Below are 142366 nucleotides of genomic sequence, written 5' to 3'. Positions count from 1 at the left end.
CATATTATTGGAAAAAAAAGTTTTTTTGATTTGCTTCATTCGTTTAGAAATTATCGACTCACAAAGTTGAAAGTGTCAACTATGGAAACACTTTTGCTCCCTACTGTATATAAATACACATATATATATATGTACATATATATATACATATATATATACATATATATATACATATATGCATACATATATATATATATATATATATATATATATATTAACTTATATTTATATATACATATTTATTTATGTACATAGTTACAATAATTATAAAATAAATACAAATTATTTAAAATTAAACAATTTAACAAAAAAAAAAAACTTAAATATATTCACCACTTCCACTGAACAGCACAGCGACTGACCTAGTCCACGGCCCGAACTTGACTGATCGGACACAGCCGCCGCTGCGCCCTTTTATACCCAAAAGTCACTCAAAGGGCGACTCAAGCAGAGCTCTAGAGCCCTCTTTGAGTGAGAATTTGCACTCATTGAGAATTTGAGGTTGGCAGCAGAAGGAAAGCCGAGCAGAGGGAGCTAGCGATATACACAGAACTTGAGATTCTGATCGGGCATATATATATGCTATGCATATAGACTTCATATATATGTGAATCAAATGTGTTTTTTCCTTCTGCTGTTGAGCAAATTTTTTTTTATATAAACATATGTTGATCGAGACTTTCACACATAAGGACAGACGGACTCGGCTTGTCGTCCTGATCTAGAATTTATATACTTTATGAAGTCTGCCACGCCTCCTTCTGCCTGTTACATACGCTTGAACAAAGCCAATATACCCTGATTTGCCATTTTCAATGGGAAACGAAAGCAGAAAAAATAAAAAAGAAATATGCGCAACTTAATTGAAAAGCGAACTAAATACCTGTGTGTGTGTGTATGAGGGTGTGTGGCAATGTTTGTAAAATTAAATATGCAGCAATGTTAATTAAAGCAAATTAGGTTAACCGCACAAGGGAAGTGGTCGAGGCAGCTGGGCTAAATGCAGAGTGTGGCTCTCAAGATCCAACCAAACAACAATGCAAATTATGCGTATGAGTGTTTGGCTACACTCACACGCACACACACGGCCAGTCGCACATACACACACACACATTGAAAGGGAGAGACACATAATCACAGCACCGCAAATGTTTGCAACTTTTAATTATCCTTTGGCCATTTGGATAGCCATGCGATAATTATATAACAAACAATTATGCAAAACGTTATAAGTTTTATATAATTCAGCAATGCCAAACATTGTTTACAGGCTTATATATATGCATGTATATATACGCGGCAAGCAACTATCGAATCTAAGCTTGATCCACATGCAAAAAATGCAAAGCTCCAATTTCATTTTCGAATCGCTATATATATATATATATATATAAATATAAAATACGCGTGCAAATCGTTAATCAGAACGCATAAATTTCAGCTTTGAAATAGCCTCGCTACTCATTTCATTCACTACATTATTAAGTATACAACACCTGGGCGAGATTCAGGTTCAGGAATCGAAAATCAGCCTATGCACGTCATCAGGCAGCGCTTATAAAACTGCTGTTACCTGGTGCCTGCAGCGCAGTACGTGTGCCGCCCTAATCCAAATCCTCTTCAAGGGCAGCAAAACAAGCGAAATAAAAATAAAAATATCGTAGCAAATTTTTTTGGGCAGCTGTCGACGACCACAGCTAACAGCTGGCGTGTGTCTGTGGGAGTGAGTGTGTGTGAGTGTGTCATTTGTTGCAGCTTATGGCTTAATGCAAGTGCTAGTCAGCCGCAGCGCCACTCCGCACACCGCCCACGCCCTCGCCCTCGCCCTCACCATCGCCGCGACTGCAGCTTCTGCCATTACGCAATTGTAAACGTATTTGCGAGAATTAATTTTTCGCATTGTGTGCTTGCCTGCACCAGACCATGCCACGCCCCATATAATATCTATCTTTATCTTTATCTCTGCCTCTCTCTCAGTCTCTGTCTCTCTCCTGCTCTGTATGTCTTATTCGCTTTGTCACTCTTGGGTGCTAGCAGCTGTTCATTCATGGGAAACAATGAATGTAAAAAGCGAAAAGCAAAAGAAACAAAAGTAGGAAGTCATTTAAAAAACAGTGCGGTATGCATTGTCTCTGTGTGTGTGTGTGAGCGTGTGTGTGTGTGAGTGCCGGACACTGCACTTTGTTTGCGCTGTTCTACAGAGCAGCAGGCAGCGCAGCAGGGCGATGGCTTGAGCTCAACTGACAGCGGTCGCAGCTGCTTTCATGATACGCACAAAAAGAAATCGCTCGAAATATTTCAGGGAACAAAAAAAATGATCCAAAAGAGTGACGTCTGCTAGAAAAACAGAATAGTTTTGGCTTAGTGCTTCGAGAATATTCTTTAAGAACTTCCAAGCAGCTCCAACTGGATCAGATAAATAATTGCTTCGAGAGAGCTTTGGCTGCTGTGTAGCTATAATTTTCAAATATGCTGCGATTACTTTGAACCACCGACTGCTCTCCAAGTTTGCTGGCAGCTTCTTCTCTCTCTCTCTCTCTCTCATATCAAATTTCCATCATTTAATTTCCTTAACTTTCCTCTTATTTCCTTTTATTTTCCAATCTAAGTCTTCGATTTGCGTCATCTTCAAGCAGCTGCCTGGCTAGCAGACAGCTACGAATAGCGAATCGCTAAAAGCTAATGCGTGGTAGCTACACGTCGTTCCCTTGGCTTGCTTTTCATTGCCATGCGGCTTTAATGACAGGCTGCCCAACAAAGTATTTGATATTCGTGGCCAGACCAGCTGCAGACCGCAAGCCTTTTCCAGGCGACACACGCGCGGCAGCTCGCGCCGCCTGCTGCAACGTTTTGCATTTCAATAAAAAGCATTTTCATTGCATTCAGCGCGAAGCTATAAAATAGTAGCGAGAGCGGGGAGTGGCGCCAAAAATACCTGTACAGGTGGCAGCGCCTGTCAGGATATTACCAGGATGCGCGCCCAATGGACAACTTGCTGCTTTGACAAGCCCCAAGCGGCGGCCACTTTTTTGGGCGAATGTGAGCGACACATTCCAAGTCAAATATTTAAAGAGACAGAGAGTGAGAGAGAGACAGAGAGAGAGAGAGAGAGAGAGAGAGTGGGACGGAGAGAGGGCTTACGTTTTATATTGCTGCATGCACACGCGTCACGGATACGGAAACGGAAGCGTCACTTTGTGGTCAACAGCAGCAGCAGCTGCACACACACACACACACACACACACACACACACACACACACACACACATACATACATACACAGAGAGTCACTTAGATGACCAACAGATAAACCCCTTACCCCAGCCCGCCTGGCAGTCCGCCTGTCCCTCTCCTGCCAGCTGTGGCTGTGGCACGTTTCATTCAATTTATTTGCGATTTCCCGTTTCAATTCGTTTTGGCCGCCAATTACAGAACAACATGGCCATGTCCCGGCTACGCTGGCTAGCCTGACAGGCCAGGCAGCTTGTCAAATTTTCGGGCGACAGGCAAATATGGCAGCGTCCTGCAATCGGAAATGTCTATTTAAAGCCTTTAACGTCAAAGCGGTCCAAGCGCCCCAAAAACAATCAGCAATATAATCAAGCGGAACATGTCTGGGCCAACAAAGTGGGGCCATGGCAGAGACACAGTCAGAGACAGAGTCAGAGTCAGAGTGACAGTCCGAGTCAGAGTCACAGTCACAATCACAGTCTGTGGCTGCCAGATCATTAGCATATTGACATGTGGCCACATTTGGTCACGTTCCATTTCATTTTCGATTCATTTTCGATTCATTTTGCTAGGAGTTTCGAATCAATTTTCTTTCATTGTTTAGCGCCAAGTGCTGCGAGGGGGCGGGCTGGGGATGGTGTGTGTGTGTGCCAGCTCAAGACAATACAAGTTGATAAGTCAACACATACGCTCACACACACACGCACACACACGCACACCCGCGGGGCAAACAAAAGGCGAAGCAGCAGCGCAGCTGACAAAACTTAAAGTTCAAAAGAATAGGAAAACTGCTTACGAAACTAATTGTCTGCAAAACAGTAAGTGGCACACACACACACACACACACACACACACACACATACAGCGTCACACTAGTAGCTGTAGTAGTGGCTGACAGACAGCCTGAAAATGCCAGCAGGATGCGGATGTGAATACGGATGCGAATGCGGACGCTGCGTTCCGATTCCACACACACACACACACACACACATGCAGCAGTGGCACACATGACGAATGCTAATACACTGCGCAAAAAGTGTGCTGCGAGAGGCACACAAATGACGCTCATAAGAGCTAATGCCCCAGTTCGATTCATCAATTTGTTTACAATTTAATTTACCTATGAAAATAATTTGTATATATTAACTGTAATTCCGCTGTTGTTCAGTGTAATTTGAGCGCAAGACTGGGAGAGGGGGGAAGAGAGAGAGAGAGAGAGAGAGAGGGAGAGTTGGAGCAGAGTCAGTTAGAGCTGTGGCAGTTGGGCGCCCGTTGGCAGGACGCCGACTAGGCATTTGATATACTCTGGGCGAGTCTTACGGCAAGTCAGAGGGCAAGACAGAGGGCAAAGCGTTGACAAGACAGCGGCTGTGCGCAGGCAAATGCTCGACTGAAAGCTGCCCTCGAATCGTTCAAAGCACCAGGCGAGACTGGAAACGGCAGACCAATCTCTGGCCCTTGGTAGCAAACAGAGCAAAATACCAAATATGAAAAAACATAGACAAGAGACTTCAATTTGGAAAGGTTCTAGCTGCAGAGGTCAATGGAGATACCCTCTAGCTGGCAACATTTCCGGGAATTTCAGGGTATGAAAAATTGTTTTCGCTTGTTTGTTTTTTCCATTGCCATTGAGCTTTCAGCTCTTGAGTTCTTCAGCAGCAGCAGCAGCCACCGTTGCAGGCAACTCAAACAAGCCGAGCACTCAACGGATTTAACAGCCGCAGTTGGGCGCGCGTGTGTGTGTGTGTGTGTGTGTGTGTGTCTATCTCTATCTCTCTCCCTCCCTCTCTCTTTGCCGACTGAGCCTGGCAAGCGCTAACTAAAGTATACACAATGTTCTGGCATTGCCTTTGACAGGCCTTGCAGTTGCCAGCTTCATAGCTCTCAAACCGTTTCCGAGCCTCCCTTGGCTTCGTCATATGCCATAGACTCTTAGTAGCATTTGCTATCTGCTGCTCGTGCATCTTCTTTGTCAGCCGATAAAAGTTGAAGTTGTGTTTTTCCACGTCTTAATAACTTTTGCGGCGCCCTCCGTCCACGCGCCGTTCTGCTGCCCTTTTGGCCAGAGGACAGTTGCTCCTTTTCTATTATTATTATTATATTATATATATATATATTTATGGACTTTTTATTGTCTTCAGCAGGAACTTTGAAAAGGCCCCCAGCTTGGCGCTGGCACAAAATAATATTTGCATAATGCCAAACGGACAAACTGCAGTTCAAAACAACTTCGACTACACGAATGGCTAGTGCTCAGCGGGCAGATACCCTGTAGTTAGAGCTCGTTCTTCAGCTTGTCTGATTGACAATAGGCAAAAGAAGGTTTTGGCTGCTTGCCTTGACACAGGTAGTGCATGCCCTTTCTATTCATTTAACAGGGCATGGAGTCGACGTCTGCCCAGCGAGCGGCCAAAGATGACAAATGACATTAAAGAGGCTTAGCCAGCGCGAGCCGCATTGGAACTTGACTTACAGCCGAACGCCAACATTGAGAGAGAGAGCGAGAGAGACTGAGAGTTAGAGCGAGATAGAGCGAGCGCGTGATTGAGAGAGATGGAGCGTGGTCTACAAATTATGCAGGCTTGGCGCGTCCTTTGGCTAAAGCACCGCAGACAGCAATTATTTTGTGCAGCTGCAGCGAAATGCTCTTTGATCCTCTTTGGTCATATATTTGCCAACGACAATGACGATGTCTGCCATAGATTCAGGTGTGTTTCTGTGTCTGTGTGTCCGAGTGTCTGTGTGTGTGTGTGTGTGTGTATGTGGTTGTGTCGTTGTTTGTTTTATGAGCGCGCGCCTCGCCACTTGGCCCAAGTGCAACTGTGCAGCCAACTTTTGCCGTCGCGCAGTCAACGCTTGAAACTTCTCAATGGCACTCGGCACAGGTCTAGCTCGCATTTGGGCGCCGCCTGCCGCACACTTCTGCAGCGCAGCGCAGTCTGGCTGAAGTCCGCTGCAGTCATTCCCAATTCCACCAACTTCATTCATATATATATATATATATATATATATATAGACATTTTTTAGCTGCTCAGCACGTCGATGGCTGCCAAATTAGTGCAAATGGAGGCAAAGGACTTCATCGATTTGGGCTTAAGCGTTACCAGCTCCAAAGACAAACGGCGCTGCCAACTCGCTTTAAGCAAACAGAAAACTCTGGCTGCACCCAACACACACACACACACACACACACAAACACAGACAGGCCTTGCCAAAAACTTCATCATAAATTCGTTCGTTTGGCAGTTGGTTTTGTGGTTAAAGTTTTTACAGTTCTGTGAGCTCTGATGAGCAACTCGCTAAGGCGACTTCCCGTATTTGAAGTTGAATTTCAATATTGCAATCTTTAATCTTCTTTTTCTATTCTGCCTTAAGCTTTAGATACCTTAAATATTACCTTATGTCTTCCAAAATACTTTAGTATCTTCTAGATACTTTCTTAGATACTTTCTTCTAGATACTTTCTTATCTTTCCACTACTTTCTGATCTTCTACATACTTTCTTATATTCTAGATACTTTCGTATCTTCTCGATACGTTCGTATCTTCTAGATACTTTCTTATCTTCTAGATACTTTCTTATCTTCTAGATACTTTCGTATCTTCTAGATTTCTTCTGTATCTTCTTTTGAACTTCCAGATACTTGTATAGCTATCTAGGATACTCCTGTATCTTCTGTACTCTTTTATATATTCCTCAATACTTTTGTAACGTCTAGATACCTGTGTCTCAGCTTAATTGCTTTAGTTTTCAAGATACTTTTGTATCTCAAATATAAATTTTTGTCCTCAATATACTTTTGTATCTTTGTATCTACTTTTATATCTCCTAGATAATTTTATATCTACTTAATATTTTTATATGTTCTAGCTACTTTCATATCTTGCACATATTCATCTGTATCTACTGCTTTATAGACTACCCTTTAGATACTTTTGTGTCTTATAGCAACTACTTTATATCAGGCTAAGATATCTCACAGATAATATGTAATAGAAATTCCATGCATCCATAACTTTGCTTAAATTTCTAAGACACTTTTCAGGCTTAGAGTCTCTCTGCTGTTGTTGAGCTGTTTCTGTCAATTGTTGTTGAGCCGAATTTTACCGAAAATGTCTTATAATTTCAGAGCACACTTCCAGCTTAAAGATACTTTTTTATTTATGTTTCTCAAAGGCAAACACAGCAAAGCCATTCAGGCATAATATTTCGGTGTCAAAGTGCAGTTGAAGCTCATAGAAATATGCATCGAAACTTGTATAGAGACAGGCATTTTCTTAAATTTAAATAAACTAAAACATATTCAAGCACTTATAAAAATATTTTCTATTTATATATATATATACATAAATAAATTTGAAAGCCACAAATAGAAATGATTTTGCAGCTGAAGCGCAGAGAGCGTGCTAAAGGAAATTGCATAATAAATTCAAGAAACTTTCAATATAGCTCAACCGAGCGGGAAAAGGGGGCAAGAACTCAGCTGAGTGTGATGGAGAGAGAGAGACAGAGTGGGAGAGTGAGAGAGAGAGGGAATGTAAACCATACTTTCAAGTCAACGGGATAACTGTTTCTAATCAAACTTGACGTCAGTTGCAACAGCCAAATGGATAGACGGTAAAAATTGTTGCTCTGTGGCTGTAAAACAGTTTCAGTTACAATTGCAACTGTTGCTGTTGTTGCTGCTGTTGTTGCTGCTGTTGTTGCTGCTGTTGTTGTTGCTGTTGTTATTGTTATTGTTAGGTAACAACTGTCACTAGCCTTTTTGGACATTCGTTATCAATTGTCAGCAACCGTTGTTGCTGTTGCCGTTGCTGTTGTTGTTGTTGTTGCTGTTGCTGTTGCTGTTGCTGTTGTTGTTGCCATTATTGTCAACGCCAGACGTGTGAATGCCAGAAGAGATGCCGCTTTGCAGTTTTGTGGAGTTGGCAGCTTTGGCACGTTTGGCTCTCCTACTTGTCACCCCTTATTGCTGTTGTTGTTGTTGTTGCTGCTGCTGCTGCTGTTGCTGCTGTTGCCGTTGAGTGCAATTTTCCAATTTCTAGTTAACCTTAAAAAGCAAAACGCAGGCATATAACGAGCCAGAGCAGCAGCAAGGACCTCCAGCCAGCCGTAGACACGGCGAGCAAGAAATATTGCAACAGAATTTCAAACAGAAATAGAAAAACGGAAAATGGAAAATGGAAAATGGCAAAAAAGGGAAAAGAAAAAGTGAAAAAGCGAACAAATGGAAAAGATACAAAAACACACGCCAAATTGAAGCACTGACATATTTTCCAATTTGGTGGCTCCATCTTTGCGAAGGAGGCGTGGCACGCGGCATTGCCCGACTGCACCTTGCCAACGGTAAAGCTGCGTGTGTGTGGGTGTGTGTGTGTGCGTGTGTTGTGTGAGCAATGCCAAAACGAACACCGCAACTGAAAACAACAAATGCCTAAGATGCCTTCTCGCATTCGCCCCGTTCAATACCCTGCAGATGTCGCTTGAGCTGCCTTCAAGTGAATGACTTTTCTATTCACTTTTGCATTCAGTGCACTCATTATAAGACTCTTAAGCTCGCTTTCATCATTATCCAGTCTGAGATCAATTTCCAGTCAAGTTCATATTTGATTTCGCCATGCCAAATGAAGCTCATGCTAATGCCGATGCTGTTGTTGCTGCTGGGATTATCAGGCCAAGGCAGAATGTGGCAACAGTTAGCAGACGAGGTCGCCGATGCCAATCGCCATACGAATACGCAGCCCAGCAGCCGGGCCGGAGCCCGTTCTAGTTTCAGTTTCAGTTTCAGTTGCGCACTCGGACCCATTCCGTGTCCCATTCATCATCATTTAGGCTTCAACAAAGCGCGTGAGCCGGTTTAAAAAAAAGCAGGAAAAACATAGAGAGAAAAGCGCAATGACAGCTGCTACGAATGGAAATGGAAATGGGCTACATCCTGGCCAGACGCCAGGCGAATGGTCGCCGCAGGCATCGGAGCTGACAGGGCGTGCGGAGCATTCATTTTATTAACGTGCCCCGTGTCCCTGCCCTTTGCAACCTCCGACCCGCCCTCCTCTCGCTGCGCCCAGCCCCAGTCCCGACTTTTATTTTACGCAGTTTCTGCAACTAGTTTTTTTTTTGTTGAGAATCTCATTTCGTTTCCGCTGCTGCACTTTATATTCATTTGAAGGCCTAAATCTTGTTCCTCTCTCTCTGTGTGTGTGTGTGTGTGCCTTAATGCCTTTCACTCTCGACAACAGCAGCTGTTGCTGGCATTGCAATTCATTTGGGTAGCAGCGAATGAAGTGCAATTACAACATTTGACACATGTCCCATTCCCTGCTCTTGCCTCCTCTCCCTCTCCCTCTCCCCATCTCCCTCTCTCTCTCTATCTGCTAGAGAGGAACTCGGCACGCAAACGCTTCACTTGTTTATTTTGCCATTTACATAACAGCTGAACAGAATTTTCTACAAATTTTTCTTACATGAAACTTAAACTTTCGTGCTTTTTGCGTGTCACGACTATAAATTTAACTGCATTTTACGTGCAGCTCGTACTCGTGTCACGACAATACTTATTATACTTACCACTCACGAGAGACAGGCGAGTGAGTGCTTCGTGCCACGATTATATCTAAATAGCACGCTTGAGTTTTGCTTCCCCTCACGATTCTACTCGTGAGTTTACTCGTGATTCCATCCACTCGTGACGCTGCTCGCGTGCTCCATTCGTATGTTTGTTGTGACTCTGTGCGATTTTATACCTCCATTCATATCTCCACTCGTGCTTCTAATCGTGCTGCCATTCGTGTTACCCTTCGTGCCACAACTCGTGCCTTCACGCGTGCCTCTATTCTTTATTCAACTCTTGCCTCCAGTCGTGACTCCATTCGCACCTTCGGAGTCGCTACTCTTTGCTTGTCACGCGCTTGTCTCCTCGTGCCCTGCCTCGTGACTGTCCAGCCATCGCTAACTGTCGAGCTGTGCCGAAAAGTTGCACTTGTCCAGTTTCTAATGCCGCCTGGTTGGCAGCGAGTGTTCCGTTCGCATAAATACAAAAGTTAAGGCGACACAAGTCAAAGTGACAGCCCGAGCCAGAGCCAGTGGCAGTGGCAGTGGCAGTGGCAGTGGCAGCAGCAGTGCCGAACACGTTCCCCCGTCACGACCACAGCCATAGCCGCAACCGCAGCCGCATAGTCATAGTCATGCCTGGACCTTGGGCTCTGCACGCTGATGGAGTAAATTCATGAGTCGGATGAACGCCATGTGGAGCCCCAAATTAAGTGTGTCACCATTCACAGCCAGCGGAGGTCATGACAATGCCCAGAAAAGCGAGAGAGCGAGGCAAGCAGAGAGGAAGAGATGAACTAAAGTTAACTACACAGCAATTTATTAACATGCTCGAAATGGAAACCAGGACAGCGAGCGCTTGCCGCTTGCCGCATGCCGCATGCTGCCTGCCGCCTGCCGCCTGTCTCTGCTCTGCATGTGGCAAATAGCAAGTGGCAAGTGGCATGTGGCAGGCAACAACAGTTGCAGTTGTCAAACTGAACCTGAAGCTAAAGCTGAAGCTGAAGCTGAAGCTGAGGCTGAGTCAGAGGCAGCGGCTGACCATGGAACAGCAGCATCATCAAAATTCATATGCAACAATCATTTCACACGCCACGCCCCCCATGCCATAGACATTTTTTTATTGTATGTTGTATGCTGGTTTCCCAAGGCCGCTGGCATTACGGTAATTGCAAGGATTTGTCCTGGCACAACAACAGCAACAAGAGAAATCAGAGTGAGGGAGATGAAAAAATTGACAGAAGAAATACGCCCGCTGGGCTTTTGTGGCTCAATGGCAAATATTTGTTTAATCAATTCTATATGTATGCCTCTATATGTGTGTGGACACACACACACACAGACAGACACAGACAGACAGACAGAACGTCTGGTTGAATGCCTGCGGCCAATTTGCATTTGAATTCGGAATGCGCTACGGTTTTTAGGGCTTTTTTCCTGCTGTTGTTGCTGTTGTTGTTGTTGTTGCTGCTGCTCTGCTATTGAAGCGAAGGTTCGGCATCTATGCGGCTGCTGGTTGAGGTGGGCGTGGCATGTGGGCTGCTGCACCGCTCCATTTGTGCACGAATAGCATTCTGCGGTGCACTACGAAATGGCAGCAAATTGGATTTGCTATTGCCCAAAAAAAGCAGAAGCAGCAGCAGCAGCAGCAGCAGCAGCAGCAGCAGCAGAAGAAGAAGAAGAAGACGAACGAAATGAATGAAATGAACGAAATATGTATATGTTTCCATATGCGCATATGAAATAAAATAAAATATCGAGCACTGAAATGTGTAGCCAAGCCCCAGCTCTGCCTCCCACACACACACACACACACACACACACATACACGGAAATTGTATATCAAACGAAAAGCGTCAAAAGAAAACATTTCTTGTAATTTCCGCAATTATTTAAGCGCTTTTATAGCTGATTTGCAATTTGCGAATGTCAGTTGCAACGTGGCATCAGCTCTGCCTCTTGCTCTTGCCCCACTTCTGCTTCTTCTTCTGGAACTTATGCTGGCTTAAGCATTGAGCGCCAGCAGCTCTTGTCCTTAAAGCTATCCTCACTTAAATTCCCACCAAAGCAATGCTCTTTGATATGGAAGAGTCATTTGAATGGCCAAGGCACAGGCTGTTTTTGTTGAAGCCTCACAGCTTTGAGTCGAAAACACTGCTCCATTTGATAATCCATTCAATAATTGATAGTTGTTTAGTGTTGACTTTGGCTTGACATTTTATTACAAAGAAACTTGCCTAGAGTAATGCCTGCCAATTGCTGACATTTTTATCAAAATAAAGAGTTTACTCGTCAAACTGCACTTTGATCAACTGATGCAGCTCCTTTTTGGCTGCGTGGGTACAAAACTAAGCAGAAATATTGCAATTGTAGTAGATTGTAGTTACTAAACATAAATGTCATAAAATATGCTAGTAAATAAAACTCATTTCTTTGATATTGAAAATACATTTATTTGTCTTACTATAACTTAAACTTGTGTAACTCTAAAAAACAGGCAGATAGCAGCTGTGAAGAGCTTTCAAGCAGCTAATGGAGTCAGCTAAGGCAACATTTGTTGAGTGTGAATGAAAAACATTTGCCTCAGCTTAGTTTATTTATATTGAAAACTTTGTCAAAAGAAAAAGCAAAGATTTCATTTGTAGTTCTCAAAACAAAGGCAATTAATTCAGAGAGAGGGAGGGAGGAAGATGGCAGAGAGTGCTGTGGTTAGTCGCACAGCCGTAAGCATTGGCCAAGTCTCTAACGATGCATTACCATAATATGCAGTTCATCCTCATTGAAATCTGAGCACTCGACGCTCAGCTCTCAGCTCTCAGCTCTCAGCTCTCATCTCTTATTTGTTCCGTCACGCACAAACAATTCCCGGCATATGTGCTTGCTTTATGGCAATCAGCAGAGCCACATGTCCACACACACACACACACACACACACACACGCAGTTCATATGCCACAGATGCACGTTAGCTGCTCTGCATAAGTTAAATTATGCGACAACAACAACTTGGCAACAAATCGCAATTTCAGCGCTCGATCAGCAGCAGCGCTACAAGTCGTAGGTGTCAATGCCGCAACCTCTCTGCACCAGCCATGCCCCAGCCCAGTGCCCCACACCAATCACTAAAGCAAGCTCTCCACTCCCCACCCACTCCAGCTCCCCCGTCAACTGCCTGCAGCACAGCACGCAAAATGTATGCAGATGCAGATGCAGATGAGCTGCTGCTGGAGGGGAGTAGAGGCTGCAGTTCGAGGGGAACTCGTGCTGTGGATATAGATGTGGCTATGTAGGCCATGCCCAAACAATACAGTGCCTCCGCCAGCCCGCCCAGCCCCCTTCCAGCCGCCTTGGCTGTTGAATAAATGTCAGCTTCCGCGAATTTCGCAATTTGAAAGCCACACAAATCACAACAACAGCAGCAGCAACAACAAGGGGCATTGGAAGTACCAAACTAGAGATACAAACCATAATAAAGATTGTCTGTTCTAGCAACGTGAAGGACGACTAGCAGATACCCTGTCTTGCAGCAGAGCTAGCTATCGCTTAAGTCTCCTATGATCGATGATAGCTGCTGGGATCTATCCACAGGATCGAAGCTTGAGTTTGCTGTGGCAACGAACCTACATTTCTCTATATTTCGCCTAGATTCAAAAGCAAACTTGAGGCTGAACAGTTTGACAAAATAGTTCACACTTTCATTGAATCAGCTCAAGCTTAAGCTGTTTGGTGACATGAAAGTAGCCGAGGGCATCTTATCAACAGCAAATTGCAAGCATTTTCAGCTTCAAAGGCAAGTCAAATGTGCCCCACGTATATACCCCATGGCTGCAGGGTATACCGATAAAAGTCAATACAAACAAGAGGTGCTCTGTGTGCCCATCTACATGCAAATGTTTCTATTCTTACAGATCCCCACCACATGCTCCACTTAAACTGTAGCCAACGTTAAAATTGTGGAGCTGGACACGTGTTCGATAGACGATAGCCGATAGCCGATAGTCAGCTACGCCTCATGGCTTGAATGCCTGTTTACCTGGCTGTCTGTCTGTTTACCTGCCTGTCGCTCTGTCAGTCTGTCTGCTTAAGAGCTGTGAAATCTGGCGCTGTCTTTAGCTGACATGCCGCTTACTTATGTTGCTGTCAGCTGTCTCCAAGTGCTGTTCACTGCCTGCTGCCCAGCTGAGCAGCCCAATTATGAGGCACACCGTGCAATTAGTCGATGGAATTTTTCGTTGTTCTCGCTGCCCGCATCATGGGGCGTATGAGTGATGCAAAGCAAGCCAAGCTGATTCTACTCAACTTCAACTTCATGTTAAGACAGCTGCTTGTTTGACATGAGGTTAAATAATTTATAATTGAAATATTTCTTAAGATCTGTTTCAACATTTCTTTAAATTCCATTACATTTCACCCCTCTACCTGCTAGCCTTAACATGTGGCAGTTTATCTGACTGTCAAATATTCATGAAGAACTTGGCTGTTTATTGCAATTTGTTAAATATATTTAACTTGTAGTTAAGCCATTTTCATACTGAGTTCATGTTAACTCTAGATATTGCCCTGATCAAATATGCTTATTATCGATAAATATCGATACTTGAATCTGGCTAAATAAGTTTGACTACTCTCACAGCAAGAGAAGTGTCGCAGGAGACACTTGAAGCACTTCTCTCGGCTGCCCACAGTGCTTGATGTCCAAGGCATATAAATTTCCATTAGTTTTCCGGCTCGCAGCCAGAGCTAACGGGCAGTGTGTGTTTGTGTACTTCATTTAATTCGTTCGAGCGTCATCAGCTATTAGCAGTTGGCCCTCAGTTGGCCCTCAGTTGGCCCTCAGTTGGCTCTCAGTTGGCCCTATCTGGCAGACAACCAATTAATCATAATAAGCAACTCATTTAATGGCATCATTGCAATCTGCCGCTTCTCTTGCTGCTTCTCTCTGCTGCTCTTGGCTACTCCCTGCTGTTGCCTGCTGCCAGCGACAGGCCTTGACAATGGGTTAAACTGGAGTTTACAATTTATTCGCTGTCGCTGTCGCTGCCGCTGCCGCTGCCGCTGTCGCTGTCGCTGTCGCCTCTCCCATTGTTTGCCAGCTTGTTTTAATACTTGTAAAAATCCGAGCTCTTCTCTGAGCAATTTTTCTCTTGCTCTTCTTCCCCCTCTTCGTCTTATATTCATTTCTTATATTTTTTTTATTTTTTTATATTATTTTGTTGTTGCCTTGTTGTGTGCTTTTCTTGGCTCATTAGTGTGCATTGCTTGCTTCTCCCTGGCTCGCCCTGCCCCTGCCCCTCTCCCTCTGAGCCTCTTCCTGCTCTGAACATTTGTTGCTGTGGCTGGTTATTGTATTATTTTTCTGCTACGTCCTTAAAGGCTATTATAATTTGATTTCAAGATGTTGGACCCATGGAGGCTGCCTCTATGCATATATATTTCTGATCTGTATTCGCTGACGAGCCTCTCTTTGTATCTCTCCTGCTTCAGTCAGTCCCAAGGCTTGTCTTTAGAGTACTTCACATATGCCAGTTTCTAGATGTATATATATATAGCTATCATCTGAGGGTTTATATCTATATATAGCTGTTGACTTCGTTCAGGGTACTCAATGTTCGGCTTGCCATTGATATCTTCAATACTTCTTTTACTTTTGCTCATTTCTTTTAATTTTCTTGTTGTTCTCTGCTGCGGCTGTGGCTGCTTGCCACATTTTGCAATTTGATTAATTTATGTCGCACGTTGCTGGGGTTAAGAACGACGCCTGCAGTGCCAATTAGAAGCGAGAGCTGTGAGCCGAGCCCGAGCCCGAGCCGGAGCCAAACCCAATTCCGAGCTCCCCCACTTTGTGTGGCTCACGCCCTTGGGAATGTAATCGATAAGTGGGACGCTAGACGCTCGCATTAGAGCCTGCGCTACTTGAGCTGTCATCAAAAGCTGCTCAATTTTTGATTTTGATTTTGATTTTGATTTCGGTTATTGTGAGTCCGCCCACGCACAGCCCCTCTCATGGTGCCCTCCTCGCTGATTGCGCGTACAGCAACGAAATATCCCCTTTTGCGCGTTTATCAATTTCCGTCATCAACAGCAACGATGACGATGACGATGACGATGACGACGATGGCATCCACATTGTTATTGAGCTTTTGCTGCTGCCGCTGCTGCGGCTGCTGGATGCGAAATTCACAATTGGTTTTGGTTCACTTCTAGGCTGCAACACGGGTCGCCAGCTCGGCCGGCCGGGATCTGTTTCTGTGCCTTAATGTTATCCCTTTTTGCCATTGCCTCCGGCGAACGTCAAGTGTCGTTGTACAGCGCATATCCTGTCTACATCCTGTCCGGCCCTGGCGCCCCTCCCCATCATCATCCTTGTTGCGTTCAAGAAATACCATTTCTTCTCCTTACTGCTTTTTCCTTCGTCTACCCTCTACACCCTCGCCCAGCACTATGCCCCGCAACACAAAGTGCTGACAACGTTTTGTAGCGAGGGCGAGCAGAGCACAGAGAGATGATTAGACTAAAAAACTAAGTGTGAATGTTAAGGGAATAATGTAATTGCAATCAATCACTCACTCAATCGATTACAGCTCGAAGAGGAGCCGAGGGACTTCCTTCAGGCCGTCATTATGAAAGCTTAAGGTAACTTTAAGTCAATCGGAACTTGGATTAGAGAAGATTCTCGCCTCAGTTTCATTCGCCGCACTTACAGGGTATCTCATAGTCAGTTAGTGTTCAGTGTTCGCTCTTTTTTCCAAGGCATTTACCCTTCTTATTGTCTTGTTGTTCGCGTCACAACTGCTGCGCCCTTTGCCAGGACACGTCGCCAGCTGGCCGCTATTAGCCTTAGCTTTGGCTCAGATCGATCCTGGGGGAGCTCTTAAAGTGGTTTCTACTCCAGTCCGCCTCCTCCACTGGCACATCACTGCCTGCTGCCGCAGATTCACCTCAGCGTGGCCTTTTGTGCATAACGCTTTATGCTTTATCCACTTGAACTCTTTCATTTTTCTTTTTCTATCTATTAAATCATGATTGGCTACAATTTACACACAAGTGGGCGGTCGGAGGTGGGCGGTGGCTGGGTGAGGCTGGGAATTTAGCTGGAATCCGTTGGGCGACAAACGACTTTAAGGGTTGCCATGTGCTTCAAATTGTCCGGGGTATCAACAGCGAGCTCAACAATATCCACTTCAGCTCCAACGCTAGCACTGCCTGAGGGTCGGGGCAGCTGCGCCGTTGCCCTGGCCAGCCACATCGTAACCATTTCTCCCCTTGCATACCCTGCCTTATCCAAGGCGGCAACTCCGCGTCCATAATCGCATTACACGTATATGATATGGACAGATATTGGAGTCCTTTCTTCAGAGCTCTCTGTGGATCAACTGCACCAATCAATCAAACCGACAAAATCAAATGAACTAGTTCCGAGTACCAGTTCAACTTTTGATTGATTTGATTACTTTTCAGAACTTTTTACTCTGAACAGAATTTTGGCTTAAATTTGTTGGAATTGCTGAACTTGAAGTGATATTTGATCGACTTTAGCTTGTGAGTTGCGTAATTCATACAGACATCAAACAAGAAATGAACAAAATGAACTAGTTCCAAGCTGCCAGTGCAATCAACTATCTGGCAACGCTGGCAAGGCAAGCAGCTAACCATATACAAGGCAAAGCTTTGGCAGTCTTCGAAAACTTATCGAGCTAAAGTCCATGTTTCATTAAGACTTGCTGCATCTTGGAATGCCCAACTAGGAAATACCCTGTAAGTAGCAAATAGATCCACCAAAGTACGCTTCCGAGGATTGTTATCTTGCTGCACTTCATCAAAGAAAACAAATGAAGTTTAATATCGATATTAATCGATTGCATGGTAATGGAAACAAATATCGATAATTTGAAACAAACTTGAATTCCGAAAACACAGAGACGGACGAGCAGGCAGACAGCTGGAGAGACGGACGAAGGGAAATACAGGCAGTTAAGCTGGAGAGATGGACGAACGGACAGACGTCTTAGCCCGATTCATTCCAACTGTTTATAAGGTCGACACGCCTCCTGCACACTGGTCCCATTTGGGCCACAAACATATACCCTGCTGGTGGGCGCCTTTAGCAATGGGGCATATAGAAATGTAACCGAGTTGTCGCTAAGGCAGAACGAAGCGCAGAGACTGCTTCGGCTCTTTGCCTCTAATTGAATAGGAAAAGCAAAAGCAGTCGGAATCCAGTGCCATGAGGAACAGGAATAAAAGCACATAAATAATAATCAATGCTGGCAGCAGCACATGCACATGAAAGGAGGAAAACGAGAGGGGAAAACTTCATCAGAAAATGCAACATTTAAAATAATTTTCACAGCATTTTGCTTGATTTTCAAATCGACTTGAACAATAAATAATAAATGTGTGCACAAAATGTATGCAAGCTGTGCTTATAGACTGACAGAGGGAGTGGCGGGGGCGTGGCAGTTAGCTTGCAGTTGCCTGAAATCACATTGCAAATCGCTGCTTGTGCTGTAAAAGTTATTAAAGCGGAAATTATTCATTGCACGATCGAACGAGCGCTCTGATTGCAACACCAAATCAACTGTGACAGCTGTGTGTGTGTGTGTAGGTGTATCTGCCACACACACACACACACATAGCTGTAGAGTTGACTGTTGATGTGCCATAATTAGCCTGCAATGTGCAGCAATTGGAGACGATTTATTTATTACTCATACGACGCGTGCGACAGACCAAAATCCGTTATTTAGCACAGCTTTGGCACACCTGTGTGTGTGTGTGTGTGTGTGTGAGTGTGCATTTCTGCATATGAAATATATAATTAGCAGCCCACGCCCGCGCCCACTTGCCAGCCTAACCCATATACCCTGTAAAAGAGGCCGAGACTAGCTCAAGCCTGACTCGAGTCCCGACTATTCATGCTGCTGGCAGCAACTCTCAGCCAGGTGAGCTGGTGAGCTGGTGGGCAGGTGGGCAGCGCGAATCGTGAACAAAAAATATTGAATCGCTTTATTAACAGAATTCAATTGCAGTTGCAATTTCACTTCGGGGCTTTTTAATTTTGAAATGTATTGACATTGCGCTGGCATTAATATGAATGCTGCGAGCGAAAGCCAGACGAATGGACAGAACTGACCAACTGACTAACTGACTGACTGACTGTCTGTCTGTCTGTCTGTCTGTCTGTCGTATTCATATTTAATATTTAGTGAAGTTTTTATTGCTCGCAGCTATCGCATATATTAAGTGCTTAAATATTGTAATATTGTAATACCAACAACGCCATGCTCATTGGCTGTGTGTGAGTGGGCGTGTCCGTACAAGAAATGAACAATAAAATGAAATGGCATGGAATGAAACGTGAAACATAAAATTGTGGCTGACATTAATAGATGCACACACTAAACGTCTGTGTGTATGTGTGTGTGTGTGCATTGTGTGGTCATTCGTTTCAATTAAACTGCGCACACATTATCACATATGCACACACAAATCAAATAGGCTGCAGCCCCAGACCAATCTCCACTCAATCATCGCTTAACAATTGCAGCGAGGGGAAACCCCAAAAGCCAAAAGTTTAACTGCCCAGCTAGCAAATGCCAAATGCTACTCTTCGAATCACATAATCCATATATATATATATAAATATATATATATAAATATATATATATATATAAATATATATATATATATGTGTAATTATAGATTGCTTGATGCTTTGCTTGCACTGCATTTGATTCAATTTGAGCGAAAAGGCTCGAGCTGCTGCAGACTGTCTGTATTTATGCAACTTACGACCTGTGATACTTGATTCTATATGCATATATATATGCACATAAATATAAATTACTTTATGAACCTAAGCATAAGTATAATAGCAGCACAAATTAGAGGCTTTCTGCAATTTTCGAATTGCTTCAATGGCAGCTTACATTGTGTTTGCGACTGGATGGACTTGCTACCAACATAATTAAGCATTTAAATGCACACTTTGTCCAGGTTGAGTTTTGTGAACATTTAAACAAGTCAAACCAACATTTTGCGATTCATTTGAGCTCAATATGCCGGGCTTTGCTGACTTTGTTTTCAGTGCATTTAGCAAATGAACTGTAGATGCTGCTTAATCAAGTATATTCTTATGTATGTATTCATGTATCTAAATATATAACTGAAATTGACCTCGTGATACATATATCAGTTTATTTTGCTGTAAACTTCATTGATTGATATCTTATTCATTTTGCATCTTTGTGTAAATTTTGATTTTGGTTTTATGAACAGTATCAGCATCAGCATCTAAGCAAATATCTCTCTGAACATGGTCATTTTCGTAACTACAATAAATACAAAAGATGGGGAAAACAGCCAAGTCTAGCTGGAATTAGTGAGGAGATGCAATGGGCGACGCAGTGGATGACTGCTGGATGAATGTTGGCAAAGGAAAGGACGTGGCAGAAACTGTCAGTGAAGTAAAAGTAGAGACTGTGGTAGAGGTAGAGATAGATAGATGGAGAGAGAGAGAGAGAGAAAGTGAGAGAGAGAGACAGATAGAGAGAAGACTTGGCTGCAGGCGCATGGAGAACACAGCTCAGCTAGAGCAGTTAGAAAGGCTACACTTGAAAGCTAACGAGGGGTAGCTCCTAATAGCAAGTTGGCAGGCAGGTGGAAGGCTATTAACAAGCTAATCGGTACCTCATTGATCAGAGTGGCGAGCTGACTGACGATTAATAAAAAAAAAAAAACAACTCAGCATCAGCTGACAAAGAAATCCTCGTTCAACAAATAGAAGATTTTCATTTGAGTTTAGTTTTTGTGAATTTTGGAGCATTTTGCGAGCAGGTTCATTGACTTTTCAACGCTGCCTCTTGCACCTGGCGGGTAAATAATAACCTGAGCATTTTTATTGCAGCTGCCCCAACCGAAAGAAGTGTCACAGTGAAATAGTTGCACGCCATTTGGGCGCCATAATTTTTAGTCGCCCTCGACGAAAAATGGGAAAAAGGAATAAACACAGAGAGAGAAAGAGAGAGAGAGAGAGAGAGAGAGGTAGAGGGAGAGGGAGACACTCACATCACATACATAAGTTATGAACTCTAAAGGAGAGTGGACCAAAGAAAGAAGGGAAGAGCAGAGGGAGAGAGATAGGGTAAGGCTAAGGATTCGGGTAAAGAGCTTGAAGCACGCGCCAGATGCAAAGCGAGGACCAACTCGAAACTCGTGGCCGAAACATTCGCAAGGCCATTATATATGCGACACCTTGAAGGGGGGAGGACAGCGGCGGGCGGCGGGCGGCGGGTGGCTGGATTGAGAGGATGCAGCATATAAAATATTATTCCACTGGCATTCGCAGCGCCAAGATAAACACACTTCACACACAGCAGTAAAAAAAGCCAAATTTGTTGCCCAGTTGCAGTTTATTGTCCTGCCTGCTCCACACACTCCTCGCCCCTCGCCCCTCGCCCCTCGCCCCTCGCCCACTCTGCCACGGCCTGTCGCCATTTGTAAGTTTTGCGTACATTTTGGCAGGCATTACTTTTGGCATTTGCACTTTAATTAAATTGTAAATATTTTGCCCGAGTCGTTGATGATCAGCGCCGGCATGGAAATGGAAATGAAAATGGAAATTGAAATCAAATAAATTGCCCAACATGAATTTACATTTCATTTCTCACGGCTGCCTGCACAACTTACCCACAACAATGGCAGCAATTCCTATTTGCCATGGCAAAAGAAAACTCCACATGAATATATGCCATTCATGGAAAGGCCTCGAGCACCGATGCGGGGAAAAAAGTGAACATTTTAGACCAAAGTCAATTGTTTGCGCATATATCATGAATATTTGAATTTTAAATAACTGCAAAGTGCAAATTTGGCCAGGTGAATAAATGACAGAATCTTAATTGCAAATATAAAACTGCAAACAGACAGAGCGAGAGAGGGAGAGAGGAGAGGGCAGCTCTTTGAGCACATATATCAAGTTTATTTTATCCATTTGCCTGTGCAAATCAAAAGAGTTTTATTAAAGGGCCCCAAGCTAAATGCAATTCATTACAGAGAACAGTCATTGTGCAATGATTTGCCTTTTACAATGGCACAAAAGTTACAAAATAAATTAACTCTTTTTACAATACTCAGAGCACACAAATTCTGTGTTCAGCAAGTGTCGAAGTTTTTCCCTATAGGCAGGATGTGAATGACTCCTCATATGCAACAGACCGAGCCAAACACAGAGTCACAGAGTCTTGAGTCCAACGGCTCTGTCGTTAATAAAACGATTCATGATCAAGGGGCAAAGCCTTTCAAGCATTTGGACAATTACATTTGATCGATAACTTACACAGCTGCTGACACACAGTTATCGATAATAGTTTCACTCTTGCTAGGCTACTCCAAGGTTGCAATCAGGCTCAAATCCTTTTACTTCTTCCAACAGCAAAGCCTACTGGCATTCATCCATTGCCCATTCTAGGCAACAGTCGTCACTCTTTACTCTTTAAGCTTGTCTCTTTATCAAATTAATTTAGACAATTTGAAACACTTTATGCCCTACGTTTGCTGCTGGACTCAGCATTGTTTCATTGAGGAGTTAATTGTTTACGAGTTTGTTAAGCTCTTCACTCTGTGCAGTGCCATCACGAGACACTCAGATTTATGTCACCTGTGGGTCGCTCTGCAGTCCACGCCGCACACGCCCTCGAGGGCGTTGCACCTGCAGCTGCGCTGCGCTGCTCTGTGGCTTGCTTGCATATTATATAATTACAAATCAAGAGTTTCGAAGCTGGATTGATGTGCTTAGCTAAGCTGGCTAATGCGGGGATTTCGGCTAATCCAAGGAGCTCTTTAAAGTTCGTAAAAGTTTATTTTTTGGCTAATTAACCCTGAGCAGGTCTGGTGCTTGGGCTCGGTCGTATCTGAAGATCTGTTCAGCTCAGCGGGCTTAGTTTGAACTACCCCAAAGCTTGTTCGGCTTTGAGAACAGTTTTCAATTTGGGCGAACTTTAATTAATTTTGCTTTTTGTTTAACTTTCGCTCTGCTTTTTTAATCTAAGCAAATAAATATTTTTTGTTGTTTTTATTATTTTGTTTTGGTGAAATTCCTTTCATTTGGGTTAATTTCGCAAAAAATCTGCCTAATTTATAAGATTTATCTGCCGAGACCCGCCTGTCATCATTTCTGTCTTCCTTTTCTGTTTTTTATTTTTTATTTTGTTTTGTTTTGTTTTCTTTTTTTCGAGTCTCTAACCCCAACATCCGTTCTTAACATCCTGCACATTTATTGTGCTGCTTCTAATATGTTGTCCCTGAATTTCAAATGTCTGTGCCTCCCTCTCTCCATCTCTCCATCTCTCTCTCGCACTCTCTGCTGGCTCTTTGTGTCACCCACTCTTCTGTCTCTCTCTGGGTCTCAGCTCGAGTTTATTTTCTGTTATTATGCGCGTTATTTTTGGGTGCCCTTGGATGAGACGCAAGTTTTGCGTTGCCAACACCCGTCGGTCCCGCCCCTCCCTCCCCCTCTCGCGGCCGCTCCCGCAGCGCATAAATTAATAAAGTGTGTAATTACAAAGTTCATAAACTTCAGATACGCTCATCTGCAATACATGGCCAAGAACAACGACAACGACAACGACAACGACAACAACACGAACAACAGCCGAAACTTGATTTGCCGCCCTCTGCCTCGCCGCTACTTTCTGCGCCCTTTTCTTTGATACCCTAGCTTGGCCCAGCCATGAGGTATACCTTGAACTACTATGCTCTGCACTACTCTATACTCTTCTATCACTGAGACACTTAAGCATACCATATCTGAACAGATCTCAGCCTACTATGTGACCTACTAGTAGATACCCTCTTCATCCAAACATAGGAAGTTATGCAAAAACTTTGGCCTCAATTTGCTGAAGTTTGTTATCGAAGCGCGATGCTAAAAGTTATCGATTATTGAAAGCTTGCAAATAGTTGAGATCGTCTCAGCTGTTGTTTCTGACCACGCCCCTTTGTGTCATTCGGAACAGACAACTCATGCAGCTGCATTATAGGGTATACCCGAGTCGACTCTGTGAATTTAGCAATTATTATTTGTACTTTTTATTGTATTTTCCTTTTTTCTATTATACTTTGCTGTTGTTGCTGCTGTTGCTGTTGCTTTGGCACTCAATTATTTAATTTGGCTAGAAGGCGGATACATTGGCTGGTGTTCACCTTTTCTGGCCCAAGGTGCGAATCGTTAGCCATTGTGCATATTTTATGAGCTAATTAACTGGCGCATTGGCCGCAGGCAATTGGCCCAAGCGAGAAGGAGCTACACACAGAGACAGAGAGAGAGAGCGTGAGCGAGGCAGCGTTAGAGTTGAAAGCAATTTGTGGATTATGTTATCAAATGTCTAACGCATTATTGTTGTTGCCATAAAGTTGGCAACGCGCCGCGCACGTTTGTTGTGGTTGGCAACATTTCGCTTTACAGTTGTTTGTCTTGGCCCAAAACAACGCAGACGAACAAACTGCGATTTATATGCTAAAAAAGCGCACACACGTGTCGTCTGCGTGTGTGGGCGTCTGTGCACAATTACTAATTAAGCTCAGCTGAAACAAACACACACACACAGCCGCAGAAATGAAGGCAGCTGTGAGGCGCGTCGAAGACGTTTCGTGTTGCATACTGTGCGGCGTCGCTTGTTAAGAAAAATTACTCAACTGACACGACTTTGCTTTACCATCTCCATCACTGGGTGTGTATCTGTGTGTGTGTGTGTGTGTGTGTGTGGGTGTGTGTGTGTGTGTGTGTGTGCGTGTGCGTGTGTGTGTGTGTTTGTGTCACTGCCTACACCACAGCAACAGCAACGGCAGCGGCAACGACAGACACCTCAATCGCCGCCAAAGCCAAGCCCTTCCCCCCACCACACCCCTTCGACAGCTACGCCCCTCCCCTCCACCCGCGTTAGCCGCCATCGCTGCATGCATGTAAAACATTTCCGTTTTCCGCTACAAAAGTTTCGGCGTTGGCTTTTGTTTAATGCACCCTACACGCAGCCAAGTGACAGCTGCCTGGCTAGTTGGTCCAACTTGTCCGCGTTTACTAATCTCGCCTTAAGCTCGCCTCTATGAACTCTAACTGTCTTCATCTTTCTTTCTCTCTGACTCTCACTTTCTCTCTCTCTGCATCTAACTGCTTTCTTCTTCTCTTTCTTTCTTAGTCTTTCCTCAACTGTCTACACTCTTATAATTATTTATATATTATTATCTCTCTCTCTCTCCCTCCCTCTCTTTCCCTCTCCTTCCCTCTCTCTGCCCTTTCTCTCTCTCTTTCTCTTCCTCTCATTCATTATTATTTCACTGCCCTTCTCTAAATCTCTCTCAGTCTTCATCTATCTGTCTCCAAGCCTCTCATGCCCAGAATCTCTCTCTCATTCTCTTTCTCTCTTCTTTTTCTTCCATTATTCAATCTTCGTTAGTCACTTTCCTTTGCATGTTTCTTGAACGTTTTACTGGCAGCTCCACTCACATATTTTTGCATAGATATTGTATTTTTAGGCAAACCAATTACCTGTGCTTTTTCCTCTTAGGCGTCATTGGGCGTTCTCTCTGTCTCTCTTCTACCACTCGCCCTCTCCCTCTCTGTTTCTCTCTCTCTCTCTCTCTCTGTATATCTTTTCTCTTTATGGCAGAGCATTGAAATTTCGACTAGAGCTCATGAAAAATTCATTTCTATTTGTATTTTTTGCCTCCGCTGCTGCTATGCGTGGCGCAATTTTTGTTGTTGTTGCTGCTGCTTCCGTTGTTGCTGTTGTTGCTGGCTTTTGGCAGAGCGCGCTCAGCGAAACATCGTAAATTTGTTTAATTTGAGGTTTTTTATTTTGGCAAACAGCAACAGCAGCAACGGCGGCGGCAGCAGCAGTTAACAACGATAACGACCATGTAGCTGGGGCATGGGAAGCGAGCTGCTCTCCCAGCCTTCGCGCTTCCCCGCCTCGCCGCCCACATTCCGTCTGCCACGCCCACTGCAGTTCAGTGTGTTTTGTGCAAATATGTAATTTAAATTAATTTTTGTGTTTCAAGCGTTTCATAGACGACGCCTGCTTATAAAATGTTGCTGCCTTGTCTGCACAGCTGCACGGCCCACGCATCCGCTTTGCATTCAGCCAGCCGGCGACCCAGCCAGCGCAACCCGTTGCCTGCCACCGCACATTGTCGACGGCTGCGCCAAACTTTCTTCATATAAAGTTTGGCTAAGAAAGCAAAGGCAGCTGAAAGGCATTTGCCTAACAGCAGCAGCACCAGCTGCTGGTGAGGTGGGCTGGGGTGGGGACGAGTGGCTGGTGGAGGGTGGGCGGGGTCGGTCTGTCTATAATTTGTTTGGCTGCAGTCAGTGAGGGGCGTGTCCGCCGCCCTAGGCAGCGCGCGGCAATTGTAGAATTTTCATAAATTACGCATCATTAATATCTCACGCCCAACCAGCGCCCCTTCTGCCACGCCCAGTGTCTCGCTAATGCCAACACTCAAGCATGAGTCTGTGCGGCTGTGTGTGTGTGTGTGTGTGTGTTTGCACTGCAGTCCGGCAAAGGCGACCGCATATTATTAATAAGCGCAGACATTTATCTGCTCGGATTAAGTGCAGCGACTGCGACGGCGACGGCGACGTCGACAGCGACGCTGGCAGCGCAATCAAAATTATAAATTACATATTAAGCGCAGAGCAGCAGGGACAACAAGGACAACAGCAAGGATACACAGCAGCAGCAACAACAACTACTAACCATCTGTGCAGCTTTCAACTGCTGTTCCACTTCCACCCGTTCCGCCTGCGCAACGTTCTGGCCATTATCAACGTCATTTGCAACACTTAAACTTTGCATTAATGCAGCGCTCGGGTTGCTCGGGTTGCTCGACCAACCACTGTGTCAACTGGCCACGCCCACACCCACACCCACACCCACACCCAACCCTTGTCCTGGCTCGCTTAATTTCGCTCATTCATTTCAAGCGTTTTATGCTGGCCAAGGACATGATGAACGCGAATTATCTACAGCAACAGCTCCTCAAAGGACGACAACAATTTTAAACAGCAGCTGTTATTCCACTTCCACTCCCCTTCCCCTTCCTCTTCCTCTTCCTCCTACTGTTATTTGTTTTTTAATATAAAAGTAAAGCCAACTGAAGCATCAAATAGTTCCTATGATTAATCAACTGCTGCAGAGAACTAATAAGCAGAGCAAATTCTACAAGGCTTAGCTGTGCTATGGGTTCCATCATTCATCGTCGATTCAGCTATTAGAACCCTGCATCTATTGCTCAAAGCAGGCTTAAGATGTCAATTAATTAATAGAAAGTGAAACCAAAGCGGAACTGGAACCGGAACCGAAGTCAAAGTATGAGCTTTTTCAAAAATGGATTCGTTTTCAAATACAGAATCTACTTGTATAACATTAACAGGAACTGGAACTGGAACTGGAACTGGAACCGGAACCGGAACTGAACTGACAACAAAACTGGAACTGATCAATGTGATTATACTTTAATATAAACGTTTTCAGTATAGAACTTACTTTTATTAACATTAATAGATTGAGAACGAGAACCGGAACTGGAACCGGAACTGGAACCGAAACCGGAACCCAAATTGACAGCGAAACTGGAACTGAAAAATGATTTTCATATATGGAATTTACTTTTATTATCATTATTAGCACCGGAACCTGAACTAAAGCCGGAACTAGAACGGAACCATGTGATTTTTTTCAAATTACTCATATGTCATTACTAAAAAATGAATCCAATCCTGAACCGGAACCGGCATGGTGAACCAAGATTGCACTGCTTAAAGTTGCTGTAATTAAAGTGAACTGGTTCTTTTGAACCACTTCTAAGAACTGCACTGAAAACTCTTTGTAAGCCACGCAGCGCACTTCGGCAGCCTCTCTTGAGCCCACAAAGTCATTAATTGGTTTAGGTTTCTAAGGAAAATCTGAATTTGTGCCTGGATTTAAGCTGAGCAGCTCAACTGAGGCTCATTGTGAGCAGTTCCCTAGCTGCTGAGTTAATGTGGAATACGAGACAAATCCTTTGCAGAAATGCCTCGACGTCAATCCGATTGGATGCAGCTCGAATGGCAGCTGCGCTCCAGATCCAGTTGAAGTTATGTCCAAATTGGCAGCTAAAGAGTGTGCTATGTGTGTGTGTGTGTGTGTGTGTGTGTATGTTTGTGTTTGTGTGTGTCGGGGTCGACTCAATTACGTTGGCAACTCAGCCGCAGGAACAGCAATTGGCATCGATGCCAGCGCAAATAGAAATTTAAATGCGTCAGCAAATGGAATACAAAGGACAAACAACAGTTGGGTTCTGAGCAGAATGTAAAGGAGGCGGGGCAGGCTTCCCATTATAGAAGTGTGTAATAAGTCAATGGCACACACACACACACACACACACAGATGGTGATGACAACAACAACAAATTGCCAAACAACAAAAGTGACAAAATAAATTAAATTGACTTCGCTTTGTTCAACTGTATGAATCAATGTGTGTGTGTGTGTGAGAGAGTGTGCTCTGTGTGTGTGCGTGTAGCCACGTTGCCTTGCCATAGTTTTCTTTACACACGCACCAAAACTTGGCAACGCCAGCGACAATTGAGGCACGCACCATGGCAAAGAAAATACCAAAAAAAAAAAGCCAAAATGAAATGAAATGCGGAACGTCAAATGTCAGAGAGCGAAGCTTGTGAACTAAAAGTTGGAACCAAAGAGGAGCTCGGAACTGGAACCCAGTATACAGTGGGTCACGTACGGGCAACTGTCGACAGTCAGCGAACTGGATGAGGCCGAGGCCAACTCTCAACGCAACGCAACGCAGCTCATTTCGACTCGACTCGACTTGACTTGACTTGACTTGAGTCGACTTCAGTTTCAGCTCATTTCAAGCTGAACTAAAAGCCAAGAAGGCAGCAAACCAAATTAAAAAGCCAGCAACAACAGCAACAGCAAATGAATAGAAATGAATTGTGAGTCGACTAGTGAATAGTGAATACTGAAGAGTGAATAGTGAATAGCAGTAGCCAGACATCAAGCCAGCTGCCCAGCCAGCAAACGAACCACAACCAAAACTCCCACACTATAACAGCTCTTGATAGGCGACAAAAAAAAAGAAATATATATATATACTCTATATAGTTAAGCTGAAAGTTTGAGACTGAAGCAGCTGCACTCTGATTAAGTGCCGATTAGAAAGAATCCATTACATTAGATCCAGCAAAAATCAAGTTAGATACAATTCATGCCGCATATATATTCCCGATCATACTCAATTGCCCAGCTCAGTCTGCATTAGTTACGCTTTCGACTTCGTTTTCGACACATGTGTCGCCTGTGCGCTGCCTGCTCTCTATTGTGTACACGTACACGTGTGTTTGCACGTGTATTTAGCATATGTGTACGTGCATGTGTGTGTGTATGTGTGGAGGGGGGAGTGGTTGTTTTTGTGTCTGCATGCTTGAGTATCTGCGGCTGCTTTTCCGTTACTTTACATTGACTTCCGCAGCAGTTGGCGCCGTATGCCAAAACCGCCAAAACGCCAAGCGCTGCTCCAGACAGACAGACAGACAGACAGACAGAGAGGCAGATCTTTTCCATTGCCCATTGGCTTACCTGAACAGCGCTCTCTACACCTGCCTGCCTACACACCTACAACAATGTAGCCTGCAATCGTTGCTGGCTGCCTGCCTGGCTGGCTGCTGTTGCTGCTGCTGCTGATGTCAGTTAACAAAGACGCTGCCATTGTTGCTGTTGTTGTTGTCGTGCTTGTAGCTATTGCTGTTGTTGTCACAGCATGTTAGACACAAACAGAGAGTAGCAGATACTCTCTCTCCCTCTCTTTCTCTCTGTGTGAGAGTGAGCTAGGTAGCGCCACTTCATCGGCTTCATTCAAGTTGTTACTTTGCGCGCCTTTGCTCCTGACAACTGACATCGAGTAGCTTTGCGTGTTGTTGTTGTTGCTGCTGCTGTTGCTGTTGTTATTGTGTTTGCTGCTATTGCTGTGCTTATTGTCACATGACAAAAGCTGACGTGTCATCATTATCTATTGTTTCACTGCGACGCTTTGTTGCTGCTGCTGCTGCTGCTGCTGCCAATAGCCCACACACGCCAGCAACAAAGTTGCTGGCAACATTTGCCAGCAATTGTTGTTGTTGTTGCTGCTGCTGGCGCTGCTGTTGTTGACATTGCTTTTGCCTTTGGCTGCCTGCCCGCTGGCCCGTTTTGGCTGCCCTTGCCGGATGCAGCGCGGCGTATACGTAATCTGCTGCAGTCATTTTTTAACTTGATCAACTGAAGTTTGAAAACTCAATTGAAATCAAAGCAAAAACATTTTGATTTTTCCATCGTCTTCCTCTTCATTTTGTATATTGATATATTGTTGGCAAATTCAAGCAGCAACGCCCGTGCCCTTCACATTTGCTGTTTGGACTTCATCGATATATATAATCGATCGCCTTGCTTAGCTATATATTTTATTTACCTTTTTCTGACAGTTCCTCAGTAGCTTGACTAGTCGCTTGTGTAAATCTCATCATATACTTGTTTGAGAAATTAAATTTCCTGGACGCAGCACGAAAACCAAGTCGAGTGCAAAAAACGTTGCCTACATTTGGGCGCAACTTTCGAAGATGAAAGCAAAAATCTAATTTACTACTTGAAATATGCAAATGCTGCAGCTACTTCATGTTGCTGCTTCTGCTATTGTTGTTGCTGTGGTCCGTGTTGTTGGGGGAATTAAATTTGTTGTCAATTGTTGGCCGACGGCCAACAGAATTTCAAAAGTTTGCACTCGCCTTTTTAAGCATTTTGCTTTCTTAATTTTAATTTCATAATGCAAAAATTTATGATTGCGCACACACAAAGCGTGCGAGGGCGCCAAAAGCAGAAAGTGGGCGAGTGGGCGAGGCAGTGCCAGAACGAGACTGCCGGCCAAAACACACACACACACACACACACACACACAGCACACACACAAAGCGTGCGTCTAACAAATTTCATTTGTGTGTTTTGGTCAGCAAGCAAGTGCAAAGTACCACAGCATCAAAATTATTACAGTTACTCTATATATGTGTGTGTGTGTGTGTGTGTGGCTGTTAGCTATGTATATACATGCATATATATATTGTATAAAGCTGAGACTTTATAATGTTTTCATTCGATTTGACGCACGTCAGTTGCATAGAGCAGAGGGCAAGCAACTGAGTCTAGAGAGCTAAGCAGCCATACCTGCTGCTTGCAACAGCAACAACCACAGCAGCGACTCTAACAATTGCAAGCAATTCATTTATAGCAGCTCTGCTAACAACAACGACCACAGCAGCAACGACAACAACAACATTTGCTGGCAACTTTTCAGTTGACGCATCATTTTCCAACTCTCAGCTAATGCGGCAGCAGCTGCTGCTGCAATTGTTGCTGCTGCTGCTGCTGCTGCTGCCGCAGCTGATGGCTGTGCTTTATTATAATTTAAAGACTAGCGCCTGCCACGCCCACTTTCAGTCTGCCGCTTTGTTTGTTTGTTTGATGCAGCAAAACTTCAAGCTGAACGCCTCGTTGTCATTGTCATTGCCAGCAGACGTCGCTCTGTCGCCCTGGCTCTATGTGTGCGTGTGTGGCAGTGTGTGTGTGTGTGTGCATAGCTGACAGCAACAACAACGACAGCAGCGGCAACAACTACGACAATCAACTTGTGTGTGCGCATTTATTTGTTTTGTGTCAGTTTCGGTTACGTAAGTAAATTAATTAATTTTCAATTGCTTTAAATAAACAAACAGTTTGCCAATAGCAACAGTAACAGCAACAGCAACAGCAACAGCATCAGCAACAACAACTTGAACAGCAACTCGAACAACAAACAACATAGGCAATAGGAAGTCTGCGTGAAGCGAAAGATAACAGCTTGTCCCAGCACTATCTGGCAATATTTGTCTGCGGTTGCTTTGATGGAGTTGCCACTTGATGGCGATTGTTTTACAATCGATTGCTCACTTATCGAGTCGAGTGAACAAATGTAAATGCTGTGGATAATGGATACTGTCTAAGCTTTAGCCTTGCGACTGCTACAAAATGTTGTCGATAACAACAGAAACAGGCTCTATGCTTCGATAAGTTCAATATATATGGCTAGTTTCATATCGATAACAGCCATCTATAAAATATTATCGATAACATAGTTAACATAATAGAGCAAAACAATTAAGCTACTTCAATTGCTGATGATATAATACATAGACTGATCACTTTATCGATAACTTCATTAACTATGTTATTATATAAGTCGATAACAGCAATATTTATCGAATATTCAATGCAACTACGTCTTTATCTATCGTTAGTTTGTTAACACTCTCAACTGTTGCTGTTAACTGGTAAAAAATAATAAAATAAATCCAATAAATGTTATCGATAACAGTCGAATTTATTTGATCTTTATAAAGTAGAACAAAATAATGGAATTTCTGCAAGAGCTGATGTTATGAAATGATGACTTATATGACATTAGGCGGAAGTGTTATCGATAGCTTTAATGTATATGTTAATATTTATATCGATAACATTAATTTGTATTGAAAGGGAGTTATATCTACCGATTTATTTATCGTTAGCTTATAATGATTATAATCAACAGTCGTTATTTATGGTTAATACGCTCCGTCGTGCAGAAAACTAATTATTTTATTTCGACATTTAATAAACCTGGTGGCGCAGCAAACTTTTGTCAGCAAACTTTAACTTGCAACTTGTTTCAACTTTAAAGAGGAACTTGTCATAATGATATGGAACCAAAAAGCGTCACGCTATCTCACTCATCCATCCAAGTTCATGCTCCTTCTCTGCCTCTGTCCCTCTCCCTCCCTCCCTACCTCTCCCCCAACCTCTCCGCCACTCGCTGGCTGTTTAAGCACTCAACGCACTATATACCCGTTATGGCTCAATTCGTCAGGCAATTAAGCTTCAGGCAGTTAAAGCAAAAAATAAAACGGAAAGAATGAAAATGTGTAGCTCAAGAATTTCAACAGATTCCAGCAAATGCCCTTCGCCCCGTAGTGTCTCATTGTGCCCATTGAGCTTGCAGTTTCTTCAAGTTGTCGAATTTGTTCGCAAAGTGTTTGTTTAATTAGCAAATAAAGCGGAAATCTGCCTACGCGAGGGCTATAACAGTGCCTGCCTGCCTGCCTGCCTGGCCGTCTGTCTGACTGCTTGTCTGTTGGCCATTTCTCTTAGTTCGTGTTGGCCAAGAGCGTTGTCTCTCTTTGATGCTGAAGCTTTTGAAACTCACCACGAAATTGAGCGAGCGTGAAGCCAGTGCGCAGGCTTGAAAGCAATTACGACTCGTTAACTCTCTCCCTCTGCCGCTGCCTCTTGCTCTTGCTCTTGGTCTTGCTCTTTCGCTGTCGCCCGCTTGGCCCCCTCCGCTGGCGGTCCTTTGACTTTGGCGCCCAGCCCCAAAACGTTGCGTGGCAAAGCTGTTTTACATTTAAATGGCAACTGTGGCGACAGCGGCTTCTCTTGTCTTTGTTGCAATTGTCTTGCGGCGACGGCACCAACAGCTGCCGCAGGGAAAGCGCGGAGGCCGGGCCGCAGCAAGACACCAGCAAGTGGGTCACTGGGGCAGCAATCAACAAACAGTCGGCTCGACAATCACACAGCAACTCTTCCGCCGCGCTGACGTCACAAAGGGCTTATTCTTCTACGTTGTTTAGTCTGCCTTAAAGCAGCAATCGCCCACTTAGCCAGGCAGCCACGCCGGCACAGGCCCAACAGCAGCCACAAGCCGCAGAAAGCAAAGCTAAATGCGCACGCGTAGCATTCGAGAGGGCAGATGTCTACAAGCAATGCGCAAGAAGCCTAGCAAGAAGTTCGCATTTAAAGCTTGGAGCAGCGAGAAGCATTACGTGAAGTTGCTTTCAGTTGCATGAACTAGAGAAAACTGACGGAAGCGACAGCTACTTATGAAGTCTTGCTCCTGCTTTAGGCATGGCTGGCTGGCTTAGCTTCTTTCTTTTTTGTCACTTTTAGATTTACTTGAAAATAAATAAGACTTGAGCCTAATAGATTTCAAGCTGAGAAAACTTAATTTCGACACGTTTCGCAAACTTTAACTTTGGTTACCTTTGATCAATCGTCGTTTTCTAAAGTTTCTCCCTTGAGCTAATGTTTAGACATAATAAATTTAATCAAGGCTACCACAAACCAATTCTTCTCTTCTGCTTCTCTCTAGGGTATCTTTCTGCAGCTCATTTCTGCAGCTTCTCTATACAACTTCTCTCTTCAGATTGTCTCTAGAGCTTTTCTTTTCAGCTTATTTCTAGAGCTTCTCACTGTAGCATCTTCTTTCAACTTTTCTCTAGAGCTTCTCTTTTCACTTATTTCAAAAGCCTCTATCTATAACTTCTCTCGTCTACATCTTACCGTAGCTTCTCTCGGTAGCTTCTTTCTGCAGCATCTCTCAGCAACTCCTCTCTGAATCTTTTATTTACGTATTGCCTAGAGCTTCTCCCTTTAATCTCCTTCTTTTGTTACTCTTTTCAGCTTCTCTCTGCACCTTCTCTCTCTGTAGCTTTTTTCTTCAGCTTCACTCTACAGATTTCATCTTGAGCTTCTCCCTATAGGCCCTCTCTAGAGGTTCTCTCCTTTCTCTTTAGCCTCAGTCTTGAGTTTCCTTCAGCCTTCGATTTATTTTAAAGTTGATTTAAATAGTTTTCGCTGCTTTATTGGCTTCATGCAGCTCGGATAATGTAAGCCAAGTAACTAGGCCTTCAGTCTTGCCACATTTCATGGACATCAGAGCCTACTTACAGGCGCAACTCATCCGTTATTAACTGTATCTCCATTATGGCAGCTCTTGATGTTACAATTATTGTTAAACTGCATAATTACCTGACCACTGTTAGGAAAATGACTTAATTAGCAGCACTGCGACTGACACGTAACAAACAAGAACAAACAGTTGTTGTTTTGTGTTTGCTGGCCAAGTTGCAGTCCAAGGGTATCCAGAGAGGTATATAGATGTGCACATATTACATATCACAAAGAGGAATATGCAACTTCAGCTGTGTGCATTTTGCATGAGCAGGCATCATTAATATATATATTACAGAGCAAGAAATTAAAAACAAAATAAATATAATATTTATAAATATTTTACGTATGCAAAATAAAAACTTATTTAACTATATAATTACATAGAAATATTAAATGTATTTTTTTATAAGAAACTATTTTTGAGCTCAAATTATTTATTCCAGAGTTTCGCTGTGATTTAATACAGGGTAATCCAAGACTCGAGCAAACTTTGTAGCAAAAAAAAACTTTTATGATTTTTTTATGATTAAATTGTTGTTGTTGCTGCGCAAAATGCGGTGCAAAATAGGAAGCGACAACTTTTTTACGGCATTTTTTTTATTTTTTTTTTATATATATATAATTTTTATGCTGTTTTTATTTGTTGTGTTTGTTGCACGGCTGTCGTCGGCGACATTTACATTTTTTTGTGTTGTTGCTGCCGTCTGTAAGGCTGCAGATTTTTTTCTTGCCATACCCTCGCGCCAATGTATGTGCCTAAGAATGAGGTAGATTAGCTGATGTGCATACACTTGCTGTCCGCCTGAGAGTACCTGGTCTAGCCCTGTCTGTCTCTAACTATCTGAAAGATAATCTAAGTACAGAGTACCTGTCTAACTGTCTGTCCATGTGAGTGCCTGTATGCATATCAAAACGACAGACTGTTGGTCTGTAATGCTGCCAATCAATATATTTGTCTCGCATATTCAGCTAGTTAATCTGATTATCTATATATTTGTCTGTCTGACAGAATATCCGCCTGTCTGTCTTTGTACCTCTATCCAAATGTCAATCGATAAGAAAAGCCACTTACATTGATATGTATCGATATCCATATATCTATCTATTTGGAAAATTAAGAAGAAAGAAATGTTCTTAGACCGAAACCTATCGATATCATTCTCTCCATGCACATGCACATGCCTACATAGAAAATCAGTTCGATAAGTATCGATAATCATATATCTATCCTCATCTCTATCCTCCACCGAGAATGTCTGCCTATGTGTAATATCTATAAGGCTGAATGGCTCTAAAATCGATAAATATCGATATCCATGACCCTATTCAACCCATCTCTGTCCAACCAGAATCAATTAAATAAGGTTCTAAAATCGATATACTTAGATCGTTTTCAAACAGATCTCAGACTGAATACACAGCAGCTGTAGGCGCCTCGTAGCCAGCTAATCGCCAGCTACAGGGTGTGTATTAGTTGTGCTCGCGCGACTTGCTTTATATGGTTACTCTATATATACACTTTTATTTTTATTTATATTTTTTTCTTGTGTTATTAAATTGATGTTGCGCGCAATTTTAAGCGCTGCCAGCAGCAGCCGCAACGGCAGCCGCAGCAGTGGCAGCAGCTAAGCAAATGCAAATTTAAAATGGCGTCGCTGGATAACAGCAACAATAACAACGGGATGAGAGCAAAAGGAAAACGTGTCGCGGGCCACAGGATGCAACAAGGACAGCGCCGACAACGACGGCAACAATGCGACGCATGGAAATTAGCGCCAAGGCAACGGCCAAGCAAACAACGGCAACAAAAGCCCGAGATTAGGCGTCGCACCAATGAAAGAAACACGCAGACAACGTTTGCCCACTGATGGACAACAAGAGCAGTGGGCGTGGCTGGCTGGTGGGCGAGGTGGGCTGGGATGGGATGCATCGCTTTAGATTGTAGGTGTGGTAAAAGCCTCAGTTGACGGACGCCAAGCGGAATTGTTGCTCTGCATAATTGATGTTTGTTCTCGTGAGTGGAGCGGAGAGGAGAGTGGGGCAGGGGGCGGCCCATGCGGCGTATGAGCAATGTGAAACAAAAAGAAATGAATGGAAAATTGCGACAAGTGCGTAAGGACTGTGAGCAAACAGAAGAAGTGGACGCAAAGAGACCCAACTGCCAGCCAGCTGCCGCGGCGACTTAACATGCCTTCAAGTGCCGCCCAATGAAAACAACACTGATGAGCCACTCTTCATATCGATCGTGAGGTGACCAAACGCGACTGTTGCCGAAGAGAAGCCCGAACAATCCCAGTTCAATTGCTGCCACAGCGAGCTGGGCATAGCTTTTGATCTATGCCAAAACCATTTTGTGGATTTATTCTAAAAGCAAGCAGAGTGTGTGTCGTGGAGGTAGCCAGCCACGGGAAGGCAAATCAAATTGTCGCCTATTAGTGCAATTAGCTGAGACATCAGCTCAATGCCAAAATGGCGCACCGATGCGAGGCAGGCAAATGGCAAATGGCAAACGAGCTGGGACAACGAGGCGTATGAAAAAGCGAGTTATGCGCGAATCAAGCTGCTGGCATGTGTGTGTGTGTGTGTGTGTGTGTGCTTGAGTGGGCGTCTGCTGGCTGCTGGCAAATTGACATAAGAACAAAACAGCAAACAACTTTGTTTCAAGTTGATGAGCATTATTAAAAATTAATCAGAAAATTTGCATTTATTTATAAACAACTTACAGCGCGCGCACACAGCTCTCCCTCTCGGCCTGCCTCTTTGTGTGTCTTGCCTGCTTTATCTGCTCAACATACAAGTGAAACTGAAACTGATGTAGACATTTACTGAAAATTACGTAAATTAAATTTGTTTTTATAGCGGGCAGACGCTTAACTGCGCCCCACACACACGCACACACAGCACACCCACACAGCTGCAGCTGAAAAGGGCAGCTTAATAAGTAGTGGCCACATACGCAACCCAAAACAAAATGAAATGAACAAAACTTCGCTCCGTAGTCGGCGACCCATGAGTCGACCCTGGCGCAAAGGCGGGGCAGCAGGCAGCAGGCAGCAGGCAGCCCGGGTAAAGGGACTACAAAGTAATAAGCCCCACAACGGGAGGCGCCAGACCTTGGGTCATGCCCAAGCACCCTGGTAATAATGTGGTAAACTGAGCAAATGCCTCAGCCACTCGGCCACGTTCGAGTGTGTGCGCGTCTGTGTGTGTGTGTGTGTGTGTGTGTTGCTGTGTTGCTGTGCGTATTTAGACTGCCGCAATTGTTAACAAATATGCGTATCATAAGAAGCGCACCGAAAGCACAGATTATGCACAGCAATGCCCCCAAAAGAACACATGACTTAAAGCTTTAATAAACCCAACATAATAATAAGCTGAACATGCAGCTGAGTGGCCAAAGTGACGAGGCAGGTAAAGCAGCTCAGCTAAAATCATGGCCAAAATTAAATCGAACACATATAAATGCATTTTACTAAGGTGACCGTGCAGTCATATGAATTTGTAACTTAAACTGAAACAAATTAAGGCAATAAATATTATTAAATAATATTAATATTATATATATTAATTTGAGTGAAAAACAGAACTCGAAATACTTTAGTTTTGAGCTCGATTCAAGCCCTGATTGCAGGTTGGCCATGGAGATGATTGAACTGCTGAGCCTTCCGAGAAAGTTTGGCAAATATATGTTCACTTTATTATGCTTAATCAGCTTGTCTGTTGAGCCGCCCACTCCTCATACAAATTATAGTCAATTAAGCCATGGAACTGCAGCATTCAACCAAAACTCGAGGGAGCAGACGAATCGAATGGCTATCGCTGCTAAATTATTGCTGGGGACGCTTAGCTTAAAAGCAAATAAACTCTAAATTATATACATAATATTATTGAACTCCGAAATGCAGCTAAGCATTTCCAAAGTGAGCAAATTCCGACATTTTCTTGAGCTGAAAGCGAATCATAGAGACGGCATTTGATTTTCAACTAAGCTGAATGTAATTAAAATCTATGAAAACATTTTCCCTGGCCACGCCTTCCGCCTCCCGCCTGCTGCCTTTATATAAATATTTTAACACTTGCCCCATCTCAAGTCGGCTTTGTCATTTGCTCTGAGTGCGAGAGTTTATTGCCATAAATTACTTAATTTGTTTACCTTTTCGCAATTGAAAGCCCATTGAACGTATCTACATTTAAGGCAATGTCCCAAGACCCCCAAAAAAAGAAAAAGTCAAAGCCTCGAACCCAAAACTGCGATGTAAAAAGATTCCTGAGCTGGGTCTGGGTTTGCTGCCGAGGCCTGGGACTGGGCGGGTCGAGCTGAAGAGTTGAGGGCTCGTTTGTAACTTTCAATGTCGTTTATTCAACGGGCTCCCCCCAAAAAAAGAAAAAAGAGCGAAAATAGCTGGCAAAAGTTTCATTTACAGGCAACAACAACAACGACAATGAGAACATGGCAAATGCCCAGCACAAATATCAATGATATGTTTGCTAAAAAACACGACAGGCCGTCGCCTGGTCCATGTTCACGACGCGGCGTAGGCGTCGCCTCCAGTTGGAAAATGATTTCGTCTCCTTTTGATACCCTCAACCAGCTCAGGCAGCTTTAATTGGGCTTGCTCAAGTCTATGTTGCAGGCAGTAGGAGGCGTGGCCGACTCATCGACCATTCGAGTGTCTGAATAAATCTTTAAGTACGATCCTTGTATAGGAGCCTTGGCCTAGTTGATACGTCATGCGTTCGGCATTCGTTCAGGGCATCTGCGAGTCGACCACTCCCGCCTGTTTGCATTGTATCGGATAGGTCATGTAGCACAGTCCATCTGCGCTTCACTCGCAGCTGGGAAAGTTTTTGGCTCAATTGGGTCACGAGTACTTTGGGCCTGGCGTTTGCTTCCTGTCGGGTTTCTTCTTAGCCAACATTACGTGGTCCGCTCTTAACCAAAACCGAAAACCCAAGCACAGCACAGCACAGCACAAAGCCCAAATTCAATCCAGCCAAATAAACAAACAACCAACTCAACCCAGCTCAACCCAACCCAAGCCAAACAATAAGTGTAAATTAAAATTGAAACGAATGCTTAGAGAGAGACAGTAAAAGAGAGAGCGAGCGAGAAGGCGCGCAGAGAGGTTGAAGCAGGCGAAGCTTCATTTGACTTAAGGAAACCTGCGAAGTCTCCTCAGAACTTAAGCTTTGCCTGATTAACTTTTCTACTAGACCAGGCAAGCGATAACTCTGTTCCAATACCTGCTAAAGTTATCGATAACAGATACAGATGCTTAATGAGTTTTGCTAAATACTATTCTATATATATATATAGCCATATCCAGCTAACAGTAGTGCAAAGCATGTTCATCTCTCGTCTTACCTTGGCTGGGGCACAGCTCTTGCTGGGGCACAGCTCTGCTTGCCAATCAGACTTGGGCCATTATTCGGTTTTTGCCTCGCTTATGAAAATGGATTGAACTCGCCAAGGGGCGCCACTTAATACGATGCGGCTCAGTTTCAACTGCTCGCATTATGAGCTATGTATCCATTATTGCTGCCATTGTTGCTGCTGCTGTGGCTGCTGCTCTTGGCCTGCCTAATAGCTAACGTTTCGTCTAATTCTCAGCTCCGTTGCCAGACGCTTTTGTTCGCATTTCACTAATGTATTTTTACCACGGCAACAACAACAGCAGCAACTACAATGCATAATGCCGCCATATAGCAAACAGCGGGTTATCAAAGGCTCAAAGCTAGCTCCAGCCGCAGACGCAGATTCAGACGCAGCCGCAGCCACAGCTGGATTGTGCACAGTGGTGCAAAGTTATTTGACAAGAAAACAACTCTTAAGCTACAAACTGACAAAGCAAGAGATTTATAAACAAATCTTCTTATTAAATTAAATCTATTATATTATCTTTAACAATGTAAGCTCTGAGATGCGCGTGCTTCTTTTAGAGTTACACAAACTTAAGACAAAGTAAAATAAATAAACATTCCTTTAATATTAATGAAATTGACTTTGTTAGATAGAATACTTTATGACATTATTGTTTAAATATAATTTTGGTCATGCGACTGCCCCACTGAAACACCAATTTTCATATTCATCACAAGCCTAAGCATCATCGTCACATGGACCCACTCTCATTATCTGTGGATGTAATTATGTTTATGGGCACTAGAAATGCGACAACTCTGCTTAGTAAGCAAAAGGGGGCTGCATCATCAGCAGGTTAACGAAGTGCAGGATGGGTTTGAAGAGCAGAATCCTTACTTTGATGAAAGTTTCAATAATTTGCAGGCATTGCTCTAGGCAAGTCTCTTTGCAGCCAATGTCAACATGAAGCTGCTATCAAACGTCAACTCTGCTGTCAAATAAACCAGCCCTGCCAACTCACAAAAAGTAAGATTTAAGCATGTCAATCTAAATACTTAATAAATACCCATAAATAATAATATATATAAAATATACTAAGAGGAAGCTTGATCAATGTTTGCTTTAATTTTCAGCCATATGCAGTCCACTGTGCCTTAAATAGAACAAACACGCACACAGCGACATACAAATGGACTTATAGGGGGTGGGGGGTGGTAGGGCGTTGGGTTAGCTACAGAAGAGGCAAAGAGTTGAAAGTACAATTGATTCCAGCTGCTGCTAGTGCCCGTGCTTAAGTCACGGCTGGAATAGCTCTCTCTCTCTCCCCTCTGCCTCGCACAGCAGGCTGTTCACATTGCATGTTATCAATGAGTTTATCAATCGAAGTTCGATTCGATTGTGTGAAAATCAACACTCAGCTGCGGCTGGCACTGTGATCGAAGGCACAGTGGGGCCAAGTGGCATAAATCAATTAGCGCTAAGGCAACCAGAGCCAGGCACAAAAAATAAATGAAAACGAAAACGAATGCGAATCTGAATAAACAAGGCCAAAAGTCACTTAATTGCAGCACTTTACCACCACCAGCTGCTGCACCACCAACACGCAACAACCACCAGCTGCTGCACCACCAACAGCAACGATAATAATCATGGCATTATCCAGACGTTTCGGGTCGTGGCAACAGCAATTAACGAGAATGTAGAATATCAAAGAGAACAACAGACGGATAGATTGATAAATACCCTATAAATATACCGCGCATACCCTGCAAATTGCTAAGGAATTCACAAGGCTATCAAATAATATAGAGTGATACATATTGATATCGAAAGAAACATTAAACACATTCAATATTCGAAGAAGGCAGACGTACAAAATACCCTGTAAATAGGTAAAAGAGCTGATGAGATGGCAATATATATATAAACCTACATATTGCACATTAATGTTAGACTAAAGTGGACTTTTAAGATAATCATAAAGTGACTTAACAAATACCCTGTAAATACATAAAAGTGCAATGCTAATTAAGAAAATTACAGTTTTAAAATAAACTATATTTCTTAAAATATTTATTTATTATTTATAATAATGTATTATTTATATTTTAATATAACATATAAATATATTGTTTATTATAATTATTTATTTACAATCATATATATTTATTATTTCTAATAATTTATTATTATTATGAATATATTAACAATAAACTATTAGAAATAAATATATATTATTGTATTATTAATATTTTAATATATTATATATATTTATCATTTATAATAATTATTTATTTACAATCTTATATATTTATTATTTCTAATAATTTATTATTATGTATATTCATATTTAAATTATATTATTTGTGAGTACAAATAACTGTGGTGCTGTTCAGTTGTGTAATGATCTTTATTCGTCTGAGCAAGAGTTCTTATAGCCTGGCTCATGCGTATTTCATCTCTTGGCCTAAGTACATTATGTAATGAGTTCTGCGGTTGAGTGGAGCTCCAAGCGGGAGCTGTGTAGCTTCATATATATAGCTTGTATATATATACATATATGCATATGGCATAAACATAAGCAAGCGGCATAGACCTTAGGCAAAGTGCGTACGCGGCATCTCCCACGCTGCTGGTCAGACCACACTTAAGTGGCTGATCATATTCCATTTGTTTATCTTTGCGCTCGCCCTGTGTTTATGCGTAGGGACAAATGTCACTATATGCGTATTTAGTATACACTATCATATGTTAGGCATATGACGCATTTATATGTAGAACACTCTACATTGCTTCGGGTATTTTTAATATGTTATTAAATATACTACAGTGTGTTCATGCCTGAACATATTTATATTATATTATTATTATTATTATTATTTATATATATTTTATATTATTTATATTATATGATATACATTTATTATTTATTATAATTTATTATTAGTATATTATATTATATATATTTATTATTTATAATAATGTATTATTAATATTTTAATATATTATATATATTTAATATTTCTAATAATTTATTATTATTTATATTATATTATTTTATTATTATTATTATTAGTATTTATTATATTATTATTTATATATATTTTATATTATTTATATTATATGATATATATTTATTATTTATAATAATTATTTATTTACAATAATATATAATTTTTTTTATAATAACTATATAATTTATAGGTACATCTATCTATAGAATATTTCTTCGTAGCTATATAGCAAATATATATTTGTAATCGTTGATGCTAAGCACGCGTAAACATTCGAAAATTCAATTCTCTAGTTCGAGTCATGATGAACTAGAACTACTCGAAATTCGTAAACCAATTGAAGTTAAATGTCATTTTTGGCATTTCGAAGGCTACTCGAAACTGCTCGAATATATTCACATTTGATTGGAGCTGCTTGAAATATAAAGCAAACATATAGTCGTGTATCTAGTGCCAATGTGTTGAGGAGAGTTTTCGAGAGTATCAGAGGCAAGCAGGAAATAGAATTGGAAATTGAATAGGATTTCGTTTGTTTCTTCGAACTCGAGTCGCAATGAACGCCATGCAGTCGCTGCCTGACGAGGGCCACAAGGACAGGGATCGCAGCTGCGACTTGGAGAACGCCGGCAAGCTGCAGTATGAATTGCCGGCAAACTATGAGTACGAGGTGCACGAGTGCATCTGCTACCGCTCGCAGAAGGTCTACGAGTGCGGATGCTGTCATCATTATTTTCACGGCCGCATTAGCGAGCGCTGCCGTGTGCATCCGACGGACGCCTTCCTCATGGACTTCCGCTGCTGCCCCTACTGCTCGACGCCCACCGCGAACATTCAGGTCTCAGTGCTCACCTGGGCGGCGATTCGCCAAATGGAGGATGCCCGATTTCCCGATGAGGACAACGACGACGATCTATAAATTTCAACTCAAAGGCGCCGGGTTGAGCCGCAATCTCATGCAATCTATAAATAACTTCATCTAATCCATTATCCATCTATCAAGCATGACTATGAGTTATCCTGTCTTATGAAGACATTTGGACTTATGGCAACAGAAGACACATCAGTTGCATAAGCAAGACTACAGATACCCTGTTTTGAACACAATCAGTCAAACGAACATAATGCGAACCTTTTACAATTTCAATTGAATAAATAAACAAGACTACAGACACCCTGTTCTATACACATGAGTCAAAGTAATGTATTGTGACTATAAGATATCCTGTTTGGCATTTACGGAAATAGAATGAAATCTTTAAGAAATTTGAGCTTAAAAGGCGCGACTATGAATACCCTGTTTTTGAAAACTCGGTCTAGCAGATCATAGTGTGACTATAAGATACCCTGTGGTGTCAAACGAGTTTTGTGCAACTTTAATAGAGGCAAAAGGCTAGACTACGAGATATCCTGTTAGTAAATTAAGTAAATTATTGACAAAATGATACCCTGTAAAGTGTTTTTTGCGATGACTTTGGGGTAGACTTTGTAAACGTCTGACAACTCTGGTTCTTTGCGCTTGATAAATTAAAAAAAAACTCAAATCAGCCCTGAGATACCCTATTAGCTGTTTATTTTGCAGGGTATACAGGCTTTATTTGGCAGAATCATTTTTATATATTTTTTTTCCTTTCAGTTTGTTTCGGTTGGTGTTTTTGCTTTCTGAGAGAAGGGCGGAGGGGGGGAGGGGCGTACGCATGTGCGAGGACATCAAGTGGCAAGAGCAAAGATGCCTGTGAGAGCCTGGCATGGAAAGTCACTTGGCATCGGAAAATCATTGAACCTGGCCAGGCGGACTAATGGCCCAAATGGTAATCACTGCTGCTGAAATCCCATCGAGCTTGCCTTCTGCCAACGAGCCGCGTCTGAGCCTCGGCAACTGCTGCTGGCCTCTGAGCCGCTTTCAGACGCATTTTCGGGGACATTGATTGCCAAATACTCACGTATTCATTACCAGACAAACAACTCAGCTCGAGCCGAATTCAATAAAAACTTCCCTAACCACTTTTGCGACTAATTGACGAGCAGCCCAAAGTCAAGGCGTTCAGACTGCATGACAAAGAAGTAACACAAGCAAAGAGCCAAGTTAAGCTAGGCAAAGGACGCTGATTGTTAACAGAGCAGCTTAAACATAAAGTGCTTAACATAGCGCTGTTAACTACAAGTAACTGCCTGAGCTGAAGCAAAGTCCTTTGGGCTCAATTCATGCCGTTCAAAATGACAGACCTGAATCTAGGCCTAATGGAAATAGACGATTTCTCAGTTTTCTCTCTTTGCGCTCAGTTGGTAACTGGATTTTGAGACGCATAAATTGCCAGGCCCCAAGTCATGTGGTTGCAATGCAACTGCAGCTGCAGCTACAGCTGACAGCAACTGTTCCTGATTAGTCATTGGTGCATGCAGCTTCGCCCACTCGCCTGCTGATGTGCATTCAAATTGCCTGCAACAGCAACTGCTTTATAAGCTGGCGCAATCCTAACCGTAGAAAAACAACCAAATAGCAGCAGCAGCAGCAACAGCAACGGGCCAACAGCAACGGGCCAACAGCAACTGGGCTATAACACCTCAAAGTAAACAAATTTTCTGTGTGCGCACTAATAAAAACGCAAACAGTGATCGGACCCAGTGTCCTGGATTACTGCCCGCCCCAGCATGCTGTTCAGATGGCTGACAGCGAGGCCCATCCGACGCTATTAAGAGCAACAGCAGCAGCAGCAGCAGCAGCAGCAGCTCCAACGGCAGCAACATCAAATCATAGCTCATTTAGAGGCAGCGGCAAAGCAAACAACACCAGCAGACTGACTAGAAAATACCCTGTACTATAGTAAATGCTGGTGGATACCTCATCTAGCGATATTTATCGATGTTCATAATTTAAGTACTCTACTTGAACTCCGACTCTTATAAAACGAAAACAGCAGAAATTCGTTACATTATATACAACATAATTGCTTAATATAACATTAATAAATCGATAATTATCGATAGTAAATAATAGCACACATTGCATTCTTCATATAGATAAATTGAAACTGATTGAGCTGAGGTGTTGCAGCTGTTCCTCATCACCTCGTATTTCCGAGTTATTCAATATCTTCCGCACTACTTTATCATATCGCTTTTTAAACCATATTTAATGGTTATGTTCTACAGATAGCATAAAGTAAAAAACTGTCAGAGTAGGGAGAGAGAGAGAGAGCACTAAGTGGAGATAAGGCCATGCATATATGTGAGGCAGTGATACGCACCCGCACACACACGTGGGCACGCACACCCACCCACACACGCATATACACAGAAACCAAATACACTTAGGCGCAAAGTAGCGGCATTTATGCGTGTGTGCGCACCTCAACAGGCAGCTGCTCGTTGAAACAGGAGCCCGATTTAATAGTGGGTGAAGTGCCTGAAGCGAACGAAGTGGCTCGGGGCCGTGCGGGCTGAGCTTTTGAGCTGCATCAACTACGCAACCGAAAACGATTTTCGCTCGAGCGTTCACGCGCCGACTACTTAATACCCTTGCCAGCCACTTAACGAGTCTGCTTGGCGCTTGCTCTAAGAACTCAGCTCTGGATTGAACAACAGCAGCCAAACTGAGACTTCGAATGCTGAGCTCACTTCCTCTTTCTAGAGGGTAAGCCTATAGCCTCTAAATTGAATTCCATGAGCACTAAATGAAGTTATATTTATTCGGACTTTACTCCGAAATGAACGTATTTCAAGCTGATATTTAACGATTCCACGAAGCTCACTCCGAATGTTGTCAACAAAATATAGTTGGGCATACTTTAAGCTGTTTCGCCAGATGTCACTCCGAATAAGTTCTACAAACTTACTCCGAGTTGGTTAGTTAATCATTTGAATAGGTTTCTCTTCGTCAAGGACATATCTCTTGGAGCTGCAAGAACAGATCTTAATTGTATTTCTTTCTTAATCTCCTAACTCAACTACTTTTGGATATGCAAAGCAACTAGGCCTTGCTCTCAGTATTCAGCAAACTCTTGCAGTGTATTTGGAGGTCAGTCAAGCGTCTCCAGCCACGACAATATCCATTTGTTTTCCTTTTTGAACTGCCCTGGTAAACAGTGGAGCAGCGCCTCCTCTGCTGGGGAGACTTTGAGGCAATTGACGGTAATCCCGCCATTTGCGCAGCTTCCACATTTCGTTCCTTTTTATGACAGCAACGCGTTGGTTATCTATAAATTAGTGCACGGCCGACTACAAACTCGCTAGCTGGTATCCTGGTCCAGTTGCTCCGGCAGATGCAAAATCTATGCCAATTTATGTAAATCAAAGTTTAAATAAATGTTCGAGGCCCTCGCAGCGACAACGACATCGAAACAGTAACAGCAACAGCAACAGCAACAGAAACCGCACCAGACAAAACCCCAACCAGAGCAAAGACCAGACCAGACCAGACCAGACTCAGCCAGACTCAGCCAGACCGAACCAGAGCCCAAACCAAGGACAATTCCAGACAACGAAAGAAACTTATTTGAACAGACGTTGCGGAAGTGCGGGTAAGCTGGTGTCTCAGCTGAGCGAGGAGCGGAGGACAGGACAGACCGCTGGCAGGAGGGTGTGGCATACTTTGCTTGTTTGCCAGCCGCATAATTCAATTGGCGTCGTCTACGGCCAAAAAAGAGCAGCATAAGAGCGAAAAACAAGCAAGCCTTGACCCAAGCCCAATTGCACGGCCAGTCGATGCCCTGTATCGACAAAAAACTGGCTAGAAAATAAACGAAAGTAATCGATATTTATCGATTTTCCTTTTGCAAATTGTTATGATCTTAAGACGAATTGTCTGAGTTAACCAGCAGGAGAAAAAGTAATTGAAGTGCTTCCCAGCTATCAATAGAAATCGAGACTTTGCCCATTGACATTGCGTCTATACAACCAGGCCAGTTGGGCCGGCTGCAGGGTATGGCAGCAGGGCAAAACAGAGCAGCCACAAGACAAGAGAAGAAGGACACGCCAGGACATGCCAGGACACGAAGACAGTTGGACAGCAAGACAATGGGACAAGCTGCTGGCTGGTCGCAGCATTTTCTTATGGCGCTGTCACCTACGTTACCGGCTATCGAATTTCCTTTGGCATGGAAATCAATGCAGCTCTCGTCGTGGGGCGCAGTGAACGCTGCTGGCCCTCTTGCTGGCATTCGGTTTCCACAAAAAACCAAATTAAGATAAAGGACACGCAATTGTTATAGCAATGGCATATTTTCATATTATCATCTGATGCGACTCTAACCGATTTCATTTCTGACCAAGCGGCTTACGGGCTGAAATTTGAGGCAGCGCCACAACAAACAACGAGCAAATTCCATATTGCTTTGAGACTTGTTTGTGCTGCTTCCACGTATGCATCTACTCATCGTTCAGATATCAAATATATATCATATAGCCATCAGAAATCATTTTTGCTGTTATTTTTGTGTTTTTCTTATTTAGCTTCAACTTGACATTTCAAGCGAACCTGTTTATGTGGCGCCATCTGTCGACACGTTTGTTAAAGCTTTTTGTTTTCTGTTTTATAGCAGCTTTTAAGTTTTGGTTCGTGTCTTCGCTGTTAAATTTGCAAGATTGTCTTGAAAAGTGGAGAGTTTGCTGCTGGCCAAGTTAAGAGAGAGAAAACCGTTAACAAATTACTAAAAAAAATCGAAATATTATTAAATAATAAAATAAATTAAAATATAATATAATAATAATAAAAAATAAAAATAATACAAAAATTAATAATTAAATAACATAATAAAAATAATACTCAAAACTATAAAACAAAAAATTCTTATAAAACAAAAATATATATATAAATAATACTAAACATAATGAGAAAATAATAATTATACTCGTTCATGGTCCAAAAACAGTTCATTAATATATGGCAAATGCCAAGTGGCACTGTAACTGAACCAATATACTCTTCTTACGTCTGAGTGCAATAATTACTATAATTATAATGACAACAAAATGTATTAAAAATTTATGATAAAGATAATGATAATTGTTATATTTATAACAGAAATTTATGAACAATATTTTGTGAAAAAAAAAAAATAAAGCAACGAAAATATATTAAGGGTATGCCTGAAAGTTCGCACCGATGCACGAGAGTCGTGGCTGTCCGACCGAAACTCTAAAGAGAAAAAACATTGCCTTATCGAATCTCTATGCACACTGGGACGCTCTCACAGCCCACTCTCATACAACAGCCGTGAATTGTTTCTATTCAATATTCACACTCATTAGTAAAAAATTATTTTTTTTTTTGCAATCGCAGATAAGTATGAAAAAAGCTAGAAACAATCGCGTGTCGAAAGTTGCCCAAATAAACAAATCATTAAATTGGCATTTAAATAATAATCATTTATGGCTTTGGATTATTTGCGAGTTCATTCACACACACTCACAATAATTCCACAATCAACAACGAAATCCTTTCCACACAATTCGCCTCTTTGAATGGGCCAATCGAGCTGCGGCAGTTGCTTTGCGGCAACAAATTACAAAATTATAAAATTTATATAAATTGTTGTATTACATTTTTCAAAGAAAAGTTCTTAGTTTTAAATAATATTTTAATGTAAGATCAATCTAGACATCAATCAATCAATCCAGAAGAGGTAACAGCTTAGTTAGTAGCGAAGCTTGGAATAAGTAAACCAAGAACTTCGGGGACTTTAAAGGACATTTTTATATTTTTACAAGAAATTTGAACACATATTTTGAAAAAATATATAAATATATCTAAGTTAAGTACAAGATTATTGATTAAAAATTGCGTAAATATTAAAAAAGTCAAAAAAAGAGCATAAAAAAATAAAGTAAATGAGAAGAATCTCTAAAGTCAACGAAGTTTGCAGATGTGTATGGAATAGAAGTGATTTCTTCAGTCATATTTGACTCTCATAGAATCTAGTAAATATTATACTTAATTTTTTTCAGTGTACAGATCGCAATGTCCGCGTAGTCAACGAGACAAAACAATTTGCTAATTGCAATCGGAGTTACGACTATCAGCAAATTAACCCCAAAATGACTAGACAATATCGACAATTCATACAGATATATGTTAAATATGTATGTATATATATATATGTTCCACTGTCGATTAGGTCATGCACACTTTGAATCCTGTTCGACAGCACTGGCACTCAATCAAACGTACCGACAGGGAACTCTCAGCTAAAGTAATACGAAATGCATCCATATATCATGCGGCCATTTATCATCTATAGATGTTGTTATATCGTATCGAAAGTTGAATGCGCCTCAAAACAGAAGCTAATCAAAACAATGCGCAAAATACATCAACAAACTCACAAAAGAAGCTCAAACAAAACGCTTTCAGTGCCCTGCCCAAGGGTCTCAGACTTATGCCATTCACTTGGCTACAATTTATTATGGCATAGATTCGTGCAAATGTCTATATAATATATATATATAATTATTATATATATATAATATTTTTTAATAATTTTCTATTTAATCATACATAACATTCCCATCAGATCTAGTTAAGCTCCTCACTCGATGCCTTCTTTAGCTCCTCAAATATAATTATCACAACTTGCAATACTTTTCGAACAGACCTCGCTATAGACAAAAAAACAACGATTAGTTAGAGCATCACAAGTTCGACCTGTCGATCAGCTGAATTCCCTGTTTTTTTCTGTATAAAATTATGACAATGATACCCTCTATTTGGGCACTGCGAGGGGTTAGCAGGGCCAGCGGCTTAGCAGGTGCTCAATAGTCAATCGGGCATGAATAATGAATACATAAATGATTTTTATCAACTGCGAGTAGTCGACTATGCAATGCCACTACTATTTTAATGAACAACTACATTTTGTTAAGTTTTCTTTCTCAAGCGCCAAGTTTCTAGCAATATAAATATCTAAATTGATGAGCGATGTGTTTATCCTAATATTCATTTCAAATTATATTCAAAGTATTGTGCTTATCACTAAATTTTGTTGTTCCACACATGGCTCTCAGCTGCACTACTATTTTTATGAACAGACTCAGCTGCACTACTATTTTTATGAACAGACTCAGCTGCACTACTATTTTTATGAACAGAGCTGCATATAGATCTAGCATCAGGCAGCTCCAACAACAAAGCCGGCAACAAATTAAAACTGAGCTCAAAGTGAGCCAAATTGACAAGCAGACAGCTTATACCCACCGACAGTCGCTTACTGTTTACAGGGTATTCTAAAAAATATGACAACAACAAAAAGTTGAGCTTAATCGTTTCGATGTTCTGATATGATACGACATGGCCGCAATAAACGCTCTGGCATGTCACCAAAAACAATTGTCCAAATTGAAATGGAATGTTGGGGGCGGCGGCGGTCGCTGGGGGCGTGCCGCGGTTGACTATTAGCCACATTATTTGTCAGCGGCAGCTGCCAAATTAACAATAAACACGAGCAAATTTCCATTCAATAAACAATCGACGGCATTTTGCACACAAACGAAATGATTTCTGAATTTTTGATTGCGATATTTGTCATAAATATTTCTGTTCTATTAAATTCATTTCTCTTTCTCCCCCCGTTAGTCGGTCTATTAAAGTTCTGATCGGGTTTTTCGTTCGTTTTGCCTATGCTAATTCCATGGCCCTTCCGCGGCTTTTGAGCCAAACATTTTTATGATCGAAAGTATATGGTTTATTTCTTTATTTTTCAGTTTTTTTTTTTTTTTCAGATATCTTTTATGGAGTTTGGCCAGCTGAAGCCCTGCTGCTCGCTGCCGTTTGCCGTTTTTGTTTACTCTGAATGCCTAAAAGTTCTTCAAGTCATGTTTGAGTGAGTGAAGAGTTTGATAATGCAACTACAGCTGCATTCGATATCTGTCTATATCTCACAGATTTATGCATTTGCTCAGCTGTTTTCTTGACATTAACTCAATGGATTAACGCTCGCTTAATAGCTATTTAAATTCTTTATATACAACAATTGATTTGTTACTTTGTGCACTTCCTGTCCTGTCCATCTGTCTGTGTGGCTTTCCCTACGCCCGCCTGTGTCTCACCTGCGACCAGCTCTGCTTTGCATTCCTTTGTCTGTCCGTCCCTTGGGCTGTCTGCTTATCCATCTGTCTGGCCGCTCGTCTGTCTGTCTATCGGCCCATCACTCTGTCTCTGTTCGTTCGTCTCTCTGTCAGTGCATCTATCTGTCTCTTTGTCCACTCGCCCTTAGATAAGGCTAAGGCTAAGTCGCGATGCCGTAAAGAGAAGCAAAGAGAAGAGATCTGCAGGACATTTAAAATGTCCCGAAATTAATTTTCTAAACTAATTCAGAATTGTCTCTTATCTAGCAGCATTTGGCTTAAGATTAGCTTTGTTTTCCAGCCGATTCTTGACTCTGATGCACCCAGCATAAAACCGGCGAAAGAAATAAAAACTTTGATTAAAATGTTTGTCTTCCGCCTGGCGTGAGACTTTATGGAGATTAAACATAATTAATGAGCTGACATCAAATTCAAGCGAGGAAATCTCTAAAAAATGTCAAATGCAATTTTTAATAAATTTTTGTCATTTTTTTTATTTTTTTTTTTTATTTTTTTTCTATTTTTATTTTTATATTTTTGGCTGTGACACATGACGATGATGATTTTAATATACAAAAAAGGGAGCAAAAATGCCTTATCATAGTCATAAATGTCAGCACCCTGCGGCTGCCTGGCTGTATGGGTGTGTGTGTGTGTGTGTGTGTGTGTGTGTGTGTGTGTCCTATTTTAGCAACTCTTGACTGAGGGGCAGCCGCGAGGGCTTGAGCGCAGGATGAAACAGTTTTGCATAACTAAATGCCCTGCAATCTGTATCATCTCTTCAGCTGACACACACCTACACACACACACACACACCTACACACACCTACACACACACGCTTAGCACTTGTGTGTTTTTTGGCTCTTAGGTTTTCAGCTTTAGTTTATATGAAATTTTCGTTTTTTCTTGTTTTTGTGTTTTGTCAACATTTTGATACCCTGTACGCATGAGAAGCGCACAGGCTGTACTCAAATTAGAGTGGCGAATGGCTTAAGTCTGTCTCTGTCCAATCGCTTTAGGCTAGAGCTACTTGCACCTGCAGTGAAAGCAATTGAAATGAGTTGGCAGCTTGCTGACCCAGCAAGTGTGATACTATTTTCGATAACTCTAATTCAGCAGTTGCTTAAGTTATCGATAACATGCAGTTGTGACAATATTTGTAACGGTTTGCCATTTACCTGTGTGTTGCATTTGTTAGCTAACTGTGAATTATGGCAGATATTGTAGCTTAGTTGCAAGTTCGATAAGTCGATGCGTACACAATGTCGCACACAAATGGAGCGTGCAACACAGTTGGGGCAGCCATTTGAATATGCAGCTACTTCTGACACAATGGCCATGATATATCCGCAAAGCATTAGTCAAATCTAGTTGCCACTTGTAAAGAGCAGGGACAATGGCCACATGAGCATTTGCCTGAGGCATGCGAAAGTTTACTTTGAGCAAAGTGAGCTCATATCAATTAGAAACTTAACTGGAATTGCACTAGTTTACAGCTATGCGATACAGCTAAGCCTGAATGAAAAGGAAATGATCGTCGGTTGCATACCCTAGTAATAGAAGACGTCGACTGAGTCGTTAAGGCGGCAGCTCAATGCAAGTCAAGAAAGAAATGGATATGCAAATATGTGTGTGTGTGTGTGTGTGTGTGTGTGTGTGTGTGTGTGTGTGTGTGTACAGATATATATTCCTGCATATGCCATAATTATTTACAGGGCATCTGCTAGTCGAGCACGCCTTCAGTTGCTTCTTTAAAGCTGCGAGAGCAACTTGTTAGTTTGTTGTTTCTTTTTTGTAGCTGCTTAGCTTGCCATACACTTGGCTCACACACACACACACAGGCACACAGGCACACCTGCACACACCTATACACTTAGTTAAAGCCAGAGTTATGCATATGTATGCGTATTATTTAGTTGGAGATGCTTTTGCGCTTTTTTGCGGTCGCTTTGCTGTGTTAATGACACTTAGCCAAAGCCACGCACACACGCACTGGCAGCCCCCCTTGGGCGCGCCCCTCTCTCAGCTTAGACAGGCGTAGGCGGCAATTTCAGCTGCCACGCCCACGCCGCATATTTGAAATTAAATTACTTGCAAAAAAAGCGTGTAAATTGCCAGTGAATGACGCATCCACCAAGCCAACCCACCAACCCCCCTCCCCCCTTCCCCTTGAGCCGCATCCACCCCCCTGCCACCACGCCTCTGCAGCAGCCTCTTTCAGCTGGCGCTATCTAATGCTAAGCTTAAGTTTGTTGTTGTTGCCCGCTCGCTTTGCCATTTTTCCTCTTTTATGTTTTTCCTTTTTTTTTTTTTTTTGCTTCTTTTGGCACTTTGCGGGCCAACGGGGCGTATGCGTAATGTGCTTGGCGCTCAAGTGCGCCACTGCAGCGGCCAACAGGCAATGTGTGTGCGTGTGCTAAGTCAAGTGTGGCTGCAGTGTGGCGCTAATTACACGTTCGATTCCTTAGCTCGTGCGAAATCTCCTGCTCTCGACTTTCGCTTTTCATGGCGGCGGCTGTTCGGGCAGCTGTCGCTTTGGACGCTTAAATTACGCATTTTTTGCGGCTTTTTTGCTGTTTGTTTGTTTTTTTTTTTTGTTGGCCAAGTCGTGTTCTCGGCCAAGTCGTGCCGCATAACGGCACTTTAAATAGCCGTGCAAGCACGGCCGCAGACGCAGCTGTAGCCGTAGCCGCAGCCGGAGACACTGGCGTTAGTCATCAAGTCGAGCAGCCGAGCGAGAGAGAGAGAGACTCTCACTCAAACAGTCTCTCCCTCTCTGCCTCTCTGTCTCTCTCTCGCTCTGTCGCTCTGCCTCTGTTGCTGCTCTGTTAACTGTTAACAGCTTCTCTCAGTTGCATGTCCTGCGCACTGACCCAACAGCTGTTTGGGCAGCAGGCCGAAAACAGTGCTGCCCATGCCCCATGGAACTGTTATACAGTAGAGCTGTTATACAGCTGGAGCGCGCAATTCGATTTGAACTGAATTCGATTCCGCGAATAAGCTAAACAGTTCGTTGAACCCGCCGCTCGGCAGCTGGCCAGGCCAGCAAGAGCTGCCGTGCGGCACGATTCTGTGTACCAAAAATGACGTTTACATTTTGCCGGCGTCTTATCTAAAGCCCCAAGTCACGATTTCAATTTGCTAAGCGGCCCCAAATCGATCTATTGATTTCATATTCAGCACTCAAAGTGGACGACATAAATCAAAATCACCTTTGACAAAATGCGACATAAATAAGCCAGCGCACAGAGGCGTCGCTTCGGGCCAACAAAGGGCGTTAGACATATTGGGCATGTTAATTAATTCCTGATAGCACTCAAATATTTTTTTAATTAATCTAAAATTATTTAAAAAAAAAACGAAAAGAAAATCTTTTTTCTGACTTGATTTGCTTTTCTTCCAGGTATATATTATATAAGACTCGTAAGCTCAGTAATTTTGAGCAACTCTCTGCTAGGAGCATTATAATAAATATACTTTTTTAATTACCTTCATTTATCTTTTCGCTTGATTCTAATCTTCCTCTACCATATCACACCCCATTCACTTGCCCAAATTCCTTATGCTTCAACGCCCACCTTCAGTCACTTGTTGTGCCTGTCCTCCATGGCCACACACAGCTGACAAATTGTGGCTAAAGCATATTTAGCCGCTGCCCCCCCTTGGCAGACGCCACTGCGCTACTCTTCTATCTGTTCGCTCTCTCTGGCTTAATGTCTCGTAGCTTGCGGAAATACTTGGCCAAGGCTGTCAGCGAAACTGTGGCCCTTTTGGCATGCGTAGCATGTAAGTGGCCTCCACTTGTCGGATGATTAATCAGTCGACGGTACGACAATTAGCCACGCTGACAGACGCCCAGGGCCCGGCCGCAGCCCGGTAGACCAGACCAGAAACCCAATTCCAAACACTGACTCAATGCAATCATCACACAACCCACACACATGGACGTGCCAGCGCTTCGCTGACACGCACCCCCTCCCCCCCTTCACTCTCATTCTCCCTCTCCGCATCTGCCTCTGCCTCTAGTCTAGTCCCTATGTGAGCATAACTGAAACCCGATTGCAAGTGCAAAGCGAAGAGCGCACAAAGCAGACGCAACAATTGCAACAAAGAGAATGTGCGAGAGAGAGAGCGCGTGAGAGGGAGACAACAGCAGTGCGTAGTTTCCTTTGCATACGCAGCAATTTAGAGATGCGCAACTAGCAGTGGACAGTTACTTGTAACGATTAGCCAGTCACAGTTTATGAATTGGAAAGGATGTTTCAAAACTCAGCTGATTTTTGACTCATTATGATTTTAGCCAGATTTTATTTCAGGGTGACCAAATTTGAGCAGCAGTAAAATAAATCAGTAAGAGATATAACATTGTTTCTGATTTTATTTTATTTCATTAGCAACTGACATTTCATAATCAAATGGCACATATTAAATATTTCTAGAGTTTAATATAGCTGACTTAATGACTTATGCAACGGCTAAAATATAGTTATCAAAAGTAGTATCAGTCTTGAGTCAACTTAATAACTTCTTGCAAAGCGAAACTGATAAGAATTTCTTAAGTAACCGTTTCTCTTAATCAAACTGTGAAATATTGCATAGACAATGCACTCAGATGTACGTTAACAATTAGCCGCGACTGTGACGCCCTCAGCAGAGCAATAAAAATCACAGTTGAGCGCATCTCCAATGCGAAAGGCAGCATAAGCGAAACGTTGACTGCGACGGCGACGCAGACAGCGACAACGACAACGTCGACGCCGACGACAACGCACTGCGTATGCGTAGCGTGTAAGGCGCACAGAAGCGACGGCATAGGCGGAGGCAATGGCAGAGCCAAGGCAGCGACGCGTCGCGACGTCGAATTCGATATTAAAAATAAGACGGGACTCGGAAGCGTATTTACTTTTGAATGCTGTTGTTGTTGTTGTCGCCAATGTTGTTATTGTTGTCGCTGCCGCTGAAGCTGTTGAAATTCGAGCGCAAATCGACAAACGAACTCAGAACGCTGCGGCTGCGCAAACGCAAAGCACGCGCCGGCCACACACTGCCCAATTCCAATACCAATTCCAACACCATTTCCAATTCCAATTCCAACTCCAATACCAACGCGAATTCCAATTGCAATTCCAATTCGAACCATTTCGAATTTCCTATTTCAACTGTGGCTTCACTTCCAGTTGACATTCCAAAACAGTGCGTGCCTGTAGTAAGCTGCTGCTTCCTCTTTTTTTTTAAATATTATTTCAAAAAGTGTTAAGTGAAAAAACGAATTAAAGAAAATTTGCTGCTATCAAGGTAAATTTTGGTTTTTAAATATTTTATTTTACTGACAAAAACAAGTGAAAAAAAATTTAATTTTTTCAATTGATTTTTTTTACAATTCGCCAAATACGTGCGTGCGCGCCTCGAAGAACTTGAAAGAATTGATTTTTAAATTTTGTTCACATCGAAAATATATAAAAATAAATAAAAAAATATATAAAAAATACAAAAAAATGCATAAAATGTGCAAAGTGCAGAAAATATTTTTGTTTTGATTGCATTTAAAATTTTTCCCTTTTGCTTTTGTTTATTTCTTGTGCATTTATTTACATTTTTTTTATGTGATTTTATTTGACATCTCTGGCAATAAACATAAATTTTCGCTTAACTGGAAAACAAGACAAAAATGCAAAAAAAAATGCAATTTCATTAAAAGTTAAAAATTAATTTAACAACTTTTTTAATTTGCTTTAAATCTATTTGAATTGTGCTTCTAAAATGTTTTATACTTACGATAATAAAACGTTTTTATGTGAGATTATTTGAAATCAAAATGAAGAGCAGAAGTTGGGTTAGGTTCGATTAAGTTAGGTTAGGTTCGATTAAGTGAGGTTAGACTAGACGATATAATGTTTGCATATAGAATGATTTAATGTTAATGAAATCCTTTTTAGTCTTATACTCATGAAAAAAAAGTGAGTTTAGCTAAGGTTATGTTGAGTCAAGACTTAAGCCGACTCTCCGATCTATGACTGTGCTTAGCTCCAGCTGTACGCGTTCCTTTGAGCCTTGCTCCACTTGTGTCTGACATTAACTGTTATAACTGAGCACCAAATTCCAGCTATGTCCGAGCCATCGATCATTCGGTTCTCTTAGGCAGCTTCGAGCAGCATCGAAAATGCCTTCGATTGCCTTCTGAGCGGCTGTCAAAAGCGTTCAAAGTCAACGCGATTGGAAAAGCACTCGACTGGCATACTAAAGAGCCACAGGTCGAGTGTGTGTGTGTGTGTGCGTGTGTGTGTGCAATGTGCAGTGTATAGAATACCGCAACACCCAAACACACAGACGACAATTTGTGGTTCCAAGCGATAAGCATTATCGCTGCTATTTGGGTTTACGAGTGGAAAAAAGGAGTGAAAAACATTTGAGAATCTAGCAAGCGAGCATACACGACTCTGCAATGCTCTGTAAGAAACTAAGACGAGGAAATTATGTTGGCTGGAGCTGCAGGGTCTCAAGAGAAAAGCAGCTGCCCAGCAGTATCTATGAGATTTCGGTTCTACATCATGAAATACACAACAGAAAAGCTAATATACTCTCTAGTATACACATACAGTGTATCATATGCGACAGATTCAAGCATTTTGGCAATTGGCCTGAGCTGAATTGTTTTTCAAAGTCTTGAAATCTCAAACACCCATCGCATAAATTAGAAAACCTATATACTTGCTTTACACTGCCCTTACAGTGTATACAATGGGAGCCTTCAGTGCTATTGCATAGTATAACATTCAGTGCCGAGTTCAAGAAGCTCCCAACTGGGCCAAAAACCAATAAGCCCGCTTTGCCACTGCCTGTTGCCTGCCAGTGTATGATAGGTGAGAGACCGAAGAGCTTTGGCAGCTTGCTGAATAGTTATTGGAAACCAATATACTCGCTTGGGCACTGCCTGTACAGGGCATCGGCGCTGTGCTAGTATTGTCAACTCTTTGGGCCAGGCATCGGATTTAATGTGCTGCTCCAATCGCAGCGAAGAGCGATTTGTGCATTTCAATGAGCTCTTAATTGTAATTAAACAAATCGTTTTTCTTTTTCTCGCTTTTTCAACTTGGCTCTGACTCAAACAGTCTTAGCCAGAAGCCAAATTGGTAAGCAGGCGAAATAATGCTCGAATGCTCGAATGCTCGATAATCGCATTGACTAACCGAAAACAAGTGACAACAACAGCAGGCCAACTAAATTTATGTACATCACGTCGCGCCCATTGTTGTACTCCAGGGTATGGAGAGGGATATCGGGGCGGCACATGGGGCAATGCCATCGCACCCGATTTTGGCCGGGCATTTTTGAAAAGAAAGCAAAAGTTATAAGCATTGCGCATCGCTCACTTCATTTTTGTCGGCCCAATCGGGAAACTAGTCAGTCGTCGGCATTGCGCAAGAAAATCTACCAAATTTACATTTCACTTTCTATATTCAGCTTAAAATATTAACAAACTCTTCGCAGCAAGCTCAACTCTTCATTGAACTGCAGAACAAATATATATATATATATATATATATATATATATATATATATATATATATATATATATATATATATATTTGCTGCAAGTATTTCTCATTGATTCACAAAACTATGGCTACATAGCTCCTGCAACAGTAGGCAGAGGCTTATTTGTTATAATTCTTATTGGAGCATGTGTTAGAGAATAATGAGAACAGAAGCTCAATGTGATTCTTATTAGACCCATTGTTAGCAGTAACCTTAAGTCTACATAATGAAGTGTTCAGAAAAAGTATTAACACATGGAAAGCAGCTCAATTATATTGTTCATCCTGTTATACACAGGTATAACAGTTTCACATAGTCAAGCAGCCAGCTCTAACATCAGCTTCTATTCAAATTTCAAGCTTCCATTTTGACGATCGCCTTCAAATTCTGTCTAATCTACATATTATACATGTGTATAACAGTTTTATTTTGCAATTTCTTTTTTTAAGCATGTTCTATTGTAAATCCCCCAAAATATAATCTCCATTTCTGTTATACAGTAGTTAATATGTTAAACTTTTGTCTGTGGCCAAAGCACACACTGTTATACACTTGTATAACAGTTTCATCGAGTTGGTAATATGTATTTTTAGCTAATTTTCTCTCTCGAGTTCAGTTGAGCCCAAAGACATCATTGCAAGCTGTAATACATGCGTATAACAGTCTGCGGCTTAAGCAGTTGCCTCTCATTCTTAGACGATATTCGTACTCAAGCTGTTCACTATGAATAAGAAATAAAAAGAGATTTGACTGACTTGATCTATTGGGTATTGGGTCTAGACAGCCAGACATTGATCTTTTGACGAGCTTAACAAAATTTCAGTGTCGTTTCGTATGTGTGCTAAGAATAGCTCTCGAGCCAGTAAGAGTTAATCATAACGAATGACTAGTCCAGTTAATTGGATCAGCCACATGGAGTTCTCTCTCTCACTCTCTCTCTGCCTCTCTCTCTCTGTCTCGCTTAGCCACATTCTCTTGACCTTGACCACGTAATCCAAGCGTTGGAATCGCACTGTCAGTTATCATCTCGCTGCATCTCATTTAAAAGACGGCTCTTTGCTTATATAAGTACTATATATGTATGTATATATATATATATATTTGGTTTTTAAATACCCACAGGATGCCAGACTTGAGCAAGGGTCATCAATTGTGGTCAACAACAACAGCAAAGGCAACAACTTGTTTCTGATTTCGAGCAGATATTGTTCCCACGCTTCTTCTTGACAACGGCTTTAGTTAAGCATTGGCTATATATCAGATATATATCAATTCTAATTTTCTAATTGGCAATTGTTGCAAGCTTTTATTTGCTTTGCGGTTTGCCAAAAAGTAAAAAGTACAACAACAACAACAACAACGACAAAATATATTCCAATTGGCACATTGACACATTTTTTTTGCTTCTTCTTTTTCGGTACCTTGAACAACTTGTTTATACGTATATAGTTGAGGGATTGTTAGGTTTTTAGATCAAGCGATCGATGGATCGATTCAACGATCGATCGATCCATTTGACAATCGATGTCAGCGGCATTTGTATGACCGTTCGATTTCATTATAAAATTTACGCATGTTTGATGGATATACCAAACCATGTAGCAGTTCGTGTGTGTAGCCAGCGAACACTACGTGATTTGCATGCCAGATATCAGTTTATATATATCTAGATATATGCACACTGTCAATGGCCAAGCAGGCGACAAGACAAACTTCAAACTCCACTCGAACTGAAAGATAAAAGTTCAATAATTGAAAACCTTTGAATTTTATTGGAAAAGAAGACTACAACGTCGAGAAATCTATCTTCTCTCTTCATCTCACACTAAATCAATCAATAAGGTAGTTATCCACTTATCGATAGTTATATAGCTATCGATAATTAGAACATTATCGATAGTTATCTATAAGCATCGAAAGTTTTTTATAGAGACTTTAGTAATAAAACACGTACACACCATTTTAGTTATCGATAGTTATATAACTATCGATAATTAGAACATTATCGATAGTTATCCATAAGCATCGAAAGTTGTTTATAGAGACTTTAGTAATAAAACACGTACACACCATTTTAGTTATCGATAATTATCGACATCAACCGATGACTATCGATTGTTGACAGACATAACTTAAGCATTAAAAAGTATTATATTATGCAGTTTAGCCAAGTATTATTCTACATGTATCAATAAGTATCGACATACTTTTACACTTTCGATAACAGTATGCATATGTCATTCTAGAGCTATCGATTGCCTTTGATAATTATCGATAGTTACTGATCTTTATCAAAATATTGAAGTATCTACGACTATGCTCATATAGCTTTATGACCGTCAATAGTTATCGATATTTTGCTGCATGCAAAACTATCGTTTTAAGCTAGTATGAGTCGTAATATTGGCATAAATATTGGCATTTTTGCATATTTGAAATATGCTTATCGATTTGTTAGCTATCGATATATCAAATTACAATCGAACTATATATAAATTTTTCTATTATGCAATCGATTAACCAGAGGTTGGCTGCATGCTTATCGATAAATACAAAAATATTTATTGATATGCACTTAAAGACCAACAGAACCACTAACTAATGCCTAAATGACAGTATACATACAACAACTTATATATCTATATATATCTATAGGTATTTGTAATATATTCCCAGTTGAACGAACGTGTTAAATCAAATCTCTTTGATAGACATTTACACATTCGCAGCTGAATTATTTACTATCGTTTTATTAATGAGCTCATCAAGTCCATTAGTCGCGCTGATAGGGCTCTCTAGATGTATATCCATATATACAACTATATAAATATGTAAATTTTTGATTTTTTTCTTTCATTTTCATTTGATTCGTTGTTTATCTCGCTTCGTTCGTTGTTGGTTTTGTTCCCGTTGTTGATTTGTGCCAATTCTCGAGCGGAGCGCGGGCGTCTTTCTCTTTTCTAAATTTTGACGTTGACCTATCCAGAACCAATCCCATTTAAAAACGTAACCGAACCCAATTAGTGGAGCCCCTTAATTAATTCGCTTGCGCAGACGACGAAGAAATGTGATAAAAATGCGAACAAAGCAAATATCAGATGAACGAAATCCCCCCCCCCCCCCCCCCACACTCTCAACAAAAAATAAAGAAAAAAAAACAAAGATATGATTCTGAATATCAATTTGTAATTCAATTTCAAACCCAAATCAACAGATAAAAATTATAAAATTGTTTAAAAACTAAATAAAAATCGTGACTTGTCCAAGTTTTTATCATGCGTAAAGTCAATAAAAATAATATTATTTTTACGAATTTTTGTTTTGCAATAAATCATTGGCAAGACCATATATGTATAAAGGCTAGCTAGTTACTATTAGCGCTTATGCAGTCGAAACCAGATCAGATGAAATCACAGATATTTCATGAAATGGCCTGCATATATCTTTAACATAAAGCTAGAAATAATGTAATATATTTAAGCTATTTTTGTTGTAGTCAAATTTCTTTTACTATCGCTCTTATTTGGTCAGCTGCGCTCTGCAGAGTAGTTTGAATTAAAAAGGCTTTAAATATTTAAAATATTCAATAACAACTGCTCCTCCTCCTCCTCCTGCTCTGTTGTTGTTGCTACGCTTTTTTCGCCGATTGCGCAAGACCCAAAAAATTTTAATTTATATTTTATTTAATTTTTTTTGCCCTGTTTTGGGTTAACTTGTAAAATCGGGGCCTGTCAATTACACAACACCCAAAACAAAAAGAAGAAGCAGAGCACCGCAAAAGTCAACAGAAAAAAAATTAATTTCGCATGCCCAAAAGAAAAACAACAATTAAACAGCAGCAACAACAACAACAACAGCAGCAGCAGCAGCAGCCGCAGCAGCTCCTTTGGCAATTTGCTTAAATTACAACTTAATTTCTGAATTGATTTTCAATTTTTTCGGCATGCGACGCCAAAATGAAAAAAATATTTCGTGAATTTTAATTTACTGGACAATTATTTTAAACGCTGTTGCTGTGAGGGTCAGTCCACAAGCAGCATGCTAACACGACTACAATCTACCCTATATAAATGGCTCATGTGACTAGAGTAAGTCCACGCAGTGACTGGCCAAAGACATCATATGTTGGAAAACTAATAATTTGAAGATGTATATAAACATATATAATATATATATATATCAAACTGCAGCCATGCATACCCAGTTAGTCGAGCGAACTCAAGACGATGCTGAGTCAAATACATAATTATTTCTAGCTATACTCGTTCACTGAGTCAAGAGAGGGTATATTTGTTCTGTCTATTTCTATATCTATATCTATATCTATATCTATATCTATATCTATATCTATATCTATATCTATATCTATATCTATATCTATATCTATATCTATATCTATATCTATATCTATATCTATATCTATATCTATATCTATATCTATATCTATATCTATATCTATATCTATATCTATATCTATATCTATATCTATATCTATATCTATATCTATATCTATATCTATATCTATATCTATATCTATATCTATATCTATATCTATATCTATATCTATATCTATATCTATATCTATATCTATATCTATATCTATATCTATATCTATATCTATATCTATATCTATATCTATATCTATATCTATATCTATATCTATATCTATATCTATATCTATATCTATATCTATATCTATATCTATATCTGTAACTTTATCTTTGAGCGAGTATTACGCAGCCGATTGCCCTCGACTTTTTTGTTGGCTTTTCACTTCACCTTTCAGGGCGTCAGATTTGGGGCACTTCATCGCTGACATCGTTGCGCTTTAAATTTGCCTGACGACCGGCGCACGGAGCTGCCCCATTGTTTGCGGCTGCTGCAATGCAGCATGCAACACACCCAATTAAACACGCAAAGAGAGCGAAAGAGAGAGGGAGAGAGCGAGGGGGAGAGCCAGTTCGTCTGGCAGTTTATTGATTGCTGCTGCACGCTTCATCGTCACCAATTAAAATTCAAGTGTTCAAGCCTAATTGCATGCCAAAAGTTAAGGCAAGCGCAAAAATCAGCTGCCAACTTAACAGGCTCTGACTGCCTCACAGATGCCTTTGACGGAATCCCCCTTTGGTTCAAGTGGATTTGGAAGTTCGTTCGTTCAACTTGTGCTGCACGGCAACTGCATTTGAAGTCAGCCAAGAAATCTAAGCGGATTCTACTTGCAGATTGCTTTGACTGAAAGATGCTCTGGAAATGAATTTGTCTAACTAATTTCAGTTCGTTTGCTCCAACAGTAAACGAGATACTCAGCTTTTTTTCAGGCATATATAAACTAAAAGCTGTTTCTGGCTATATCAATATAGATCTATGTATATGAAACTGAACTTGACTTAAGTTATATATCTTTTAGAGAAGTATTAAAAGATGCTGAGATTCATAAAGATAAAATAAGAGACTATTAAACTGCTGAAGATATCATATTATATCTTAGCTCTTACGGCACTTGATATGGCTGTACCTTGAAAACTATTCAAGATTAAAGCCTGACAACTTATAATACTTGTATCTTAACTGACATCAACGGCGCATACCAAGCTTCAGCTGCTGAACTCAAACAGATCCTGAGATAGACTTCAATATGTCGATAAACAACTTGAGAAAAAACCAAAACATATCGTCAAAAATATGTAAATTGCTTTATTTATATTTGCATTTGAAGCGTAGAGCTTAAGGCATGCCGAAACTTGAACAAACTGACTCCCATATAGATCCTGAGCAACGATCCATCTATGCTCGGAGCCTTGTTTATCTTTGGCGAAATCCTTGCCCCGATCACTTGACACCTGTGAACTGTGTTCGGGAATTGTGCTGGGCCTGGGTTATTTATGCAAATGGCTCATTATGAAAACAGAATTTCGGATGGCGATTATACGTGTTAGCTGTTTAGCTGTTGTTGCTTCCGTTGGCGGAGTCAATGGCCAAATTCGTAGCGTCGCCTCTTAATCAATATGCATATTGTGCATACATAAATAAATGAGGCACACTCACACACACACATACACGTATATGTATGTGTGTTGGTGTGTATTTTTAGAGAGCCGGCAAAGGGGGCCGGTCCAGAAGCTGATCTCAGGTGTCAGCATCGATGCTGTGCGCCCCATCAAAGCCGAAAACCCGTTCTGGCCAGGCCTAGGCCCAGCGCTGCACTCGCTCGGCCAGGGCTAGATGAGGCCATAAAAGTTTTCGCAGCACCAACAAAAGACCAAAACCAAAATAAAAATATAAACAGATCGCGGCCATTGACAGTTTTTACGCGCGCGAAACACGCTCAAACATCAAAAGCTAAATCCAGAACGGCAAAAAAATATAAGTGAAGCAAACAGAGGCCGATCAGGTGGATGTCCTTGTCCAGACTGGCACAGTGGGTTGAAGGTGCCAACAAAAATGCACTGAAATGAGCCTGAAGAAAGGAAAAACTTAAGATATATAAAAAGATATATCGCTATATAGATGTGCCGTCAGCTATGATCAGATATATATATAGGGCTGCTATATCGACTGATTCGCTTGTAAGCATATATATGAATTCAAGTCAAGCTAAACCATTCTTGCATTCAGTTATCGCTTGATCGATAACAGACTTATCGATAGCAGAACTTGATCAGCGCATAATAATTTCATTTCAATTTTAGCTTAATTCGAGCTCAATCGTATGCATTTTATGATAATATTTATATCTTTTTTTTTTTGAGTATAAACTTTTTGATATGGCCCACTGTGCGGCAAACCCGTTTGGCAATTCAATTTATGCGCCGTCTGTTAACTGTCTCCCGTGTTGCTTTACAGATGCGCCTCCGCTCGACTGGACCCAGGGCGACGATGTACACAATTCTAGTTGGACTGGTGAGTATGGCAAATAGTCCTGGGCGACAAACAAAGATGGGGGCAGAGAGGGAGAGGGAGAAGGAGAGGGAGAAGGAGAGTAACAGAAGTAAATGCAAAGCAATTGACAGGCGACGCTGTTGCCCGCGGTGCTGGGACATGGCAGGTTAATGGATCCGCCGGCACGGAATGCCATGTGGCGCTTCGGCTATCCCAATCCGGTTAACTACAACGACAACGAGCTCTTCTGCGGCGGCTATGCGGTGCAGTGGGAGCAGAACAGCGGACGCTGCGGCGTCTGCGGCGATGCGTATCATGTGAAGTCGCCGCGTCCGCACGAGGCCGGCGGGGAGTATGCCAAGGGCATTATATCCCGTTACTATACAGCTGGCCAGGAGATCGACGTGGAGGTGGAGCTGACGGCCAATCACTATGGCCGCTTCGAGATGTATCTGTGCCCCAACAACAATCCGCGGCAGGAGGCCACCCAGGAGTGCTTCGATCGCTATCCGCTCTTCATTTCGGGCAGTCGGGAGCATCGATTCCTCATACCGCGCGACACCAAGAAGAAGGACATCTTTCGGTATCGCGTCCGGCTGCCGGCCTATGTCACCTGCACCCAGTGCGTCCTCCAATGGACCTACTACACGGCCAACATGTGGGGCACCTGCTCCAATGGCACCGAGGCTGTCGGCTGTGGCAAGGCGGGTAAGTTCTGTCCTTCCCGTTGACAATCTGCGACTCGTCTCTACGGCCTTTGCAGAAACATTCCGCAACTGTGCGGACATCGCCATCATCTCGAACACCGGCGGCGGCGTACCGCCCATATTTGTCAACAATAGGTCGCCCTACTTGCTGTACTATCGTGACTATCGGGCGCCCGACGATAACAATGTCTTCCCGTTGATTGTGCGGTAAGTGTGCTGGTGGCAACCGATGTTTTGATAACCGGTTCATAACCGGTCGAAGATATATTTGAACATAACTGATTCAAGACCGGATGATTGCATATATATTTGAGCATAACCGATTCATAACCGGTGGCATATATAACCGATTCATAACCGGTTGCATATATAACCGATTCATAACCGGTTGCATATATATTTGTGCATAGCCGATTCATAACCGGTTGCATTTGTAATTGTCTATAACCGATTCATAACCGGTTGCATATATATTAGTGCATAACCGATTCATAGCCGGTTGCATATGTAATTGTCTATAGCCGATTCATAACCGGTTGCATATATATTTGTGCATAACCGATTCATAACCGGTTGCATATATATTTGTGCATAACCGATTCATAACCGGTTGCATATATATTTGTGCATTGCCGATTCATAACCGGTTGCATATGTAATTGTCTATAACCGATTCATAACCGGTTGCATATGACTAAATAAATAGATATTACGCAAACCGGTTCGTAAATTACCGAAAGTAAGTTCCGAACTGGCTTGCATTACATATCGCTAACCGAACTCTACTCGTTTGTCCATCTATCGGCAACCGATTCAGTAATTAACAATTAACCGATTGGCCTGTGGTTCGAAACACACCCACCATATTCCAAGTTGCTCACTTACCGACTCTGAACTGTTTTTTGAGCTAAAGAACGTTCCATGAACCGATAAGTTTCATAACCGGTTTACACCTGTCTTATAAACTATGGTAAAGGGATATGCTCATATACCCAATGGGTAGCAGATCCCGAGTAATTTGTATAGATTAATTTAAACATTTATCTCCTTTCTTTATTGTAGAGTATATATTTAGATAACAATCTTTGCTTTACTATTTCTTCCCTCACTTACTTTACCGATTCGCGTCGATTTCCTTACAATCTATTTTCGCTTCTTTTAGTTCACTTAATCTTTCTTCTTATTCACTTCTTGTTTTCATCGTTTTTGTTTCATCAGCTGCATTAACCGTTTCATAACCGTTTCATTACCGCTTAAGCTGCAATCGATTTTGCCGTTTATCGGACTTAAGTAAATATTTCTCTTGCTCCACTCTTTATTTCTTATTACACCTATCTACTTTCCATAGTCTCTTTAGCTCTCTTAACCGTTTCAGCTAGCTTGAAAAACTCTTCTGAAACTTTTCTTGTTTCTGTAATCTTTTATTTATTTAATTTCTGCTTCTTTCGCCGACTTCTTAAGGCAGTTTCCATCCTAACCGTTTCCGCTTCTCTAACCGTTTCCAACTTCAAATTATTTAAACTATTCCCAATTGGATTAAAATGCATTTCTAACTTTTGCTTTGCATTTCCATTTAGCAATGCCACGCGGCATGCGCGCAAACGCAAACCACCAACCGCTTAACCGCTTACCCGCTAAAAAAAAACAAAAAAAAATACCGCTAAAACCCGCTTACCCGACACACAAAGTTTTTCTAGCTAAGCCAGCGCTGCACCGGCTCTACACGAAACGGGTAAAGGTCAACTGTAAATTATAGAGCTAAGCTGCACAACCCGGTTATGGTGCCACAACACACGCACACCACACACACACACACATACATAACTATATTTTAGCTGTATATAAAGAAAATGCTTGAAATAAACTTAAATATCTAAAATTTATATAATTCGTTTTATATAATTGTTTTTGTTTGTCTAAACGGTTAACCGTTTCGAGCTATAAAATTGAGCAGCAAATACTCCACATATTTACACTGTTTTTAAAGTACATAAACGTTAATGGTTAACCGTTTATCAGCCGAAACGGTTATGATCTTAAATGTTTCAGCGCTAACATTAAAGACTCTCTAATTGATCTGAAAGGAAAAGGAATATATCCAGCAGTTGTTAGATAATTTATTGGAAACCTAAACCCGAAAAGGCTAAAAAGAACGCATTTTGAAGTTATTCCAAAAAGCGAACCGGTTAAGACCTTAATGAGACGCTAGGAAAGCCCAACTTTCCGACAATATTCTGAGTCGAGTTGAAACTGAAGAAACTTTTGTATTATTCTTTGACTACTATTTTAGCCTTTTTCCCGCTATATTTGTTGCTGCAATTATTATTTGAAATTATACACATATAATTTTATTAACTTTCGAGCCTTGATCCTTAACCCTTGACAGATAGCCTTGATCGGCATATTGACAGTAAAATGAAGGCACAGAACATATAGAAAACAAGCTGATAAAACCGGAAAAAATATATATGTATATATATATATATATATATACACAAATATATATATATAGATATAGATATATATATATATATGTATACAGTGTGCTTATCGTGGGAGGGAGTGTGGGAGTTTGAAAGTTACCCCAAAATCCAATTCAAAACCCGTTGAAGCCGCTTGGCTCCGCATTGCTCTATAGCGCGTAACCCTGCATGCTCTAAGCTCCCGATGTCGGCTCCCCTTTCGCTGTGTTGGCAACAAAGTGAGAAGAACAAAGAAAATAAAATGAGTGTCCAAAAATGAGCTAAGTCCGCCCGGAGACTGGCCGTGGCTCAGCAGCGGACATCCGGATAGGTGAAGGCCATGATCAGCACCAAGAAGACGGCCACCTGGATGATGCCCACCAGGACGGTCTTGAGCAGCTGCGTCTGGATGCGCGGCTCCAGCTCAGCTCCGGGCGTCTTCAGCGGCGTCACGTGGCGCTGACTGGACCTCCTCAAGCGGACCTTCAATGGCTTGTACGCCTTCAGCGAGCTGCGCGACAAGCTGACCCTAACCAGCCGCTGCTGCTCGTCCGAGCTAGTAATCTCAGCCGTAGCCGAGGCCGTAGCCGTAGCCGTGGCCGTGGCCGTTGCCGCAGCCGTAGCCTCAGCCGCAGGTGCATGCGCCTCGCTAGTGGGCAACAGCAGACGCTTCACTTCCGCACTCGACCAGAGCGCGTCCTTCGAACGCACCGAGAGCCGACTGTAGGGCGCAAAGCTAAACGGCAGCTGGCTGCCCATCGGCGGCAGCTGCAGATTGCAGGCGCCGCCGCCCGTTTCCCTAGGCGTCACCAGCTGCTCCAGTGCCGGAGCGGACACATGTCCGCAGCTGGCCAGCTGCAGCTCCCCATAGCCGAGCATGCTGTTGAAGAACATGGCATCCTGTTCGAGTAAATTGAAAGGACGGGCCGGACTCAGCGGGCGCAGCTGCTGGAGCAGCACGTTCGGATTCTCGCGCAGCATGCGGAACGAGGTGCGCTGCATGCCGCCGCCCTCGGCCAATGGCATATAGAAGCACTGCAGCTCGTCGGCGGTCTTCAGCTCCGTCAAGGTCTTCGTCTCGATGCGATATTCGCGGGCGCAGCCAAAGCTGCGCGCATAATAATCAATTGTGGCACGGCGCCAGCCCACTGCCAGCTGCTCGACGCGACGCCAGCCCATCTGGACAATGGGCAGCGCCATATAGCTGCCCATAATCAGGCTGGAGCGTGGCGTAAAGAAAACGCTATTCGAGTCGCTGTCCACGGCCTTGGCGCTCTGGCTGTTGTTGTTGGCACGCAGCGTCGCCTCCAGCTTCTCGCCCAGCTGCTGCAGCAGCTGGATCTCGCGCTGCAGCGTGGGTATATTGTGCCAGACCATATCGAGGTTGATTTTCGTCATCTGATCCTGCTGCTGATCCTCCTGTTTGGCGCTCGGCTGCTGTTTGCACGCGTCCAGCCGCAGTGCCTGCCCGGCGAGTAAGAGCAGATGCTGCTGCCGCTGGCGCACTTCGAGCAATTGCGTCTGCAACTCCTGCTCCTGCTCCCCTTCACGCTCGTCATCCAGCTCCAGCTCACGCTCCAGCTCCTGGCAGCGGACGCTGCTGGCATAGCTAAAGGGATCGCTGTCCACCTCATTGAAATCATCGATCTGCAGCTGCTCCTGCTGCTCCAGCGGCGTCTGCGCCTCCTGCTGCTCCAGCTGCTCCAGCTGCTCCAGCTGTTCTAGCTGCTCTTGCGGCTCCTGCGACTCCTGCGACTCCAGCTGCTCCAGCTGCTCCAGCTCCTCCCGCTGCTCCTCTTGCTCAAAATTGTCCACATTGTCGCCGCTGTTCCGCAAGGGACGCACCATCAACAGCTCCTTCACCGTCTTCACGGGCTTGCACAGATAGACGAAGCTCTGATTCTGTTCATCCGGCAGGCGCAGTGCCTTCGCCAGGTTAATCTTGCGCAGCTCAATGCTGCTGCTGCTGCTGCTGCGGCTGCTGCTGCAGCAACTGTTGCTTACCACCAACTGGCGTTGCTGTTGCTGCGGCTGTTTCTTCTGCTGTTTGTGCTGCTGTTGCTGCTGCTGCTGCTGTTGCTGCTGCTGCTGCTGCTGCTGTTGCTGCTGTTGCTGCTGCTGTTGCTGCTGCTTTGCTGGCTTCTCGACGATCGTCTCGTAGTTGCTCGCCAAAATGTTGCTACTCTTTGGCTTCTTCTTCAACGGCGACTTGCTGCGCGTAAATGCAGCCCTGTTGCTGCTGGGCACAATGTTGCAGTTGTTGGTGCTGTTGATGGTTGTGCTGGTGATGGTGTTCAAGTTGCTCGAAATATTGGTACTGCAATAGTTGCTCGATAGATTGGTGTTGTTGCTGTTGTTATTGCTGAGCTTGGCCACGCGCGGCAAGAACTGTCCACGTCCTGCCGCCACACGTCGATTGCTGTTCGGCTCGGCAGCAACAGTTGTCGCATTGCCCACAGACCGATTGGCAGCATTCAGATTGGTCAAGCGCTTGGAGCGATTGCCAGCAGTAGCTAAGGGCGATGGGTTAGCAGCTGGTGAAAAACTGTTTACTAAATATTACGTATAAGCAAAGCTGAAGCTCTCGTCGGGAGTGAACGACTACAAAATACCCGAAGTAGCCCTACCCAAGGCCAGTAGTTCCCTAATCTGAGACTGCTTCTGGACACAGAGTTGTGTGGCCATCTTTAAGAGGCGCCTCTAAAGTAAACTTGCTACGGAAGCTGCTTTGTATAAAGGTCTCTCAATGAGCACCAGAAACTGCATAGCAAATTTGAACTCTCCAACAGAATTGACCGAAAAAAACGATGATAAACTTGAACTAGCTTAGAGTTATACAAGAATATATATATTCAGAATTTCATAACCCATCGAAATTTGTGGCTGAGGAGCAAAAGCACGGAAGGACCTTATACATCGCACATGGCGCAGCACAGCTCAGCCCAACAGGCTTTGCCATGCTTCCTGCTGCCACTAAGCACTGCATTCCTGTTTTCCAATTGCTACGGGGCTCTGACTAGGCTGTGTTTGCCGATCTGATCTAGAAACCACTCTTAACAGCGTATCTCAAAGCTGATGACAGACCAAAGAAGCACAAAACTAATGCAGCTAAGGAGAAACTCATTTCTATTTGCCCACTTTTGGACCAAAAACTTGTAGAGGGCGTCTCGAAATAGTGCTCAAATGTTTCGCTGGCCAACTCACCATTTGGAGTACGCTGCATTAGCTCCGTTCTGGTGTAGGTGGTCTTACGCACTGCGGTCAACGTGCCCATTGCCACGCCGGTTGGGGGACCGGCCACCTGTAGCACCTGGGGCAGGCCATCATTGTCACGATCGTTTCGCATATGATTGAAGCGTGTTCGATTCATCTTCATGCTACGTCATTCGCCTCAAGCGTTTGCCCGATTTTCGGACGCTTTTCCGTTCAACTTTGCGATTTTAAGCACCCAATTTAGCTAGACTCCTCGAATTGCCTGCCTCTCCTCCTGCGTGTGTCCTTGTATGTGTTTGCGTGCGTGTGTGTCTATGTGTGTATAGGAAAATCGAATCTGTCCAAAACAAAAACGTGTTGCTGCTCGATGAAAAATATTGTTTAGGCCGGAGCTCAATTGATATCCATACCCAAACGAATGTATACACACTGTGAAGGCAAAGGCAAATAATGGAAGTTCATAGTCAGAATTTAAAAAAAGTCAAAAGCAAATATTGAAGCGTGCTTCACATATGTAGTACATATATATATATATATCTGATATATATATGTCTCACATAAGATCTTTGAACATGTTAAGCTGTGCAAGTTGCTTTTGTATTATGCTGTCTTCCTTACTGCGCCTGTCAAATTTGACAAGCACTTGCTCGTATTTTCCTTCGATCTGTCTTTTACCATGGCTCATGTCTTGCATACCACTGGAGAGCTGTCATAGTCGACATATGCCTTGGTATCTATAGTAGCTCTGCCCCAAATGCGAGCTCATTTCATTTATGTTCTTGTCAAAGTTGACAGGCACAGACATCGCTTGGCAAGTGTTATGTAAGCTACAGTCTTACACAAGTCTAAGCCACTTTCTCTCATCTTCATGTCAAATTTAACATGTACTTAATAGTGCTGTTGGCTTAAGTTTATCCCTTTGTTGCACTTAGTCAACTAATCCACATAGAACTCTACTCCAATAATGCCCTTTTATGTTCCAGTCAAATTTAACATGCACTTTAACATTAAGTAAACCTTTCACTCCAATACTTTAGACTACAAATGGCATAGTTTCCTAGATTCGCCTAACAGTACCCAGTATATATTGCAGACACAAATTTACTTCTAGGATTATCTAGAGACGCCTTCTTCTAGAGGCATCAATATATACTCAAGAAGTATCTCTATAAATGCTGAAAAAACTAAAGCTTTTATTGTACGCTATCTGACACTAAGGACATTATTTATTTAGAAAGTAGTTATGTGGCTTGGACATTCGTTTGGAGCCCATTCGATGATCCCTGGCCACATGCTGCGCGAACTGTGCTTGGCGTAGGGCCTCTCGCTGTAGGAGCTCGTAGCGTCTGTCTATAATGTTGGCATAATCATCCCAGGCGGCCATTGGGGCAGACTTCCTGGACATGCATCCCACCGGGTGATTCGGACGTCGGCTGGCATTGAAAAGGCTGGAGATGTGGCAGCAATTGGGATGGCTTCGCCCGAATGGATAGACGCTGCTAACGGGTCCCGGCACAAATGTGGACTGCACTCGCTCCAGCCTGTTGCTCGATCGTAGCTGGGTCATAGTGTGACGCTGCACTTCCTGCCTCATGAAATCGTCCAAGTAACGCGTTTCAGGCATGGCAGGATGAGCACCCAACACCTATTTGAAAAGCTGTGCCGAAATACGAAACAGAAATTTTGAATCTATCCAGATTAATGAAATTACCAACTAAGCCTGCTGCAGCTTTGCTGTTGAGCTGGAAGTTGTATGTAGCAAGCTATGCCAAAAGGAGCTGAATATATGCGAGTCTTGCTACTGCGACTTGCCACATATAATTCGCAACTGGTTTAAGCGCTCAGTTTTAATAAAATATTCATTTGATCTTTAAGCAAATAGCTCAAACTTATATTTTTCCAAACCTTTTTTTAATGAAAGAAATTTAAAAATTTAAAAAAAAAAAATAACTCCAAATACGACTTAGTTTTTAAGAGTGACTTTCTAGTATTTTTTATATTTATTTGGTATTTATTTGGTATTTATTTGGTATTTATTTGGCATTTATTTGGTATTTATTTGGTATTTATTTGGTGCCAAGTCACCCAATCCTTTAGTTAATCAAAGAAAATTGCAGTGAACCGAAACCAAACTTTTTTAATAAATATCGCACAATACTTAAGGCAAAATAGTTATATACTAAAGATAACTTTCGAGTTCGACTCGAACCAACATTAAAATCTATTTCGTTACATTAAGATTGGTTCAACTCATAAACTTAAGAGGTTCAAGCTCGTTGCAATAAAAATCTATTTCGACTTTGAGCTGTGCCCTTAACACAAATTAACAGTGGAACGTAAGCCTAAATGTTGTGTATGTATGAATTTACTTGGAAACCAATTGAAATCGGTTTAAGCAGCACAGCGAAGTCAGAAAAGTTCAGTAGAACACAAAACTTATAAACAAAGCAAATTCTATTTATTAAGGCAGAAATTAGATTCGAATTGAACCGAACCACACCGAATCGAACCATTGTCTATTTGTTTAATTTTCTTTAATTTCATTTTAATCATTTTTCATGCTCCGTTTTGCTCTCCACTTTCGTAAACGTTGCAGCGATCAAAAGTGCATTGGTGCTCCGGCCTTCCGTCTGCTGCCCGGCATCGATAATTGGTGCGAGATCAATTGTCTGCGCTATCCGCCCAATTGCCCGGAGACTGCATGCCACTGTCCGTAAGTATCTCTCTCCCTCTCTCTTTCTCTGTCACTCTCTCCTGATGTGCTCTTTCTCTTTCGTTGCAGTCAAGAGTGCGTGGCGATTGGCGAACTGGAGGGACGTGAAGGCGCGGATACCTACTGCATGGACGAATGCCTGAACTACAAATCGGAATGCCCGCGCGATAGATGTCGCTGCTTCTAGAGCGAGACAACCGCTATGCCGAAACACAGAAACAGAGACAGAGATAGTGAGAGAGAGAGGGAGAGAGAGCGAGGTATATCAATTAGCTGTGCTGCTGCCCCATTGCCAGATAAAGACAAAGTTTTGACGAATTGTAACTGAAATTTATAGCTCCATTTCAATGCGAATATATATCTATATATATATATATATATATATATCGGTAGACATACATTAAACCGATGAATGTGAATGTGAATATAGAGTTTATTTGTTATTTTTGAACTATTTATATACTATTCTATATACATGCATGTAATATCTGTCTGGACTGCTGTTGTTGCTGTTTCTGTGGGCTTTGCTGTTTGGTTTTTGGCCAGGTGGCAACGCTTCACTTGCGTTGTATGCCATCCTCATAGAGGAATGGCCGCGTGAACGCCTCCAGCAGATCGCGTTGCTCCCTCAGGCGCCGCAGCTCCGACAATGGATTCGCCGTCGAGATGCGGCGCACGCGGAACAGCGTGGACACAGTCCCAGCTATTTGACTCCAGCGTTCGCTGGCGCGTGACTGCATCACATCCGCGCAGAGATAGTGATTGCGTCGCTCCTCCACTGACGGGCGACTGGCTCGAGCAGACTGCGCTGCAGCAGCTCCGGCAGCTGTTGCCGACATCAGACTTGTGCCAGCGGCAGGCAAATGGCCACCCATCGCCGCTGATCGCGCTGACCCCGTTGAGCCCGCTGACGTTTTGAATGGTTCGCTGCGTATTAGCACTTCGGCCAGCTCCTCGCGAACATCGTCCTCAGAATCCTCGTGCGGCAGTGCCGCACAGCTACCGCAGTTAACATCGCTTACGTGGGCGAAACTGGACGCAATGCGTCTCAGTGACGCGGTTGGCGGCGGCACAATCGCATTCTGAATCGGACTTGGCTCGGAGCTGGAGGCATTGGAACGACCCAAGCGACCCAAGTTCATGTTGGATAACTTGTTGCCATAGCTAGTGCGCAGCTCGGCGCGTTGGCGTCGTGCCTCCTCCGAGCCAATTGCCAACTTCTTGCCTAGCGGCATGCTCCTGCTGCTACTCCAATTCCCAGTTCCGGGCAAGCTGCGGCTGCTGCTGCTCCTGCTTCTGCTCCTGCGCCTGCTCCTGCTGCCAATTTAGTAGCAATCGATACTCACCCAAAAACTTTTGCCGAAATGTTCGCTGTGAATTTTGATCAGAGACTGCTGAGTTCCACTCCCATCCCAGCCCACAGCCACAGCAAATCCAAAGCCAGCCTGGATAATCTGTTGTCCAGCTCCCAGCTCTGACCACCTTTCAAATCAAAATGGAAACACATTAGCAATAGAAGTAATCAAGCTACTTACCACGAAGTGAATGTATAAGTATAATTAAGAGTATAAGTTGTAATATATGAGCTGAAGTAAAGAAATTGGTAGAAGTAGAAGTAGAAGTAGAATGAATACTGTAAATATGAAAGTAGAAATTGAGCTAATAACTAGAGTATATGAAGTAAAAGTAAGAGCATGCATGTGAGTAGAAATATAAGTAAAAGAAGCAAGTCCAAATTGAAAAGCTTAGCAGCAGAGCAGAAGAGTAAGTTGAAGTAAAGTATAAGTATAAGTATAAGTATAAGTATAAGTATAAGTATAAGTATAAGTATAAGTATAAGTATAAGTATAAGTATAAGTATAAGTATAAGTATAAGTATAAGTATAAGTATAAGTATAAGTATAAGTATAAGTATAAGTATAAGTATAAGTATAAGTATAAGTATAAGTATAAGTATAAGTATAAGTATAAGTATAAGTATAAGTATAAGTATAAGTATAAGTATAAGTATAAGTATAAGTATAAGTATAAGTATAAGTATAAGTATAAGTATAAGTATAAGTATAAGTATAAGTATAAGTATAAGTATAAGTATAAGTATAAGTATAAGTATAAGTATAAGTATAAGTATAAGTATAAGTATAAGTATAAGTATAAGTATAAGTATAAGTATAAGTATAAGTATAAATATAAGTATAAGTATAAGTATAAGTATAAGTAAAAGTACAAGTATAAATATAAGTTAAGTAGTATTATAGCAGACGTATAAAAAGTAATTTAAATTAAAATTTAACTCTAAATAAATACGTACAAAATAAGCCAATGCCAATTTTTCCAGGATATACACAAACAGCCCCTTATGAATACTCAACTTTAAAGAAGCTTAATTTTAGGGCAATTCGATTATTAATCTGATATGTATAAATATAATTATAAACTATGACGACCCCACATACCGCAAAGGGCTTGATTAATTGCTGATCACATGTCGTACAGTATATACTTAATAAAAACGATTGGGTAGTTTGGAAAAATATAATGTATTGTATAACTATCGGCCTAAATAACTAGTTAAATAAGAACTGAATGCAGTAGGCATCTAGAACATCAACTTCTTCTTCTGGGGCAAAACGTTGCCACGGACTGTCGTCTCAACCAGTTTTCGCTTGAGTCCGGGCTTCTCCTCGCCGGCAACACTGGCGCCCTCCTTGGCGGCCAATATGGCCGATGGCATGGGCAGTTTTGGGCCGACGGTGGGGGCTGGCTTATTGCGAAAATAAGGCATGCTGAGCGCCTCACGGCATGAGCAACGCCTGAGAGGATTCATAGCAAAGAGACGGCGCATCAGCGTGATCATATCATTGCCAGCGGCTGTAAAGATATTCTGTAGTGGTGTGCCCACAAAGTGACGAAACTGAAGATAGTCGTGGAGCTTGCTCAGATGCGGCCATTCGGCCTCCGTGGGTGTGCCCAAGACGCTGAAGATTCGCGTTAACTGATCCAGGTCCGAATCGCCGGGCAGAAAGGGTACACGCAACATCAGCTCAGCCAGTATGCAGCCAACGGCCCACATGTCCACACCGGTTCCATATTGACGGGCACCAAAGAGTAGCTCCGGTGAGCGATACCAGCGCGTGACCACATGATGCGTGTAGATTCGGTTGGGCGAGCCAAAACTTTTTGCCAAACCGAAATCGCCTATTTTTAAGATGCCATCGCTGTTCACCAGCAAATTGTTAGGCTTAAGATCGCGGTGCAGTATCCAATTGACGTGGAGATATTCGAGGCCACGCAGCGTCATGATGGCATATGCCTTAATGTTCGCCTGGGTGAGTATAATCTTGTTGTCCTTGATGATCACCTCCAGATCGGTGTCCATGAAATCAAAGACTAGCGACACATTCGACAGCTGGCCAAAGACATCGACCAGTCCAATAATATTCTCATGCTGCAGCTCTTGCAGTATTTTAATTTCACGCAATGCTGTGCGATTGATGCCATCGCGTGCCTCATCACGGCTGCCCTTCTTAATCTTCTTCACAGCCACAATTTGGCTGGTTACGGTGTCGCGCGCCTTGTACACAATGGCAAACTACAACAAATACATTTAAAACTTAACATGTGCGCACATATATAAATGATTGCTTACCTGACCCTCGCCAAGAAAGGACAGCTTGGCATAGCGATCCTTTTTGTCATCTCCCAGGGGCAACATTTGAACGTTTATGCATAAAAATATAAGAAAACAATCGCTAGCAAATTGAAAAGTCGACCATCCCAGCTGGCAATTGCGGTATAAGCCGGTGCGATAGATTATTAAAAATATCGATGAGCCACATTATATCGATAGATGCATGCCCTTCAATATTTAATATTCTACACATGACAGTTAACTACACGGTCGCATAGAAGTAAAAACTTGAAATTAATCGTTGACAAATCGATATATTTTTAAGTTGTGAACAAATTCACTACCAAAGTAATCCATAATAGTAGATGCAATACCTTTGTCATTTGTGTCCGTGCTGTTGAGAGAAACATTTAGTTTGTGTGTTCTTTGCTAGTTGTTGAAGCAGAAAAAAAGCCAGCATGTAAGTAAAGCCAAAATCAACTCGACGCTTACACAAATAAAAAAGAAAAACGTGAATTTTTGCAAACGTCTCTCAAGAGCGTTTGATGACGGCGTCACCACTAAAATCTATCGGTAGGTGGTCTGGGGTCTCTGTCTGCCTGCAATGTTCAATTTGTGCACATTCAATTCAATTTAACAATATGCGTATCTGCATGTGTGCATGCAGCCGTACGCATTTGTGCATGATGGATGCAAATGAACTCGCCCATTTGTACAAACTGTTGCTAACTATATAGCAAAAGATATACTTTTTTTTTGTTTGTGTAGAAGGCCGGCGTCGCACGACGTGGTGAAGCCGCGTGCTTAACAAAGGTTCGGAGTTATGTGTACTATGTTAACGTAAATCTATGCAGTATTGGTCTTATGCATTTACCGAAAATGTATAAACGCCATTTCGCATAGTTTGATAATTTGGAAATGCCAAATATCTTTGCAGGCGAATAGCTACTCGTCAAACAAATGAGGTTAAGCACGAAGCAGTATGAAAAAATTTGCGTCATGTTTCAGGCTGGCGCGTGTATTGGCGTCTGCTCGTGTATATGTTGCGTGTGTGAATGTGAATGTTTGTCGGCAATTGCCCGAATGTCTATGTGTGTATATACAGGTGTGTGAGGCTATGCATTACCATTTGTTATTTGGCAGTATAAATAATAAACACTCGTCTTAACATTTCCATTGCATTTCTTCATATTAATTACCTTTACATTATCACTTGGCTTGCTTTCTTTTTTTCTGCGTGTACATTTTGGCGCGCATTAGCTGCGTCTGCAGCCACTAGCTCTCCATTTCGCTTGCTCACTCGCACTCGCAGCACTGCTGCTTTTGTGTGTGCGTCTATGCTCGAGCTACTTACATATGTATATGTGTGTGCTGATTCAGCTGAGAAACGCATTTCAACAAAATCTGTAATTTATGCTCGTATGACACACAATTTGTTTTCGCTTTACTCCCATTGCAAGTGTGGAATTGTGGGAAAAATGTATTCTGTGATAATGTTCGTAAGAGGAGGAACTTGGTATCTCAAAATTCATGAAATAAAGAGAATATATGCAGACGAATTTTCTGTATCAGACTAGTATGTCTCTTCGATCTACGCCTAGGCTAAAGTCAAATTAAAAGTTACATGCATATGTATTTTTTTTTTTTTTTTGTTTTGATGTCGAATATTTGCTTGACCTTTAGTTCATTGCTTGAAGATGGCTAGTTTCAAGATCTTCAAAGCATCATTTTTGTGTCGTTTATGTTTTGCTAAAATACATATGTATAAGGGTTGCATTTGGAACGAAAGAACGTATCATTCTACTATTTACGCTTACATAAATGCGACAAGAACAGTAGCAGCGGCAGCGACAGTGGCTGCCTCCTCTCACGGCATTGTCGCATGCTACCTGCCTGCACACAAAATTCACGCACACATACACGCATACGCACGATGACAGCTGCAGTTTTGTTGTCCTATGCCTGCTCTCTTGCAGTCGCTGCTCACTCCCTTTCTCGCTCTCTGCTGCTGAACAGCTGTTGTTGTCCTTTGGCGCGCTTTACAGCTACATTTGCTGTTCCTGCTTTGGCCTTTACATTTCATGTCTGGTGCGCTGCCTGCACAATTCGCATTCGCATTGCGCTCCTCGCACGCATAACATCAGACTCGGAGTGTAAGAATTTTTTTTTTCTTTTTTTTTTACTTTGATTTTTAAATCGAACAGGAAATTGAAATTGAAATTGTTTTTGTTTCAATCCAAATCGAAATATAAACGAAACTAATTGAAACGTGTTTCTATTGTAAACAGCAACCAGCAGCATTGGAAGAACAAAACTGTGTTGCAACGAGCATAAATAAAGAAGAAGCACAAGCAGTAAAACATAAACCAAAACAGCAACAACATGGCTCAGGAAGGACAGGATATGCCCACATTCAAGTGCGTGTTGGTCGGAGATGGCGGCACTGGAAAGACAACATTCGTCAAACGTCACATGACCGGTGAATTTGAGAAGAAATATGTTGCCACACTGGGCGTGGAGGTGCATCCATTGATCTTTCACACCAATCGAGGCGCGATCCGCTTCAATGTATGGGACACTGCTGGTCAAGAGAAGTTTGGCGGACTACGCGACGGCTATTACATTCAGGGCCAATGCGCTGTCATCATGTTCGATGTAACATCGCGTGTCACCTACAAGAACGTGCCCAACTGGCACAGAGATCTGGTGCGCGTCTGCGAGAATATACCCATTGTCCTATGTGGCAACAAGGTTGATATTAAGGATCGCAAGGTCAAGGCCAAAAGCATTGTGTTTCACCGAAAGAAAAACTTGCAGGTGAGTTGCTCATAGTCAAGCCCAGCCTCCAAATTGATATGTTCACTTTTTGATTCTCATAAGTCAGAGAAAATTAATGCATTAGACAGAGATGCAGAGAATGAGAATGAGAATGAGAGAGAAAATGCAGCATAGCGTAGAGCAGCCCAGACATAGATCGCAGAAAATATGCTTCACTTTAATACATTAAATATTTATAATATATAGACTTTTGTCTCTCTTATGCGCACTTAATATATATGTATTCACAGTTGTGGACGAATGAAAAAATGCATTCAAAATCAAATATTGTTAGCTTACAAAGTAGAAACCTCTTCTTGAATTTCTGTATATTTATACATTGTTTTCCCTTCTTTAAACAACTTGTCTAAATATCTTTAAATCGGTTTAAATAGAATCTGTTACCTTACTTGAAGAAAATATATGAGATATCTCCAGTCCACGGAGTATATATATATACATTTTTATAAACAGAAATCGGATCTTTTAAAGCAAGGTTCCTACAATCCATGAAGCATAATACAAGTCCGATTCAAAGAATCAGAGATGAGGTTTCCAAGGTCTATAAAATATAAATATATATGCGTATGCTGATAAATAGAAGTTAGATATTCTCAAAATTTGAGCAGTCGATAGCTTGTAGAGGTCAGGTCAGTTATTACCATTAAGGTGTCCGATTTCAATTCTTCTACTTAACATGCGCATCGAGAACGGTTTGTAATCGATAATTTTATTCGATTTCTTCTAGTACTACGACATCTCTGCAAAATCGAATTACAACTTTGAGAAACCATTCCTTTGGCTGGCCCGCAAGCTGGTCGGTGATCCAAATCTGGAATTCGTAGCAATGCCGGCGCTGCTGCCACCGGAGGTCAAAATGGATAAAGACTGGCAGTTGCAGATCGAGCGTGACTTGCAGGAGGCGCAGGCGACCGCCTTGCCTGATGAGGATGAGGATCTATAAGCATATTAGTTTACAATGAATTCAAAACAAAAGATTAAAAAAGATATAATTGAGAAAACCCCAACTTAAAAACTAAGAAAACAAAAATAATAAAAAAAAGAGAATAAACGGAAACTTTGGAAAGAACAAGAACAACAGCAGCAACCACAGGCTGAACAACAGCAACAAGAGCAAAAAGCGCAGTGCCGGGATTAAAATATAAGCAGTTGTATATCGACACATACACACACACAACACTCAACACACATACACATACAGCGTATTACAGTGTTGCATCCAAATTGTCATGTTGATTTATCAATTTGTTTGTTTTTTTTTTTTTTTTTTTTAATTTAAATTTTAATTTTTTGTTTCTCCCGTTTATTGTATTGGCTGGCTTTTTTGTGGCACGCCCACAAAATTATGTTTTAGCCAGAAGTTAAAAACAATAATGAGAAAAGAGAAGCATAAGCAAGGAGCAAGCCACAAAGCAGGAGAAAGAAGAAGAGGAGAAACCCCAATGCAAAATTAATTAAGCGAAGAATTGTCAGCGGCGTCAAGTTTTGAGCTTAGAGTAATTGTGAAATTTAGAAACCATTAATAGGTTACATTGCAACAACAAAGGCATTGACAACACAAACAACAACAAAAACAAAACAACAATAAATTATTGCGATTTAAATGGATGAATAAAAATAGCTAAGGCAAAATAAACTGAAAACAAAGAACTTGAATGAAATACGCCGAAACTTTTATTAAAGAAGCTTTTAAGACTAAGCACAATTAGATTGATTGAACGATGTATGTAGAACTAAAGTCAAAACCTCTAAACATTGCTGCTGTCTAGCTGTAGACTGACTGATTGATTGATTGATATGAACAGCAGGATAACTTTAACGAGTTAAACCCAATTTGCAGCACTCAAACTTGTATTTTGTTTAGCATTGAGCGCATATATGATTGATTGATAGATTCGGCGATTGATGAAGATTGTTAGCTTGATTGAAAGCAGCTCGAAGCGAGACTTGTGTAGTCCTCGCCTGAGTTTAGTTGTTGCCTGATTGATTGACAGCAATAGTCGGAGCACTTTTAACAGCAAACACGTCACTTGTATAACCCATACACATATTTCGTTTAGCACTAGGTTCAGTTGTCGCCTGATTGACTGATGGAGCTTGATTGCCTGTTCGAAAGAAATTGCCAGCGCACTTTGAATGATAAAAGAAAACGTTTATTGTATATTTCTGTTTAGCGCTAAGCACAATTGCTATTGTCTAGCTGCAGATTGATAACTTGATTGATTAATAATAGATTGATTGATGTAGACTTGCCGGCGCTGCGGTCTGTCTAGGGACACTTGACGCAGCAGGCGGGAAAGACGCCGGTGTAGCGCTGCTTGTTGTGGCAGGTGACTTTCTGGTCGCTGCATCTGTTGAATCACTCAGGTTAGTTCTAGGCACTGGACATATGTGTCTATAGATATATCTATTAGTCTGTACTCACTCCTCGACGACTGTCTTGAACGTGTCCGAGCAGATGGCGCGCTTCAGGCACTTGCCCTCCTTGCCGAAATCGACGTAATCCTGTCCCTTCTTCAGCAGCGGCAAATACTTGAGGAACACCGTCTCGTCCTCGGCGTTGCGGTACGTGCAAACGGGCTCGCTTACTGTAGAGAAAGAGGAGCAATATCCATTAGTTCGATGTGCTCGGATCAAACAGCTCAAACAGGCGTCTCACGTTTGTGCGACATCAGCATCTGCAGCATCAGCAGCACCAGCCCAACTATTGTCCAGATGTGACGCATCTTTTGTTTATTAGATCTTCGGATCGACTAAGCCCCATCGGCTCAACCTGTTTGCTATATATACCCCCAACTAAGTTCAGCAACTGATGCGCAAATTTACAATTCTAATTTGCAAAACAGACACGAAAAAAAAAAAACGCTTTCCAGCTGGGGCATTCGAGACTCGCAATGTGCGCTACAGAAAGCTTCCAGCTTATGCTATGAGTAGAGTACAAAAATTCTAATCCCACTGGCAATCGATTTCGAATCAATTAAGTATTTGATATGAGCAATTCATAAAATATATTTTAGCACAGCTCGAACCTGCGCACTCAAAGTCGATTGCTACGCATTTACTTCGCAGCTCTATGCGGACTCGAACCCCAAAGATTTCAATTTACCTCTCAAAATTTGATTCTAATTATAAATTATAATTAATTATAAATTTCTATTTCTTACTAGAATTCGAATATTGATTTTTTTTTCACTTTAAATTTGATTTGACATTTTCCATATTTCTAAAAATTATTTTTTTTTTACTTTTAATCTAACCTGAAAAAGTATTTGGGATTCTAACCAGAAAATTGATAAAACTTTAAGAGCACTTTCATAACTTAGCGCTAAAAATATTAAAAATAAAAATAACAAAAAAAAAAAAAAAAAAAAAAAAGTATGGTTCAAATCCCAGACCTTATATATTTTGAGTCTGTTTTTATAGTAGCTCCATTTGTATTTCAATATTTACTGTTTATATTATGCTCGAAATCTTGTAACAGATTCCAGTCTTATGATTCGAACCCGTGAATAAATTCGAGCCGGTTTGCAGCGCATTGGAAATATTAGGCCGTTGGTTCTCTGGCTCTGATTCGCCGGCACAATTCGCAGTTGAATTGTTTAATTGTTCACTATTTAGTAGGCTTCCTCTGCGGCCCCCTCGGCTGATGCACGGCCCCGGCTCGGACCCCAAAGTTCTGATTGAGTTAATTGCGTTTAAAGTTTTTTTTTGTACATTCCACTGAGCTGCCGAGTTGCCCTTAAAAAGCTTAGAAGTGCAGTCCATAAACACTAATTGAATGAGGAATACTTGAACTACTTTCGAGTTATAGATAAATAGAGCTGGCTTTCAGGGGGGTCCATAGCCGATGGCATGGGCCTGGGCATGGGCGACTGATGCAAACATTTCTCTTTAACGTACGGACTTCGGGAAGAGCCGACAATAGATCAGAGCCCATGAGTTGCATAGGTTACCCTTTGTCAATTTTATAAGATCTTAGAGCACATATAGAATGAGAGAAGTATGTTCTGAGCATATATTTTGTGCCACGAATATATCTGATTTGTCAGGGAAATAGTTCCAAAACTCATATATATATATATATATTTGATAATCGAAAATAATTATTTTAAGAAATTTATTTTAAAGTATTTGTAGGAGTAAAATATGTATATATATATATATATATATATATATATATTTATATAACCATATAAAAGCTATATATCATTGGAATCCGGTTTCTGGCAGATCAGCTTGGGGCAGCAATGTGGAAAAATGCGACGCATATCAGAGTCAATTTTACAGTTCTTCGTGGGTACCAGATTATGTCGACCGCAACTGTGGATAGAATGTGGAGCATATAGTAAAGAGTAACTCAGAGAGGGAGAGAGATACAGAGAGAGAGAGAGAAAGAGAGAGAGAAGTCAATGAAGTTTGGGTACATTAGTTAAAGTGTTTACTAGGTATATCTTTTAGAGGTGTTATGAAGAGGAAATGTAGATATATATACTGAAAATATATAGTTGAGTTATAGTAGAGCTATAAATCGTGGTCAAGAAATGAAAGGTATGATGCGTGAAGGAGATGATATTGGATATGAATATGCCTAGAGATGACTCTAACTAGAGGTTACGGGAAGTATATATATTTGTATAGTATGAGATATGGAGTATGACTATATATATATATATATATATATATATTTATCTATTTACATATCAGAGACTTACTAGCCAATCTCTAGCACATAGTCCGGTCGACAGAAGAAGGACTTGCAGTGACCCTCGCGATTGATGGGCTTATATGACTGATACTTGGGTATGGGCTGCTTCAATTCATCAAAGTAGCATTGTCCCGGGTAATCTGAGCAGATATTATTAGTTCCGTCTCTCTCACACACTCTCCCTCTCTCACCTGGATGCACGGCATTGGCGCGATATCCGAGATCGGCAGCAACGTGCGCATAGAGCAAGGCCAGCAGCAGCAGCATGGGCACTCCATAGTAGCCAATGCCCAATCCCGATCTTAGGGGTATTAACATGGCAAAGAGAAGAAGAAGAAGAAGAAGCAAACACAAAGCTGAAGCAAAGAGGCGAGGATAAAGTTGTTCAGCGGACGCCGAACGTGCGACTGAGTCAATTGCAATTAATTGTTGTTGCTTTTATATAAAATTAATTAATAAAGCTCAGCTGTATCTGTATCTGTATCTGTATCTGTATCTGTAACTGTAACTGTATCTGTATCTGAATATGGGGCACATGCTTCAGCTTTTGTCTTTCTTTTGTCACTTTTTTGCTTTTGATCTAGTTTGCATTAATTAAGCCCAAGCCGCCAGCCCTGAAAGCGAGAGTCCATTGCAGCGGGGGCGTGGGCGTGCAAACAAATCAACTAAATATACTACTTGAAAGAGTAAATACTTGGAGTCAGCTAGTGGGCATGCTCGACTAGCAGATACCCTGCCTGCTTCACAGGCAGAGTGGAGGGAGCTTATGGGAGGCCTCAAAAGCACAACTTAAACTTACCTTGTATACTAAGCTGCGCAGGAGCTAAATTAGCGGGCATGACCAACTAGCAGATACCCTGTTAAAAGGAACTGGCATCTGAAATCAGCACTGGTTGATTGCAAAGCAAGACAATTGGCTACCTACTAAATAAGAGCTGGCTAGAGATGAATGAATGGGGATGCTTGACTAGCAGATACCCTGTAAAAAGTTGACAAGTCTAAGCATTGACTGTTGCTGTAAAGTAGTAAGCTGAAAGATAACTACTATATTTAACTAAGCTAGAGCCAAGTAAGTGGGCATGCTCGACTAGCAGATACCCTGTTAAAAGTTAGAAAAGATTCTTAAGTCGACTCTCGTAATTATAAAGCAACACTAAAAAGGTAGATATATAAAAGTAAGCTAGAGATAAGCTTATGGGTATGCTCGACTAGCAGATACCCTGTTACGGTGCGACAGCTCGAAAGTACTTTAAGCATGCTTAGATAAAAAGGATAAATATCTGTAAGAAAATTTGCATAGAAATAATTTAAAGCCAAAATGGCTGTGACGAAAAAAAGGCTAAAATGGCTGCACTACTGCTGACCCAGTTGCTGTGGTAGGCTCAAAAAAATCTTATCAGTCTTATTTATATATATATTAAATTTTATTTAAATTTTATTATTAAATTTTGAATGGGATTTCCAAGTGCAAATGGGCATTGAGCAAACTATTCTGGCCTTGAAATCCGAAATTTTTATTGGAGTCGAAGCCAGAGCTGAAATTTAAATAAGAAAACAGAAATGAAGGCAGCTCTAAATTGGTATTTAGCTATAGATATTTATATAAGGCCAAGGCCTGTTGCAACGTTTGCCCAAAAACCAATATACCCCAATTCCAACGGACTTCAAACAGCAACAACAACATGGGAAATCCGTCTTTAATAACAGCTCGATGAGAGAATAGAAACATGGCTCAAACTTATTGTATGATTTGTAGCCATTTATCACCCGAACAATGTGAATGCATATATATAGATAGATATATATATATATCTAAATATATAGTATAGGTAGCGTTAATTGTGTTAACGGCAAAAAAGTTAATGAAACGCGAACTTAACGAAAGTTCTATGCACTTTAAATCGAAAGTGAGTAAACTTGAGAGTGTTATAGACTGAGAGAGAAAGAGAGAGAGAGAGAGAGAGAGATAATAGAAATAGTAATACAAGAATTTACATATATATAATAATCGATGCATAGCGATAAAGCTAAGATCACTCAGATTCATATGTAAATCTCTCTCTCTCAATCAGCCTTTCTCATTCTATATATCTTTGTTTCTCTCTTTAAATCTCTCTCTCTCAATTTGTATCTCTGAGTTTCTTACTCTCTCTCTCTTTGTTTGACATTCATTTCTACATCTTTTCGGATGTCTCTGAATGTCTCCAGCTCTATCCGTGCTCTTTCTCTCTCTCTCTCTCTCTCTCTCTCTCTCTGTTAGTTTCGCTTGCTGTGAGTCTCTATATGTAATTCTATGTCTCTGCTTTCGCTTCCTCTCTCTCTCTCTCCCTCTTCAACTCTCCTCCTCGCCTTTCCCTCTCTTCTCTCCCCCTCTCAATACTCTCCATAAACCAAAAGAAGCTGCTTCTAAAGAGTTAAACAAACACCACGGCATAGCCAATAGGCCAACACCCAGTGAGTACTACGAGACTAAACAATGTTGTGCTATGCACTACATATATATCAGAATATATACGACAGACAAACAAAAGTCGGAGAACAACAGACAAATTAAAACGGGAAGCAAAAAAAAAAAACACAATTTAAAGAGCTGATAAGTTGAGCTTGTGATGCTCAGTGTCACATCTGTTGCCTTACAAAGCGACGGTGCCCAGAAGCGAGTCGCTGCTCAGCTGGAACTTTACGATGCGCAAGCTGGAAGTGAGTTGGATTCTAATTGGAATATGGCTAATGCTAGCAGAAGCGCTGCAGGGCTTCAGCACGCAGTATCGTGGCAACACGAAGCATCCAAGTGAGTATAGAATACATAGAATATATCTCATATAACATATATATGTTTCTATATCCCATCAAGCGCTATCCGAGCACTGCTTCTATGCGGAACTGGAGTTGGCTGTGCCTCGCAATGGAACCGTCTTTCCCGTCGATCAATTTGACTTTTGCGCTCAGGTGTATTGCCGGGAGGACTACGTGCTCATGATTAAGCAGTAAGTATATCTATATCTATATCTATATCTATATCTATATCTATATCTATATCTATATCTATATCTATATCTATATCTATATCTATATCTATATCTATATCTATATCTATATCTATATCTATATCTATATCTATATCTATATCTATATCTATATCTATATCTATATCTATATCTATATCTATATCTATATCTATATCTATATCTATATCTATATCTATATCTATATCTATATCTATATCTATATCTATATCTATATCTATATCTATATCTATATCTATATCTATATCTATATGCATTTATCTATATCTAGATCTATATCTAATCTATAGCTATACTTATTATCTATCTATATCTCAATAATCTATATCTAATATCTATATCTATAATCTATATCTATATATCTATATCTATAATCTTATTATCTATATGCTATATCTATATCTATATCTTATATCTAGATCTATAGCTATATTTCTATATCTATATCTATATCTATTCTATAATCTATATCTATATCTATATCTATATCTATATCTATATCTATATCTGCAGTTGCGACCGCATGCAGTTGGCCGATGGCTGTCATTTCACGCCCAACGACTATACCAAGCCTTATCCGGATTGCTGTGCCACGCGCGTCTGTCCAACTAAATGATTTATCCAATTGGAGATTGTATATATATTAATATAAAAACACTTTTATACTCAACATAGACGGATTTCTGAATATGCTAACTGGATTTATTGCTCGGATTGGACAGAATCGAATTACAATTCTTTGAGCGTGTTCCAATTGGATTGCAATACAGTGTTAATTGGGGTTTTCCTATTTCACAGTTAGTTTGGCTAATAAGAGTTGAGGTAGACACATTCTAGTTGGATTGACAAGCAACTGGAATATATGTAAATTATCTAATCACAAGTTTTTTACGTTACCTTCAGTAAATACGGATATATTAATATTTAAATTAGTATGTTCCAATTGGTTATCAGATTGCATATGCTCTAATTGGATCAGGTAAAAAAATTACATGTAAATTGAATTGACACATTTAACTTAAAGTTAAGTGACAAGCGGTTGCCTCTTCCAATTGGCGTTTTATTGTCTGATTAGATGTGTAACGGACAACGCGGGCAATTGGGTAAAATTGAGTGTAAAGCTCGCTTGAGATTAGTTGGGAAACACTCAAAGCGGACACAGAAATGGGTACAAAAATAGATAGATAGATAGATAGATATACGCATATATGATCGTTGATCTGATCTGATCGTACAGAAGAAGTCCAATTGGAATGATTCGCTTTGTAAAAATATTTCTATGGGCGCATATACTTGAACTGATGCTATGGGATATAGTCATCCGATTCAAAGGCACTTGGGTCGAGTAACTGTAACTGAATTGCCAAATTGTGCCGACAGGTGGCTTCCCTACATACTATATATTAATATATAATAGACATAAAAACGTTTCAAAAATTAGTTTTCAGCTGCAATCGACTCTATCAGTGACTCGGCCGACCTCTGCGGAATCGTCGCACAGGTCAGCAGCAGCGCCAATCGATCTGATAAACTAGACACTATGTAGAGCTGATAGCCATAGAGCTATATAATTGCCATTGCTTTGGGGCAGAGAAAACAGTTTCAGTTCGAGATTTGCTAACATGAAGACGGAGACAGTTGTGCTGCTTATTGTGGTGCTGGGCGCCCACTCGTTGTTGGTGCTGGGCGGTAAGGCGTGGCTGGGCGTCTGGAGAGGATGTCAGCATTCTAATTGGAATCAATTCTTGCAGATTGCGCATTTGGCGGGCAAAATTTGAAGGTGGGTCAGAGGTATTCGCCGCCCGGACGCTGCACCGAGTACACTTGTCATACCGGCGGTGCCCTTACAGCCAAGACGTAAGCCAACTGTTCAACTTAACTTTTTTTGTATACCCTATAAAATATGTTTTGTCTCGATAGCTGCCCGTCGCTGGCCAGCCTAAAGCCCTGCAAGCTGGTCGAGGATGCCACACAGCCGTTTCCCAAATGCTGTCCCTACTTCGATTGTGAGCAGAATCTGCGATTATAATGCCTAAGCATTAACAAAAAGCCCAATAAAGGATATATAATATTCATTTTAAAATGTTTAAGTAATCAATGGGTCTGGCAACACGCTTCGCAACGATTACCACACCTCGATAAGTTATTTTGCTGCCAACAGAAATATACCAAAAAATATCGCGACACTAACTATCGTTAGAGCGCCTTACTCCAGATGACAACTTTTCGATAAGTTTTTGTCCAGTTTCGATACTTCTCCGTTCATTACATCTATCTAAATGTCATTTTGAATAAATCGGAACATACTAAAAAATAAATACCGATCTGGCAGCACGCTTTGCGCCAATTGTCGAAGCTTCATTTGCTTCTTTTTTTAAATTCGTAACGTAAATTGCTTTTGACATTTCTTTTAACAAGAACAGAACTAATTTTTAAATTTGTAACCGTGATTTTTTTTTGATTTTTAACAAAATAAATAATATTTACATTAAAATTATACCTGAAAAGTATGTATTAAGCGCAATCCATAAAGGTAAATTGAAAGATATATTTGTATATATTGCTTCTTTTGTTTTGTTTTATAAAAACCAAAAAAATCAGTTTATTCGATTTTCTGTTTGGTATACACGCTTGAACTTATACATATGCTCGTATATAGATATATCTGTATTTAAATGTGATTTGCAGACAGATCCAAATTCTATATAACAAATGTATATATGTATATATAGGCATCTATATCTAAAATATCTGTGCAATTTGTCCTGATGTACATACGTATGTATTTAGAGTGTCCTATTTAAAGCTGTACAACATCAACGTTTGGAACACACAAATACGCAGGAAACTTAGCCTAGACTTATGCATAAGAATATATATATATATATTAGAAAATGTGAAGCTATTTGTGGCCCGCTTCGTATCTGTATACATCCACATACATATGCATACATATACCTACATATATATTGTATATTATATATAACATACACATATATAACCTGAGCTAGTCTAAACATTTTTTAACTATGGTCCGACGGCAACCGATTTGCCAGCTTTGTAGAAATGAAGCAAAATAAAAGTTAAGAAAAAAGTAAGAAGCTCGTAGAATTCGCTATTGTTTAATAATGAAAAGTTATAATATAATAATAATAATAATAATATACTTTATAAATCAATGAAAGCATAATTTGTAAGTTAACGAGCGCAACTGATAACTCGTTACTCGTGTCTCGTTACTTTTTAGCAGGCATAGTGAAAGCAATATCATAGCCAAAATATCGACGACCTTAAGAATGCTGTCTTTGAAGCCGATTTAGTTACGGATCGCACTTGCTATAGACACTTCGGCATTTGCCTACGCATTCGTAGAAAATGTTCTGTGTCATTAGGAACAGCTTTCAAGAATCGTTCAGTCCTTGAAATTGTAGCGCAAATCAGAAAGGGAAAGGAAAAAAATAATAATAGTCTGGTCACACTTAAATGCTAGATTCCTTTTCACCATGCCCATGTCGCGTGCGTGTCTTGTGTAGTGCTGTGTAGTGTTTTTTCTTTTTTTTGTAGTGTAGTGTAGTGTAGAGCTTAATCGGGTGACTTCAGCTGCGGCACGCCGCACTCCTCTTCTCATTGCCGTGCCGCGCGCTCCGTTTCCATGAGGCACTCACGCACCAAAATCCTGGCATGCACAATGCCACGCTTCAGCCGCTCCGTCGAGCTGCGCGATCCCGTGTAGGTCGGCCGTATATCACGGCCCATCTCCTCAATCACGGCCAGCAACTGGGCGTACTTGCTCAGTCCATTGCTACCGATGCTGCCTGCTGTCGGCAAATTGGCAGTGGAGGTCAGTGGCGTGGTGATGTTGGCCGATGTTTGTGTTGTTACCACCACCGGCGATGTGGATGGTGGCGGATATTTTAGCTGGGATTGTGTGAGATTCAGACCAAGATTAAGGCTTACAGCATTCCCATTACCGTTTCCATTGCTGTTATTGTTGCTGTTATTGCTGCTATTGTTGTTGCTGTTGCTGCTGCTCGTGCTGGATAGATTGCGTCCATTGGTGGCCGCTGCAATGTTGGCCAGGGATAAGGCCGCCGCTGCTGCTGCTGCGGCAGACGATGCGGACGGCGTGGCAGTGGTGTTCGATTGCTTCTGCAGCAGCGCGAGCTGTGCCTGAAGAAATTGCGGCGAATATTGCAATGCGGCAACGGCAGCCGCTGCCGCTGCAGTGGCTGCTGCGCTGCTCGATGCATTTCGGTCACGTTTGCTGCCGCTGCTGACAGCGCTGCTGCTGTTCGCATAGTCACTGTTGCTGGCAGCGCTGCCACCGCCGGCGTTGGCGCCGCTGCGCGAATGATGAATAGCAGATATTTGGATTTGGGGCTGTTGTTCACGCTGCTCGCGCTGCTGCTGGTAGTTATAAAAGTTTTGCACCTGTGACCGCGGTATTGGTGTCACTGTGACGTCACTTAGCTTCGATTCGACAGCCTGTATGTCCATGATGTCCATTCTTCTGCTTCTGGTGGTGCTGCTGCTGCTATTGGTATTTGGCAAGTGTCAATCAATTGGTATTGAATGACATTTATTAAATCTCAGTTAGTACTAACCGTGTACGATTTGCAAATTACACGCGTTTTAAGTTGTGCACAAGTTTTACGATTTTCGTTGCAATAATTTACGCTTTCTACGCACAAACAAATCTATTGCAACCACCACAAACAAACTTGTCCACAGGGTTAGTATTTTCTGCTATCGGCTTATCGATATCTATTCGTGTATGCACTTGTCATTCCACAAAAAGTCGAAAAATACCAAAACATACTAGGCGTTTCGCTAAGCAGCTGTTGCGCTAAAAGTTAGTTGAATCGACTTATGTATACATAAAGAAAGATTATAGTTGCAAACATTACTTTTAAGTACTTGAAATTCAATTTTCAAGAATAATGCTAACTTTTGAGTAGTATGTATTTTATATATTTATTTGATTCTAACGGACAGTCGTGTGTGTCGGCGCGCCAGTGCTGTAAAATACATGCAATGACTGGCTGGCACTAAAAGAAGAGAAAGAAAAAAAAAAAACAATGGCGAAGCAAACTCTGAACTAAAATTCTGTTGTTGACATCTGGTCGCTTTGTAAATTTATTTCGAACACACTCTTGTGATATCTAGTTGTGATTAACTCCAAAAAATATTTTAAAAAACTCCTTTTAGTAATTTTATGGATTGTGCTATTAAATAGTTTTGAAGACGAAGCAGCGCGTGTGTTCAAATCAGCGAGTGTGTCGAGGTGAGCGTATATTACACGTTGTATTAGGTGCAACGCCATCCGCCGCCGCCGTCTCAGAAATAGCAGAAGTTTTGCAAAATTACAATTTCATTTCCGCGTATATGAAAGATATGTTGTGTATGTGTATATATATATGTATGTGTATGTATGTATGTGCATGTGCATGTGCATGAAAGCCCTGATAGCCTGTGAAGCCAATGTCTTTCGCTGCTGTCAATATGTATGTGTGCGAATACGAATGTTTTTCTATGTGGGAGCCGCAGCCGTCAGCTACTGCATGACGTAAAGCTACTGCTGCTGCTGTGGCCGCAACAACAGCGTAACAAGACATACATTTATATGTATGTATGTATGTGTAATTAACAACGTAAAGCTGCTGGCATTGATTAGCGGCTGTTTTGAGTGTTTTTGGCACTTTTACACGCGCCTTATATGCATATATGCAGGCATGCCTGCATGTGTGTGTGTGTGGAAGTGTGCAAGTTACATATGTATGTGGTGCGTGTGAGTTTGTGTCACTGTCGCTATGTGCCGCATACGTTAACAGTGTTGCACAACGCCGCTCTAAATGCATGCAAAAATAAAATCGGCGCACAAATCACAATTGGGCAAAGCCTAGCAGCGCGTCGCTGCACATTTATTGATACATATATATATATAATCTATAAATCTGTGTGTATATGCGAAAATGCATATGTTTGATTTTGTTGCTGTTATCGATAGCGAAGCGACAGTTGGACATTTGAATTTTGTGTGAGCACGCACACACATATACACATGCAAAGGCACGCTGAGCGACGCCGTTTATTTTGCGACCTCGACATAGAAGAAGCCAACGCCAAAGCCAAAGCCAAAGCAGTAGTCGTCATTCCGTAGCAGCGGTAGCAGCAAGGCGGCAAACAGCAACAGCAGCAGCCATTTTTGATATATTGCTGTCTCGCTCTAGCATTTCGAACGTTGTTATTTGATTTTTAGTTTATTGTTGTTATTGTTGTTGGAAACCAGGCAGCAGTAGCAGCAAAAAACTTTTTGTTGATGTGAGTAAGCGTTGACTGCACTGTCAGTGGAGCAGCGCGCAGCAAACGCCATTTGACAATTTGCCTCACTTACAGACTTTTGTACGACCGAACACAGAAGACAGGCAAAATAAAAAAATTAAAATTAGAAAATTTATAATTGGTTTTTAAAATTGATATTTCGTATATGAAACAGCTTGTGAACGGCAAACGGTAACGGGACTCCGATCAAGTTATATATTTTAATATATAAATACGATTTTATTTGCATGTGTATCTATATATTTATTTATATATATATATATGTATGTGTGTAAATATTTGTTAATATCAATATGTATTTTTACAATTATAGAGAAAGAGAGAGAGTGAGTGAGAGGGGGACACACACACACACACAACACAACACGGATCAGGATCTGGATTTGGGTTTGATTCAACATAAACAACAACAACAACAAGCAACAGCAACATCTCTAAATCCAAGCGAGGTCTTTCTAAGCCTGAGCAAGTATTAAATACAGAAAAACAAAAAAAAACACCATCAACCACAACAATAATAACATCATCAATGGATATGATCAACATTGGGCAGAGCGTTAAAATCAAACGCACCGATGGCCGCGTCCATGGGGCTGTTGTATCCAAATTGAATCCATCGGCACGCTGCATCACCGTGGAGTGGTATGAGCGAGGCGAGACGAAGGGCAAGGAGGTTGAGCTGGAAGCCATACTCTCTTTGAATCCAGATCTGACCATGGGCGATCCGAATGAAATGCATCACACAGCCCCAGAGCCCAAAAAGCAGGCAACGGCCCCCAACAATCTGTCTCGCAATCCCACACAATCGGCCATTGGCGGCATCGGTGGTGGCGGCGGCGGCAGTAGCGGTGGCAGCTCAACGGCGCGAATGACCATGACCGGCACACAGCTGAACAAGATCAGTGAGACGAGCAATCGTGAGCTGGGTTCACAATTGGGCAACAGTCAGAGCGTTGGCAATATGACCGCCGCCTCTGTGGCCGCCATTAGCAACAACAGCAGCAGCGTCGGGGCCGCAGGCAGCGGGATGATGCGGCCACGCTATGCGCACATGCAGCTCAATAGCAATGCACAGACGCGCATCGCATCGGCGGTGTCCAGCAGCAACAACAGCAACAACATTATGAATGAGCGAACATCAATAACAGGAACAACAGCGGCCGCCGCAGCAGCCGCAGCAGCGGCAGCATCAGCGAACACAACAAACAATTCAAATAATTCGACGGCAGCTGCAGCGGGCGCTCGACGCAGTCACGCCTTGAAGGAGGTGGAACGGCTGAAGGAGAACCGAGAGAAGCGTCGCGCCCGACAGGCGGAGATCAAAGAGGAGAAGGTAGCCCTAATGAACCAGGATCCGGGCAATCCCAATTGGGAGACGGCGCAAATGATACGCGAATACCAAAATACCCTGGAATTTGTGCCGCTCCTCGATGGTCAGGTGGTCGACGATCATCAAATAACGGTTTGTGTGCGCAAGCGTCCGCTCAGCCGCAAGGAGCTAAATCGCAAGGAGATCGACGTCATATCCGTGCCTCGCAAGGATATGCTCATGGTCCACGAACCGCGCAACAAAGTCGATCTAACCAAATTCCTCGAGAATCACAAATTCCGATTCGACTACGCTTTCAACGACACATGCGACAATGCTATGGTCTACAAGTGAGTACCGAATCCATACCATATAAATTTATATATACGTATATATATCAGCAATATATATATAGAGTATATAGTATGCCATATTCTGAGCTTTTCAATTTAAATCATTTATTTTGAGGTTTTTTTCATAGATTGTTTTATATTATATATGAATTCAATGCCTAGATAAAATTCCTACAATAGAGACTTCAAATGGCTTTAGTTCAAGCTTATTATTATATGATAATGAAGGTTAAATATTTGTAAGTTGTTAAAATTTTTTATATAATTTGTTTTATTTAAAGATAAACTAATTTTCATTTAAGCCTCAGACAACATAGGTAGGTGATAATATTTACAATAAGTTTTGAACATCTTGTTGCAATTGTCTGACATATGCGTTTCCATGCCAAAGTTTCTCATTCAATTGAAAGAGATATACATGTAACTTTCTGGCGCATCGGATTCAATATAGCAGCACATATGGTTGCCATAGAAACCATCTCGAATTCCCTCTGATATACAAAATTTCCATTGATTAATCATATACGAGTTCAGATATGAAAACAGATTTCGCTTGATCTGCGAAATTATTTGCTTTTGCTCTGAGGTTAGCATATGTGATGTCTCGCTTTGTCCTGAGGCTGTCCTTGTCTAGCAGATGGCAAGTATTTTGAACAGCTGTGCGTTCTTCTTATTGTAACTGTAGTTGTTCTTGTTATTGTTGTTGCGTTGGCGACACATGAAATGCGCACAAGTTCAGCTCAATAGCAACAGCAACTGACTCACAGAGCGATACACACACATGCAAACGTGTCACACACATGCACACGCGCACGCACACTTACACACACTTGTTTAGAGGCGCGCAAAGTTAAACCGTTCGCTCCCGAAATAGCCAAGTTGTGCCAATCTTGCTGTTGTTGTTGTTGTAGTATTTCTTCTCGTTGTTGTATGTATGACTAAACGCAAAAGGCGGCTCCATCTGTTTAGTCTGTCCGTCTGTCCATTTGCCCGCTCGCTCGGTCATTCGTTTTGTGTTTCGTTTCGTTTAAATTCGCCTCAATGAACTTGGCCGCGTCTCAGCTTTGATTTCTCATCGAAGAGGTGAGCAAAGCAACTGGACACGGGACAGGGCATATTGGGTTGCTTCAGAATTGATTCGCATATTACTGCGTTGCTATTGTATCAATTGCTGGACAGCGTATTGCGCAGTCAGCTACACATACATTTACTTGGTGTTCTTTTTGTTTTCTTTTTATCTTTCTCATTTCAAAAAGTAACCGTCGCCGTAGCATTTTTTTCACAAGTGAATGAATTGAAGCTCATTTCTTACTCGGTATCTCTCGCTGTCCCTGTCGCTCCTGGGCGGATTAAATGTGTTTTAGGTTGCTGCTGCTTCGACTGCCGCCGCCTCTGCCTTTGGCTCACATTTCTAATGCTGCTTCCTTCCGGCTTTTTGCGCATGAGTCAATGGCACTAAAAACTGCTGCGCCACGTAACTAAACAACGGGGAAATTTAATCATCGAATTTGATAAGCAAAGCTGTGTGTGCATAGGCTCATGCAGCTGTTTATGCGTGTGCAAATATATTAATTATTTAATTATAGCCACAAACCACATTACGATATTGTATTATATAAATATAATTATTGATTATAGTTAGTTTCTACTTAACTATAATAACCTTCTTGTAGCTTAAATTGAAGAATAGCATAAATTCGCAAGGCCTTCAATTCGTAGTATTGATAACATTATCATGGAATAGAAATCATATATTTTCCAATTAACAACTTGTTAATAGTATCGATTGCTTAATGGATTGTTTTTCATTGCTTAAAACATCACACTCTGTTTCCAATACAAATGATTTTAGAGGTATATTCATATATATCATATTCCATTAATTGTTGTTTCAATTGGATTCTAATTGAACGAAATGTAGATCAAATTCTTTCAGCTTTATAAATTGTAGATCACAGGATTAGTTTATGCAGAGCAAGCTTTACGCAGACTTAACGAATATAACTTGACGAAGGCAGACTTAATAGTATATTGTAGGCGACAGCTTTTTGATTACGATGTATGCTTGGCTAGAGTTTAATATGAACTTAATGAACTCAACGAAGTCAAAACATGTTGAACGTTCTCTAATCATATATATTTTTTGAATTAAATGAATTATTAATTAATATTGAATGAAAAATATATATAATTATACTAAAACATCTCGACGCTTACCTCTATTACTCAGATACACCGCTAAACCTTTAGTAAAGACAATTTTCGAGGGGGGTATGGCCACGTGCTTTGCTTACGGACAGACTGGATCGGGAAAAACACACACGATGGGAGGTGAATTCAATGGCAAGGTGCAGGATTGCAAGAATGGCATCTACGCAATGGCTGCCAAGGATGTCTTCGTCACACTCAATGGACCCCGTTATCGCTCACTGAATTTGGTCGTTTCGGCCAGTTTCTTTGAAATATACAGTGGCAAGGTGAGCACATTTCGAATCTCTAACAGATCTGGATGTTAATACATTTGAAATTGCTTCGGGACAGGTCTTTGATTTGCTGGCCGATAAGCAAAAGCTGCGCGTCTTGGAGGATGGCAAGCAACAGGTACAAGTCGTTGGCCTAACCGAGAAGGTGGTCGACAGCGTCGAGGAGGTACTGAAACTCATCCAGCACGGCAATGCGGCGCGAACATCCGGCCAGACGTCGGCCAATTCAAATTCATCGCGTTCGCATGCCGTATTCCAAATTGTCTTGCGTCCCATGGGCAGCAGCAAAATCCATGGCAAATTCTCATTCATCGACCTGGCGGGCAATGAGCGTGGTGTGGACACATCATCGGCGGACCGTCAGACCCGCATGGAGGGTGCCGAAATCAATAAATCTCTGCTGGCATTGAAGGAGTGCATCCGTGCGCTGGGCAAACAGTCGGCGCACTTACCATTTCGCGTCTCGAAGCTGACGCAGGTGCTGCGCGACTCGTTCATTGGCGAGAAGAGTAAGACGTGCATGATTGCCATGATATCGCCGGGCTTGAGCAGCTGCGAGCATACGCTGAACACGTTACGCTATGCGGATCGCGTCAAGGAGCTGGTGGTCAAGGATGTCGCCGAGATCGGGCATGGCGACTGTGAGCCCATCGACATGGACGATGAAGAGGAGGTGGAGGAGCAGCAATTGGCCGACCATGGCGTTGTTAATCTGGCCCAGCACTCGTCCCATCATCATCACCATCATCAGCAGTCGCTGCAGCGCGGCCACAACAACAACAACAACAACAGCAAGAACGGAAATGGAGCCAACATGGATCTGGCCATGCTTAGTTCGCTGAGCGTAAGTATTCCCTTCCAAAGTCTATTCAAATTTTGTGAAACCAGCTGGCGGCCTGGCCGACTTGCATGCCCCCTGTTAGCTGCTTCTTCTTCATTCTTTACTGTATATATATTTAGATATTAAGCATAAGCGAATTGTATTAGGAATATGTGATATTTGAAGCCCAATTCTAGTTGATCAGTTCCCTATGTTAACTGTGTATCTATTGCTAAGTCTCACTAATGCCCGCCAGATGGCGTGACACTCGTATTATATATTTCATAGTATTGTTATAGTTTCGGCTATAGTATATAGAAAGCTTGACTTAAAACATTTTAGATCTATAAATGCTAGAATCCAACTCATTGAAATTTTTAAATTTCCGCCAGATGGCGTCACAGTCTATTGAACGATTCATAGAATCGAAACTCCTGCTAGACCCACATTTTTCTTGTTGACTTATATTTTATATTCCTCTTACATTTTATTAACGCCAGATGGCATATCTTTATGCAGTTTTCCCTGTTAAGAAAAGCTTAGAAACCGGCTGGAATCGTCTTTTAAATTCGCCAATTTGCCGCCAGATGGCGTATTAATTGATTGAATATTTTTTAGAAAAACATTTCTTAAATAGAACGCTAATTGTACAGTAATACCTGATATCCCATCCCAGGTAAACGCGCTTCATTGAATTAATGAAATTACTAACAATTTCCGCCAGATGGCGTGGCAGTTCTTTGAGTATTGTATTGATAGAACTCTGGAGTTATGTTACCTTGTGGATATATATATATATATATTTAATTGATCGATCTCTAATTAAGCGACATACGAATTTACAAATTTCCGCCAGATGGCGTCTTAGTCTATCCCAATGCTATATGACACGAGTCTAGTTAGTGCTATGATCTTCTCTTGTAGCTTTCATTGCTGTTCATTTGGAAAGTACTTGTGCTAGCCGCCAGATGGCGCATTCAGCGGGCTCCAAATCTAGCTGGAATTGTTCTGAATTGTGTTTCTTAGCCAATCTAGTTAGCCAAATGTGTCATAAGGAAACTGAAAGATCTTATATATGTAGTTCAGTCGTCAGTTAGTCGACATATTTTAGCAAGTTTATAGCATCAGCTCTCTTCCTCTCTTGCTTTCTCTTGCTCTCTCTCGTTCTCTTTGGAATTGTGCGTTAGGAATTCGAGTTCTTCAGCTAACTTTATATTCCTCCTGTGTGCGTGTGTGAGAAAAATTGCGTGCGTGCGTGTGTGTGTGGACAACGCCACCAAATGCAGCGCACGGCCAAGACGAAGTTGCCCCACGGCCCGCTGCAGCCTGGCGGCAACAGCAATCGCATGCTAACGCTTCAGTCTGGACGAGCTGGAACTGGTGCAGGAGCTGGAGCTGGAGCTGGAGTGAGGTCCGGCAATGTAAAGGTGCTCGATGCTGGCAGGAAGACGCAAGTGCCACAGCAGCCAGGCCTGGAGGTGGTCCGTGCGGCAGCTGCAGCAGCCGCAGCCAAGCAGCGTCGTAGTGCAGCAGATGCAGCTGCCGCGGCTGCCGCACGGGGCACTAAACGAAATACGAGGACCGGCGTGGACGCCAGCAAACAGGCAGCCAGGATCTACGGACGCAGCTGTGCAGGAGCAGCAGTGGCTGCAGCCAGCAGCAGCAGCCAAAACAAAAACATCAACAGCAGGCAGCAGTCGAGCTGCGTGCGAGAAGCCAAGCCAAAATGCTGTCGCAGCTACGAGGTTTATGCCAAGCAGTCGACCAAGAAGCCGCCAGCCGCGAGGAAGCCAAGGGAACACAGTCCAGATCTGGACTACGCTCAGCCGGCTGCCATTGGCTCGGTGCAGGTGCTGACCCAGCCACGCCGTGCTCACGATACGCCGGACAGTTTCTTTGTGCCGCTGCTGCAGCAGGCGGCGCCGCGGGACTTTCAGCTGCTGCGTCCGGCCGGGCAGCGCTATCGCCAGAAGCTGCAGCGTGATCGGCGCGCCAGCGAGCGCAGCCGGGCCGAAATGCGCGAATTGGCTGCGGCGACACGCACGCTGCTGCCGCAGTGGCTGCCGCTGGACGAAGTGGTGCCGCCGCCGCCGCAGTTCGCCGACAGCGACAAGGAGCCGAATGCCTGGAGGTATCGCATCAATCGCACCGACACCGTGACTTTGTGCAACTTTCCAACACTGGAGCGGCAGCTTTTGGTGCGCGAATACGCTGGACATCTGCAGCCCTAGAGGATGTGTGTGTGTGTGCGTGTGTGTGCCTGTGTGTGTGTAGATGCATTCATCTCTGTAAAATTAGTTTCCATTTAGACATGTCGCGTCCGCTTGTCACTGCAAACGCCTCTTGAAGATTAGCCTAGGCTAGGCGCAGCTCTGTCTGTACCTCTTTCCCTTCCCCTTCTCCTTCCTCTTCCTCTTCCTCTTGCCCACTCTCATAATTGCCTTTCTATCGCTAGATACGAAGCCGCGCTAAGCCGCTTAAGCCGATGCTTCATCTTCAACTGCCACGCAGCTCAGCCGCACGACGTTAATAACTATCGAACTATCTCTATCTATATATATATATATGTATCCATGCGTATGTATATATATATACATATATATATATATCTGTCTGCCAGCACCATCACCACCTCTTGATATGTGTGTATGTAAATAGAGATAATAATAGCAAAGGCATACAACAAAATTGGGTGATCTAGTATGTATATATATATGTATATATATATATATAATATATATTTATATATGTATATGTATATATACACAGATGTGTGTCACACATATTCATATATATATATATATATACATATATATATATATATATATATATACATATATATATATATATATATATATATCTATTTTATATAGCAGTTTAAGCTAATCCATTCAAAATTCTGGAGGGGGAACAAGCGCACAAGCAGAGCCCAACAAAAGTCTGACCCAAATCTGAATATATATATATATATATATATATATATACTCGATATACATATATATATATATATATATATATATATATATATATTTCTTTATGCAGCGAATGTTAAATAAAATGTTTCGATTATGATAAACCGAAAAGATTGGCATTCATTTCATCCTTAAGGCTTAGTTCTAGTTCAATTTGAGATAGAGCTAGTTGCATTCCAATATATGTGTATATCTGTCTATCATCTGTATATCAATATCGCTTGTTAAATGGATTTTGCAGGAACATGAAATGTCGGAGGAGCTGATCGTACAGCATCAGGCGATCGATGATCTGCAACAGACCGAGGAGATGGTCGTTGAGTATCATCGCAGCGTGAACGCCACTTTGGAGACTTTCCTAGCCGAGTCGAAGGCCTTGTACGACTTAACCAATTACGTGGATTACGATCAGGATGCGTATTGTAAGCGGGGCGAGACAATGTTCTCGACTCTATTAGATATTGCCATACAGTGTCGCGATATGATGGCCGAATATCGTGCCAAGTTGGCCAAGGAGGAGATGTTGTCCTGTAACTTTAAGCCAACCAACAAGCGTTAAACACAGCACCAACAGATACACCGAACAGCAGCAGCAACAATAACAACAACAATAACAAAAGGAGTCAATTGCTATGCCAGTTTTTTAAGTATTTTTATTTCTGTGTTTTTTTCGCAACTTTGTAACGCCCCGAATTAATTTGTTTTCCAAATTTTAGTCATTAAATATTCTAGCTGGCATATGTAGTTGTTAAATAGGCACACACACCTACACACATACACACACACACCCCCGTTAACTAAAGCAACCTTTCATAGCTGCAAAACAGACATTTTTGTTTTCGTTCCATTTTAATTTTTTTTAAATTATTTGAAATTTTGGGGCATTGTTTCAACTGCACAACAACATCAACATCAACATCAACATCAACAACAATAATAAAAAGAAAACAAAAAAATACTTTTAAAGTCGAAAATCGAATTTTGCATTCATTTGAATAAACGTTAAAGACTTCACGCGTTATGCAACACTGCACACTTAACGAAGACGCGCTGCAACCAGGACAGCCAGCAGCAGTATTTGGTTCATCGTTTCTTTCGCTCGCTCTTTGAATACATTTTGCACGCGCTCTCCCTCACACACACACACACGCACACGAACACACACATAAATAAATATCATATATTAAATATGCACAGTTTATATATTACAACAGCAGCAACAACAACTAGAACAAAATGCAAGATGTGTTTTTTTACTCTATCAGTTTGGTGTCCGAGAAAAAGACATTTATTTTATACACAAAAAAAAAAAAGAAAAACAAAAGCAAATATATATAAATAATATAAATATAACTATAAATATAAATATATATATATAAAATAATACTAAAAGTGAACATTTCCTAATATGAGATTCCATTCATTAATTTTCCTGCTGTCTGATTACATTTTACAACTATTTAATAATTACACATTGTATTTATTTAAAAAAAAAAAGCAACAAAAAACAACAAAAAAATGGCCACAAACTGTATTTAATTTGTATTAATTTATTTAAAAATAACAAATCGCACCAAAACCAATTTACGTATTGCTAAAAAATATTTGTTACTTCAATTAAACATAAACAAAAAACAATTTATGTCAACTTTATTTTTTTTTAACATATATTTAATTTCCTTTTTTTTTGTCTTAGTTTTAGTTGCAAAGAATTTACGAAGACGTCAATTTTTCCAGTCGATCTTCAGCTTATCTATGAAAAAAAACCCTATTGTAACTCTCTCTAAATAGATCTATTTAAGAAACGACTTTGGCGAGAAACGTAAAGAAAAAAACACTTTAAGTGCAGTTGAGATTGTTTTTTTTTTTAAATATTTTTTATGCATTTCTTGTTTAGCATTTTAAAGTTATTTACTAATATTTATTTTATATTTAATGCTTATCTAACAAAGACGATAAAAGACACTGAAAACAAAAAAAAAAAAAAACAAACTAAAATAAAATAAAATAAACTGCAAAAGATATATAGAAACTTATGTGGCAGATCTGTTGTAGCTTAACCAAAATCGCCCGCCCCAAAAAGCAAAACTAAAAACATATTTAAACAAATTAATTAAATTCTGTTATTGATGGCATTTCTCTCTAAGAAAATGGGCAAAAACAGGTCCTACTTACTATAAATATAAAGTATGAAGAATGAAAATGGTATAACTAATCGTATTTTTTTTAGACTCCGCAGAAAACTTGTTTTAAACAATTTAAATAAAAAAATTAAAAAAGTGTGCTTCGATATTACGCAGTATAGAAAGAAAAAGAAAAACTAAAACTAAAACTTAATTTAAAACGTTAGGCATCTGACTCTAATAATGTATTATTAAATATAAATATTAATTTATATTGTAATAAAACTGAATGTAAACAAAAACGAAATTGTTCTTCAAATTTCTTCTCGCTTCAGATGGGTATTCCAATTGGAAAGTCTGCGGGGCTTTGAAACGGGCGCGAAGTGCTTTAGTGTTGCACAACGCTTCAATAGTAATCGATATTTGCTATCATTCATACAAATGTAGCTTACAAATATTTATGCATATAAATGCTTAATACATGTAAAATATACAATTTATATGCATATTCTATGTATATATTTATATAAATTTATTCAAAATCCAAATCGATTATAAATGCGCTTTGGTTGCAGTATCTTTACAGTATTTTTCGATAGGCGATAATTGTAGATTTTTCTTGAGCATTTTTACGCCTTATGCATGCGGTCACACTGTTGACGTGCAGTCGCAAAAAACTTTCGTTGTGTTTTGGTCTGGTCGTTGCCGTCGCGTTGCGCGTTTCGTCCATTCGTATCTGCTGTGTGTTTATTTTATTCGCGTGCGCAACAACAACAACAGCAGTAGCAACAACATTTAGCGTTCTTTATTAAATTGTGTTAAGCTAATAAAAACAGTGTTCAACGCACGTCTTTTTTTAACAGTTGCTTTATTTTTTCGTGTGCGACAATAACCGGTGCAGAAGCAAAGCAAAAAAAAAAAAGATTTGCAATCAAAATATACAAATACGAACTACGAAATACTCAGCAGTGGGTGACAAGTGCACAAATAGGGGTTGCAAATTTTTCCAATACAGGTGCGAGAGAGAGAGAGAGAGCGAGAGAGAGATTGTGTGTTTTTGCCGTGGAAGTTGGCCGTAACAAAAACAAATCGTAGCTTCGTTCTTCTTCGCCAGGCACCTAAATTGAAGAACTCCCCCCACCCCCTCGATCCTAGTCGGCCAGCAAGCAACCACCCAGCCACCCCCTCTCAGCTGCGTGTGCCGCGTGCCATGCGTGACCTCGGCACCAAAATGGCCGAGCTTAAATTTGAGGCTCCACTGGCGAAGTTTGAGGAGACGGATGAATGGGGCGGCTGCGATTTCATTTCCAATCAGAATGCACTAAATGACACGCTGAACTTGAATCTCAGCTCCAATCGGAATCAGAAGGATGGCAACGCCAAGCAGCAGCAGGACAAGCTGCGCCTGCTCGAGGATGCTGTGCGCGATGCGCACATCAGCAAAAATGGTGCAGTGGCAGGTGGAGCTAGCCCTGGCAGTGGCGTTGGCGCTGAAGCTGGTGGCAACATTAGCCCCAATTGCAATACGCAAAACCTTACGGAACTGGGCTTGATCGACGCCCCGGCCGCCGGCCAGGATAAGCGGGGCGGCGACAATGTGGACAACTTTACGGAGACTTTTGGCGGCAGCCTCGAGGATCTGGTCAATACGTTCGATGAGAAGATCACCAAATGCTTTGGCAACTACGAGGAGAACGTCGAGGAGCTGGCACCGGTTCAGGTGCGCAGCCAGGAGGAGATCATGAACGAATGCCAGTAAGTAAACCAAGTCAGTTTATCCAGATCGAACCGTTGTTGAGCTTTACACCTAAAAGCGGCCACTGGAAAGCTTTGGCATTAAATTAGGCGCTTCAATGGGTATAGGGAGAAGCTGGAAGACCAGATTAACTGGAAGAGCTTGGAAGCTGGAGGAGTAAAGAATCTGACAGATCAAAGAAGCTTAGAAGATTCGATGGAAGCTAAAAGAGAGACAAGTCTGGAATAGTTGATATGCTGGAAGACAGAAAGAGCTTTCAGAGTTTCAAACTTAGCCTTAATTGTCAGATACTTCCTCAAGCTTTAAGCTTTGATAAAGATTGGAGCAGCTTCCCAGAGTTGACTTCCAGTTTTCCAATGCTTGGAATCTACTCAAGCTGAACTTGAAGCTCTAAGCTACTGAAAGCTTAAAGCTACTCTTATGCAAAGCTTTTTTTCAAGCAAGTCCTCAGATTTGATTGTGATGCGTTTGCTATCTAATTTAAAGCTTTGCTTACGAGTTAAAGCCCAAATATGTCTTAAAGCTCTGGATTTCATTAGCTTTTTTGGTCTAAACTGAACCGGTTTGCATTCTCTCCCTCTCCCTCTCTCTAATATATGTTAATAAAGTTACATAAAATGCATTTGGCTATGTTTTTGACATTTGGACAAGGCGCATGCGCCAGCTGAGCAACCCCTCGGTCCCTGTCTGAACCAACCCTGGCGCCAAATAACTACGTAATCCTGTCGACAGGGGGTGGGCGGCAGCAGACGGGGCGAAGCACCATTGTTGGATCGATAAAAGACTCCGACTGTGTTCCTCTCTCTCTCTCTCTCTCTCTCTCTCTTACTCTCTTTGAGCACTTCCATCTCGAGGCATTTGCTGCATCCCAATTGAATGAATGGCAACCCTTGACCAGCGTCTAAGCGGAAGCGCAGCCCCAATCCCCTTTTATCAAAACAAAACAATTCAATGATAAGTTGAGTGGGGCCGAAGGGACGGGGGAAGTCGCAATCAGCGCTTGTCAAGCAAAGCAATTGCAAAAGCTGAAATTGGCTTCGTTTTCCAGTGCGTAGATCATAAATCATAACAACAGTAGAAGCAGCGATGTTGACGTCGACGTCGGCGTCGGCAGCTGAGTTGACCGTTGATAAAAAGTACTCGTAAGTGCATTTGCCTGGAAAGCTAAGAGAGCAGGAAATGCATGCAGCGCCAAATAAGTGGAAGAGAGCGGGAGAGCAGCTGAGCGAGTGCTGCCACTGTGTCAGGCTAAGTGTTGTTGTCGCTGACATCAGTCAATAAATTTGATAATCAGCTGCAACTTAACGAATCATTCGCTCTTTTCGTTAGTGTGTGTGTGTGTGTGCGTGTGTATCAATTAGTGCAAACGCACGCATGCACATACATACATATTCATGAGTGCAAACAATGAATAATGTGTATAAATTTATAATGATTCTACTGCACGCAAATCTGAATGCAAATCGTTGGCAATCAACAAAACAAATAAAAACACTTAAGCACTTTTCATCATGCCGTTTTCTTCACTGATTTAATGAGTCGTTTGCATTTTGTTTTGGTTAGTATAGGTTTGATATGTCTCACCATACGGCAACTATTGAATATGAGCCGCACTCACACTCCCCCTCTCTATTGCTTTCTATGCCATTCTTTTTGACTTCTTGTTTTTCATTTTTTTTTATAAGCTTCCCACGCCTGGTTAACATTAGGCGCTGAGAGCGCGCACCCTTTGCCCTCACACTCGCACTCACAGTCATGCCGCTGGCGCATTGCACTGCTTTAACTGCTTTGGTTTTTTTCAGCAGCAGCTGTGCTGCTCTCACTGTTACGCACCGCGTATAGTGATGCAGCGTGCTGTGTGAATGCTTCGCTGCTTAACTTACTGTTATTGTCAGCATTATATTTCTTTTGTTTTTGTTCTTGTTTACCTGCGCATCAAGTGCGTCAAGTGACGTACTGCAAGCCAAGCATTTTGTCAATGTTTACGTTAACTATTACTAAAAATATGCTCTCTCTCTCTTGCTTTCAGTCGTTCTGTTTTGAACGAAGGTCGAGCATTGTCTTTGCTCATGCATGTGTGCATGTGCATGTGCATTTGCATGTGTGTGCGTGTGCGTGTGACATTTGACGAAGGTCTCATCCAAGTCGAGTATTTTCTGCGCCGAAAGCTGCTGCTGTCGATTCTTCTTCTTACTATTCTTCTTCTGTCTCGCAGCATTTTTTACATTTACGTTGTTGTACCGCAACAGCAACACGCTTAACGCTTTGGTAACTCTACACAGGCGATAAAATAAATAAATAACAAGAACAGCCGCAACGGCAAAGGCAACGGCAACAGCAACATTCGCGGCTCGGCAAACTTTTTGCGGCATTTTTGCGTCGCAATAGCCACAGCAACAACAACAACAACCGTCTATACTGGGCGAGAGGCATGACTTAGAAAAACACACTTGAAAATCAATTAACTGAGTCTGCTCGACTGACAAATGCCCTGCAAGCAAAACATTTGGAAAATAATGAAGTTTCTATAAAAAAAAATGTAATGGAATGAACTAGTGATCAGCTGTTCTTTGCTCATAAACCATTGAACGTGAGGAACAAGTAAAATTGTGCAATTGATTGGAATGAACTAGTTAACATATTCATTGATCTGTCGTCAATTGTAAGGAACAAGTTCAATTGAACAACTACATCAAAATGAGCCAGTGAACTTATACACTGCTCATTTTTCATGCACTCATTGAATTGAGCAATCATCAAACTGAACTAGTGAACTTATTCATGTTCAAGTTCATGAGAGATTTGTTCCTTAAACTATTCGATTGATTATGAATTAACGTTCATGAACTGCTGAACTAACTAAGCTCAAGGCTCGTCATCAAATGTTTGTTGCTTAGTCGATCACACCCCACTGCTATCTTCAGTTTCTGTTTATTGATTAGCGGAACTTTGAAAAAATAAACCCGAGTTGCATACGATATATGAGATTTGCCAAATTTGCTTCACACAGCGCTTAAATGGAACCATTAACTGCGAGTTTATTCTGTTGAGTTGCTGTTGTTGTTGTTGCATGTGACGGCAACATGAAAAAACAGTCGCATTTCTGTGTCACTTAAGCGCTGACCATATGCGCCATGCCAGACTGTACAGTATGCACACATATGGCTCGAACCCGCCAGTTGGTCAGCAGTTTGTGGGCCCCGGCTTTCCGGTTTGGTCAGTCAATTGGCCGCACTGTGCGGCACACGCGACACCGACCAACCCCCAACCCCCAACCCCCAGCCCCCACCGTCCCCTGTTCAGTGCCCACTGCCTTCTCCCCGCACACCGTCCTCCAGCTAGACATAATCTGATTTGTGACACAACTTTTATTTTCTCTATGATTGCATTTTGCTTTTCATTTCGTGTCAATTTTTCTTTCGTCTTTGCTGATGCAATTGACCGCAGCTTGGAGCTGGAACTGGAATTGGAATTTGTATTGGAATTGGAACTGGAAGTGGAACTGGAACTGGCTGTCGGCCAGCAGCTGCCAGCTGGCGACCTACTTGTGTGCGCCTAAGTTCAATGTCCTGTCGCCAAAATCCTGCCTGCATCTCGCCTCGAAGCGTGCTTGGAAACGGCTAAAAGAAAAAAACCCGTTCTTAGCCAAATCGTAAATCGTGGCCTGCCTCTCGCATGATGTGTGGGCCATTCACGCCGACAGCCTCCATAAATATGCAGCAGCAGAACTCGAACAGTTCCACGTTGCCTGTCAATGTCTGAGCAAACACTTTTGACACTGTGGTCAAATGCGTCTTGTCTCGCCCAGCCGCATGTTAACATTTAGCAGCCAGCTGTGAGTTCCATAAATCAATTCGAGAGCTTTGTCTGTGGCTGGAGGAAAAACTCAACATCTTTTTGTTGGCGTTAAAATGCGTGTTAACATTTGACAGGCAGCTGTGGTTTGTGGTTATTAGACTAGCTAATAGACCTTTGACACTGCGATCAAATATTTTGTATAGTTTGAACCGCACTTAATATTTAACAGGCAGTTGGGGACTGAAAATCGATTGTGGTTGCTGCTGCTAGTAATCATGTTATTATTTAACACTCAGTTAAGCTACAAATATATCGCAATGCGTTAAACTTGAATATAACTTTAACTACATGCTAATATTTGACACGAAGCTCAAGTCCAGCTGAATCTTTGCTATAAAATGGAGTCAACACAGCTGGGAAAGGGTTTTTGTGTCGTTGTCAAATGTTACTCAGCAAACAGTTTAGCAGGCAGTTCAATATTTAACATTTACTTTAACTGTTACTGCTCACTTTAACACGAAGTTCGCTAATTTTAGCCAAGCTAAGAGCGCTTACTGCATTCATTGGCCTCCTGACTTCAGATCGCATTGCCTTTTGTGCGTTCGGTTTAATCAATTATGCAAGTCGACTGCCTGCCAACTATAAATACCCAATTGAGAGCTCATATTACAGAAGCAGATACAGCCAGGGGTAGGCGAAGGGAGAGGTTGGGGTGACGGTTGGGTCAGCCTTGAAGCACAGCACATATCCTGACACGGCGACTGACTGGAACAATAATCAAATTGTATAAATTTAGACGGGGGTAGTTTTTGCAATGGCAACAACAAACGCCGCTCCAACCCCCAACTGCCCTGCGAGGTCGAGGGTCGTATGAGTCATGCGGCAGGAGCATAACATGGCGTATGCGTGTTACGAAAGCAACAGAGCGACACAGAGAGAGAGAGGGAGAGAGAGCGAGAGGGAGGAAGCGTAGGAGTGGGAGGCAGCATACATGCCAGCAGTTGACAGACCTGCTGCTAGAGCCTTGTTTAGATACGTTGTTGTTGTTGTTGTTGTTGTTGTTGTTGTTGTTGTTATTGGGGTTGCTTGAAAGTCATTTCCTGTCCAAGCGCAAAATTTGCTAAGGGACATTAACCTCTTGCAGTGAGCTTGAGCTAATTGTGCTGTGCTCCGAAATCGAAATTAAAAGATACAAATACAGTGAATACTCGCTAAAACGTTATTGTAAAACTAGAAACAATTTCATTTGAAGATGCATTGAGACAGATACAGATATAGATACAGATACAGATATAGATACAGATACAGTTACAGTTCAAGTTAATATATGCAGATTCAGGCACAGATACAGATACAGATACAAAATGCCAGCCACAGATACAGATACAAAATGACTAATCAAGTGAGGCTCGCAAGCCTCAAACTGCGAATCGACTAACCTACGGCTATTACATCATCAAACAACAACGTGAACAGTAAATGCCATTTGAAATGAGCAATATATGTAGAGAGAGAGAGAGAGAGAGAGATAGAAGAGAAGCAGCAGACGAAGAAGAATAACTGTCAAGGACAACGCCAAGCCGGCGGCAACAAAGCGGCCCGAAGCCAAAAACATTTCGTGAATCGTTTCGCATCAATTATATAAATGCTTGAAATTGAAAAAGGGTTTGTGCCAAATTGAATTGGCACTTCAGTGGCCGGCACACCCGCTAAGCCCTCACCTGGCCCATTAGTTGGCTTGCCAAGGCAACGGCAAGCCTCTCCAATACGACATTTATGACAAGAGCTGCACAAGAGCAGCCATTCAATAAGTCAACTCAAACTGAAGACAGAAATAGCTAAGGGAATATCACATATGTGTATATATATTTATATATATATATATATATATATATATATGTATATATATATATATATATATGTATATAGTTGTTTTTATAAAAATAGTAGTGCGACTGAGTGTGTTCATAAAAATAGTAGTGCAGTAAGTCGAAGAGCTTGGCAAATAGAACTTAACTTTTCCAATTCATATGTGCATATAAATATATAATATGATTATTATGATTATTGTTCCATTGCGATAGATATATATTAAATATCAACAATAAGTAAACTAAACTAAAATCAATTTATAGACAAACATAGCTGTTCATAAAAATAGTAGTGCGACTGAGTGTGTTCATAAAAATAGTAGTGCAGTAAGTCGAAGAGCTTGAGAGAGAATAGAACTTAACTTTTCCAATTCATATGTGCATATATATATATATACTATGATTATTATGATTATTGTTACCTTTCGATAGATATATACTAAATATCAACAATGATTAAATTAAACTAAACTCAATTTATAGATAAAGATAGCTGTTCATAAAAATAGTAGTGCGACTGAGTTTTGAGTGCATAAAAAAAATATTGCGACTGAGCTCAAAATGCAATTTAATGCAAATAACTTGAAACAAATATTATAATCAGCCTATTTTGTAATTAATTTAAATGTATTTTAGTTACAATCTTAGCCTGAGAAAGACAAATTAAACGAAATGTAGTCGTTTCTAGAGGCTGCTATATATACATATAAACTGCCATCATAACGGTATTTATAGCTTATATGTTCAGCAACTCGATTAATCATAGTCAAATTAGCTCAGCAGGCCAAATGGAGTTCAATTCTGCGCTGCTCTATGAGCACTTTCTGGACAATTTGTCGGCAACGGCGATCGCCAGTGGGATTTGAGTTATGCGTGCTGGGCTTGATTGATTGGCTGCATAATGATCATTAAGGGGCGATCAAAATAGTTGTTATTTTTGGTTTCGCTGGTTTTCCTTCTCTTTTTGGTCGCATTTGCCGTTTGGGCCATTCGCATTTATGGGCCACATAACTGACAACAGTTACGAAGCTCATTTGGCTTCACTGCCGCTTGGCCCTCTCGCTGCTAATGGCCTATTTATAAGCAACAAAAAAAGGGGTAGAGAGAGGGAGGGGGGGGAATAACTATAAAATAAACCACAATTTTAACAACAACAATAACAATGTTCAAATCAAGCATAGAAAAATATTAAATAACAAGTGAGCTAATAGCACCGACTGAATAATACCCGTTCACAATTCCAACACAGTCAAAATCTGAAGAGGTCTATATCTGGTATATATATTACTAAATGCTAGCAAATTGCACTAGTCTCTAGCATCGGTAGTGGCTTGTGAACAGCCAGACGGACATTGCACAAAGCCAATATACTCTTTGCAGCTGTTGAGCGGGTATAAGCAGCCCATTTGTGGCAGCTTAAAGAAGCTAAATATTGTGAAATATACATTTCTTAATCATGCTGATCTAGTCTATATATATCTAGTAGTCAATGACTGTTCAACAAAGCAATATGCTCGCTTTGCAGCTTGTGAACGAGCAAAATAATTAAAAATTTAAATAAAAAAAAAACTACTAAAAATCAGCCTTGAAGCCCCTTAGGGACTGATACGAATGTTATGAGGCGTTTGTCACTGCTGTTGTCCTCATTTTGTGCATCCGTATCTGTGCATCCGTGTATCTGTGTATCTTTGTATCTGTATCTTAGCAGCTCGTTGTGTGGTGCCAACGCAAAGTGTGAAGAACTAAATTTAGAATGCGCTTTGATGTGTTTGCCATGCATTTTCGTGCTTAGTTTCGGTCTCAGTTTTCCCAAACGTAATCCAGCATCATATTTATATATATATATATATATTTAACTCTGTATATATCTATATTTATGTGCATTATTTGTTATTTATTTATAATTCATGTCGAGGTATTTGAGCAATATCAACGTAATGTGGGGAGCAGCTAAAACTTTCACACTCTTGCACAATGCACAATGAAATGTTGAAGAAATGTTTGCTGCGCCTCTCCCTCTCTCTCTCTTACTCTAACTTTGTGGCCTTACAGCTATGTCAGATTGTTGGCAACAAGTTGACAAAGCTTTTGTGTTTTTTATGCAGTTTTACGCTTTTATGATTCATATCAAAGTCATCAAGCTGAAGGGCGCTCGATTACTAAGGCTTTAGACAGCACTCAGCCTGCAATTCATTGGCAGAGCATACAGAATTTGTCATGCTCCCACTCTCGGCCTCCCTCTCCCTGCCCCTCTCTCTCCATCCCTTTGCGACTAGTGCCGAAAATAAAACATGTGAATGTAGCGCTGCGCTTGAGTGAAAACTCGTGTGAACGAACCGCAGCGGCGCCGCGTGGAGCAGAGGCCCAATCCCTCGATTCATTATCGAAGCGGGGGCTTTAACATCCAACCATGGCTAAAATGTTGCATAAACTATTTATAATTCAAATAAAAGACAGCAACAACACTTTGAATATTATGCTAATTGGCCCATGGAATGCCTTTTTCACAATTAATCAAGGGAACCAATTTATTAGGCATTGGAATACGAGCCTATACACATACATACATGGCTATATATATGTATTTAAATACCTGGATATGTGGAGCTAATGGTGAACTTGTCTTCAATGAGTTGAAGTTGATCTTTCTTGCTTTCCTTTGCTTGGGCATTCGAATTACTTTTTATGGTCGTCATCTTTGGCCTGGTTCAAGCATGACAGAAGGGATGAGAGCAGTAAAGAGAGAGAGGAAAAGAGAGAGAGAGAGAGAGAGAAACAGCGAGAGTTAAAGGAAAGAAGAGAAAGTAGAAAGCTGGAAGGAAAGATAAATCAGAAGAAAGATATAAAGACAAGAAAGAGGAGAGAGAGAAGAGAGTGGGGGAGTAGAAGAGACAAGAGAAGACAGAGAGTGAGAGAGAGAGAGAGAGACAAAGATAACTATAGAAGGGTAGAGACAGAGGGAACCTAAGACAGAGAGAGAGAGACAGAGAGAGGGAAGTATAGAAAAAAAGATAGAGAGAGAGAGAAAAATATGGAAAGAAAGAGAGATAGAGAGAGGTATAAAGAGAGAGAGAGAGAGAGAGAGAGGGAAAATATATAAGAGTATATAGAAACAGAGAGAGAGAGAGAGAATTATGAATAATAATAGAGATAGAGAGAGAGAAGTATGAGAGATGGAGAGAAGAGGGAGAGAGAGATAACGAAAGAGAAGCATGAAAAAACAAAGAGATAATGAGAGAGAGAAAGAGAGTAAGAGAGCAGTGTGGCTAGACTGAAAGAGCTAATGAGAGAGAGAGGGAAGTAAGAGATAGAGAAATTGAGAAAGCTTGAGGCTATTCATAGTAAAGTAAACTGCATTTTCGTACAGTGTATTTGCACTGAAATTGTTTTTGAGACAAGCGAATCTACGTCGCGAGTTGCCCAGCAGCTTCTTTTGTGTTTTGAGTTTTAGAAAGTTGTTGGGACAGCAGGAAAGTAAAATTAAAATACAAAATAAGTTAAAGAAATAATACAATAGGCCAGAAGAAAGAAGAAGACATACATTAAAGAGATGCCAAGCACAATTAAATGCAAGACGAAACAAAATATAAAAAGAGGAAGAAGCCGAAGAAGAAGAAGAGGAAAACGTCAAATGTTGCGTGGGCGAAACGAAGTGAAGTCAAGTGAATGAAATGCGACGAGCGTTGGCGACTGAATATTCATCATGATCATGCTAATCGCAATCATCATGATGATCGTGATCGTGATGAAGACGGCGCTGTTGTCTGATTCATCAGCTGGACACAAATTGATTGCGTTATCTAAGTACCGCAATTAAAATTCATTAAAATATTTACGCATTAATTTTCATATGGCAATTGGGCAGCGGAACAATGGAATTGGCCACAATATGGGCGTGGCCATGAGCTCATTTCGTGGGCGTTGCCCTACCAACAAACAAACAACACAAGTAAACATGCTTTAGGCGGAAGTGACCGACTAGAAGATGCCAAGGATGTGGCAGAGGGTAGCAAAAGAAACTATAGATAATCGAAAGTATAGCTAAAATGAGGCATAAAGGGTAAATGGGTTGATAAATTATAGACTGTTGCTGACTAAGGCATGCTTGTATATAGCATATATAGTCTATAGTGACTTCTTAGATTTTGTGACTTTTGAGTTCCTTGAATACGCATGGAAGGACGAACATAGTTACAACGACAGTTTGTCATTCTGATCAATGTATATATATATATATATATATATATATATGTTTATAACTGTTACATAGTTGTGCACTCAAAGAATATACCCCGAGTTGCTATTTTCAATGGGAAGCGAAATAAAAAATGAATTTTTTGCTGCTGAAATTTAGCTGCTAATTGTCGCTGCACACAAGCCAAACATATGCCTCATGCATATCAACAGCCACACACACACACACACACACACACACACACACACACACACACACACACACACACACACACACACACACACACACACACACACACACACACACACACACACACACACACACAGATTCGATCACATCAGGTCAGGGTTGAGGCAGATAACACTCGTGCAGCATGTCGAAAGTAGAGTTCAGGGCTCAATCGTTTGTTCGTTGCGTTGATTTCAATGGGAGATGTGATCTATATAAATAGTGCCCCGAGAATTATGCGCTAATCGAGAAAGCAACACAAAAATTGATGTCTTAATTGCGGCGTTGATGGAAATTTATATGTGAGAAGTGTGCCTAAGCGTTGGAATGGGGGCAAATGGAAAACTTACCCAAAAGTCGACCGAAATGCGTTCAAAACTAAACAAAAAAAAAAAAAAACAAGCGATTAGAACTGTAATTTTAGCAGTTTGTCCCGATTTTTAAATAACAAAATAATAAAAAAAAGCAAAAAATTGAAATAAAAATTTTAACTTTAACTGAATGAATTCAGTTACGAAATACTTCGGAAAACTAGACACCTATTCGCACTTACGAGTTCAATTTGTTGTGATTTTTCTACACAAAATTTGCTTAAAATTTTTTAAAAATATTTTTAAATATTTTTAAATATTTAAAAAAAACAATGTGTGTGCATACCTTCAGCAAACTGATATTGAAATCGATAACAAAAATCGATTTAGTTTTTAAAAGCCTCAAACTAAGATGCAAACAGCTTCGGCTTAGCTCAGCTGTAGATATTAATATATTAGAAATTAGAGACAAAGAAAAGCTATTATATTATAATATATATTTTTACATATATGATATAATATCAGACTTGCCTCTGAAACGCCTAGCGAGCCAAGTATCAATGACATCATAGACAGCAGCAACGTTATTATGCTTGGAAAATTTCTTTAATAATTTCAGCTGAAATTGTTTGAGCTGCTAAAGACATCGCATATATATATATATATATATATATATATATATATATATATATGAATATATATGTGTATTTAATGCTTACATATTCATTTCTGGGGCGTAGAGCGGAAGTGTTTTATCGTATATCAAGTGATGCGTTCTGGATTCCTTATCAAGTGTTTTCGCTTATGCGAATGTGGGCAAATTCTGTTGCATTGCTAAGGAAATCGATGGAAATCATGCAGGTATATACCTGTATATACATAGTACGATTTATAGTCGAGTCAATAAGCTGTGGAGTGGAGTTAGGCTTAACCAGCTGTACGAGCTGCTTGTCTGTAGCAAATAAATGATCGATAAGTTTGCAAGGAATCGATATCTTTGGTATCTTCTGCCATTTGCGGCTTTGTCGTAGTTCAGGGTATCTGCTAGTCGTAGCCCACCAACTGAAGTCGTCCTACTTGTTTTCCCAATGCGTTTTACAACACTTACAAAAAGTGGCTAATCAGCTTGAGAGCAAATCACTTTCAGCTTGTTTCATTCACAATTTCATTTGCCAAGTGCACGCAAACGCCGATCGTCGCTCCAAATATTTAGCCCACACAAATTTATATATAAGAATTTACTTATAAATATATATATATCTCCATATATATATGTATATTTATATATATATCGATGTGTGTGCTGTAGAGACCTACATATAAATTAAATGGCGGCCTCGACACATGCCGCAGTCTGCCAACCCCATGCACCATTGACGTATGCATATATAGATATATATTCATAGATGTACATGTATATAGCTGTATGGCTAGAGGTGTGTGTGTGTGTGTGTGTGGGTGTGTTGGTGTGTCTGCGCACACACATTCATTTACCTGACGCATTTTTCCGAGTGTCGCCAACGATTTGCTCGTTTCGCTTGTTTCGCACATTTTTCATCTTTGCTGCTGCTGCTGATTTTTTGTTTGCTTAGTATATACCCTGTAAATGTGCGCCGCACAGTCCAACTTCACAAAGTCTGATAAGAATTTTCTTGAACTTTCCATGTGCACGTAAATAACGTAAAAATATTAGCGGAACGTCTGGAATCGAACACACTTATTCGATTATGCACCACAAAGTATGAAGCTAATATGCTTGGCTCTTTTGCCTCCTACATTACAGGGTATTTTGTGGTCGTATGTGCAGCATCCTCGACGTTTTATTTATTTACGTTGCTATTTGTAAACATCAAATGGAAAAACGACTTTTCTATGAAATATATAGAATTTATATGCCTGATCGGCAAATCGTCTATCAGTTGAGTAAACGTGTTGAAGTTCTTATTGCAAATAGTCACTAATTATCGATTGTCGTTTATCGAACTATCATATAATCGATTATCGATAAGCAGTTAAAAGTAATTCCTGGTTATCGGTTATTAATTATCGACTATCGATTGTTTATTACTGAGTACTCAGTGATTGATTAAACTAATTAATAGCTATCGGTTCTCGATTTTCTGTGATCAATTATCGATGATCGATTATCAGTAATCGCTGATTGATTAAGCTCCTCTATATTCAGTAATCGATTATCGATAAGCAGTCATCGATTATGCATTTAGTTGCTAGTGATCGTTTATTGATTATGAATTTTCGATTGTCGCTCAACAACTATCGATGATCGATTATCGATTATCGATTACCGATTACCGATTACCTGCTCAACAATTCAACAAGGTTATATTTTAACTGGGACATTACGATGCGGCAACTCGATTCACTTGCTTTTATTTTAGCAGTTTGTATTTACAGAAAGCAAGCAGAAAAGCACATTGAAAGCAATTTATGAAAGAGAAAAAAGAGGAGCACAAGAAATAACTCACTTCCAGCTAAACGAAACAGGCAGTCACACGAAATGAGAATGGAAATAAAAATGCAAATAAAAACACTAGGAAATGCCAAAAATTCCTAACACGAGCGTCATAAAATGTCAGAATTTCACAACATGAAATTGCAACGAGCTGCCAACGAGCCTCGCTCTGGTGCTGGGCGTGGGCGTAGAAGACGCTCGTGGCTAATCGGATGCACAAGTCTGTAATATAGTATAGAATAGGCCGGGTCAGCTCGCTTGATTGATGGGTCAATGGCGTGTGGCAAATTGTTTCTTCGTTACTTGAATAAGCCCGGCCTAAGCTGATCTGCTCGAGCTATTTGCAGAACAAATTCATTTCTAATTACGTGCCATAAGTAAATCGTTATAAATTACTCGTTAGTAGCTAGTGCTTGCTATAATTCGTTCAAAGTTACTTGTATCAACAGCTTTCTAGATCTTTAGCTCGTCATAAGTTACTCGTTATAAACGACTAAAATTTATATAAATTCTCTCCTCTCGTTGCTAATGAAGCTACTCGTTGCTAGAGGAGCTGCAAGTTCCTATTATACCTACTCGTTGCTAGAACTAGTTGTTATAGCAGCTACTCGTTGACATAGACGATACTCGCTGCTTTAGAACCTACTCGTTACTATCGCTGCTAGTCTTTGCTATTGAAGCTACTATAGCTACTATACTATATATATTATTATAGAACCTACTCGTTAATATAGAGACCAATAGAGAACCTACCCATTGCTGTCGCTGCTATAGAAGCTACTCGTTGCTATAGAACACAGCAACGAGTAGATAATCGCATTTACTCGCTGCTTTAGAACCTACTCATTGCTGTCGCTGTTATAGAAGCTACTCATAGCTATAAAAGTTACTCGTTGCTATTCAAGCTGCTAGTTATTATAGAGACTACTCGTTGTTATTCGTACTCTTTTGCAAAGCATCAACTCGTTGTTAAATAGCTTACTCAAAGCTACAAGCTACGTCTCGTCGCAATCTGTTTAAACGAGTCTTATTACAAGCAAACTCGTCAGACTCTCTACACGCTGGCTCTTGGCTAAAAAACTCGCATAGCTATCGAGCTACAACTACATCATAATCAGCTTCATTATCACCGAAGGCAGTTGAGATTGTGCTGCTCGCTCAAGCGTGAAATGCTCATCACGACGATGATCATCAGTGGCGAACAACATCAGCTAATTAACAACTACAGCAACGACACCCAAAGCAATTGCTCAAATGTAGAGCATGAATAATTGCGAGCAGAAGCAACCGACAATTGCAGAGTAACATAAAACCGAAATGCTGACAATTAAGTGATTGGCATTGATCGTGAAACTTGATAGCAACTGTGCCACACACACCATTTACATGCTCTCTCTCTCTCTCCCTCTCTCTCTCTCTCTCTCTCTCTCTCTCTAAATTTCTATCTCAAAAGCAGACAAACTGTCTGACGAGCTGCGCGTGGAGAAAGAGTCTGGGCAAAATGCCAATTGCAACTTGAGACATAAATTTGCATACCCTGCGCCTAAGTACATCTCTGATGTAGGGTATATCAATTCGAGCATAACACAAGTTGTAGTTGAAGGGTATCTTTAGGTCAAGCTCTCTCGATAGCATCTTCTGTTTCTGTTGCTTGAGCAGTGTCTCTAGTCTGGCTCTTTCGGCTTTCACTTGGGCAACTTTTTACAGGGTATTTGCCAGCCTGACAACTGTTGCCATAACATTTCAATTGCCTTGATTACATGCTGGGATATCTTTCAGTTGAAGACTCAACTGTTTCACTTTCATTTGCAGCACTCGCTATCCATCAGTGGCTTTTGTTTCTTTCTCAATTGCAAGCAGCTTTCTGGTCTGTTTCATTTCCCATTGTTCCGTTGCAGCAGCGTTTTATGTGCAATCAGAATTGGAATCAGGTTACAGGGCGTGCACTAGTAAAGCATTCAAAAGAATTCTTGCATTTGCTTGCATCAATTCGACTGTTTCGTTTCCAATTGTTTCTTCATTCCTTTCCAATTTGTCATCAATTTACAGTTACAGGGTATTACTGTACACATACTAGTGCACTGCGAAGCTCTCTTTGCATTGCTATCGAATTATAGAGTAACTTTTAATCGCACATGCTCCGCTGTTTCATTTCCCAATTGTTCCGTGCATGCTGCTTTCCTGCTACTACTTATGCCTAGACGTTACTCTAGCATTAGCAAACACATTTGGCGAAGTAAATCTTAGTGGGTGTGAGAGAAGGAGAGCGAGCGAGAGAGACTCTGTCACTGTTTCATTCCCAATCGTTTTCACTTGGCTGGTTTCCCTCTGCAATCTCAGCTGCCATCTTAATTGCATCTCATTTGCATGGCTCGTGCGTTGGGGCCTGTCTAATGGGGCATTTTATCAGGCGCTTAGCCGAGACAGCAACCAGTGCAAGGCAACCACCCAACCACCCCACCACCCAACCACCCAGCCAGCCAAGCAAACTGCTTTGGCCCGCTTAATCGTTGCCAGCTGCTTACTTAGCCTCCTCGTCTTGTAAGCCGTCGCCAAGGCACTTCTCAGTTTATTGTGCCACTTTTTCTCGCTGCTGCCCTTTTCTTTGTTTTTGTGGCTGTAAGTGGCACCACATTGCACCACACAGCTTGCGCCAATCGCTGCCTTTTGTTGCTCCTCTTGGAGTGGGCGGCATTTACTCATCCGGAATAAATAGCCAACAAAATTCCACCGGGCGCCGGCACAGGGGCCATTAAAAATGTGCATTTCAATTTATGGAACCACCCAACGCCCACCACCTACCGCCACACCACCAAAAAGCGCTGACCCACTGGTGCGAAATGAGCAGAAATAAGCGAAAACTAAAACAAAATCGCAGTGGGGCAAATCTTAAGTACTTTTTAAATAGTTTTACCAAATAGTTGAGACAAATTCCATTCGCCCCAGTGACAGCTGGCAGCTTTAAGTCTATATATATTCTCGATCTGCGGACTGAATTGGGCCATATCTATTTGCCCAGTGCCAATACTCTTAAGATCTTAGAGAAGATTTCCTTGTTTTGAATCATTTCTTTTTCCTTTCCTTCATTTCTGGGATGAATCCCTTTGCTCCTGGGGTTTCTCTCTTGTGATCTCTCCTTTTTTCCCTCTCTCTCTCTCTCTCTCTTTCAATAACTTCAATCTTCCTTTCTCTGTCTCTTCATTTCTATCTGTCTTCCTTTCTATTCACTCTCTCTTTCTCTGTATTTGTGTCTCTCTCTCTCTCTCTCTTTCTTTTTCTCTCTCTCGTCTTCTCTCGCGATCTTTGTATATATCTATCGTGCTCTCTCTCTCTCTCTGAACTACTAGTCTTTAGCTCTTCTAATTTCGCTCTATCGCTTTCTCCCTCTGTCTCTCTTATTCTCCAATCCTCTGTCTACGTGTTTCCCTCTCTCTCGCAGAAAGAATGAAACAGAGAAAGAAAGAGACATCAACTTTCCTACTTTGTCTCTTTCTTTCTCTCTGCCTTTCTTTCTCTCTCTCTGTCTCTCTCTCTCTTTCGCCTTCTTCCCCTCTTGCTTTTTATCTCATTCTTCCTCTCGCTCTCTCCCGTTTTACCTTTCCCTTTCTAACACTCTCTCTCTCCTTACCTCTTCTCCTTCTCTCTCTCTGTTTTTTTGGTTTCCCTCTACTGACTTGTCTCTGTCTTTCAGTTATCATTCTCTCACTTCTACCTTTTGCCTCCTTTATTCAATTTTTATTAAGTTCGAGCTGCTTCTTAGAGTGATTTTCTTCTTCTTCTATATGTATATATTTCTGATATTTGTTGATCATCATCTTGCAGAATGTGGTGGACCATAACTGGAAACTTTGGCAATATTCTGCCCATCGACTGGTCCAAGTCTTACACTCGCCAGATGCACATGCCGACCCTCAACCTGGGTCAGAGCCGTACAAAGCAGCAGCAGCAACAGCAGCGCAATCAGATGCAGCAGCAGCAGCAGCAGCAACAGAATCAACAGCAACAACAGTTGAACAGATTCGATCCACAGACTCCAGTGGATGAGTTTAACGACTTGGCCAGCGAGGATGAGGCGGTGGCCAATGATTTGGATATGCACGCATTGATCTTGAACGGCTTGAACGGGGATGCCGACGATCATCCCATTAAGACCGTGGAGGAGGTGATCAAGGAGATCGATGATATAATGGATGAGGCCGAGAGTCCGCTGGATGAGCCCGAGAACTGCGATTCGGAGGTCATTGAGAAGGCGCGCGAGGTGCTCGGCGCTCCGCTCTATGCAGAGAGTAAGTCTTTAGATCACACATATATTTGCTTTAGCTAAAGCTACTTGCACTTCTTGTTCATCTGTTGTAGAGCTGCAATACTTGAGCAGCACACAGCTAAACGAGCTGTACATGGAAATGGAGATGCTCATCCAGGAGCTGAGCGAGACTCTGATCAACGAGCTGGCGCTGCGCGACGAGCTCGAATATGAGAAGGAGCTGAAGAACTCCTTCATATCTCTGCTGCTGGCAGTCCAGAACAAGCGGCGACAATACCATGTCGAGAAGAAGCGCGGCAAATTCCAAGGTATATCCAAATCTGATATATATGTGTATATATATATAGAATTCTGTGCTAATGCTCATTTTGCATTCTCAATGCAGGCCCGGAGCCCAAATACTTGACTACAGTCATACCCTATCATCTGGAGAATGGCACACCCAACAATCAATCCTTGCAGGTCTTGATCAAAAGTAAGTGCAACAAGCAGCAGGAGGAACAATCGGGGAATAAACGATTGATATTCCCAGAAGATCAACAGTATACAACTTGAAGGGCACTTCAACGAAACTTGTAACCTTAGGATGTGGCATGGATGGGCGTGTCTGAGGCATCATAACTTATCGATTATAGATCAGAAAGAAAACATATTGATTAAGCTATGTATTTCCTGCTACCGAGTATGCCCCATGCGGCTCATGAACTTACCTCAACTAGCAGACATATCAGAGAGGCCTTGAAATAGTGTAAATTTGCATTCAGTACAGCAAGCATCAAGGCTTTATCTTAGATATTATCTAAATGTATTCTACATATCAAGTAAACATAAATCTTTCTACAAGTTTTGGATGTGGCTAGAAATGCAACGTTTTATAGATCGATTTGAGGCTTAAACAATGAATGAAGAATGAAGCTGCTATCGAAATGCAGCAAGGCAGTCTAAGCTGTGCCAAATTTATGCTGTTAGACAGTGCTCAAAAGCATATCAAAGTCTTACGCATACCTATATATCTGAATATCAAAAATATGTCTTAAGCTTTTCTCTATTTTTCGCTTGCAGTACTCAAGGCTATAAATGAGGATAGTCCAACAGTGCCGACGCTCTTGACGGATTACATTTTGAAGGTGCTCTGTCCCACATAAATGAATAAACAACAAGCAACAGCAACAACAACAACAACAACAACAACAACAATAACAGCAGCAACAACAGCAACAAAAACAAAAACAACAAAAAAAAAACAAAATATACGCTCTATCTCTCTGTCTGTGTTTATACGAGTATATATTATATATTATATTATATTTAATTAAATGTTTAGTTTATATTATATACCTTTAAATAATATATATATTATATATGCAAGATATGCGAATAATATATTCGCTATGATCCACAAAGACCCACTAACTAAAGCCCTCTCGCTATCGGCATGCCAAGGAGCAGGCGAGAACGAGAGAGCTCATAGCATAAATATAGAGAAAGCGAACGCTTTTTATGCAAAGCTCGCAGTGCACGCAATACTAAACACAAAAGGCAAAATATATACAACTTTAACTAAATAATAAAAGAAATATTTAATAAACTTAACATATTTCCAATGCAAAAGCCGCATTCTTCAAATTCTTGTTAAACCAAGCAACAAAATTCAAGCTTTGCAAAGATTGTAACATCTAGCATAGATATATGTATGTATTGTAATGCCATTTAGAAGACATATATAGAACAACAATTATACATATATATGTATATATATATATATATATCTGCATAATGTATTTGTTGCTAGATTTGAAGCGAGTTTAGCATAAGTTAAAAGCAAATACAACTTTATATATATCTATATATATATATATATATATATATATGCATATATAATATATATATTATATGCATATATAACAATATAAGCAACAGATCAAATCTATATATGTATATATATATATACATATTTATATATATATATCTGTTAACTGCTTTTTTGGCTTTTTGCTCGATTTCCAACGAGTTTTGCATTTTATGCATTTTGCTAAATCATCTCAAAACTCAGCGTCAGGTTTATGATTATGATTAATTTTATTAATACTATTACTACATTATCATTACTATTATTAATATTCTTATTGTATATTGCCAGCGCTAATTGTTTTTATTTTTTTTTTAATTTTTATTGAATTCGCATTAAGCTCTTAAAAGTCTATATTGAAAATACTACGTTTATTCTTAGAATTATATTTATTTTATGCTCAAGGCGTGTGTCATAAAAACAAAAGCTTTTGTTTCATTAAAAATGTAATTTTAATTTATAATATTTCGCTGTGTTATTTACTTTTTATTTTTAACAATAAAATAAAAATAATAAAAAAAAATGGAAAACCACAAAAATAAAATAACTAATATATATAAAAAAAATAAAAATAAAAATAAAAACATAAATCAATAATTGATAATTGAGTCAGGCGCACATTGCTTTTATTTAACTAATTATACGAGTATAATTATGTTAATAAAATAAATGAAGGGAATACATACATCAAACAAATGCACATACATTTAGCGTATATATAACAGTCCAACAACATCAACAAATACAACATTTATATCATGTTTCACATCTCACATACAAAAAAAACGACAAAAATTTTGTTTGCTTCGGTTAACCGAAGACTGAATACTCTTTTTTTTTCGAAAGCTACTTTTGAGACATTTTTGGTAGGCGTGTCACCACAATGCAAATCTTAGGTACCTTTGATAAAAAACAACAAAAATTAAATAAAATATTTAAATAAAAAAACAAAAGATAAAAACATAATCTAAAAAAGACACAACAAAAACAATATGCTTAAATGTTTACACTATATATAAACATATATATATGTAAACTCGCTTTATAACAATAAAAAATAAGAAAATATTTATTAAAAACGCAAAACTTTTTTAAGGTCTCCAAAAATTATGCATAAAAAAGGTAATAGAGCAAAAAAATGCGTAAGTCAAGCAAGTGTATTTGTAAATTTAATTAAAAAGTTTAAATATGCAGATTATATTTATTTGATAAATTAGTAAAAAATAAATACAAAAAGAAGAAAAAGAACACTAACAAAGCAAACATATATAAATATATATGTATATGTATACATGCAATGCAATGCTCTATATACAAAAGGAAAACAAAACTTTTAAATTGCTTAAATAAAAAACAAAATTACAAAAGCCAAAAAAAAAATCTTGTCTCAATTTCCAATTAGAGCTAACAAAACGAGCACATTGTGTTTCAATGTTACCCCATCAGTGCACAGGCACTGCGGCACTGGCAGTTACAAAAGTTATCGACTTGCTGCCACAATTTAAATATTAGCACTGGCAGATATTTGGATGGACATGGCAATCGTTATTTACGAGTAAAATATAAATCAGTAAGTAGTTTTTGAACTTAACTTAATTTGCTTAATTTTAAAAATACTTGTGTTTAATTTGTTGGCTGAACTTGTGTTCAAATAATTCAAACAAATCAGGCATTGTGGTTGTCCAGTGTGTACATACTAGCTGCAGCTCGCAGCCCGCAGCCCACATCGATGGTTAACTGATTGCCACCGATAGCAGTCGTGCTCGATAGCTCCCATCACTACGATAAATAGCCTTGCCTACCCATAGTTTTTTTTTTGTATCCAAACAGTAAAAATAAGTTTAATCAAAAGCATACACACATAAGTTTAGTTTTTTTTTTCGTTAAGTGTAAAATTTATTTATTTTTTAAGTGCGCGTTTAATAAGAAAATGTCATCGCGAAGGTAAATCCAATAGGAAAAAAGACAATGTACACACACGTACAAACACATGCAAACACATACATACACATACACACGTACATTGTCACACACATATGGGCCATGCACACATATATACACATACACATGCAATTCCGCACACGCACGCACACATACACATAAATACACTCTGGGTCTATTTACATATGTATGTATAAGTATATACAAAAAAATCAAAAACCAAAGCAGTGAGCAAAAAAAGAAACAACATTGAGATAAAAAAGTGCAACAAAGTGCTGAAAGTAATTTGTGCTCCTCCCCCCCACAAACATCGCCCCCTCCTCGCCTGCACCGGTACACAATTTGCAAAATGTATCGCTTGTGCTACAGCTACAGCTGTTGCTGTCTGCCACCTCTGCTGCTTTCTGTGCTGCTGTTGCTATTGCCTCTACTGCTGCTGGTGTTGCTGCCACCGGAACGGCACATCAGCATTGCCAGAGGGAGGGAGACAGGGGCATGGCATGGCAGGTGGCTGGGTCAGAGGCGTTTTGCTGTATCTGTGGCCAACCTTATGTATATTGTACCATGTTAGAGATGTGCTCACTCGCTCACGTTATGATCGCGCGACTCACGCAGATGTCCATCTCAATAGAATTTTCGGTATATCATTTTCGTGACACGATTGACGCACACGATGCATACACACAACTTGAATATGATTTATATGAAGTTTTGCTATAATTGTACTATATTTCAGATGGTTCCACCCAACAATATCGGGCTTAGAAGCTGAAAAACTATTACAGGAACAAGGTTACGACGGTTCATACTTAGCGCGTCTATCATCCTCAAATCCGGGCGCATTTACACTTTCCGTGCGTCGCGGTAACGAGGTAACACACATAAAAATCCAAAACAATGGTGATTTCTTTGATCTTTATGGTGGTAAGTGGACTAAAACAGCAAGAAGAAAGTTTTCTAGAAAAAAGCCAAAGGAATGTATACTTAATACTAAACCCAATTCGCTACCTGTTACAGGTGAAAAGTTCGCCACATTGCCGGAGCTGGTACAATATTACAGTGAGAATGGGGAGTTGAAGGAGAAGAATGGCCAGGCCATTGAGCTGAAGCATGCGCTCATCTGTGCCGAGCCCACAACGGAAAGGTAAGTGGTCAGCCAGAGCCCAACAGGCGTAACAGCTCCAACTAGCTGCAATTTCGGCACGCTTAACAGATGTTAACAGCTGCTTATGTTTACATTATGTTATCAATCTACCAAGCGCGCAGCTGATGGCGCAAACGATGTCGCCATGCTGTCTATAATACATACATGCACACAACACACACACACGCCCATACATTTATGTATATGTATATGCGCCTGCGTGTGTGTGCATGTGTTCTTTGCATATCTATGCTGTTGCTCGCAATTTATTTGACCCATTTTGAATTTTGTGAACGAAATATTTGAATATGGCAAATGCATTCATACATATGTATGGGCTGACGTCTTGTATCTATTTATAGATACATACATTTTAATATGTATATATGTATGTAGACTTTCTGTTACCATATGCATATATTACGCTCTGGGCGAGCCATGCATTGTCTTGTTGAAAAGATGTTCGACTTTAAGTGGAATCTATAATCTGAAATATATATATATACATATATTTGTACATACATTCTGGATCAGTATATAGCCATGCTGGTCGATATAGTCTGTGTTGGATTAACTCTTAAACCACATTCGATTTCGTATTTCACACAGATAACAATAGAGATTTCACGTAAAAGGATATTTGAAATGTAAACAACATAACCTCAATAAAATGAGAGCTCAGCAAACAGAAGTATATGCATACATATGTATTTAGTGAAGACTTTCTTTAGCTCAACTTTTGTGCAAGTTTTTGATTAAACAATCTATTGGCACAAGCAATTCGACACGTTGTTCGGCCTATAATTAAACGAATAAACATTACGCAAATTGTTGTTGCCAAAAGGTAGCTTGTTTTTTTTCGTCTGTTTATGGGGTGAGCGTAAAAAACTCACGCACGATCGCGCACGCGACGTTCGCCAGAAGACGCGCTGTCTGCGTTGTTAACATTGCGTGCAAATGTTAAATGTTATCAGGCGCGTGGAGCATTAACAGCGCCGCATAATTGGCGACTGTTAGAAGCAAAGTCAATTGTCAAAATGCGTCTTAAGGTCAGAAGGAAACAAATATATATGTTCTCAGATATTTATTTACTTATTCAGTATATATATAGGTGCATATCAATGTGTGTGTGTGTGTGAGCACACCTACCAGACTTTGTCCATAAATACGTTGCATTGTTGTGTTTGAGCACACACACACAGAAGTATTTTTGTTATTTATTGTTTATTAACATTTTTTTGTGCGACTGTCAAATATTTTATTACCACTCAGCGCAGCTTTGCCGTGCGCTCGCTCACATCTTACTCTCTGCGCTCTCTCCACTCTTACGCTCTCCGTGCCTCCCGCCCTTCAATTCTTTGTTCGCTGCGTTTGCCGATCGATTGTGATACGTAATTTTTGTGTGCGCATTGTTGTTGCCCCTTTTCCGCATCCTAACGGTCAGCCACCTTTTTCTGACCACGCCCACTGACTTTGACCGTCTGCCTCCTTTGGCTAATTTCATTGTGCGAGCACTTAAAAATACTCACAGCTGTAAACTGGAAGTCAAAATCTGTTCGATTGGGCTTTTAAACTGTGTTAAGTGTGTGCGCATCTCTGACGCCTTAATGTCTGCACGCACACACACACACACACAACGGCACACGTATGCATGCATATATACTCCTCTCTTTCTGCCTTGCAGCAATTGCCTCTGCTGATGCGTTCCACACCCAAAATGCAATATTTGGCATTATGACGTTCTGTGGGTCGAATTATTCGATATATTGTTGATTGTTTGGTTATTTTTATAAGCAGGCATATATATTCAACAGCAGATTTGGCGTTACTTTATTTATAAATCGCGCTTGTGTAATCGGAACAATTCGGTCGTGCACCGTACTTTGATTTGTACCCTTAACTGATCTTATTACAGAGCCCTCTTGCGCCTTTCGTCAGTCGCACGTGACGTATTCTGCCTGTTGACGTCCGATTTCAATTTCGTATTACTCCGAAATTAGTTAACAACTTTGCCAGGTAACGTCTAAGTACATTTACTTCCTGGCTTATTCATATGTTAGATCGTATCTAAATTCAGTAATTGAAGAGTGCGTTCAAAGTGTAAAGTCCACTTGGCGCTTCCTCTTCGTCTACATCGCTCACTCTGTGTGTGTGTGTGTGCTTGCCTCGTTGCCTCTCTCTCTATCTCCCTATGCCCCTCTTTCTCTATATTTCATCTCTCTTTTTAACGACTCTCTTTTTTCTTCTCTCTCTCTCTCTCTCTTTCTCTCTCTCTCTCACTCTCTCTCTCTCACTCTCTCTCTCTCACTCTCTCTCTCTCTCGCTCTTTCTCTCTCATTCTCTCGCTCTCTCACTTTCTATTTCTCTAGAGCCATAGAGATGCCTCTCTCTCTCTCTCTCAATCTTTCCGCCTTTCTCTCTATGCCTCTTTCCATGTCTCCCTCTTTGTTCCCTTGTCTACGCCTGTGTGCCTCAACTCACTATTGAGCAATTTTAAATTAAATTTGCGAAGCTCTGTGATGTGATGTAATCAAGATAAGGCTTTGATCGGCCATCAGAAATGCATTGGAAAGGACTCATATAGACAGCCAAAGTCGCCTCTTGAAACCTTTCTTTGCGCAGCTCTTTTGATCTCCGATCGCTGATTGAAACTTCATGATGCACGTCATTTGTGTGGAATGTGATTTTTATGTGATTTTTATGTGATTTCATCATAATATCTACAGGAATTTTGGCAATCAGCAAAATAAGGAATTCAACTCAAATATCTGTTTATTGTTTATGTTATTGTAAAAAGAGATGATAGGGCTAGGATGAACGCTTCGAGAAAGGCGGAATGTGTTAGGGGAATCTCGTCGATCAGTCCTAATGATTGTTTACCCACCCCATGTAGGGCTCTTTGAATGCTAGCCATGATTTATATTATTCCCCATTAATTAGCAAATCAATCAATTATAATTATAGTTGAGCTCTGAAATTTACATCGCTACGAGCTGTAAATCAAACGGAAAACTGTTCATAAAAGCGTTGCGTAAATTGTAATAGAATTTAACCGAACCCCTAACATGACTTACTCGATATAAGCCCCTAGCTTGACCTTCGCGAGAAACCGTAACTGAACAATCGCAAAAAAAAACTAATATGAATGTTGCAATCAGGTGCACTCGATGACACAATACTCGCTCGCTGGATGAGTCTAGTTCCGATAATTGGTCTATATATAGAGCTGGTCAAATGGGGACTCCCCGAGGATACCTGATCTGGCAAATAGCGAGCGTTATATGTAGATTAACTCGATAAGTCACCTCCCAGATGGCCTGGCTTGACATTTTTATGCTCTTCCGATATATGGAACATAATTATTTATAAGAAATATAGTAATTCCCGACTTCACACAGTTGCTTCTATATAGCACCTGCCATAACAGCCAATTTACTCTCTTGTATTTCGCTGAGCGGGCATTAAGACAAAACGAAATCTGTTTGAAGCGAATCAAGTGTAACGCGAATAGCGATTAATGCGATGCAATTTAATAGTTGCAATTAAAAGTTCTAATTGTTGGTTGCCATAACTTTCTTCTTGCCACATATACGTGTATATATCTCTATATATATACAACTATATGTATACATGTAGTCGCTGTTCAGTTCAGAGTTGAGCTACTTGACGGCTGGCAATAATCAATTAAGCTTTCAATTTGTTTTTGTTATTGATTTTGGCGTGTTGGGTAATGGGTCGTTGAATGTAAACACCTGTAGGCCCACCACTATATAAAAATGTACCGCCCAGTTGACGCGCCCCCACGCCCCTCCGCTTGATCGCCTCTAAGCGGCGATCTAAGTGTAAGTGCTTGAAATGCTAAATGTTTTCAATTTTTCGCCATTAAGACAAGCCTACACAAATGCTTCTATAAATTATGCCAAGCACGTTAGCAGCTTCTAAAGCTAACTATATATATATATATTTTTATATATATCTGTGTCTGTACACTCGTATCTGTTTATTGAAATCTGTATCTCTGTAGCAGCGACTGCTCGCTGTGTCGTCTTTATAGATACTTTAATCGCTTGCTATGGCATCTCATTTTGATGCCTCCAATTGAGCTCATTAAAAGTACGACACGCCACGCCCCCTATGGCCGACCTCCCGCCAGCGCCCAGTTGATAATTGCGGTGCGTGTCAGCAGTCACATAGACCACTTTGTAGACATACTAACATCCTGATCTCAACTGACTGCCAGTCAGTGCAGTGCATTGGAATTTTATCATCCATATTTATTTGGCCCCATTTACCTGTCGCATTCCGCGATAACGGAATGCGAATCATTTGTCTTTTTCAACAGCGTCTGCTGATCACATGATCCCATGCTCATCATCACGATAAGTCAATCGAAGTAAGTCCTCAAATCTAATGATCCATTTGTTAGATATTGACAAACGATCTAGCCTGATAGACAACACGCTGGAGGCATATATACTATATGTGCCTATAGCATAATCTCTGTTGATCCTACTCTATGAAGATAGCTGCAACTAGCTGAAGACATTCCTTAGATCTGATGCAGTTATCTGTGCTATCAAAGTCGAATCAGTTCCTTTTTATCATCAACTTTAATCTTTACTCTAACTTTAACTTCATTTGAATTCCATCTAGAACTAAAGCTACTATTTCTATCTATATTGATTTATCATAATGCATATATACATATTTGTACACTCATTTGTTATCTTTGCATATATGTATATGCATAAGCTTTGCTATAAGACAGCTTTCAACGTGTCTGCCGCTGAAACTCTTTGAGAATTATAAACGAATTTGCGCGAAGTTGAGCCTAAAATCTTTGCATAAGCTAATTTGTATTTCTCAATGCATTAATTTTAACTGAGCTTGTGCTTTTTCTTTTATTAGATTTTTAGATTAATGTAGGTATAAGGCTGCTGCCTGAACTGTGCTTCCCAGAAGCCAGTTGCAATTGCAGCCAAGTGCTAAATATCGAATGAGAAATCGAATGCGTGCGCACGAAGTCCAAACAGTTAGATGCTTATATATGAGTCTGACATTATGTGTATATAGATAGAGAGAGATAAGGAGAGGGGTATGAGAGAGACGTGCATAAATTGTATCCTAAATGGCTCGACAACACGATTGACAGCGCATGGCACGAACGTGCGACTAACCGCAAATGGACAACTGGACAAAGGCACCAAGATCGCGGATAGGGTAGTGGTAGATGCAGGGGTTGTGGTAGGGGTAGAATAGTAAAGCAGTAGCGGCATAGGAGCTCCGGCAACGGGGCATGTGCATGATTATTGATTCAGGTAAATCCCTCACACGAATTCGGTGCGGAAAAACGTGCGATCATTGGCGAAAGGTTGTCCTTCACATACAATAAGCATATGTCTGTAATAATAATTGAGCTCATAGACCCGGAAGAGAAAGTGACGCTAATCTGTATTATTTATACTTTACTTATATCTATCTAACTAGAATCGCATTTCATTTCTCGCCTAGAGAGTTGACCTGGTTTACATTCAGTTCGTAATTGTGCTCACGTACAACCAAAATATCTCGTATTCATATAGTATTGCTAGTTGCTAATAATAGTTATTTCTGTACAGTCCATAATTCAAATCGAGATAATGAAAAAAGCGCAATAAAACTAAACATTTCAAGTCCTAGCTGCCGGACATCAGATATACCCTGTATAATGATTAATATTGGGTATAGATATGATCTTTATATGATCAATATGATCTGTCTGATATATATTATAATCTATTTTACGATGCATATGGTATGTATCTACAATTGATCTACATACATAAGATATTCATAAGATCTACGTAAGATCTAAAATCTACATACGATTTACATATGATCCACACATGATCCACATATGATCTATACATGATCTTCTTATGAACTACATATGATCCACATATGATTTACATAAGATCAACATAAGCTACATGGGATCTAAGACCAAAATATGATCTACACATGATCTTCGGAAGATCTAAATAGGACCTTCATATGAACTTCATAAAATATATATAAGAACCAATATCTACATATGATCTATATGTGATCCATATATGTTCTATTATTACTATTATGTAAGCTACTTGAGTTGTAGGAGCCTTCGGAAATAACCTCACTCAGCCAGAAGAATCTTGAAGATAAAAGCAGCTGTTGGCCAACAATTTTTATTCCAAATCACACTAAATTGGTAAAACAAATGCTTAAACAAAGTTTGGAACCACAAACAAGTGTTTTTTCTTTAGACTACGCTTCAGTGGCGTACAGGGTAGCAGCTAGTTAGATAAGCTTCACTCTTAACTAGCTGCTGCTTTGGGACTTAGCTCGACAACTTTTGACTCATGCGCCGCAATCATGCATTGATTCACAATGTTTATGCTGAATATGCTCGGATTGTGACTCAGTCAATGGCGACTTGTGTGAAGCGCGATCAATGCTTTGTTAGAGAGCTTGCTCAGTTGCTAGGCATATCCTTTTTTTGGGCATCTCTGTTGCTTGGCAGTGGACTTGACTACGGCTAATAACCCCGGACACATTTACATCTGCCAGTGCCGCCCCCGGCTGCGTTTTCAATGCCAAGTCCCACTGAGCTGACTGCGTCTCCAGAGCCATATAAATATGTATGTATGTGCGCAAGCCCATAAACAATTGGTAATTGGGGAGTTGGCAGCTGGGCAACGGGGCATTTTGGGGATCGGGTATCGGGCATCGGGCATTGGGCATCTCGACTCTGGCTAAACGAATACGCCGCATAGTTTCGCGACGTGCATATTAAATACCAAACATTTGCGCACAATACAAATTGTTATTAAACAATAAATTATGTTTATATACATTTTTATGGGCTCGCTTCTGATACCCAGCTCCTAAATCAACAAAACAGGGTATATTTTAGTTCAGCACACGTATGTTACAGCTAGCACAGATATTGCTAAAGTTAACTCTATCAACTGAGAACTTTCTCTGATCTGAGGCTTGATAGACGATAGATGATAGATGAGATGATAGATGATAGATGATAGATGATAGATGATAGATGATAGATGATAGATGCTAGATGATAGCTGATAGATGATAGATGATAGATGATAGATAGATGATAGATGCTAGATGATAGATGATAGATGAATGATAGATGATAGATGATAGTATAGATGCTAGTGATGATGATAGATGATAGATGATAGATGATAGATGATAGATGATAGATGATAATAGATGATAGATGATAGATGATAGATGATAGATGATAGATGATAGATGATAGATGATAGATGATAGATGATAGATGATAGATGATAGATGATAGATGATAGATTATAGATGATAGATGATAGATGATAGATGATAGATGATAGATGATAGATTATAGATGATAGATTATAGATGATAGCATGATAGATGATCGATGATCGCTGTAGATGCTCGATGATAGATGCTAGCTGATCGATGCTAGCGGGTGCTGATCGCTGATGCGCTTCTAGATTCTGATTATGCTTCTGTGATCCGCTGTCGATGCTGCTGCTCGATGATCGCTGCTAGCTGCTCGATCGCATGACTCGCTGCTGCTCTCGCTGCTGTTATCGCATGCTCGCTGCTCGTGCTCGCTGCTAGCTGATGCTTCGCTCACGCATGCTCGACTGCTCGCTGCTCGCTTATGTTATAAATTATAGATTATAGATGATAGATGATAGATTATAGAATATTAAATATTATCTATTATCTATTATCTATTATCTATGTTCTTTTTGTTGGAGTTATATTTTTCCAGTTATATGAAAGTCAACTGCATCCATTTATCTAGGTATTAATTGTTAGTCATATTCCCATGAGTGTATTATCCCGATATATTTCTTGTTGTATTTATGAATGACCTAATCTATATAAATATGTTTATAAATATATTCGCTAGTAGGGCTAAGCCTATGGATCACCACATCTCCATATTACATCGCTGAATGTTATTAATTTGTTTCCAGAACAATGTTTATATCATTGGTTAAGTTTGGAATAGCTGTAACTTGACTCGAGTGTTTTTTTTTTGTATCCACCTTCTTTTTATTGCTTTTAACACTTTATTATGGGCGATTATTGTGATTTGTTTTTGTTGTCGTTGTTAATGTTGTTTTAGACTTTGAAACATTTTCGTTTGACGTTGTTCCAACGAAATTGATGATGAGACGATCGTAACCAAGCGGTTTGTCATCGCCGTACAACCCCCACAGAGCGGGCCAAACGATCGCCAATCCCCAATGCCCTGTACCCAGTTGTTGTTGTTCGAATGGCACTTGGCACTGGGAATTGTTGTTGTTGTTGTTGTTGTGGTTGTGGCTGTGACTGGGGGGCTGTCGCACGTCGTTGTCATGAGAAACGAAAATTGGCTGCCAAATATGCGCAGCACGTTCGCCTCTGACGTCCGCGCCTGCGCCATAGAAGAGTTGCTCCATCCTTGTCGCACTCGCGCACTAAGTGCCTAACTTTACTTATCGCTGCCTCCAACCCTCTCCCTCTCTCTCTCTCTCTTTTGCTCGCTATAACAAAATCCCCAAAGACGCAACACGAAAAATTGCCCGCATTGTTATTCGGTTTCAATTTCATTTCCGGTGGCAGGTAACAGGCGGCGCTTACATGCTGCTATACCATCCACACACACACACACATGCTTGGCTTAAGGCGAATTCGGATTCTGATTCATATGCTTGTGCTGAGTTGCTGTCGACTCGCATTCAAATAGCTGCTAACTAAGTACAGTAAAAATGTCGCATATGTCAGCAGTTCACTTAAGTTAGTCACTGTTGGCAACGCCCCCACGACCCCTCCCACGCTTACGCCTCTGCCACAGAGGTTTCTAAAAGTAAAAGTGCCTTCGCTGCCTGATGGTCAACTTTCAAACGGTTCTTGTTCACACACACACACATACACTCAGGTGCAAGCTTTCACTGTATTGGTCTGAGCTATGCACTTTCAAATAACTGAATTTCCCAAGCAGTGCAAACAGAAAACATAACAACACAATAGCAAGCAGAGGCGGCAGCAGCAGCAGCAGCAGAAAAAAAACAATAACAAATAAGCCGCGCTGACGCCAACGCCCCCACAAAGAAGGCAATGTCTGTGCTTACATTTTACATACGTTGTGACATGTTGTGGACCAAAAGATTACGACGAGTTCGAGTTTTGATGTTGTTGTTGCCTGGCTCGGCTCGGGCTTTTGTGCATTTAAAACAAAAAGCGTCGCACGCAGTCAGGCAACATTCATTCATGCACGAGCACACGATCTGAGCGCTTAGAACAGCGGCAGAGCGCAACAGCAGTATAACATATAACAAAAACAACAAGTACAGCAAATCACAGCAGCAGCAGCGAACACGAAGACGACGATAGACGAAGAGCAGAGTGAAGCAAAGACGAAGGCGAAGCCGAAGACGTTGACGAGCGCAGCGGCAGCAACTGAGACCAACAGCAGCAGCAGCAGCAGCAGCGACGACGTAGACAAAGAGAAGAGTGAAGCAATCACGAAGACGACGAACGCAGCAGCGACGACGACGACGGCGGTGACACGAAGCGTACGAAGCCAAGCGACAGACTTGAGCAAAAAGCTTAGCACTTGGCTGCTGGAGCTTCATTCTCGAGTTGCGGTTCAGCGGCTAAACAACACGAAAAGTGCTAGAGTCGCAGAACAAACACACATACGGAGAAGCGCGTGCTTCAAAGCAGTGCAAGCAGATAACGATCGTTAAAGCAGTGTTCTAGTGCGTGGGCGGCTGGCTTAATTGCAATTTTTCAAAACGAAAAAAAAACAAGCAAACAAAGAACTTTTCTGAATTAACATATTTTAATAATTTTTATTGAATACGCCATAAATTATTATGCCTTCGGCGGGATTCGTTTTGGAGCATTTAATTGCGGCACAAGCGCGACTGGACAACGAGGCAGCAATCACAGCGGCCAAGCTACCAACAACGAAAGCAACAACAACAACAACAACTGTTGCCAAGGAGAAGAAATTGTTGTCGGTCCTAAAGAAATTTGTGCAATAAAACAAAAAGAAAAAACATTTTCATTTGCCTATGCAAAACATTTACACTATTTTTTCTTATTAGAACAAGAACAATAACAAAACAGCAACAGCAACAGCAACAATAAGAACAACGTTTAAAGTGCATTTGTGTTTATTGATCAGGTGCTTATATAAAACAACAACAAGAACAACATTAAGAACTAACGCGTTTTTTCCAACGTGCAAAAGTTGATGTAATTTGTGTTGTTTTTTTTTCTACTGTGCAATATTTTATTTTATTGTTTTTGTTTTTTTTTTTTTGCATTGCTTCGCTTAAACAAGTGTTGTTAACAGTTAGTTGTCAATTAAGCAAGCAACAACGGCAACAAAATGCTTTTCAATAAGTGCCTCGAGAAATTGTCCAGTTCGCTGGGACATGTTGTGCATCACAAGCTGCAGGAGAAGCAGGTCTACAGCCACAACAAAAACACCAACAACAACAACGACGACGACAATAATAATAATAATAGTAACAACAACAACAATAGTGTGTACAACAAACAACGCAACTTTGAATACGAGCGCGCGATACAGGCGCATTATGGCAGTGGAAGGACGCGCAACAACTCAAAGTCAAAGGCCAGCAAAAGTCACAAGACAAAGGCAACAACAACAGCAGCAACAACAACAGAGTGCAAAAATTGCATGAGCAACGACGAGCTGGCCCTGATTATCAGAGGCGTTGCCCACAACAACAACAACAACAACAACAACAACCAACACAAATACAACAGGGCAAACAGACGTCGACCCACCTACACTGGCGCCTCCTCTAGCTGCTCCTCGACAGAGTCGCTGCATCAGCTGCAGCTTGCCACGCCGCGTGGCAGCAACAGCAGCGCCAGCAGCAGCGGCAGCAGCAGTAGCGACGGCCACGCCTACTTCTCATCCAATCCAGTAACGCCCATATCATGGTCCAGCTCGCCGCCCAACTTTCCCCAGCACGGCTTCGCCAGCCCCAGCGGCACACTGGCGCTCCTAGCGGCCATGCGCGTGCAACTCTATGGCTACAAGTAAGTGCAGCGCCGCAGCGAGGCGGCGGAAAACGCCCGAAAACTCAAATTAGCAACATTTTTATATAATCATCTTCATTTCGTTTCGCGGCGCGTGTGGGACACAAATTAAATTAAATTAAATATTGTTGTTGTTGGCGTCTAATAAGCCAACAACAACAGCAGCAGCAGCAATAAATTGTCATGTGCCTAAAATTGCTACGCAAATGAGTAAATATTGAAGTTAAACATCAACAAAAGTGAGTGGGGCTAGTGACATTCTAATAGATATATATATATATATATATATGACACACACATACACACACACATCTATATATACTTCTTATATATAGCTGCCATACATGGCCTATACGTGAACAAACGCCTGCGCTCGCACACATTTTCATTGATTTTTGTGCTTTCTTGTTTATGTTTATGATTTGAATGGCTTTCAATATGATTGACAATAATATTTGTAAGCTTATTCTAGAAAATACCCTGTAGACAAGCTGGCTAAGGCATGATATAGCAGCACATATGATCTTAAGGATGTACATCCAATGTGATCTTGGAGACATCTTTGATCGTATCAAGGCATTAATATTAATGTATGTCTTAACTCTTATATATGAGATGAGGTGCTACATTAGTTCAAGCTCAGTTTGGCTTAACTCACATTAATTCCATTTGTCTGGAACTCGATCTACTTTATAGCTAGATCACTTTTATCTACTTAATCTACTTTATGGCTTGATCTACTCGATAGATCTGCATTTGGTATCTGAATAAGTATATTTCCAGGATGCTCCTCTACGCAAAGGCATAGCAGAACTTACAGCTCTTAAAGCCTTTGGCTTACCTCAATCCTTAACTAATAATGTCCACATATATAGACTACATATATACGCCTATCGATCGTAAGATTAGTTTAGATATAGCACAATATTTTGTCATTTGCTTCGAGTGTCAAGCGCAGCGCAAACACGTTCTGTGAGCTAAGACGCACGATCAACCTGAACAGGTTTCTCCTCTATGGCAATTGAGCTTTCTGTGATCCTCAATGATCTCTGGTGTCTTTAAAGAAAGCTAAAGATGTTCTTCAATCAAATTTGGTGTGGTCAATTGGAATTAGTGCCAAAAGCAGTCACTTTTGTCACTTTTACAGGGTATCTCATTGCGACTATATCGTTTCGACTTGCCTTTCCCTTACGTCGTTCAATCAAATTTGATTGTCAATCACGCGTGCTTTGCTTTCACATATCAAAAATAAAATAATTTGCGACCAACTTT

At 41.1% G+C, this 142366-nt stretch overlaps 12 protein-coding genes across 18 annotated transcripts; 7 read left to right on the top strand and 5 right to left on the bottom strand.

Annotated features, from left to right (window-relative positions):
* Positions 1-57270: 57270 nt before the first annotated feature.
* On the top strand, positions 57271-75889 carry LOC111597317. Its single transcript, XM_023311946.2, has 6 exons — positions 57271-57338; positions 66423-66479; positions 66590-67166; positions 67222-67372; positions 75437-75553; positions 75623-75889. Exons 2-6 carry the CDS (start codon positions 66423-66425, stop codon positions 75738-75740), a joined length of 1020 nt encoding a protein of 339 aa, XP_023167714.1. The 5' UTR covers positions 57271-57338; the 3' UTR covers positions 75741-75889.
* A 121-nt stretch (positions 75890-76010) lies between these two features.
* On the bottom strand, positions 76011-77004 carry LOC111597301. The gene has a single exon (XM_023311924.2). It carries the CDS (start codon positions 76786-76788, stop codon positions 76111-76113), a length of 678 nt encoding a protein of 225 aa, XP_023167692.1. The 5' UTR covers positions 76789-77004; the 3' UTR covers positions 76011-76110.
* A 1046-nt stretch (positions 77005-78050) lies between these two features.
* Positions 78051-79374, bottom strand: LOC111597262 (cyclin-dependent kinase 7). Its single transcript, XM_023311873.2, has 2 exons — positions 79203-79374; positions 78051-79145 (listed from the first exon to the last, which is right to left on the bottom strand). The coding sequence occupies exons 1-2, from the start codon at positions 79266-79268 to the stop codon at positions 78153-78155; spliced, it is 1059 nt and encodes a 352-aa protein (XP_023167641.1). The 5' UTR covers positions 79269-79374; the 3' UTR covers positions 78051-78152.
* Positions 79375-79490: 116 nt separating this feature from the next.
* Positions 79491-83665, top strand: LOC111597263 (GTP-binding nuclear protein Ran). 2 transcript variants are annotated; one of them, XM_023311874.2, is made up of 3 exons: positions 79491-79644; positions 81473-82001; positions 82750-83665. In XM_023311874.2, the coding sequence occupies exons 2-3, from the start codon at positions 81567-81569 to the stop codon at positions 82963-82965; spliced, it is 651 nt and encodes a 216-aa protein (XP_023167642.1). In that variant the 5' UTR covers positions 79491-79644; positions 81473-81566; the 3' UTR covers positions 82966-83665. The 2 variants fall into 2 exon arrangements, with proteins under 2 accessions (XP_023167642.1, XP_023167643.1); XM_023311875.2 differs by lacking the exon at positions 79491-79644 and adding an exon at positions 81319-81337.
* Positions 83666-84032: 367 nt separating this feature from the next.
* Positions 84033-84794, bottom strand: LOC111597265. The gene is made up of 3 exons (XM_023311878.2): positions 84682-84794; positions 84448-84610; positions 84033-84373 (listed from the first exon to the last, which is right to left on the bottom strand). The coding sequence occupies exons 1-3, from the start codon at positions 84746-84748 to the stop codon at positions 84292-84294; spliced, it is 312 nt and encodes a 103-aa protein (XP_023167646.1). The 5' UTR covers positions 84749-84794; the 3' UTR covers positions 84033-84291.
* A 1427-nt stretch (positions 84795-86221) lies between these two features.
* LOC111597264 lies at positions 86222-87123 on the bottom strand. Its single transcript, XM_023311877.1, has 3 exons — positions 86919-87123; positions 86735-86867; positions 86222-86342 (listed from the first exon to the last, which is right to left on the bottom strand). The coding sequence occupies exons 1-3, from the start codon at positions 87043-87045 to the stop codon at positions 86222-86224; spliced, it is 381 nt and encodes a 126-aa protein (XP_023167645.1). The 5' UTR covers positions 87046-87123.
* A 2232-nt stretch (positions 87124-89355) lies between these two features.
* LOC111597352 lies at positions 89356-90451 on the top strand. The gene is made up of 3 exons (XM_023311999.2): positions 89356-89518; positions 89582-89714; positions 90267-90451. The coding sequence occupies exons 1-3, from the start codon at positions 89413-89415 to the stop codon at positions 90367-90369; spliced, it is 342 nt and encodes a 113-aa protein (XP_023167767.1). The 5' UTR covers positions 89356-89412; the 3' UTR covers positions 90370-90451.
* An 890-nt stretch (positions 90452-91341) lies between these two features.
* Positions 91342-91828, top strand: LOC111597373 (U-scoloptoxin(16)-Sm2a). The gene is made up of 3 exons (XM_030224094.1): positions 91342-91442; positions 91505-91610; positions 91674-91828. Exons 1-3 carry the CDS (start codon positions 91376-91378, stop codon positions 91780-91782), a joined length of 282 nt encoding a protein of 93 aa, XP_030079954.1. The 5' UTR covers positions 91342-91375; the 3' UTR covers positions 91783-91828.
* Positions 91829-91912: 84 nt separating this feature from the next.
* On the top strand, positions 91913-104603 carry LOC111597371 (kinesin-like protein Klp10A). 4 transcript variants are annotated; one of them, XM_030224092.1, is made up of 5 exons: positions 91913-92286; positions 96409-97754; positions 99988-100234; positions 100299-101084; positions 104274-104603. In XM_030224092.1, the coding sequence occupies exons 2-5, from the start codon at positions 96625-96627 to the stop codon at positions 104589-104591; spliced, it is 2481 nt and encodes an 826-aa protein (XP_030079952.1). In that variant the 5' UTR covers positions 91913-92286; positions 96409-96624; the 3' UTR covers positions 104592-104603. The 4 variants fall into 4 exon arrangements, with proteins under 4 accessions (XP_030079952.1, XP_023167796.1, XP_030079953.1 ...); XM_023312028.2 differs by lacking the exon at positions 91913-92286 and adding an exon at positions 94827-95037; XM_030224093.1 differs by lacking the exons at positions 91913-92286; positions 104274-104603 and adding exons at positions 94827-95037; positions 103516-103631.
* On the bottom strand, positions 92371-94509 carry LOC111597372 (probable serine/threonine-protein kinase MARK-A). Of its 2 annotated transcripts, none has more exons than XM_023312029.2 (2): positions 94358-94509; positions 92371-94287 (listed from the first exon to the last, which is right to left on the bottom strand). In XM_023312029.2, exon 2 carries the CDS (start codon positions 94257-94259, stop codon positions 93378-93380), a length of 882 nt encoding a protein of 293 aa, XP_023167797.1. In that variant the 5' UTR covers positions 94260-94287; positions 94358-94509; the 3' UTR covers positions 92371-93377. The 2 variants fall into 2 exon arrangements, with proteins under 2 accessions (XP_023167797.1, XP_023167798.1); XM_023312030.2 differs by having other exon boundaries at positions 92371-94284.
* Positions 104604-106833: 2230 nt separating the features above from the next.
* LOC111597245 (fasciculation and elongation protein zeta-2) lies at positions 106834-126256 on the top strand. Of its 2 annotated transcripts, XM_023311842.2 has the most exons (6): positions 106834-107170; positions 107270-107910; positions 124610-125073; positions 125144-125359; positions 125437-125526; positions 126114-126256. In XM_023311842.2, exons 2-6 carry the CDS (start codon positions 107366-107368, stop codon positions 126194-126196), a joined length of 1398 nt encoding a protein of 465 aa, XP_023167610.2. In that variant the 5' UTR covers positions 106834-107170; positions 107270-107365; the 3' UTR covers positions 126197-126256. The 2 variants fall into 2 exon arrangements, with proteins under 2 accessions (XP_023167610.2, XP_023167609.2); XM_023311841.2 differs by having other exon boundaries at positions 106834-107910.
* A 2392-nt stretch (positions 126257-128648) lies between these two features.
* LOC111597221 (tyrosine-protein phosphatase corkscrew) lies at positions 128649-141287 on the top strand. Its single transcript, XM_030224095.1, has 4 exons — positions 128649-128844; positions 129578-129765; positions 129859-129985; positions 141257-141287. The coding sequence occupies exons 1-4, from the start codon at positions 128831-128833 to the stop codon at positions 141285-141287; spliced, it is 360 nt and encodes a 119-aa protein (XP_030079955.1). The 5' UTR covers positions 128649-128830.
* The last annotated feature ends 1079 nt before the right edge of the window (positions 141288-142366 follow it).

The sequence above is a fragment of the Drosophila hydei genome, unplaced genomic scaffold (genome assembly GCF_003285905.1).
Source record: "Drosophila hydei strain 15085-1641.00,03,60 unplaced genomic scaffold, DhydRS2 tig00000355-arrow-arrow-pilon, whole genome shotgun sequence".
Lineage (NCBI taxonomy): Eukaryota > Metazoa > Arthropoda > Insecta > Diptera > Drosophilidae > Drosophila > Drosophila hydei.
This window is presented reverse-complemented; position numbering and strand designations above follow the sequence as displayed.

What these genes read in the sequence shown, in the direction of transcription:
- LOC111597317 (XM_023311946.2), top strand. Translation starts at nt 66,423, where the DNA reads ATGCGCCTCCGCTCGACTGGACCCAGGGCGACGATGTACACAATTCTA. An exon ending in TGTCGGCTGTGGCAAGGCGG is followed by an intron (nt 67,167 to 67,221) that starts GTAAGTTCTGTC and finishes CGGCCTTTGCAG; the next exon opens with AAACATTCCGCAACTGTGCG. An exon ending in GTCTTCCCGTTGATTGTGCG is followed by an intron (nt 67,373 to 75,436) that starts GTAAGTGTGCTG and finishes TAAACGTTGCAG; the next exon opens with CGATCAAAAGTGCATTGGTG.
- LOC111597301 (XM_023311924.2), bottom strand. Translation starts at nt 76,788, where the DNA reads ATGCCGCTAGGCAAGAAGTTGGCAATTGGCTCGGAGGAGGCACGACGC.
- LOC111597262 (XM_023311873.2), bottom strand. Translation starts at nt 79,268, where the DNA reads ATGTTGCCCCTGGGAGATGACAAAAAGGATCGCTATGCCAAGCTGTCC. An exon ending in CCTTTCTTGGCGAGGGTCAG is followed by an intron (nt 79,146 to 79,202) that starts GTAAGCAATCAT and finishes TATTTGTTGTAG; the next exon opens with TTTGCCATTGTGTACAAGGC.
- LOC111597263 (XM_023311874.2), top strand. Translation starts at nt 81,567, where the DNA reads ATGGCTCAGGAAGGACAGGATATGCCCACATTCAAGTGCGTGTTGGTC. An exon ending in ACCGAAAGAAAAACTTGCAG is followed by an intron (nt 82,002 to 82,749) that starts GTGAGTTGCTCA and finishes GATTTCTTCTAG; the next exon opens with TACTACGACATCTCTGCAAA.
- LOC111597265 (XM_023311878.2), bottom strand. Translation starts at nt 84,748, where the DNA reads ATGCGTCACATCTGGACAATAGTTGGGCTGGTGCTGCTGATGCTGCAG. An exon ending in GATGCTGATGTCGCACAAAC is followed by an intron (nt 84,611 to 84,681) that starts GTGAGACGCCTG and finishes CTTTCTCTACAG; the next exon opens with TAAGCGAGCCCGTTTGCACG. An exon ending in TTCAAGACAGTCGTCGAGGA is followed by an intron (nt 84,374 to 84,447) that starts GTGAGTACAGAC and finishes GTGATTCAACAG; the next exon opens with ATGCAGCGACCAGAAAGTCA.
- LOC111597264 (XM_023311877.1), bottom strand. Translation starts at nt 87,045, where the DNA reads ATGTTAATACCCCTAAGATCGGGATTGGGCATTGGCTACTATGGAGTG. An exon ending in CGCCAATGCCGTGCATCCAG is followed by an intron (nt 86,868 to 86,918) that starts GTGAGAGAGGGA and finishes ATATCTGCTCAG; the next exon opens with ATTACCCGGGACAATGCTAC. An exon ending in TATGTGCTAGAGATTGGCTA is followed by an intron (nt 86,343 to 86,734) that starts GTAAGTCTCTGA and finishes TTCTATCCACAG; the next exon opens with TTGCGGTCGACATAATCTGG.
- LOC111597352 (XM_023311999.2), top strand. Translation starts at nt 89,413, where the DNA reads ATGCGCAAGCTGGAAGTGAGTTGGATTCTAATTGGAATATGGCTAATG. An exon ending in TGGCAACACGAAGCATCCAA is followed by an intron (nt 89,519 to 89,581) that starts GTGAGTATAGAA and finishes TATCCCATCAAG; the next exon opens with CGCTATCCGAGCACTGCTTC. An exon ending in TACGTGCTCATGATTAAGCA is followed by an intron (nt 89,715 to 90,266) that starts GTAAGTATATCT and finishes CTATATCTGCAG; the next exon opens with TTGCGACCGCATGCAGTTGG.
- LOC111597373 (XM_030224094.1), top strand. Translation starts at nt 91,376, where the DNA reads ATGAAGACGGAGACAGTTGTGCTGCTTATTGTGGTGCTGGGCGCCCAC. An exon ending in CTCGTTGTTGGTGCTGGGCG is followed by an intron (nt 91,443 to 91,504) that starts GTAAGGCGTGGC and finishes CAATTCTTGCAG; the next exon opens with ATTGCGCATTTGGCGGGCAA. An exon ending in GGTGCCCTTACAGCCAAGAC is followed by an intron (nt 91,611 to 91,673) that starts GTAAGCCAACTG and finishes TTGTCTCGATAG; the next exon opens with CTGCCCGTCGCTGGCCAGCC.
- LOC111597372 (XM_023312029.2), bottom strand. Translation starts at nt 94,259, where the DNA reads ATGGACATCATGGACATACAGGCTGTCGAATCGAAGCTAAGTGACGTC.
- LOC111597371 (XM_030224092.1), top strand. Translation starts at nt 96,625, where the DNA reads ATGGATATGATCAACATTGGGCAGAGCGTTAAAATCAAACGCACCGAT. An exon ending in GACAATGCTATGGTCTACAA is followed by an intron (nt 97,755 to 99,987) that starts GTGAGTACCGAA and finishes TCTATTACTCAG; the next exon opens with ATACACCGCTAAACCTTTAG. An exon ending in TTGAAATATACAGTGGCAAG is followed by an intron (nt 100,235 to 100,298) that starts GTGAGCACATTT and finishes GCTTCGGGACAG; the next exon opens with GTCTTTGATTTGCTGGCCGA.
- LOC111597245 (XM_023311842.2), top strand. Translation starts at nt 107,366, where the DNA reads ATGCGTGACCTCGGCACCAAAATGGCCGAGCTTAAATTTGAGGCTCCA. An exon ending in GAGATCATGAACGAATGCCA is followed by an intron (nt 107,911 to 124,609) that starts GTAAGTAAACCA and finishes ATCATCTTGCAG; the next exon opens with AATGTGGTGGACCATAACTG. An exon ending in GAAGCGCGGCAAATTCCAAG is followed by an intron (nt 125,360 to 125,436) that starts GTATATCCAAAT and finishes TTCTCAATGCAG; the next exon opens with GCCCGGAGCCCAAATACTTG.
- LOC111597221 (XM_030224095.1), top strand. An exon ending in TTTCTTTGATCTTTATGGTG is followed by an intron (nt 129,766 to 129,858) that starts GTAAGTGGACTA and finishes TACCTGTTACAG; the next exon opens with GTGAAAAGTTCGCCACATTG. An exon ending in GCCGAGCCCACAACGGAAAG is followed by an intron (nt 129,986 to 141,256) that starts GTAAGTGGTCAG and finishes CAACAACAACAG; the next exon opens with CAGCAGCAGCAATAAATTGT.